The 144,179-nt window shown below is 42.2% G+C and overlaps 1 long non-coding RNA gene and 2 pseudogenes across 4 annotated transcripts; all 3 read right to left on the reverse strand.

Annotated features, from left to right (window-relative positions):
- Positions 1-6,821: 6,821 nt before the first annotated feature.
- On the reverse strand, positions 6,822-67,272 carry LOC127489436 (elongation factor 1-alpha 1-like; annotated as a pseudogene).
- Positions 67,273-83,330: 16,058 nt separating this feature from the next.
- On the reverse strand, positions 83,331-88,884 carry LOC149123248 (uncharacterized). 4 transcript variants are annotated; one of them, XR_016217705.1, is made up of 4 exons: positions 88,642-88,884; positions 86,735-86,900; positions 84,800-85,093; positions 83,331-84,088 (listed from the first exon to the last, which is right to left on the reverse strand). It is a non-coding gene; the product is annotated as an uncharacterized LOC149123248 (long non-coding RNA). The 4 variants fall into 4 exon arrangements; XR_016217703.1 differs by lacking the exon at positions 88,642-88,884 and adding an exon at positions 87,135-87,285 and having other exon boundaries at positions 84,800-84,987; XR_016217702.1 differs by lacking the exon at positions 88,642-88,884 and adding an exon at positions 87,135-87,285.
- Positions 88,885-142,689: 53,805 nt separating this feature from the next.
- The window catches only part of LOC149123249 (E3 ubiquitin-protein ligase TRIM13-like), a 17,609-nt pseudogene continuing 16,119 nt past the window's right edge, over positions 142,690-144,179 (reverse strand).

The raw sequence follows: 144,179 nt of genomic DNA on the forward strand, positions 1-144,179 counted from the left end.
CTACAAAGAAAATCACAAAAAATTAAAAAACAAAATAGAAGAAGACATAAAATGGGGAAAAGTCTTCCATGTTCATGGATTGGAAAAATCTGCATCATCAAAATGTCTATCAAACCAAAAGCAATTATAGATTCAATGCCATCCCAATAAATATAACATTCTTCTCAGATCTAAAAAGCATGATGCTAAAATTCATATGGAAACACAGAGATCCTGAAGAGCTAAAGCAATCTTAAACAACAAAAATAAAGTTGGAGGCTTCACAATACCAGATCTGAAAGCATACTACCAGGCAGTTATACTCAAAACAGCCTGGTAGTGGAAAAAAAAAAAAAAAAAAAAAACAGACATTTAGACCACTGGAACAGAAAAGAAACTCCAGAAATTAATCTTTGTATCTACAACCAATTGAAATTTTACAAAGGAGCAAAAATCAATCCCTGGAGCCAAGACAGTCTCTTCAACAGTTTGATGCTGGGAAAACTGGACCTCTGCAGAAGTATGCAACAAAATCCCTACTTTATACCTTACAAAAAACTCCACTCAAAGGCCGGTGCCGCGGCTCAATAGGCTAATCCTCTGCCTTGAGGCACCGGCACACCAGGTTCTAGTCCCGGGCAGGGTGCCGGATTCTGTCCTGGTTGCTCCTCTTCCAGGCCAGCTCTCTGCTATGGCCTGGGAGTGCAGTGGAGGATGGCCCAAGTGCTTGGGCCCTGCACACCATGGGAGACCAGGAGAAGCACCTGGCTCCTGGCTTTGGATCAGCGCAATGCACTGGCCGCGGTGGCCATTGGAGGGTGAACCAACAGCAAAGGAAGACCTTTGTCTCTCTCTCTGTCCACTCTGCCTGTCAAAAATAAAAAAATTAAAAAAACTTCACTCAAAATGGATCAAGAACATAAATCTACAAAATTATACCATCAAATTACTAGAGAACATTTGGGAAACCCTACAAGATATTGGAATAGAGAAAACTTGGAAAAATGCCAGAAGCAAAGGCAATCAAAGCCAAATTAACAAACAGGATTACATCAAGCTGAGAAGCTTCTGCAGTGCAAAAGAAACAGGAAGATGAAGAGGCAACCAACAATGGGAGAAAATATTTACAAAGTATACAACTAATAAAGAATTAATTTCTAGAATCTATAGAGCTCTAGAAACTCAACAATGACAAAACAAACAATGCAGTTAAGAAATAGCCAAAGAAGCTGAAAAAAACATTTTTTAAAAAGATTTATTATTTATTTATTTGAAGTAAGAGTTACAGAGAAGCAGAGGCAGAGAGAGGGAGAGAGAGAGAGAGAAGCCTTCCATCCACTGGTTCATTCCCCCAAATGACCACAATGGCCAGAGCTGGGCTGATCTGAAGCCAGGAGCCAGGAGCTTCTTCTGGGTCTCCCACATGGGTGCAGGGGCCCAAGGACTTGGGCCAATTTCTACTGCTTTCCCAGGCCATAGCAGAGAGCTGGATTGGAAGTGGAGCAGCCGGGACTTAAACCAGCATCCATATGGGATGCTGGCACTGCAGGCAACAGCTTTACTCGTTATGCCACAATACCAGCCTCTGAACACACATTTATTTATTTGAAAGTCAGAGTTACACACACAGAGGAGAGGCAGAGAAAGAGAGGGATCTTCCATCCTCTGGTTTAGTCCCCAATTGGCTGCAACAGCTGGAGCTGTGCCAATCCAAAATGAGGAGCCAGGAGCTTCCTTCCAGGTCTTCTATGCTTTCCCAGGCCATGGCAGGAGCTGGCTATGAAGTGGAGCAGCTGGGACTCAAATCAGCACCTATATAGGAAGCCAGCACTGCAGGCAGTGGCTTTATCTGGTATGCCACAGCACCAGCCCCAAACACATTTTTCAAGAGAGGAAATTGAAATGGCCAACAGACATATGAAGAAAAGACTTTCTATATTAAAATTGAATTTAAGGATCATTTAGAATAACTCCATTTATTTCTATTTGATTTTGTTTCTTTCTGCCCAGTTTCATAACTATCAATATGCATTTTGGTAGATTAATGCTTTTTTTAAAAGATTCATTTATTTATTTCAAATTCAGAGCCTCAGAGAGAGAGAAGGAGAGGCAGAGAGAAGTCTTCCATCTGCTGATTCACTCCTCAATTGGCTGCAATGGATGGAGCTGCACTGATCCGAAGCCAGGAGCCAGGAGCTTCTTCCAGGTCTTCCCATGCAGGTGCAGTGGCCCAAGGACTTGGGCCATCTTCTGCTGCTTTCCCAGGCCATACTAGAGAGCTGTATCAGAAGTAGAGCAGCCAGGACTCAAACTGGAACCTGTATGAGATGCCAGCACCACAGGTGACAGCTTTACCGGCCACACCACAATGCTGGCCCCAGATTAATACTTATTTTTAGGGATATTTCAAATGGCATATTTTTAACATTTGAATTCCAACTGTTCATTTTGATGTAAAGAAATTTCTTACAATAGTTCACATACTAATTTTGTATGTTTCTCCCTGTCTCCATCTACAATCACCAACAGTTAAGATATTGCACTTTTGTACATTTATTTATTTATTTATTTGAAAGGCAGAGTTAGAGAGAATGAGAGACAGAGAGAGAGAGAATCTTCCATCTGCTGGTTCAGTTCCCAAATGGTTGCAATAACTGGGGGCTGAGTAAAGCTGAAACAGAGTCAGGAGCTTCTTCTGGGTCCCCCACATCAGTGCAGTGGCCAAAACATTTGGGCCATCCTCCATTGCCTTTCTTGGTGCATTAGCAGGGTGCTGTATTGGAAGTGGGGCAGCCACGACTTGAACTTGAACTTGAACTTGAACTGAGATGCCAATACTGCAGGCCATGGCTTTAACCCACTGTGCCACAGTGCTGGCCCCAATACTGCACTTTCAAAATGCTAACATTAAAATTTTGAACACCACATTTGAGTGATTCAGTCTGAGATCCAATAGAAGCAGTGGGGAACCACCAAGTTGCTCTGAACATTTTGTGCTCAAATGCCTGTTCCTGTAATTGATATTATACAATTCTCCTTATAGAGAGCTAGTCTGAAGTTCATGGCCTTAGAGCACATTGGTAACTTAAACTTATTTAAAGATAATGATCAATGCTCTTGCAGAAAATTATCTGAAATGCTGACCAGAAGAGGCCCACAACCACACAGTGGGGGAGTGTGTGCACAGTCATGGTGGTTTTTGGTAGAAGTTTAGAACTTTGACAGGACAGGAGCTGGCATGTAGCATAGTGGGATAAGCCACAACCTGTGATGCTGGGATAAGCTACAACCTGTGATGCTGGTTCAAGTCCTGGCTGCTCCACTTCCAATCCAGCACCCTAGAAATGTACCTGGGAAAGCAGTGGCAGATAACAAAGTGCCTGGGACCTTGCAATCCATGGGGGAGACCTGGATAAATCTCTTGGTTCCTGGATTGAGTATAACCTAGCCCTGGCCATTGCAGACATTTGGGGAGTGACCTGGAAAATGAAAGTGCTCTCTCTTTCTCTCTGTCTCCCCCTATCTCTTTTTTAAAAAGATGTATGTATGTATGTATGTATGTATGTATGTATGTAATTATTTGAAAGGCAGAGTTAGAGAGAGAGATGGACAGAGAGAAGTCCTCCATCTGTGGGTTCACTCCCCAGATGAACACAGCAGTTAGAGATGAGTCTGTCCAAAGCCAGAAGCCAGGAACTTCCTCTAGGTGCAGGGGTCCAAGCACCTGGGCCATCCTCTGCTGCCTTCTCAGACACACAGTCAGGGAGCTGGATCAGAAGTGGAGCAGTTGGGATTCAAACCAGTGCCCATATGAGATGCTGGCACTGCAGTCAGAAGCTTAACATGCTAGGCCACAATAAGTAAAGCTTAAAACATTTTTTGTGGGGCCAACCCTGTGGCATAGAAAGTAAAGCCACCACCTACAGGGTTGGCATTCCATATCAGTGCTGATTCAAGTCCCAGCTGCTCCACTTCTGATCCTGCTATCTGCTAAGGCTGGTGTGGTGCAGCAAGTTAAGCCACCACCTGCAATGCTGGCATCACATATGGGATAATAATCCTTGCTTCTGTTTGTATGGTTCTGAGGTCATGTCACACAGCTGAGAGCTTGCTAGTTGGAGCCATTGTCTAAATTTGAAGACTAGAATAGCAATTTTTTTTGAGAGAGAATTTAAAACCTCATGTTGGAGATACACAGGGTACTTCGCAGTGTTTACAAAAATGGAATTAACAGAAAAGTTCAGTTTGATGCAAATATTTTTGAAATCCAGCACTCAGGTGAGAGGGGCAATGTGGCTCCTGAACGAGTCCAGAGCCCTCAGCTCAGCAGCTCGGCTCTCCTTCCTGGTGTGGCCATGGCTTGGCAGCCCATGAAGTAATCTCTGCCTTTATTCCGTGAACATCCTCCCTCTTGTTGCCACTGCCTCTCAGGCCACCACGCTCTGGTCTGCTTGCGTTGGGTCCCCACCCATGCAGCTGCCAGACCTGGGTTTGGGCTGTGAGCAGGAGGAGGTGGAGGAGGGGCGGCCTCTGGGTGGCATGTGAGGGAAACTGCAGTTGGACGCAGTGTTTCAGGCTGCTCTGCAAAAAACAATGCCTTTGCAGAGTGGAGGAGGAGGCAGAGGATCCAAGTATTTTAGAACATGCTCAAGAGGAGAGCACTTAACTATAGAGTTCTAGAATCTAGTAGAATGCAATGAAGGATGGCCAGTGCCACAGCTCACTAGGCTAATCCTCCGCCTTGCAGCGCCGGCACACAGGGTTCTAGTCCCGGTCGGGGCACCAGATTCTGTCCCGGTTGCCCCTCTTCCAGGCCAGCTCTCTGCTGTGGCCCGGGAGTGCAGTGCAGGATGGCCCAAGTGCTTGGGCCCTGCACCCCATGGGAGACCAGGAGAAGCACCTGGGTCCTGTCTTTGGATCAGCACGGTGCGCTGGCTGCAGTGCGCTGGCCGCGGTGGCCATTGGAGGGTGAACCAATGACAAAGGAAGACCTTTCTCTCTGTCTCTCTCTCTCATTGTCCACTCTGCCTGTCCAAAAAAAAAAAAAAAAAAAAAAAAAAAAAAGAGAGAGAAAGTTAAAAATAGAAGTAGCTTTACATGCTGCATAGAGAACATGTTATAATCAACAATACAATAGTATTTAAGAAAAAGTATAGGTTTTCCACTTCATTTTATGTGCCATTATATTGACTTTGAATGGATATGCTGTTTTTAGGTGTTGCTTTTTTTTAATTCTACATTTTCAATGAATGATCTTAGAAAGATTTTACATGATATTAGAAAGAAATACCTAAAAGAGAAATGCAGGTATTTTAGAATAAGTAAAATCCTTTTTTGGTATGGAAGACTTCATTGATTTCATTAGAGTTTCCCTGTCTTGTAGTAAAATGTGCATTACTGGGATAGAATTAAGTTTCACAATACATATACCTGCAGTTAAGTCTTCTTTTCCCTAAAGCACATGCATCAATATAAAAGACCAGAATTTAAATCACACTCTAATTGCTTTCCTTGATTTTTCTGAGGACTGAGTGTGGTTTTAATAATAAGCAAACCATTGTTTGGCTTTTATTTAGTGTGTTTCTCTTTTCTTTTTTGTGCATCAAGGGAATGCATGCTCTAAAAAAGTATAGGAAGATCCAGATACAATTGGTACCTTCAAGCTATTGGTGTATTTAAAAACTAATCATGCTACACTTTCAATATATGAACTGTTAGACAATGACATCTGTAGTTTTATGTCCTTTTCTATCTCATAGAAATATGACACTTCAATATGTAAATGTACATAAACTAATGCTATTATTTATATCTCTATCATAATTTAAGTTGTAGCTATGTCATTGGAATATTTTAGAGGTTATCTATATTTACATTGCTAATGTTAGTGTTTTTTAGAATTTGTTTACACCAGATGTGTATTTTTGGTTTGGCATAAGCTGCTATTATAACTTTATTTGTTTTTTTGTTATAAAGAATTTTTGAAGGAACAGTAATTTCTCAAGGATTGTGAATAAACACATTTTTACATAAAGGAAAAAAAGAAATCCATACACACAGGGAGTCTTCAAAAATTCATGAAGTTTTCATGTTATGAAAAAAACTATGCATGTATTTTAAATATTTCTTTTATTCATGGAAAGTGTATATTATGGCAAAACTGTATGGATTTCAAAATTCTACACAAACACAAACTTTTTTAAAGATTTTTTAATTTATTTGAAAGACAGTGCTACAAGAAGGCAGAGGCAGAGACAGAGAGAGGTCTTCCATCTGCTGGTTCACTTCCCAATTGGCCACAATGGCTGGAGCTGCACTGATCTGAAACCAACAGCTTCTTCCAGGTCTCCCATGTGGGTGCAGGGGCCCAAGGACTTGGGCCATCTTCCACTGCTTTCCCAGGCCATAGCAGAGAGCTGGATCAGAAGTGGAGCAGCTGGGACTTAAATTGGTGCCCATATGGGATGACGGCACTGCAGGTGTCAGCTTTACCTGCTACGCTACAGTGCTCCCCGCCCCAATCATAAACTTTTAATTCCATTTTACAATGGACTTTTTTTCTGTTCCAATTTCATTTTAAAGGACCTCGAAATTCTGTCAATTTGTTTCCATTAAAAAGCACTGATTTTTTAAAAAATTATTAACTTAAAAGTGCCATGCACCAAAAAAAAAAAAAAATGGTCCACAAAACATTCTCCTTTCCTTCTGAAGGTTTTATGATGCATTGTTATCATTAACCAGTCTTTTACTATTAAGCTTAAATGGTCAATTGAGACAAAGAGTTCTGAGACCATTCTTCCACCACTGACTAATCCTGGGGTGGCAGGTATTAGGGTTAATTGTCATTTAGCCTTCAGAGCTTTCTGGGCAGACTCCATGACCTTGCCAGCTGTGGCAGCCTTCTTGCCCATTGCTTTGATCTCACCTACAGCAACTGTCAGTCTCTTATCATGGACAGCAAAACAACCCAGACGAGGATAGTCAGAGAAGTTTTCAACACATGAGCTTGCCAGGAGCAAATCAACAATGGCAGCATCACCAGATTTCAGGAATTTAGGTCCTTCTTCCAGTTTCTTTCCAGAATGGTGCTCCATCTTTCCTTCACTTCAACTCAGCAAACTTGGAAGCAATGTGGACTGCGTGACAATCCAGGACAGGGGTGTAGCCAGCACAGATTGGACTTGGATGGTTCAGGAGGATCACCTGAACAGTAAAGCCAGCTTGTTCCATTTATGGGTGATTTTTGCTGTCAGCAGCAATGTTACCATGATGAATATCTTTGACAGATACGTTCCTGACATTGAAGTCCATGCTGTCCCCAAGGAGAGTTTCACCCAAAGCTTCATGGTGTAGAGGAAAAAGGCCACAACCAGAGGCAAAGAAAGGAAAGTGGATTCCCAACCCTAACCTTGAAAAGTGGCTGCTCCCAATCATCTGGTGAAGCAGCTGTGCATGGTTGTCTTGTCTAGGGAGGGAAGGTATCCTAAGTTCTGCTTCTGTAACTCCAGTCATAAATCTGTCCTATAAATCTGCCCCTGGTGTCTCTTTTGTAAACATACCAGACCCACTGATCATTGGAAGTGTCCTAAAAAACATAGGCTATAATTTAAACCCACTTAAGGCATGATGCTGATAAACATATAAATATTGTAAGAAGCTGGGGTTTGTTTGATGCTCAGTTCTCAGGAAATGATTCCAGCTGAATCCGCTGGCATTAATAAACTGACCTGTATCCTCCGCTGACTCTGGTGTCTGTCTGAATGAAGGGAATTTTCCACCCCAGGTTTCTGTAACAGTTTGGTGCATTGGCAGGGAACCCCTGCTGTGCCCATTAACCGTGCTGGGAGATGCCCTGCTGTGTTTGAGTTTCTATCTGCAGGACTCATCTGGGGCCTGAGAACAGCCCATGGACTGATTGGAAGGCACACGTTCTGACTCATTCTCCAGGATCCTAACTTATCAAGCCAGAGCCCGCTCCCCCAAGACTGACTCCCATGGCCGACCAGACGAGACAAGTGGACAGATCCTCCTGGACTTCAGGACACAGTAAGATGTCCCAGAGCTCCTAGCATTCAGGTCTGCCTTTGTGCGGAAGCAGGAGACTGATCACCTCCTGGCAATCATTGCAGTTTCTCCTGTTGGGTCCTCATAGTGAGGAACCTGGCTGGTCCTGTAACGGCAATCATTGTGACTGCTCCTGTTAGGTCCTCACAGGGAGGTACCTGTCTGGTGTCTGTAACAAAAGAATATGTGTGTGGTAGGAATGTGTTTGTGGCTCCACAGCCCTGTGGCTAAGTAGTCTGATTGAGCCCTTACCTGTGGCTCCGTGTTCTCCACCAGGAGAGTGGCCACGAGGGCAGAGAGGTTATAGCCCAGATCAGTGCCTGCTCCAGAGGTGTTTGTCTCTTGTGACATCAACCAAGGGAGACACATTATGGGAAAATCCCACTCAAAAACAACAGTTCTAGACCGTATGATCAAAACTTTAGGAAGGGTCACTAATAAAAATGTGTTCTAAATTTATAAAAAGAAAGAGAGAAAGAAAGAGAAAAAGAAAGAGAGAAAGAGAGAGAGAGAGAGAAAGAGAGAGAGAGAGAGAAAGAGAGAGAGAGAGGAAGAGAGAGAGAGGAAGAGAGAGAGAGGAAGAGAGAGAGAGAGGAGGAGAGAGAGGAAGAGAGAGAGAGGAAGAGAGAGAGGAAGAGAGAGGAAGACAGAAAGGAAGAGAGAAGGGCATTTTGGGCTTTTTTCTCTCTGGTTTGTGGTACGTTAACTCCACCTTTGCTGGGAGTGGGAAGGAGAAAGCTCAGCTGCCTGTCAGAATGGGGCAGTAATACTTAAAAGTCTCCTGAATCAAATTAACTAATGATCTCCAGTGAGCTTTTCACCTGTGACACCCTAGCCCCTAGCCCCTAGTCCCACAGTCAGCCTTGGGACCAGTCTTGTAGCTGCCTGACAAGTTTGTTTCACAGATGATTCAGGTATCTGACTGTTGTCTAGGTGTGGCCTGGGATGCTTGTTTTTCAAGACTAGGCTCAAATTCAATTTAAAATCTAGAGATATACTTGATGAATAACAATCTCATGCATAAAATTGTCAGAATCATGGCTTTTGTGATAATTTGGGAAAATGTAACTGGACATTAAGTTTAAAGAAATTTCTCTTTTAAATCTAAGAAGATCATAGCTTTAAAAGAAAAATTGTGCTTCATAATCTGCCAGACTTGTTTTATTACTCAGTTTAATAGATCTGGCAAGGTAACAATGAGTAATCAGAGTTTTATTTTATTTTATTTTTATTTTTTTGACAGACAGAGTGGACAGTGAGAGAGAGAGACAGAGAGAAAGGTCTTCCTTTGCCATTGGTTCACCCTCCAATGGCCACTGAGGCTCGTGCCCTGCGGCCGGTGCACCGCGCTGATCTGAAGCCAGGAGCCAGGTGCTTATCCTGGTCTCCCTTGGGGTGCAGGGCCCAAGCACTTGGGCCATCCTCCACTGCACTCCTGGGCCACAGCAGAGAGCTGGCCTGGAAGAGGGGCAACCGGGACAGAATCTGGCGCCCCGACCGGGACTAGAACCTGGTGTGCTGGCGCCACAGGCAGAGGATTAGCCTAAAGAGCTGCGGCGCTGGCCTCAGAGTTTTATTTTTATGGCTTCTAAGGTGGATCTTACAAAGTTAAAAAATTGGTTTAACTTTAAAAAATACTGTGAAGTGCAAGAGCCAACTATTAATGTAGAATAGCTGCCAGAGGCCACTTCCCATCTAAGGTAAGGGTGGCACCGTCACCACCACTGCTGCAGCTATGGCTCTTCAGGGAAACCTGTGTGGGGAGCACAGGAGGGAATGGCTGTGGACTTCAGGCCAGGACAACTGGATGGTGGGCTGGGGCTGGAATCTGCAAGCCAGGCATTGTGGAGGGAGGGGGGTTGCCTGTGATGTGTGCTGCCCCTCCCACTCATCCAGGACTCTGAGCTGCCTGCTGGCTCAGCAGTGCAGAAATGAGCAGGTCCGTGTTGTTACTGCTCTGTCTGCTGGACTGTCACACTAAGGAGCCCAGCACAGGAGCTCCAGAGGTCACACTGGAGGTGACCTGGTGACAACCAGGTAGGCAGACCACCCACACAAATTCCTATATAAATTCCTGGTTACAAATTGCCTTAGTCCATTCCCCTTTGAGAGAGTTCTGCACTGATAAGCAGGGACAGAACCAAATTCTTGTAGCCAGGATTCAGCTCCAGTCATGAGACTGAGGGCCTTCCAGACTCCCAGAGCCTCTCCACAGACTCTCCAAGGGGGACCAAAAGAGCTCCCACTGCTACTGCCACCTTACCTCCCTCCCTCTGCTGAGACCAGAGGCCCCTCCTCTACCAAAGTCCAGCATCATGCTTCACCTCTGCCTGCCACAAACTGAGAAACCTGAACAGAGAGAGAGGCATCTCCATTCAGCCCATAGTCAGTGAGCGCAGGGAGCTCCCGTTGCTGACTCCCAAGACAGAGCTGTAGGCAGCGGCAGCAGCAGTGGTGGCAGCAGGAGTGGGGAAGCAGCTACATTTCCAGAGAACAGGCACTCCGCGTGCTCCGTGAGAGATCAGAGGGCCCCTGCAGACTGACCAAAACAACACTATACCAGGGGACAACTGATTTATCATTACCAACCATTTAAACCACTGATTTCTTCAATGTGAACGAATCTGGGCCCTCCCAACTCCAAAAACCCAGAGACAGTTCTGAGAGTTTCTGGGGGAAGCTGGCTTCTGTCACATTTGGATCCCCAGTTGCTGATAGTCAGGCCTCTCTGTGAATTTACAAAGTGGGGAGGAAAAAAGCTATTTGAATGGAGTCAACAGCAACAAGAGGACTTTTTTACTCTTAAAAAGGCTCTACTAGTGAGATGGAGAAAAATGACAGATTAGGGAGTGGCACACTACACAGGGCTAGGGAGAAACAGTGAGGAAAAGAATAGGAGGTATGCACTCACAGAGATTAGAAGAAAAAAACACTCAGGAAGCCCCATGAGAGGAGGGGAACCAGCTTGAACCAGTGTGGTGAGTGTTGGCATGCACCCAGAGTGCTCCAAAAGCTGAAGCCAGGGACAGCCAGAGCCGGCAGCATTTTTAAGACAGGGTAGGGGGCAGGACAGATGGCAGCAATCCATAGACATAGCATAGCATGGGTCCAGTTGAGAACCCAGAGAACCGGTGGTTGCTGGTGGTCACCTGAGGCCCAAGTGGATGTGGAGAGAGGTGACTGATTCAAACCAACCTCTCCAAAACAAAACCCACTACCTGGATGAGAAATATTCGATGCCATTTTAAATCAGGTCTACAACCAGGGAAGCCCACAGCTGTGCACATAATGGCCCACTGAGAAGAGGTGCCTGAACACAGTGCTGGCAGCAGCAGTGAGCAGACGTTAAGCCAGTGACTCTAGCATGTGATCCAGAGCTAGGAGTGGAGGGAACATCCCCCACTTTCTCAAAGATTGACCGGGAAATGGATGGGCAGCTACTGGAAACAAAGGGGTTCCTGTACTGGCAGTGTCTGGGGGAACCTCAGGTGCTGAGGTCTTGGAGCCTAAGTGTCTACATGAAAAGCTGCAGGGCTAGAGCATTGACCAGAGCCCCCAGACCACACCCACCACATACCTCCTGGTATTCACTGAAAAGGCAGACATTCCATGAGGCCACAGAAACATAGTCCCAAGATAAAAGTCAACAGAAAAAAAAATTAAAAACAACTCCAAAAATGCCAAAATAACTGAAATTCAAATAACAATAATAAGGAAGTCACCATCAAGCCCCCAGAGGACCACAACAACATTTCAGTATTAGAATGGAAAGGGGCCAGCACTGTGGCATATTGGGTAAAGCCACCACCTGCAGTGCCAACATCCCATATGGATACTGGTTCAAGTCCCAGCTGCTCCACTTCTGATCCAGCTCTCTGCTATGGCCTGGGAAAGCAGTGGAAGATGGCCCAAGTCTTGGGCCCCTGCACACTCATGGGAGACCTGGAGTAAGCTCCTGGCTCCTGGCTTTGGATCAGTGCAGCTCTGACTGTTGCAGCCAGTTGAGGAGTGAACCAGTGGATGGAAGACCTCTCTCTCACTCTGCCACTCCTCTCTCTCTGTGTAACTCTGACTTTCAAATAAATAAATCTTTGAAAAAAAAAAAGACTATGAAGAGATTGAGATTGTGGAAATGCCAAAAATGGAATTTATAAAATTAATCATAAGATTATTAAAAAAAATCAGAAGCAAATCCACAAACTAAAGAAAACTATACAAGACATGAATAAAAATTTTTCCAAGGAAATTGAGAATATAAAGAGAAACCAAAATGAAATTTTAGAAATGAAGAATTCAATGGATGAAATAAAAAATATAGTGGAAATTCTTAACAGCAGCTTGAGGCAGAAGAAACAATATCTGAACTAGAAGACAAATATTTGGAAATCTTATAGTCTGACAAAAAAATGAAGACAATAGAAAACTTAAAAACAGTTTTGGAGATCTATAGGATACTGTAAAATGACCAAACATGTGGCTCTTAGGAATGCCTAAAAAAGTGGAATAAGAGAAGGGAATAGAAAGCCTATTTAGTGAAATAATTACAGAAAACTTTCCCAATTTGGGGAAAGGGATGTTCAAGTAGAGAAAGCACATAGAACTAACAGACATGAACAGACAGCTCTTCTCCATGACATATTGTAGTCAAACTCTCCACCATAAAAAAATAAAGATTCTAAAATGAACACAAGAAAAATGCCACATTACTTTCAGAGGACTGACAATTAAACTCATGCTGACTTCTCATCAGAAACCCTCTATAGATTAGAAGAGAATGGTGAACAGAAATAAAAAGAATCATCAGAAATTACTACAAGGACCTGTATGCCAGCAAACAGGAAAACCTATCAGAAATGGATAGATTCCTGGACACATGCAATCTACCAAAATTGAACCATGAAGACATCGAAAACCTAAATAGACCCATAACTGAAACAGAAATTGAAACAGTAATAAAGGCCCTCCCAACAAAGAAAAGCCCAGGACCAGATGGATTCACTGCTGAATTCTACCAGACATTTAAAGAAGAACTAATCCCATTTCTTCTCAAACTATTCAGAACAATCGAAAAAGAGGGAATCCTCCCAAATTCTTTCTATGAAGCCAGCATCACCTTAATCCCTAAGCCAGAGAAAGATGCAGCACTGAAAGAAAATTACAGACCAATATCCCTGATGAACATAGATGCAAAAATCCTCAATAAAATTCTGGCCAATAGAATACAACAACACATCAGAAAGATCATCCACCCAGACCAAGTGGGATTCATCCCTGGTATGCAGGGATGGTTCAACATTCGCAAATCAATCAATGTGATTCACCACATTAACAGACTGCAGAAGAAAAGCCATATGATTATCTCAATTGATGCAGAGAAAGCATTTGATAAAATTCAACACCCTTTCATGATGAAAACTCTAAGCAAATTGGGTATAGAAGGAACATTCCTCAATATAATCAAAGCAATTTATAAAAAACCCACAGCCAGCATCCTATTGAATGGGGATAAGTTGGAAGCATTTCCACTGAAATCTGGCACCAGGCAGGGATGCCCACTCTCACCACTGCTATTTAACATAGTTCTGGAAGTTTTAGCCAGAGCCATCAGACAAGAAAAAGAAATCAAAGGAATACAAATCAAGAAGGAAGAAGTCAAACTATCCCTCTTTGCAGATGATATGATTCTTTATTAGGGGACCCAAAGAACTCTACTAAGAGACTATTGGAACTCATAGAGGAGTTTGGCAAAGTGGCAGGATATAAAATCAATGCACAAAAATCAACAGCCTTTGTATACACAAGCAATGCCATGACTGAGAAAGAGCTGCTAAGATCAATCCCATTCACAATAGCTACAAAAACAATCAAATACCTTGGAATAAACTTAACCAAGGACGTTAAAGATCTCTACGATGAAAATTACAAAACCTTAAAGAAAGAAATAGAAGAGGATACCAAAAAATGGAAAAATCTTCCATGCTCATGGATTGGAAGAATCAACATCATCAAAATGTCCATTCTCCCAAAAGCAATTTATAGATTCAATGCAATCCCAATCAAGATACCAAAGACATTCTTCTCAGATCTAGAAAAAATGATGCTGAAATTCATATGGAGGCACAAGAGACCTCGAATAGCTAAAGCAATCTTGTACAACAAAAACAAAGCCGGAGGCATCACAATACCAGACTTCAGGACATACTACAGGGCAGTTGTAATCAAAACAGCATGGTACTGGTACAGAAACAGATGGATAGACCAATGGAACAGAATTGAAACACCAGAAATCAACCCAAACATCTACAGCCAACTTATATTTGATCAAGGATCTAAAACTAATTCCTGGAGCAAGGACAGTCTATTCAATAAATGGTGCTGGGAAAACTGGATTTCCACGTGCAGAATCATGAAGCAAGACCCCTACCTTACACCTTACACAAAAATCCACTCAACGTGGATTAAAGACCTAAATCTACGACCTGACACCATCAAGTTACTAGAGAACATTGGAGAAACCCTTCAAGATATTGGCACAGGCAAAGAATTTCTGGAAAAGACCCGGGAGGCACAGGCAGTCAAAGCCAAAATCAACTATTGGGATTGCATCAAATTGAGAAGTTTCTGTACTGCAAAAGAAACAGTCAGGAGAGTGAAGAGACAACCGACAGAATGGGAAAAAATATTTGCAAACTATGCAACAGATAAAGGGTTAATAACCAGAATCTACAAAGAGATCAAGAAACTCCACAAAAACAAAACCAACAACCCACTTAAGAGATGGGCCAAGGACTTCAATAGACATTTTTCAAAAGAGGAAATCCAAATGGCCAACAGGCACATGAAAAAATGTTCAAGGTCACTAGCAATCAGGGAAATGCAAATCAAAACCACAATGAGGTTTCACCTCACCCCGGTTAGAATGGCTCACATACAGAAATCTACCAACAACAGATGCTGGCGAGGATGTGGGGAAAAAGGGACACTAACCCACTGTTGGTGGGAATGCAAACTGGTCAAGCCACTATGGAAATCAGTCTGGAGATTCCTCAGAAACCTGAATATAACCCTACCATTCGACCCAGCCATCCCACTCCTTGGAATTTACCCAAAGGAGTTTAAATTGATAAACAAAAAAGCGGTCTGCACCCTAATGTTTATTGCAGCACAATTCACAATAGCCAAGACCTGGAACCAACCTAAATGCCCATCAACGGTAGACTGGATAAAGAAATTATGGGATATGTATTCTTTAGAGTACTATACCGCAGTAAGAAACAACGAAATCCAGTCATTTGCAACAAAATGGAGGAATCTGGAACACATCATGCTGAGTGAAGTAAGCCAGTCCCAAAGGGACAAATACCATATGTTCTCCCTGATCGGTGACAACTGACTGAACACCAAAAAGGAAACCTGTTGAAGTGAAATGGACACTATGAGAAATGGTGACTTGATCAGCATAGCCCTGACGGCTAATGGACAACTTAATACATTATCCCTCATAGTATTTTTTTTTGTCTGTTCTACTTAATATGACTGGTTTAATTCTGTAATTATCACACAGTTATTCTTAAGTGTTGAAAATTAACTGAAATGTGATCCCTGTTAAACATAAGAGTGGGAATAAGAGAGGGAAGAGATGTATAATTTGGGGCATGCTCGGGCTAACTTGCCCCAATTGGTAGAGTTGGAAACATACCAGGGGATTCCAATTCAATCCCATCAAGGTGGCATGTGCCAATGCCATCTCACTACTCCAAGTGATCAATTTCAGTTCACAATTGATCATAATGAAAGGACTAAGAGTCAAAGGGAGCACATAAACAAGTCTAGTATCTGCTAACACCAACCGATAGAATAAATAAAGGGGAGAGTGATCCAACATGGGAAGTGAGATACTCAGCAGACTCATAGAATGGCGGATGTCCTAAATAGCACTCTGGCCTCAGAATCAGCCCTAAAGGCACTCGGATCTGGCTGAAAAGCCCATGAGAGTATTTCAGGCATGGAAAGCCAAGACACTCTGGCAAAAAGATCTCTGTGAGTGAGATCCCAGTGGAAAGAACAGGTCTTCAAAGAGGGAGGTGCCTTTCTCTGAAGGGAGGAGAGAACCTCCACTTTGACTATGACCTTGTCTAAACAAGATAAGAGTTGGAGAACTCAAGGGGCTTCCATAGCCTTGGAAACTCATAACTGGTGCATAGGGAGATTACTGATGCCATAAACAGGAGTGTCAATTGGTAAAGTCAACAACAGGAGTCACTGTGCACTTACTCCTCATGTAGGATCTCTGTCCTTAACGTGCTGTACACTGAGGCTTAATGCTATAACGAGTACTCAAACAGTATATTTCACTTTGTGTTTCTATGGGGGTGCAAACGACTGAAATCTTTACTTAATGTACACTAAACTGATCTTCTGTAAAAAAAAAAAAAAAAAAAGAAAGAAATTATCAATTCCCAACTTGACTCTCACTGGGATTAAACATGACAATAGGTCTGATCTGATTTCATCATCATTTAAAAAAAAATCATCTTGGGCCGGCGCCGCGGCTCACTAGGCTAATCCTCCGCCTAGCGGCGCCGGCACACCAGGTTCTAGTCCCGGTCGGGGCGCCGGATTCTGTCCCAGTTGCCCCTCTTCCAGGCCAGCCCTCTGCTGTGGCCAGGGAGTGCAGTGGAGGATGGCCCAGGTGCTTGGGCCCTGCACCCCATGGGAGACCAGGAAAAGCACCTGGCTCCTGGCTCCTGCCACCGGATCAGCGCGGTGCGCCGGCCGCAGCGCGCTGGCCGCGGCGGCCATTGGAGGGTGAACCAACGGCAAAGGAAGACCTTTCTCTCTGTCTCTCTCTCTCACTGTCCACTCTGCCTGTCCAAAAAAAATAAAAAAAAAAAAAGAAAAATAAAAAAAATCATCTATTATTTTTCACTTTATGTTTCTGTGTGGGAGCAAACTGTTGAAATACTTACTTAAGGTATACTAAGCTGATCTTCTGTATATTAAGATAATCGAAAATGAATCTTGATGTGAATGGAAGGGGAGAGGGAGTGGGAAAGGGGAGGGTTGTGGGTGGGAGGGATGGTATGGGGGGGGAAGCCATTGTAACACATGAGTCGTACTTTGGAAATTTATATTCATTAAATAAAAGATAAAAAAAAAGATTATAGGAAACCTTAGAAGATCTGTAATGTGAAATCTAGAGACCCAAATAAACAGGAAACAACAATGAAAAAAAAAAAAAAAAGAAGAGAATGGTGAGATATAGTTGAAGTCTTAAAAGAAAAAAAAAAACTGTCAACCCAGAATACTGTACCCCACAAAGCTCACATTTTTGAATGAAGGTGAAATGAAGATCTTCCATAACAAAGAGAAACTGAGTTTGTGAACACTTGTCCAGCCCTACAGAAGATGATTAAGGATGTGCTACACACAGAAACACAGAAAGATACCCACCAATATGAGAGTGAGAAGGTAGAAAAACCACCAGTAGAAGCACAAAAGGAATCCAAACTAAACAATAGGAATAATTATAGAAAAATGGCAGGCCCAAATCATTGCTTATCATTTACACCTTGAGTGTAAATGGCCTCAATTCTCCAGTTAAAAGATACAGATTGGCTGAATAGATTGAAAAACAAGACCCATTTATTTGCTGCTTACAAGAAACACATCTCAGGCTGGTGCTATGTGGCAGTGGGTTAACACCCTGGCCTGAAGCACTAGCATCCCAAATGGGTGCCGGTTCAAGACCCAGCTGCTCCACTTCCAATCCAGCTCTCCGCTATGGCCTGGGAATGCAGTAGAAGATGGCCCAAGTCCTTGGGCCCCTGCACCCATGTGGGAGACCCATAAGAAGCTCCTAGCTCCCGGCTTTGGATTGGTGCAGCTCCAGCCATTGCAGCCAATTGGGGAGTGAACCATCAGATAGAAGACCTCTCTCTCTCTCTCTCTGCCTCTCCTCTCTCTGTGTAACTCTTTCAAATAAACATGGGAGACCAGGAGAAGCACCTGGCTCCTGTCTTCGGATCAGCATGATGTGCTGGCCGCAGTGCACCGGCTGCGGCGGCCATTGGAGGGTGAACCAACGGCAAAAAGGAAGACCTTTCTCTCTGTTTTCTCTCTCTCACTGTCCACTCTGCCTGTCAAAAAAAAAAAAAGAAAAGAAAAGAAAAGAAAAGAAAAGAAAAGAAAAGAAAAGAAAAGAAAAGAAACACATCTCACCAACAAAGACAGTCGCAGACTGAAAGTGAAAGATGGGAAAAAGATAGTCCATGCTAACAGAAACCAAAAAAGAGCTGGTGTAGACATCCTAATACCAGCCAAAATATACTTTAACATAATGACTGTTAAAAGAGACAAAGAAGGACACTATGTAATGATTAAGGGATCAATCCAACAAGATCTGACTATAATAAATGTATATACGCTCAATTACAGGGTGCCTGGCTGCTTTTTTTAAAAAAAAGTTAATAGACTTCAAGAGAGATACAGACTCCAATACAACAGTAATGAGGGACTTCAGTACCCTACTTTCAGCAATGGACAGATGAACCAGACAGAAAATCAGCAAGTAAACAACAGTTAATCGACACTATAGATCAAATGGACCTAACAGATATCTACAAAACCTTTCACCCAATAGTGGCAGAATACACATTCTTATTGTCAGTGTATGGAATTTTTTTTTTTTTTTTAGAATAGTTCATATGCTAGGCCACTGTGGGGAGCAACTGGGAGCAACTCGGACTAGACTAAGTTACTGGAATTAGGACTTATTCTATGCATCTGCCCTCCCACAATATGGCGCTGGAGAGGAGGAAACAGCTTCTACACAGCTGCCTCCAGTTCAACCAATAAACAGCAGGACCTGCTCCTGATTGGAAGAGAGCAGCGTACTTGGCGTGTGGGTAGCAGAGTTGGGATTGGCGGAAGAGGACTATAAAGGAGGAGAGAGACAACATGCACCAAGGAACATCTAAGGGGAACATCTATCTAAGAGGAACACCTGTGCAGCCCCCGAGAGAGCCGGCCGGCGGTGTGCCGCTCCCCCGCGGAAGTGGGGAAAGTGGCAGGGGGAACCGCCCTTCCACGGAGGTGGAAGGGTCGGTAGCCAACCCGGGAAGAACCAGCAGCAAACCCGGGGAGGGCCGAGCAGACAAAAGAACAGCGCAGGCTCCAGTGTCGTTCCTCCGCGAAGAGGGGGAGCAACATAATGGTGCCGTGACTCGGATAGGAAGCCTAGGCAGGATTTAGTGTCATTCCTCTGCGAAGAGGGGAGCGACATAATGGTGCCGTGACTCGGATATGAAACCTAGGCAGGGTTCAGTGTTGCTCCTCCACAAAGACGGGGAGCGACAGGCCACAAAGCAAGTCTCAATAAATTAAAAAATCAAAATCATTTAATTTCCTGATGCAAACCCATTGTCAATAACCATAAAATCCTTTCATACAACTTGGGGGCTTAAATTTTAGCTTTCTCAAAGACATACACTGTCCTTAAAAAACATGTCAGGAACAGCTGGGAAGAATTCAAATATCAGGAAACACTTGTAAACTGGCCCCTTTTCTTCTCACATTTTCTCCCCAATTCCACTAACCCTAGCATTTCGTATTGGCTTTTGCTTTCCTGAAGCTACCAGGATTAGGAACAAAAAAGACATTAACATCTGCATTTTAGCTTTAGAAATAACTGTTTCCAAGGCAGGAACCTCCAGCACTCCATCACTTTGGAAACTGAAACTGAAATCAAAACTGCAACCACTTGAGCTCTATTGCCTCTGAAAACCAAAAACTGCTTCAGGATTGTCTCCTGAGAAAAACAAAACTGTACATTTGCTGAGGTAAAAATTTCACGTTTGCTCAGCAAATCACTCTGTTATGTTTCCAAATGAATTTGTCTCTTGGCTGGCTCGCCAAATGTCTTGGGCTGAGTTTGGGGCCTAAATTAATTTTCTATTTTCTTGCCTTTTATTTAGAGAAGAATTTTAAATACAGGTTCAATCATGGCATGCAGTGAGATAAACTTTATTTAAAAAATTAGGAAAATACACAGGCCTAATAGAGTTTTATTTAGGGTGCATGAGGCCAAAGAAAGGGAATTATCATACCTTGTTCTGCTCATCCTGAGTCCTCATGGAGGAGAGAGTGCACTTCCATTCTTCCTCATTTTTTATGTGCTTGGAAAAATGGAAGTGTGTATGTGGTACCACCCAAACGTCCCAGGTAAGAGGAAGCACTTCCTGGAGAGGGGTCCCCTGATTGGCAGGTAGATGAACATGACTACCCAAGTGAAAGAGGTGCAGCTTCTAGCTCATAAACTTAAAAGTATCTATCTAATCTTTACCACACCACTTTGACCACACCAGAAGCTGGTCAATCTGTGCATGACTTAAGCTTGAGGAACCTACAGCTCTGCTCCAGTCGCAAACCTGGTGGAAGCCTGGAAAATTCAACTAGGGACACCTGGGAATTAGCATCATGGTGTCACTGTATTCTGTTTAAACTAATGATAATATTGACCTTGCTGCTGTCCATAGATATAGTTGAGATGGCTCCAAAGAATGAGCTGGTCATAAAGTGTTGCTCTAGCCATGTTTACATAAGAGTAATGGGTCTGTCTGGAGGAAATTTTCTGTTTCTTATAACAGCCTATGTGTTACCCCAAAAGGCTTCTAAATGCATTACAAAGCAGGGACAAAGCCAACAGGTGAATTAGCAAATAGCCACTGCAAACTTTGGCTTTCCTCACTCCCCAAATGTAGCTTATCCCCAAATAACCAGACTCTTCCTACACTGATAGTTGAGCAGGCCTGAATAAAAAGAGCTTCTCAGCTTATACCCCACTGGTCAGCCTAGGAATTACAGCTGGAGTGGGTCCCAGGATAGGAGGAATTCCCTCACCAGTGACCTTTCACATAAATCATCCAGAGGCCTGTCAGATGATGTAAAATGAGTTGCTAAGTCATTATGGCGTCCCCAGATCAAGCAGACTCCTTAGTAGCTGTGATCCTACAGAACAGGAGGGAACTTGACCTAATAACTACCGAAAAGGGGGAATTTGCTTTTTCTTAAATAAAGAGTGCTGTTCCTATGTCAACAGGTCAGGAGTAGTCAGAAATGTGGTCCAGCAACTTAACAAGAGGGTCAGAAAAAGTAGGGGAAAAATAGCTAACTGTTGGACCTTTTAGAGTAATATTTGGAGCCGAGCATCCTGGCTCCTCCCACTATCCAGATCTCTCCCTCCTTGTAATCTTTCTGGCACTCCTGTTTGGTTCCTGAATCATTAACATGATAACCCAGTTTGTCTCTGTCTACAGGCCATAAAGTTCCAAATGCTCCTTCAGGGCTACTAGCCAGTTAATTTAGAAAATCGAACAGAAGATGGTGCCTCTTAGAATGGTTAAGAGGGCACCAGAGGGGTGGGGGAACATGAGTAAATAAGGCCACAAGTAGAGACAAAGGAACAAAAGTGGGTCCCCAGTGCTAATCTTGAAAAGTGACTGCTCCCAATTATCTGGTGAAGTAGCTGTGCACAGTTATCTTGTCTAAGGAGAGAAGATGTCCTAAATTTTTCTGTAACTCCAGTCATAAATCTGTCCTATAAATCTTCCCCTGCTATCATTTTTATAAATATACTGGGCCCACCAACCATTGCAAGTGTGACACTAAGTCATGTAGGCTGCAATTTAAACCCACCAATGCTGTAACACTTAAGGCATGATATTGATGAACTTATAAATATTGTAAGAAGCTGGGATTTCATGCTCCACTCTCATGAAATGACTCCAGCTGAGTCCACTGGCATTAATAACCTGCTCTGGATCCTCCACTCTCTCCGGTGCCTGTTTGAATGGAGTTTTCTGTCGCTCCCCCTCTCGTGGAGGAACGACACTAGACCCTGTGCTGTTCTCTTTGCCTGGCTCTTCCCGGGTTAGCTGCCATTCCCTCACTCGCAGAGGAACGACGCTGTCCCGGGTTAGCTGCCGGCCCCCCCACCTCCGCAGAGGGGTGGCACCCCTGCCGCTTTCCCCGCTTCTGTGGAGGAGCAGCACACCACCAGCCGGCTCTCAGGGATTCCTCAGATGTTTCCCTCAGATGTTCCTGTTGCATATTTTCTCTCTCTTCCTTTATAGTCCTCTTCCACCAATCCATGCTCTGCTGCCCACACGCCGAGCACGCTGCTCTCCTCCAATCAGGAGCAGGATCAGCTCCTGCAGTTTATCAGTCGAACCGGTGAGGCAGCTGCGTGGAAGTTGTTTACTCCTCCCCAGCACCATATTATGGGAGATCAGATGCATAGAATTAGTCCTAGTTCCAGTAATTTAGTCTAGTCTCAGTTGCTCCCCACAGTTTTCCACCCCAGGTTTCTCTAACAATGGTGCATTTCAATGGGCATGACTTCAGTTGTGATGTTGACTGGAGCAAAGATTAACACCATGCCAGGTTCAAGAATACCAATCCCCACCCAGATCTTCAAGCAGTGTGGCTTCATTGGCATTGCCATCTTCACAAATGACTTTCCATCCCTTGAACCATGGCATATTAGCACTTGGCTCCAGCATATTGTCACTGTTCTAATGAAAAATTGGCACAAATTCTCCTCTGACAGGGTTGTAGCCAATTTTCTTCATGTAGATGCTAACTCCCTTAATGATTCCCTCATATATCTTCTGTCTGTAGGGTGTTTCAGTGGGATCTATCTTGTTAATACCACTATTATTGGTTTCACACCCAGTGTATAAGCCAGAAGGGCATGATCACAGGTTTGCCCATTCTTGGAGATACCAGCTTCAAATTCCCTGACACCAGGAACAACAATCAGGACAGCACAGTCAGCCTAAGATGTGCCTATAATCATGTTTTTGATAAAGTCTCTGTGTCCAAGGGCATCAGTAATAGTCACATAATACTTGCTAGGCTCAAATTTCCACAAGGAGATGTCAATGGGGATGCCACGCTCATGCTCAGCTTTCAGTTTATCCAAGATACAGGCACACTGGAAGGAGCCTTTTCCAATCTCAGCAGCCTCCATCTGAAATTTTTCAGTGGTTCTTTTGTCAATGCCACATTTGTAGATCAAATGGCCAGTGGTGGTGGTTTTGCCCAAATCTGTGTCCAGTGATGACACTGTTAATATGGGTTTTTTCCTTTATAATTTTGGCTTTGATTTAGTGGTGATTTTCATGAAACTTATGTTTGGGTGGCAAACCCTTTGCAAAAAAGCTACAATAAGATTTATTAAGTTCCTCAGACCTTAATTTAGGTCTGTGACACAATTAAATTAGAGCTTGCAAGGTTTCTCACTTGAATTATTAGATATTACAATCACAGAGATAACAATGAAAAATTGAGGCTATTGAGCAAATGCATCAGAATTCCAAAATAATATAGAGAAGACAATGGGGGCCAAGAATGACTTTTGAGCTTTTACAATTTGAATGAAGAAGTCCTTGCCAAAAGTGCTGGGAAGAAGCGACAATACTAGTTTAATGACAATCAGGAATCTTGAGGTATCAAAGACATTTTGGAAAAGTAATAAAACCAAAAGGTGGCCATACTTAGATATTTTGTCAAAAATAAGATAAGGATAGAAACAGTAGATTTATAGGAAGTTATTGGATTACATTAATATTTGTTCATTAAAGAGCAGCTATTTAAGTGGGGAAAATCCCTGGTTACCCTTGTAATTCAGAGTGGAGGAAGATGCGAGAAAATGTAACAGTCCTTGCTGCTTTTTCTTGAAAGACAGAGATTATGCTGTGGTTTTAGAAATTAAGTGAAGAGGAGTTTTCCTCTCAAGGTGAAATATGCTTTGTAAATATAAGTTATAAGGGCCGGCGCCACAGCTCACTAGGCTAATCCTCCGCCTTGTGGTGCCGGCACACCGGGTTCTAGTCCCGGTCGGGGTGCCGGATTCTGTCCCAGTTACCCCTCTTCCAGGCCAGCTCTCTGCTGTGTCCCGGGATTGCAGTGCAGGATGGCCCAAGTGCTTGGGCCCTGCACCCCAAGGGAGACCAGGATAAGTACCTGGCTCCTGCCATCAGATCAGCATGGTGCGCTGGTCACAGCGTGCTGGCCGCAGTGGCCATTGGAGGGTGAACCAACGGCAAAGGAAGACCTTTCTCTCTGTCTCTCTCTCTCTCACTGTCCACTCTGCCTGTCAAAAAGTAAAAAATAAAAAAAAATATAAGTTATAAGAAGAAGGATGGATAAGTGTTGGAGAGGATAATGATAATGGATATTTAATTTGTAATTAGTATTGTGAAGTTTTGAAAAATATAAACTGAAATGAAGATATCGTGTAAAATTTTTTTAAAGTATCTAAGATATTATCTTTCAGACATACAGAAAGGAATAAAAATGAGAACCAGTCCAAGAATATTTATAAATTTTATGGCATACAGAGAGGAATTTTGACAAATTATTCATCCCATCTGTGTAAGCAAAGTTGAGTGGCAACATGAAAATATGTGAAATTATCAACATGCAAGATGATATGAAGTATCATGGAAGACAAAAAGGTTTAATTTTCTAGATATAGAAACATATGCATTATTAACATATATTATATTAATATATCTTAAAATCAGTGAATGATGAATTTAATTAGACTAGGATTAATATCCTGGTCATGTACTCTGTCAGAGGCACTCATGAGAAAGGCAATCATCTGGAGTAATGAGGCTCAGGTCTTTAATCAGCAGATGTGGTGAGAATATGAGGTTCTTAAACACAAGGTAAAATGAGTAACTGGAAGAGCAAGCTTTTTGGCATAGTGGGTACATCTGCCACCTATGACAGTAACATCTCATATGTGTGCTGGCTCAAGTCCTGACTGCTCCACGTCCAATCCAGCTCCCTGCTGATAGCCTGGGAAAGCAGCCAAACATGTTTCAAGTCTTTGTGCCCCTGCCATACATGTGTGAGGCATGGAAAAGGTTCCTGGCCCTTGGCTTCAGACTGGCCCACCTCCAGCTACTGAGGCCATCTGGGGAGTGAACCAGCAGGTGGAAGATCTCTGTCTCAGCCTATCTGTTACTCTAGATTTCAAATCACTAAATAACTTTTTTGAAAAAATAAGTAACTGGAGTGAACCTTGCAGTCAAAATGAGGAGAGATTAGGGCTGGTGGAAGTGAGTCCTATAGAAGGGAATTCCCTTGCAAGTACCACAAATGAGTCACAAGGAATAATATGAATTAGCTAGAAGGCAACATTTCAGATAAAATTAGATTTGAGATGTACCTCTGAAGATGAATATGTTTAGGAGTCTGAGCTTTGGAAAGAGCTAGAACTAAATGCAAATACTTACCAGTGATTTTTTTTTTCCTTTTTGGTACCCCAGGATCAAAGGAATGAGTTAATCTTATTCCTTATTATGATAAATAATCACCATTAATCCTGTGGTATATTTAATTAATGTATTGGGCAAACTTGCAGTTTACCATTGTCTGACACAAAAACATGAAATGCAGGATATTGCTGCTCATAATGATCTTTAATATAGGATAGGGTTTCAGCTACTACATCACTAGAATAACAAGAGGAGCACAATAAATTTTCCTTCAGACTCCTTCATTCTGTATTCTGTGTTCCTTGCTGCCATTCAGGGGTCTTGGAATACAATACTAACATTGTGGCCTGGATATAGCTTCATTTATCCTGTTTAAGGAACTTAGGAGTTAGAATTGCCTAATGGGAATATCAAAATACTCCATCATGTCCCATCTAGCCATGAAATTAAGTTCCATAATTGCTCAGGTAGAAATTCACATACATGGAGATGGGGGAAGAGACAGTGTTCAGAACTAAGAAACCAACATGATCTGAATCCCTAATGTGCTGCAACCAAGATGACCACGGTCAGTTGCCCTCAGAGTTTTGAAGTAACTCAGGGTGGGAAGCAAATGCAGTTGTAGAGCTCTGGAAATCCTGAGAGAGGGGCAAAATTGAGAGCATCTAACCAAAAATAAATCTGAAAGGAACTGAGAGTGACTTTCTGGACTTTAAGAGAAGTGTAACTGTGACATATGTCAGGCTATCTTAGGATATGTAGTCAGAGGGAGATAGTGAACAATACTTTTATACAAGGAAAATTCCCATATAAAATGATAATTTTTTGCTTTGTTATATGTAAGCTGGGGAGAAGAATGTACTCCCTATGAGCAGCGATACTCATAGTCTTCTGAATTTTTACCACAGGAGGAAAGGGGGCTTCCCTTGTGTTTCTTACAGCACTCCGCATCTCACGTGGATTGAGGGTCACTCCCAGGTGAAGGATTTGGGATTCACATCTGCTATCACTGAGAATCGTGAGTAAGACTGGATCTCAGGACTTCTTTCTCTTCTTATTCAGTTCTGCTTGCTTACTACTCAGGCTATCCATTGTGGAAGGCAGAAATCTGAATATAGACCTACAATATGACCCAGCCATCCCACTCCTGGGAATTTAACCAAAGGAAATGAAATCAAAATATGTAAGTATTATCTGTACTCCCATGTTTACTGCAGCTCAATTAACAATAACTGAGATATGGAGTCAACCCATATATCCATCATCTGCAGACTGAATTAGGAGATTAAGGTATATATACACTATGGATGTTACACAGTGGTAAAAATAAAATGGAATCCTTTCATTTACAAGAAAATGGAAGAAACTGGAAACCATTATACTTAGTGAAATAAGGCAGTCACAAAAAGACAAATATCATATGGTCTCCTGATCTGTGGTAACTAATAGAGTACCTAAAATGTAATCCTATAGGAGTGGAATTAACACTTTGAGATGTGATGATTTTGAACAGCCCTTGCCTTGACTGTTGAAGGACAATATTTTGGTTGGTTGGTTTTGTTTTCTTCATACTAATCAGTGAACTCTACTTAGTGTAGGGATAATTTTATGAGTATAAAAGTTAACTGAAAAATTGATCTCTGTAAAAAGTTAGAATGGAAAAGGAAGAGGGAGGAGGAAGGTGGGCAGGAGTATGAGTGGGAGGGAGGTAGAAGGGGAAAATCATCATGTACCCAAATCTGTATATATTAAATACATGAAGTTGTATTCCTTAAATAAAATTTTTAAAATGTGATTTACAGGGGCTGGTGCTGTGGTGCTGTGGTTCAGTGGGTTAAGGCCCTGGCCTAAAGTGCTGGTATTCCATATGGGTGCCAGTTCAAGACCCAGCTGCTCTATTTCCTATCCAGCTCTCTGCTATGGCCTGGGAAGGCAGTCGCTGATGGCCCAAGTCCTTGGGCCCCTACACCCATGTGGGAGACCCGGAAGAAGCTCCTGGATCCTGGCTTCAGATCAGTGCAGCTCCAGCTGTTGTGGCCAACTGGGGAGTGAACCATCAGATGGAAGACCTCCCTCTCTGCCTCTTCTCTCTCTGTGTAACTCTGACTTTCAAATAAATAAATAAATCTTTTTTTAAAATGTGATATGCTTCACAATTTAAGACAATAGTTTTGTTTTAAAAATATTTATTTATTTATTTAAAAGTCAGAGCTGCACAGATAGAGGAGAGGCAGAGAGAGAGAGAGGTCTTCCATCCACTGGTTCACTCACCAAATGGCCGCCATAGCTGGAGTTGTGCCAATCTGAAGCCAGGAGCTGGGAGCTTCTTCCAGGTCTCCTTCATAGGTGCAGGGGCCCAAGGATTCGGGCCAACTTCCACTGCTTTCCCAGGCCATAATAGAGAGCTGAATCAGAAGAGGAGCAGCCGGGACTTGAACCAGCACCCATATAGGATGCTGGCACTACAGGAGGAGGCTTCAGCTGCTATGCCACAGCAGCAGCCTCATTAGTTTTTTCTTTAAAAAAATTATTTATTTATTTATTTATTTGAAAGGCAGAAATACAGAGAGAGAAAGAGAGGGCAAGAGAGTGAGAGAGATAGAGAGAGGGAGAGACAAAGAGAATCTTCCATCCACTGGTTTACTCCCCAAATGGCCTCAATGGCCAGAGCTGGGCCAATTCAAAACCAGGAGCCAGGGGTTTCTTCCAGGTCTCCCACATGGTTGTGAGAAGTTTCTTTTCTAGCAAAAATGAATTTGACTTGCTAGAGAAAGATCTTTTTTTTTGTTTTATTTTTTTATTTTTTGACAGGCAGAGTGGACAGTGAGAGAGAGAGACAGAGAGAAAGGTCTTCCTTTGCCGTTGGTTCACCCTCCAATGGCCGCCGCGGCCGGCGCGCTGCGGCCGGTGCACCGCGCTGATCCGATGGCAGGAGCCAGGAGCTTTTCCTGGTCTCCCATGGGGTGCAGGGCCCAAGCACCTGGGCCATCCTCCACTGCACTCCCTGGCCACAGCAGAGGGCTGGCCTGGAAGAGGGGCAACCAGGACAGAATCTGGCGCCCCGACCAGGACTAGAACCTGGTTTGCCGGCGCCGCTAGGCGGAGGATTAGCCTAGTGAGCCGTGGCGCCGGCCGAGAAAGATCTTTGAAGGCTTTTTGCTGAACTCATTGCTTTTTGGAAAACTAAACTTCAATCCATGACAACACAAATGGTAAGTTTTTATTTACAGAACATTTGTAAGTTTATTGTGCCTACTCTCTGATTTCCAATTTACTATGCAGGTTGTGTTCACTTTGGCAGCACATATGCTAAAATTGGAATGAAACTATGCAGGTAAGTTTCACTTTGCCTAAATTTATTGATACATCTATGATTTGCAAAAGAATGAGCACAATTTTATTTTCTTAATGATTCTGTCTTGAAACTTGTACACTGAATCCAAGGGAAAGAACTAGGGATAGAGACTTATGAGTTCTGAGTCGAAGTGTTTCAGAAGGCAGTTCTCTTCTAGATTCAGTCCAACAACTCTCTCAATACAGGTAAGAGAAAGTGCAGCGCAGAAAGCATCTTTTTACTCAGTCAATTCTAGACAGTCTGAGTGTTCATGGGATCTTCATTGGGCTATGTCATGGGTAATGAATTCTTAAAATGTGAATAGTCACTATTAGAGGTCACTGTACAGTCTATCAAATTTTCCTGACTGTCATCTCACTTCTCACCATAGTCTCCAGCTACTCTTTTGGAAGGAAGAAGGTCTGCTCCACTTCCAGGATACTTAAGTGTGGTATTGGAAGAAACATAATTGAAGGACCCCACAGCTTGAGGCTAAAGCATAATGGCACATGATTATAAGTGAGAATGACTCAAATTGCTGTTTTGATTGTTTGGTGAAAATCAGAATGAGGAGGATGATAGGCCTCTACATCTCCATGTATATTTTACTCTCTGCTGCAAACCCAGAATAGGTCATCCAAGGAATGAACACTAGCTCCAGGCATTTAGATGATGCCCTCTGCTTAACATTACCTACTCTAATCTTCTTGCTCCTTTTCATCTGAATTTTTACTTTTACCTGACAAGATTCAACAACTTGCTCACTCTCTCCTACATCTGGACACACAGCTTGTACTTCCTCATAAAATGCATCATAAACCTATCAATTGCTCTATATTTTTCTTTTTAATGTGTTTTTTAAACATTTATTTATCTATTTGAAAGGCAGAGTTACAGAGAGGCAGACGCAGAGAGTGAAAGAGAGAGAGAGAGAGAGAGGTCTTCTACCACTGGTTCACTCTCCAGATGGCTGCAGCAGACAGTGCTGTGCCAATCTGAAGCCAGGAGGAGCCACGAGCTTCTTCCAGGTCTTCCATGTGGGTGCAGGGGCCCAAGCACTTGAGCCATGTTCTAGTGCTTTCCCAGGCCATAGCAGAGAGCTGGATAGGAAGAGGGGCAGCCAGGACTAGAACCAGCACCCATATGGGATGCCAGCACTGCAAGTGGAGGATTAACCTGCACCATGGTGCTGGCCCCCTGATTTCTAGCTTCAATTGGCCCAGCCCTGGACATTGCAGCCCTTTGGGGAATGAACCAGGGACCTCCCTCTCTGTCTCTGCCTCCTTCTCTCTAACCCTGCATTTCAAATAAATAAATTAAATATTTTTTAAAAAGAAAATATAAGTCTTTCTTGTCTTGGATCTTTAACTTTGAATCTGAATCATAGATTATCATATGTATTTAACGCAAATAATAAACTACAATGCACCTACTTTTACATTGCAACTCTTCATCGTTTTAGACTTCTAAATTTGAGAGTTTTCTGGGCAAGATTAATGCATGATTAATCAAATTTCTTGTTTACTTATACAAAGTCAATTATAGTATTGTATTCTGCTATTATAACTCTGTTCATTGCTTTCAGGATGACAACTTACTTTGTTATCTTCTTGTTGGTCTTATTATATATTTTTCTTTTGAGCTTTGTGTCTCTTGCTTGGCAGAATTCTTCAGAAATAGAGTTCCCTGCAAAACAATACTGGCCTGGCACTTCGCGATGGTGACTTTTTTTTTTTTTTTTTGACAGGCAGAGTGGGCAGTGAGAGAGACAGAGAGAAAGGTCTTCCTTTTCCATTGGCTCACCCCCCAGTGGCCACCACCACACTGATCCAAAGCCAGGAGCCAGGTGCTTCTCCTGGTCTCCCATGTGGGTACAGGGCCCAAGGACTTGGACCATCCTCCACTGCATTCCCGGGCCACAGCAGAGAGCTGGACTGGAAGAGGAGCAACTGGGACAGAATCCAGCACCCCGACCAGGACTAGAACCCGGTGTGCCGGCACTGCAGGCAGAAGCTTAGCCTATTGAGCCACAGCGCTGGCCCTTTTCTTTTTTTTTTTTTTTTTCTGGTAAGAAAAACTACCTACCTGATGACTTGTGCCTCACCTGTGTTGCTCATTATCTTCTATTTCCCTCTAATTCTTCTCCACCTTTTCTTTTGCCTTATCCCATTATCTATCTTTCTCTTTTTTAAAATTATTTTGTTTGGCAGAGTTACAGTGAGAGAGAGAGACAGAGAGAAAGATCTTTCTTCGGTTGGTTCACCCCCCAAATGGCCACTATGGCCAGCGCTGTGCTGATCCAAAGCTAAGAGCCAGGTGTTTCCTCCTGGTCTTCCACACAGGTGCAGGGCCCAAGCACTTGGGCCATCCTCCACTGCCCCCCCGGGCCACAGCAGAGAGCTAGACTGGAAGAGGAGCAACCAGGACTGGAACCCGGTGCCCATATGGGATGCTGGCACTGCAGGTGGAGGATTAACCAAGTGAGCCACGGCACTGGCCCCCTACCTTTCTTTCTCTAAGTATTCCACATTTTATTCATCTTTACTTTTAATTATATAATAGTGAATTCTTATGTCCTTTTTTCTTTTTTTGAAAATTCATTCACTTATTTGAAAGGGATAGTTACAGAGAGGCAGAGGCAGAGAGATAGAGAGGTCTTCCATCTGCTGGCTCACCCCACAAATGGCTGCAATGACTGGAGTTGCACCAATCTGAAGCCAGGAGCCAGGAGCTTCCTCTGGGTCTCCCACACAGTTGCAGGAGCCCTAGCCACTGGGCAGTCCTCCACGGCATTCCCAGGCCACAGCAGAGAGCTGAATCAGAAGCGGAACAGCCAGGACTTAAATTGGCACCCATATGGGATGCTGGCACTGCAGGTAGCAGCTTTACCTGCTATGCCACAGTGCTGACCCAGGGATGATGAGTTCTAGCTGCATAACAGATACAGCTAAGTTGAACAATGGACTACAGGTAAAGTTAGCCTGAGGTCCACTTCTAAACCTTCATTGATGCTCCAATATGACTAAAACATATTGACACTGATCCTTTCTCAGCAAATGTTTCTCTCTTGACATGGGTCTGGATCAAAAACTAGGTCAAATACAACCTGGAAACATTGGACAAATGGAACATGATTGATCAGTTGCATTTTCAGAAATGGATCTTGATCACAAGGAGGAAACAAAAACCAAGATGCAATGAGTCATTGGTGTCAATCCTAAACCAAATTAGATGAAGCACAGAAGTTATTTAGAAAGAATTTTGAGTCCTTTATTGCTTGATAGCAGCTGTCACAAAGGATCCCGCTAGAAGTACATCATCTAGAAAGAGCCCCCATTTTGAGAGAGATGCTAACTAGATATTATATTTCATATTCTCATACCTAATGCTAAAGCCTATATAAAGCACCAACAGTGAAGTGTTGAGGAAATTCTTTAACTTCTTTGATTCTGAGGAGCCAAGATTATGATGGGAGTATGGATTCAAACTTTGGAAAAATAAAATGACTGATGCTGTAAGATTAGACATTGCCACCTGAAGCTGGTTGATATGTCTCAGAATAATAGTCACTTGTGATGTACTGCAGGACACAGAGTATTTCGATTTTGGGCAGTTCACCACAGTGTATACAGCTCACTGTATGTGCTTCCATTTCTGGATCAAAGGAGGTTACTGGCTCACATCTGGCTATTTGGGAGATACTAAATCACACTATTTGATAGCTTAAATGTTACTCTAAAGCTGTGTCATTTTTAATAGTCATCTTGCCATGAGATCCCACTGGGACACATGTCTGTGAATAATTACATGATACTGAATAAGTATGCCTTAGCAGGCTAGATCTGACCAATAGGCCTCTTAAAGCCCATTTGGTCTGACCCTTCCAACACAACTAAAAATGGAATTTGATATTCAATAAATCAACAGCAGACTAAATCTTAAGTTGATAATCTTGTATGGCCTCTGAATGATGTTATAGATACACAAATTGCTCTGGGATGAAAAGCCTTTTGCTTTAAAGACTACAGACCTGAGCAGTCATGGATGGAAACAGCTTCACAGACAAGATTCAAGGATTAAACATACAGCAGTGACTCCACAGGAAACTTTGGAAGGAGTAGCATTGCTATAAAGTAGCTTATCACAGAAGCCTAAACTCAAAGCCTTCACTCAGGCCCTGTGTCTCAGAGGAGGTAGGAGTCAATATTCACACTGACCTGAGTTAGGAAAGGATGTTGATGACCTGGGTTTCCATTGGGATAGAGATGAAAGATGTCTTTTAGGCTTCCTTGAGTTCAAGAAAGATGGAAAATATATACAGAAATCTGTGAGTTTCCCAAGCTTTCTTTCTTTTTAAATTTATTTATTTATTTGAAAGTCAGAGATACACAGAGAGAGAAAGAGAGGCAGAGAGAGAGAGGTCTTCCATCTGCTGGTTCAGTCCCCAATCAGCTGCAATGGCCAAAGCTGCACCCATCAGAAGCCAGGATCCAGGAGCCTCTTCCGGGTCTCCCATGTGGGTGCAGGGGCCCAAGGACATAGGCCATCTTCTACTGTTTTCCAAGTCCATAGCAGAGAGCTGGATCAGAAGTGGAGCAGCCAGGACTTGAGCCGGTGCCCATATAGGATGCCACATTGCAGGCAGCAGCTTCACCCACTATGCCACAGTGCCAGCCCCCAAACTTTCTTTGAAGCTAGTCCATATCTCTGTCCCATTTGTATGACAACTGGTTATTCATCTTTGTTCTATTGTCAGGACTGGAGAGTGTGATTTTGCACATTAAGGTGCTGGCAAAGTAGACTCAACAGAATAGGAGCAATTGAGACAAAACTCCTATAATACAAAAGCAGGACCCAGCATTTTGTCTGTCTCCCTTAGCCCAAGTTGCTCTTGCCTGTACTGTATCAGAAAGAATTCACTGAATTGAGGGAGTTATACAGCAGGTCTGACAAACCTCCAGTCACTGAACACACTCATTTGCTTCTGCAATAGATAAAACCATGCTGGCCAATATTGTCTGGACAGGTTTATCTGGGGGAGTTTCAGATCCAGGTAAGAAAAACCCAAGTCTGGGGCAGTAAGAACTACCAGTTACATGTAAACCTCCAGACCAACTGAAGCCTATCTGGACATCATAAAAATTCCCTGAAGAACATGACATTCCCAACTAGTAAGAGGAAGGTCACAAACACCACTGACCAATCAGGAACTCGTACACAAGCAGAGCATGTAGCACTCAGACCCAGTTTCTATCTGTAAGAAATGTTACCTCTAATTTCCTGAAGAGCCCTGTAGTAATTAAGCAATAGTTGTGCTACTTCTTGCTCTGGGCTTGAAATAAATACTTCTTTCTTTCACCACCCCAATGTAAGTGACGGGATGACTGTGTGTGGAGTAAGCATAATCAGATTTGAGGGTTCTATAACAATTCCACCATCCAGATTGGGGAAATGTTCTGTAATAGGAGTAAAGATGAGAATTGAACCCAGGCATGCTGACATGGAATGTAGGCATCTCAAGCAGTTCTCCAATCACTATGACAAATCCCATCCTCTTAGTTTTTTGTTTTAAAGATTTATTTATTGATTTAAAAGCCAGAGTTACTCAGAGACAGAGAGAGAGAGAGAGAGAGAGAGATCATGCATCCACTGGTTCACTACCCAAATGACTGTGATGCCCTGAGCTGGACCTATCCAAAGCCAGGAGCCAGGAGCTTCTTCTCAGTCTCCCACATGGATGCAGGGGGACTAAGCACTTCAGTCATCTTCTTCTGCTTTTCCAGGTACATTAGCACAGAGCAGGATTGGAAGAGGAGCAGCCAGGACTTGAAGTGGCACCCATATGAGATGCCATGCTGTAGGTGGAGGCTTAGCCCACTACGCCAGAGAGCCGGACTCCAGCCCTTAGCTTTTTAAACTAATTTTTTCTTTGAATGTCAGACAGATGAGAGACAGTAGAGATCATCCATCTGTTGGTTCACTCCCAAAATGCCAGCAACAATGGGGACTGAGTTAGCACAAAGTCAGGAGCCAAGAAGTCATTCCAGGTTTCCCTCATGGCTGGTATGGATCCATGTACTTTAACCTCCAAAGGTGCACATTAATAGAATGACGGAATTGGAAGAAGAGTCAAGGCTCTATCCTAGGCACTTCTTCAGTTGATGTATCACAAATGGCAGCTTAATTGCTGTACCAAATTCCACCCGAGCTAACTTTTTTGAGATATTTTCCCTCATGAAATTCTTTCTCTATTGAGGAGAGATAAAACTGACTTTTCTTGGACAAAAATGGCAAGTTGAGCATAGAAATTTTCACAAATGAAAATAAGATATACCCAATAGTTATCTTAAATACCTTACTTGAGAGTTTACTTTTAATAAATACAGGAGGGCCTGGCATTGTGACACAGCAGGTAAAGCTGCCACCTACAGTGCCGGCATTCCATGTGGGAATGGAGTCCTGGCTGCTCCATTTCCAATCCAGCTCTCTGCTATGGCCTGGGAAAGCAGTAGAAGACGTCCCAAGTCCTTGGGCCTCTGCAACCATGTGGGAGACCCAGAAGAAGCTCCTGGCTCCTGGCTTTGGGTTGGCACAGCTCCAGCCGCTGCTGCCAATTGGGTAGTGAACCATCGGATGGAAGACCTCTCTCTCTCTCTCTCTCTTTCTCTCTCTCTATCTCTGCCTATCCTCTCTCTGTGTAACTCTGACTTTCAAATAAAAATAAATAAATCTAAAAAAAAAAAAAGAAATTATCAATTCCCAACTTGACTCTCACTGGGATTAAACATGACAATAGGTCTGATCTGATTTCATCATCATTTAAAAAAAATCATCTATTATTTTTCACTTTATGTTTCTGTGTGGGAGCAAACTGTTGAAATCCTTACTTAAGGTATACTAAGCTGATCTTCTGTATATTAAGATAATCGAAAATGAATCTTGATGTGAATGGAAGGGGAGAGGGAGTGGGAAAGGGGAGGGTTGTGGGTGGGAGGGACGGTATGGGGGGGGAAGCCATTGTAACCCATGAGTCGTACTTTGGAAATTTATATTCATTAAATAAAAGATAAAAAAAAAGAAAATGATATGAATAAAAACATTACTGCTTTTAAAAAATAAATAAATAAATAAATAAATCTTTAAAAAGAAAACATGAATGTAACAGGTCACATTTTTCCTTTTGTTTCAGGTTCCAATGAAGGTCAACCAGCAGTGACTGGTTCCCAAGTCTGTACTGCAAAGTTCTGATACATTGTGTATATTTTCAAAATGTTTTTTTCTGTCACTCTCTAAATCTACATTGAAATTTCTCCCCCAGGGGCTGGTTCTCTGGTGTAGCAGGTTAAGCTATCATCTGCAGCACTGGCATCCCCTATGGGCTCCAGTTCAAGTCCTAGCTGCCCCACTTCTGATAAAGCTCCCTGCTAATGGCCTAAGAAAAGCAGCAGAAGATGGCCCAAGTCCTTGGGTCCCTGCACCCATGTGGGAGACCCAGTGGAAGCTCCTGGCTCCTGGCTTCAGATCGGCCCAGCTCCTGCCATTGCAGCCATTTGGGTAGTGAGCCAGTTGATGGAAGTTCTCTCTCTCTCTCTCTTTCTCTCTCTCAAAAATTATTTCTTCCCTAAGCACTTCTGGATGTATAAAAAATCACAGCATAATATAGATCAATCCCATTAAAACACTCAATGATAGATCCATGACTTTTTCTTGCACTTTATATGAGGAAGTAAAGAATAACTCACCTGGGAATATTTCAGAAAATGAGAGCATCTCTGCTGCTGGTTCAGAGAAACATCCAGCCTTTAGGCTGAGTGCTGGTGCAAGCTCACTGTTTCGTAGTTGCTTGCTGCCCTCTGCTGGCCCTCTGATGGAACTAATAAACTTTTTGTTAGATACTGACAAATGGTTTACAAATCTAAAGACCCTACACAATGGTGAATAGCAAAGTTGAAGTGGTCACAGTTTCTCATTTTAGTACTTATTATTATTTAGTACTTCTTATTTGGCATAGTACTTAAAAGAACTACATTCTATATCACAGTGCCTGGGTTCAAGTCCCAGTACTGTTTCTGATCCAACTTCCTGCTCAGGCACAGCCAAGGAAGCAGCAAGCTGAAGGGTTGTCTCTCTGCCACCAAGCTGAGAGTTTCAGAATGAGTTTCCAGCTTCTGCTTTAGCCTGGCCAGTCCCAGTGGATGCAAAATCTGTATGTGTGTGTGTGTGTGTGTGTGTGTCTGCATGTCTCTCTGCCTTTCAAATAAAAGTTTTTTTTTTTTTTTTTTTCAAGTGAGAAACAGAGAACCATCCTGGACAAGCAAAGAAAGAAAGAAAGAAAGAAAGAGAAAAATGAAAAAAAATTCCTCCTAAGCCATGAGGGTCACGTTGAGGATCTTTTCCTCCATTTGGATGCAGTCCCAGGTATTCCAGAAGCTGCAGTGGTACCTGCTTAGCCCAGTCTGTAACAATCCTGTGCACCATGTGGGGACTCTAGGGGGAATTTTGGTGCAAAGCTCACTGTTCAGTGGTTATTTGCTGTCCCCTGCTGGCCCTCTGATGAAACCAATAAACTTTTTGTTAGATACTGAACAATTGTTCACAAACCTAGAAGACTCCACACAATGAAGAGCAAAGTTGAAGTGGTCACAATTTCCCATTTTAGTACTTATTGTAAAGCTATAAGAATTCTTCTCAGATGTCTTTGTTATTGATATTCATGTCACAGAACATTCTTTGTTGCATTTGTATACTTTTATTTTATTTAGGATCTTTTGTGACCAAGCAAAAGGTCATCTGCAGACAGTGTTCCATGTGAACTTGAACAGAATGTGTATTCTCTTGTTTAAGTACATGATCAAGTTGCTTTATGCTGTTGTTCATATCGTCTATATCCTTTCCAATATTTTGCAAACTTGTTCTGTCCATTACTGAAAGTGACATATTTGTGTCCCCTAATATTGTAGTCTTTTTAAAAAAGATTTATTTGTTATATATAAGGCAGAGTTACAGCGAGAGAAAGATAGAGATCTTCCATCTGCTGATTCTCTCCCAAAATGGCTGCAAGGGCTGGATCTGGGCCAATCTGAAGCCAGGATCCAAGACATTCTCCCAGGTCTCTCACAGGGATGCAAGGGCCCAAGCACTTGAGCTGTCCTCAGCTGCTTTCCCAGGCACATTATCTGGGAGCTGCACTGGAAATGGAATAGCCAGGACTAGAACCAGCACCCATATGGGATGCCAGTGCCACACATATCAGTTTTACATTCTATGCCATAGTGCCAGCCCTTCCTAATACTAGTCTTGACCAGTCTTTTCTCTGGTTTTTGTCATTTTCTTTCATTTAATGTTGGGCTTTTTTGTTAGGTACATGTATATGCACAATTAAAATGTTATCCAGGTTGATTGACCCTCTTTGTACTATTAAATGTCATTTATCTGTAGTAATTTCTTTTATTTTAGACTTTATTCTGTTCCTTATTAGAATGCTCAGCAAGTGTATACAGCTCTTTAGTACTTGTCTTACATTGTATATCATTTTTTCAAGCTTTACAGTCTAATATTTTTATATTAGAAGCACCACTGTTCTGGTGCTTAAGGCTCATTTGCTTCATAGTTCTGGCTTTTTCAATTTTTTCCATTTCTTTCAACTGGGCATTCATATCAACCTTCTGCAGCTGCTCAAACTCTGTTGGGGTTTTCTTGGCTTTCCCTTTCTGCAAAACTTTGTGGTACATTTGTTTTTAAATTTCTTCTCTCTGAGTTCTGGCCTCATAGTAGGACTACAGAGCTCAAACCCTCTGAAGGTCTGGTCAGCACATTTTAGCCTCATCCAAGATTATGACCTTCAGAGAGACTTTTTGCACTGGAGACAGTAAAGAGTCTGTCACTGGCTGCTTGTTCTAATGGAGGAGGTTACAAACTTTCTGCTCCAAGGGGATCCTTGCCTTCCTGCCACTGAGCACGTATTCGATGGAACAAAGGTTGATTGCTCCTTCTCCAGGAGAAAAACCAGCTGTTTTTCCAGATGGTACTTCAGAATGATAGGATCCCATTTGGGGAAGGCTTGTGAGGTTTTATTGAATGTCACTTCTCTGTGGAACCATTCCACTTCTTTGTTAAAGGATAGTTCCAGAGTCTTCTTTGCTTTGACTCTATTCGTTTGCTTTTTCACAGGGGCCAACTAGGATGAAGTTTAAACAGGCTCAAGCAGATCTGAGAAGATCAGCTTTTCTCCCAGTTTACAACTGACATTGAACTCTGATAACTTTGGATGGGCCTCAGATCTCTCAATTTCTACTATTATTGCCATCAAGAGAACTAATTGCTGTGGGGCTGGCGCTGTGGTACAGTGGGTTAATGCCCTGGCCTGAAGCACCAGCATCCCATACAGGTGCCAGTTCTAGTCCCGGCTGCTCCTATTCCAATCCAGCTCTCTGCTATGGCCTGGGAAAGCAGTAGAAGATGACCCAAGTCCTTGGGCCCCTGCACCCATGTGAGAGACCCAGAAGAAGCTCCTGGCTCCTGGCTTTGGATTGGCGCAGCTCCACCCATTATGGCTAACTGGGGAGTGAACCATCAGATGGAAGACCTTTCTCTCTCTGCCTCTCCTCTTTCTGTATAACTCTTTCAAATAAATAAATAAATCTTTAAAAGAGAGAGAGAGAGAGAAATGCTTCCAAAAGATCTTGATACTTTCTCTCCTTATGACTCTCCCCTTCATCTTCACTGGCACTCAAGGGGTAGTCATTCAGCAAATCCACTAATCCTCCCTGTTGCCTTAAAGTCAATTCTCTCTGCATCCTAGATAGTGCTCATCTGAGTAACTTGCCTCTCTCCAGTCCTGTATTTTAGACCCTTTGCTTTGTGGTCCTCCTCCCTTTGGCTGTACTCACCCTCCAAACACCTTAATGCTCTTACGCAGACTGCATGAATACTCAATCATTACAATGTTGTAAATAAGCTTGAGGTACTTTGCAACCAGCCTGGCCTTTTTCTTTTAAAGATTTTGAAAATTATCTCAACTAGTTTTTTAAAAGTTTTATTTATTTACTTATTTATTTTTATTTGAGAAGCAGAAGTACAGACAGAAAGGGAGACAGAGAGAAAGGACTTCCACCCACTGGTTCACTCTCCAAATGGCCTCAATGGCTGGAGCTATGTTTATCGAAAGGTAGATCCAGAAGCTTCTTCCAGGTATCCTACATGGTTGCAAGGAGCCAAGCAATTGGGACATCTTGCACTGCTTTCCCAGGCAATTAGCAGAGGACTGGATCCAAAGTGGAGCAGCCAGGACTTGAACCAGCACCCATATGGGATGCCTGTGGTGCAGGCAGAGACTTAACCTACTGCACCACAGAGCTGGCCCTTGATTTTTTAAAAATATTTTATTTTAATTTATTTGGAGAGAGAAGTATCTCACATCTGCTAGTTTATTCCCCAATTGCTTACAAAAGGTGAGACTAAGCCAGGCCTGAACCAGGAATCTGAAACAGAATCTGGGTCTCCACAAAATGTGGCTTGGCCTCAACTCTCTGAATATCACCACTGTCCCACAAGATGCCCTCAAGAAGAAGCTGGAATCAGGAGTGAGACTGAGCCCCTAAAATATAAAGACAGGATCCAACCTTTTATTTGTGTCCCTTAGACCAAGGCCTCCATTTCTCTCCTTTTTTTTTTTTTTTTTTTTTTTTTTTTTTTTTTTTTTTGACAGGTAGAGTGGACAGTGAGAGAGAGAGAGAGACAGAGAGAAAGGTCTTCCTTTTGCCGTTGGTTCACCCTCCAATGGCTGCCACGGCCAGCGCGCTGTGGCCGGCACACCGCACTGATCTGAAGCCAGGAGCCAGGTGCTTCTCCTGGTCTCCCATGCGGGTGCACATTTCTGTCCTTTATTAAAAAAAAAAAAAAAAAAAAAAAAAAAAAAAAAAAAAAACACTGAATTGAAGAAATGATACAGCTGGCCCGACAATGTTCTAATCACCAGACTCAAAATGTAATTTGCTTCTCCATTAGATAAAACCCTCCTGGCATATATTGTCCAGGGGAATACAAAGTCAAGACAACAGAAATCCAAGTCTGGGCCAGAAGACGTACATGTAACCTCACAGACCAATTGGAGCCTTTCTGCACTCTAAAGAGAGCAGTATCACCAACTGGTCAAAGGAAGGTCAGAAGCACTGTGACCAGCCCAAAACTTGCACAACAGCTGAACATATACCTGTCATCCCAATTTCAATCTATAAGAACCTTCGTGTCTAACCCCTTGGAGAGCTTAGCAATTAAGCAACAGTTGTCTAGCTTCTTGCTCTGCACTTTGCAATAAATACTTTTATCCTCCATCCTAATGTCAGTAATTAGCTTTCTGTGTGTTGGGGAGGTGGACACAGGTTCAGTTTCTTTAGCAAGTTATTTGAAGTTTTATTTTTACAAGTTATTTGAAGGTTTATTCTACAATAAAATGTCAACCACGGAGTGAGTACAATCTGTAGTAGGCAAACCAGCCCCTTGCCCAAAGTCACCCTTGTGAGCTGTCTTACTACTTCCTGAATATTTGTTTGAATCAGAAATAACCTGAGCAACTGTTGATCTGATGTCATTGGCCTAAGGTGTTTTGGGTGGCAGAAACCAGACTTTAAACTGAAATTTAGGGAGATGTATTTAGCAAGTATCAACCTTATACACAGTACTACCAGGGTAATATCTCTTTTAGAATTTGGTTCAGCTGTTACTGGATATTGTTGGTTTTCTTTTCTTTTTTTTTTTTTTATTATTTTTGACAGGCAGAGTGGACAATGAGAGAGAGAGAGACAGAGAGAAAGGTCTTCCTTTTGCCATACGTTCACCCTCCAATGGCTGCCACGGCCGGCATGCTGTGGCCGGCACACCGCACTGATCTGAAGCCAGGAGCCAGGTGCTTCTCCTGGTCTCCCTTGGGGTGCAGGGCCCAAGCACTTGGGCCATCCTCCACTGCACTCCCTGGCCACAGCAGAGAGCTGGCCTGGAAGAGGGGCAACTGGGACAGAATCTGGCGCCCCGACCGGGACTAGAACCCGGTGTGCCGGCGCCGCAAGGTCAAGGATTAGCCTCATGAGCCGTGGCACCGGCTTGTTTTTGTTTTTTAAAACAAAGATTTATTTATTTGAAAGGCAGAGTTACAGAAAAATCAAGAGCGAGAGTGAGAGTGAGAATGAGAAAGATCATCATATGTGGTTTCCTCCCCAAATGGCCACAGTGATCAGAACTGAGTTGATCTGAAGCCAGGAGCCAGGAGCCAGGAGCTTCTTCCAGGTCTCCCACATGGGTTCAGGGGCCCAAGCACTTGGGCCATTTTTCTGCTGCTTTCCCAAGCACACTAGCATGGATCTGAATTGGAAGTGGAGCAACTGGGACTTGAATTGACACCATAGGTGGTGTATTTAACCAATATGCTACAACACTGACCTCTGAACATTGTGCTTAAGGGACTTATCCCTTTTATAGCTAGAGATCTCTGTTCTGAGAAATTTTTTGTAACTTGGTTCTTTTACAGATGTAGCCTAAGCCAGCGCCGTGGCTCACTAGGCTAATCCTCCGCCTTGCGGCACCAGCACACCAGGTTCTAGTCCCGGGCAGGGCTCCGGATTCTGTCCCAGTTGCCCCTCTTCCAGGCCAGCTCTCTGCTGTGGCCCGGGAGTGCAGTGGAGGATGGCCCAAGTGCTTGGGCCCTGCACCCCATAGGAGACCAGGAGAAGCACCTGGCTCCTGCCTTTGGATCAGTGTGGTGTGCCGGCTGTGGCAGCCATTGGAGGGTGAACCAATGGCAAAAAGGAAGACCTTTCTTTCTCTCTCTCTCTCTCTGTCCACTCTGCCTGTAAAAAAAAGAAAAAAAAAGATGTAGCCTAAACAACAATGGTGATCAGAGTTCTATTCATATAGCCCTCTAGCATATATTTTGCAAAGTTAATAAATTTTATTTGAAAACTGTGAAAGAAAAAGAGGTTTCACTATAATACTGTTTGACCTCTTTGAGATTGAATGAGAAATGGCCACTTAAAAGATCTCTGGGTTACATCACTATTTCCCAACTGGAATTGTTTTATGAAAAGAGAAGAAAATGGGAGCAACTTAAATACGTGCAAGCTGCTACGTTCTTATCCCAAAGCAAGCCAATTCAGAATAGTTCAGAAAAATATTGATCAAAATGCCTGTTGGTTCACATAACTTAAGTAGATATTTGATAATTTGCTTTAATTTGTTTTGCTAAGTGATAAAGATTATTTTCAAAACCCTTAGCATATGTTTGTTCTTCTGTTTGCTGAACACAAAATATAATCCTTGGGGCCAGGATTGTGGCACAGTGGGTTAAGCCACCACCAGTGATTCTGGCATCCTATATGAGTGCTGATTGCTCTCTTCTTTTTCTTTTTTTTTTAAGATTTATTTATTTTTTATTTGATAGGCAGAGCTACAGAGAGGAAGAGGCAGAGAGAAGGCTTCCATCCACTGGTTCACTCCCCAAATGGCTGCAATGACCGAAGCTGTGATGATCCAAAGCCAAGAGCCTGGGGCTTCCTCCAGGCCTTTCCATATGAGTACAGAGGTCTAATGACTTGGGCCATCTTCTAATGCTTTCCCAGGCCATAGCAGTGAACTGGAGCAGAAGTAGAGCTGCCGGGACTTGAACTGGCACCCATATGGGATGCCAGCACTGTAGGTGGCAGCTTTATCTGCTATGCCACAGTGCCAGCCTTGATTGCTCCACTTCTGATCCAGCTCCTTGCTAATGCACCTAGAAAAGCATCAGAAGATGGCTCGATTTCTTGTGATGGAAACAGAAAATGGTGAATTTTAATTTTTTTGTGGGGTAACTTACCAGGATGAAATGCCTGATGTGCAGAGGAAAAGTTCTTGTAAAGAAGGCAGGGGATTGAAAATTAGAGGCCTTGGGGCTGGTGCTGTGACATAGCCAGTAAAACCATGACCTGTGCCACATAGCTCTGTAAGAGCTATCTCTGTTCATCTCAATAAACTCTGCTTTACCCTTTGCTTACCCTATGTGTCCACGTCTTCACTGTTCATTGTACATGGACAATGCACTTGAACAGCTAGAGATACAAATGGCTGCATTGTTTGGGCCTCTGCTGCCAAAATGAGAGATCCAGATGACATTGCAAGCTCTTAGGTTTGACCTGACCTAGTCCTACCCCTTACAGCCATTTAGAAATGAACCAGAAAAAGATCTCTCTCTCTTTATCTGTGCACCATAACTCTGCCTTTCAAATGAATAAAATAAACTTTTTGAAAAGGTTATACCTATCCCTATTAATTATTTAAAATAATAAGAATATAATTTTTACCTAAGAACAAATAATCCAGATAAAGACATAGTGTTCATTATGTTACTAGACACAATAACCAGGTCCTTGCTGCTCACTGACAGCCAATTCACCAGAAAAGAGAGATGTAAGAGGAACCTATTTACTTTAACAAGCCTACAGTTGTGGGAAAAGATCCATCTATGGATCCAAAATGTGTTGTTTTCTTCCAACAAGCAAGCAAAAGGAGTTTTGAGGGAATTGAGCAGCTGAAGGTGGAGATTAGAAAAAAACAATTAGTCCAGTCAACTGATGATGAGGCACATTCTCAGGCTTTCTATTGATGATGGTCTGAGTGGAGACTTCTTAGTAATGGAGTTCAGTTGTTTGCAGGTGATGGTTACGTACTTCCTCATCAGCTGGCAGTGAGGGCTACCCTTGAGTCATTTCCTTACAGTAGGCTTCTGAAACTGCCATGCAAACACCATTGTTCACGGGCAATTCACCAGCAGCAAGCTATTGTCAGACAAAATGTGAAAAGGGAATGGAAAATGCCTTCACTAAGGTCAAAATTATGTTCTGTTAAGTGAAATGAATCAGTCTTTTGAATTTTCTTTGATAGGAAAAGATATTCAAAATGACAGCTTTGCTCATATAGTATCTCAGTTTCCAAAGATGTCTAGGTATTGTTGCTAAGTGTAAATTGGGCAAAGCAAATGAGGTAAATGTTTCTAAATATAAACTTAAGTACTCTTAACGTCTTACATTCTATTAAAAAGCAGATGATAGGACCAAGAGCCAAAGGGATCACATAAACAAGACTAGTGTCTGCTAATACTAACTGATAGAATAAAAAAGGGAGAGAACGATGCAACATGGGAAGCAAGATACACAGCAGACTCATAGAATGGCAGATGTCCTAAACAGCACTCTGGCCTCAGAATCAGCCCTTAAGGCATGCAGATCCGGCTGAAAAGCCCATGAGAGTATCAAGACACTCTGGCAAAAAAAAAACAAAAACAAAAACAAAAAACAAAACAAAAAAAAAAAACCCTAAATGAAAGATCTCCGCGAGAGAGTGAGATCCCAGTGGAAAGAACAGGTCATCAGAGAAGGAGGTACCTTTCTCTGAAGGGAGGAGAGAACTTCCACTTTGACTACGACCTTGCCTAAATATGATCAGAGTCAGTGAACTCAAAAGGCTTCCATAGCCTTGGAAACTCATGACAAGAGCCTAGGGTGATTACTGAGGCCATAAACAAGAGTGTCAATTTGTTAAGTCAACAACAGGAGTCACTGTGCACTTACTCCTCATGTAGGATCTCTGTCCTTAATGTGCTGTACATTGTGATTTAATGCTATAACTAGTACTCAAACAGTATTTTTCACTTTGTGTTTCTATGTGAGTGCAAACTGTTGAAATCTTTACTTAATATATGCTAAACTGATCTTCTGTATAAAATGAGAATTGAAAATGAATCTTGATGTGAATGGAAAGGGAGAGGGAGCGGGAAAGGGGAGGGTTGTGGGTGGGAGGGAAGTTATGGCGGGGGGAAGCCATTGTAATCCATAAGCTGTACTTTGGAAATTTATATTCATTAAATAAAAGTTAAAAAAAAAACACACAAATTAAAAAAAAAAAGCAGAGTATTTGGATGGGAGATCCAAGATGGTGGACTGGGCAGGGAACTTACTGCTCTAGGCTAGGAGAAGACAATGTAAAAGAAGTGGAGAACGCAGTCTCAGGAAACGCTAAGGGAGAAAATGGCAGAAGAAACTCCAGACAAATTAGAGGGACACTGTGGATCCATGTGGAGGGTGTGGATGTGCACACATCCAGATCCCAGCAGCCGAGAATCTCAGCTCCAGCTTTGGAGTGAGGTGAGACCAGTCTGACAGCCAAGCCAATGGCAATAAAGCTATCGGAATAACCTGGAGGGAATCCGGCCTGGACCCCTGTGAGGGACAGTGTACCTGCCAAACTAGAGGAGGATAAAAGGCAGCACATCTCTCCCTGACCATCCTGCACCAGCATCTTGTAACAAGCTGAGAGCTTAGACATCCTCCTGGACATACATAATAACTGCACCAGCTCGTGAAGGTGCACACAGAACTCAAACTAGCAGAAATGCCTAAGTCTGGCTGGGAGAACTAACAGGGATTGGGTGCTCATGATTGGGGGGCTTGTGTGCCAGGACTAGGAAAACACTGAGGCTTTATGGGAGGGCTTAGGGTGTGGTTGAGACATTGAGCAGTGACTGGACAGCTCTGCAAGCTTGGGGCTACTAGATTCCCTGGTGAGGGTCATTGCTGTGGAATCCATGCTTACACCAAGGACTACCAGATCCTCTGTGTGATTCTTGTGCCAGTGCGATGAATATTATACCCACTGGGGCTAGCACCCAGGCACTGGTCTCCTTTGAGGAGAGGAGGTGAGTATGAGACTATGCCAACAGAGCAGAAGAAACTTCCCCTAAGATAAAAATGAGAGAGAGAGAGAGAGATGAGAGATTTATCACATGAAATGTGGGTGTCACCCTGCAAACTCCCCCTGGAGCACTGAACAGAGATCCTTTTCCACACCCACCACTGAAGTATTCACTGAAAAAGTGGACACTACTAAGCCAGAGGCATAGTCCAAAGATAAAAACCATCACAGGGGAGAAAGAAAACAAAAGAAGCAAGAATGAGTATCTCTACAAATGCCCACTAATAAGCTCACGAATTCAAGAAACAAGAATAAGAAAGACAACAGGATGCCCCCAAAACTACACAAAACTTCAATAGTAGAATGTGAAGATGAAGAGATGGAAGAAATGCCAGAATGAAATTCAAAAAGAATGAAATTCAAAGAATTGATCATAGGATTAATCAGAAAGTAATCACAAATAGGGGCGAGTGCTGTGGCGCAGTAGGTTAGTCCTCCGCCTGTGGTACCAGCATCCCATATGGGTGCCAGTTCTAGTCCCAGCTGCTCCTCTTCCAGTCTAGCTCTCTGCTATGGCCTGTGAAAGCAATAGAAGATGGCTCAAGTCCTGGGGCCCATGCACCCATGTGGGAGACCAGGAAGAAGCACCTAGCTCCTGGCTTCTGATTGGCACAGCCCCGGTAGTTGTGGACATTTGGAGAGTGAACCAACAGAAGGAAGTCCTTCCTTTCTGTCTCTCCCTCTCACTGTCTATAACTAGCTCTCAAATAAAGTAAATAAAATCTTTTAAAAAAAAGTAATCAGAAACAAATTCAGTACTAATGCAATCTGTACATGACATTAAAGAAAATCCCATAAAATTCAGATCTTAAAGAGAAATCACAATCAATGAAATCTTACGGATCATTGCTGTGGTGTAGTGGGTAAAGCTACCACCTGCAATGTCGGCTTCCCATATGGGTGCCAATTCAAGTCCTTGTTGCTCCACTTCCAAGCTAGCTCTCTGCTATGGCCTGAGAAAACAGATTATGGCTCAAGTCCTTGGGCCCCTGAACCTGTATGGGAGACCTGGAAAGAGCTCCTGGCTCCTGGTTTCAGATAGGCTCAGCTCCAGCCATTGCAGTCATCTTAGAAGTGAACCAGAAGGTGGAAGACATCTCACTCTCCCATCCTCTGCCCCTTTATAACTCTTCCTTTCAAATAAATAAATCATAAAAAAAACAAAAATGAAATCTTGGAAATTAATAATTCAATAGAACAAATTTAAAAATGTGGTGGAAAGCCTTCACAGCAGAATTATTGAAGCAGAATATCCAAGTAGCTGACAAATGGCTGGAAATATTGCAGTCAGACCAAAAAATGGAAGAAATTAGAAAACTATAACACTATGGGATGCTATCAAATGACCAAAATACAGGTCTTAGGAGTTCCTGAAAGTGTGGAAAGAGAGAAGGAAATAAAAGGCCTTTTAAGTGAAATAATTACAGAAGGGCTGGCACTGTGGTGCAGTGGGTTAAAGATGCGGCCAGCAGCGCCGGTACCCCTTATGGGTGCCGGTTTGAGTCCCAGCTGCTCCACTTCTGGTCAAGCTCTCTGCTATGGCCTGAGAAAGCAGTAGAAGATGGCCCAAGTCTTGGGCCCCTGCACCTGCATGGGAGACCCAGAAGAAGCCCCTGGCTCCTGGCTTTGGATCAGCTCAGCTTTGGCCATTGTGGTCATTTGGGGAGTGAACCAGTTCATGGAAGACCTCTCCCTGTCTCTCTCTCTGGCTCTACCTCACTCTGTAACTCTTTCAAATAAATAAAATGAATATTTTTTTAAAAAAGTAAAGAATAACAAAACTTCCCTAATTTGGAGAAAGAAAGGAACAGCCCAGTACAAGCACATAGAACTCTTAGTAGACATGACCAGAAAACATCTTCACCACAATAGATTAGTCAAATTCTCCACAGTAAAACATAAAGAAAAGATTTGAAATTGTGCATGACAAAATTGCCAGTGGACTTCTCATCAGAAACCTTGCAAGTTAGGTGAGAATGGTGAGATATAGTCCAAGACTTAAAAGAAAAAAGCTGTCAATGCAGAATACTGAAAATATTTTTTTCAGTATTTATTATTCAGTATTATAATTATATTATATATTATAATTATGTTATATAATCATAATAATTATATAATTATTATTATAACTTATATATTTATAATTATAATTAGATGATATATAATTATATAATATATAATATAATTATATGTATAATTATATTATTCAGTATTATAATTATTCAGTATTTTTCAGAATACTGGAAATTTTCAGAATACTGCAAAGCTCTCATTTGTGAATGAAGGTGAAATAAAAACCTTCCATAACAAATAGAAATTGGAGAGAAATTGCCACCAAGAATCCAGCCCTACAAAAGATGCTTAAAGATGTGTTAAACACAGAAACACAGAAATATGGCCATCACTACAAAAGAAGGTGAAGGCAGAAAATCTCCCAGTAAAAGTGCAAAGGAAATCCAAAGTAAACAACAGGAATATTTATGGGAAAATGGCAGGGTAAAGAAGTTACATGTCTAACCAGTTTGCAATGTTTTTGGAAGTGTGTTTCAAATGGACTGTTACAGACTGAAAGGTGTGAACAGCTTTGTATGTTTATGAAGGTTAAGGGAATTGAATACTTTTCCACAGATTCTTTTGAAGGGGAAAAGGGAAATGTACACTTTTTACAGCAATATTTTGTATATTATGTTTATTTCATGTGATGAATATGCACGGTGGCACACTGTGCACTGGACAGAATCAGAAATCCTCAGTTAATGTGGACTGGAGCATAATAGATGCTTGGTTGTTTGGGTCTCAAAATGGTGTCCTATAAAGATGCAGGTGAGAGAGGAGGCAAAGCACACCGTATGTCCATGGTTAGATTCTCCTAGAGGAACTCCAAATCCCTTTTATCTCTTAGATAACGAAAGGCACTGTGATACAGTTTTGGGTAAAAAGACATTTTTTAAAAGGCTTTCACTTTTGTGGATTAAAACCTTTTTATAAAGACCATTTATATTACTGTTTTAAAATGTGAGGCAATAAGAATTACTTTATGTTTGATTTGAAGTATCTTTGGTAATAGCTTCATGTAAATGAAGTGATAATCCTCTCAAGATAGCAATAACTGAAAATGAAAGTTAATTTTATCTTTTTTGAGTAATCAGGGAACTTAGTAAATAATGTCAGCACATTGTATAAATGATATCAAAATGATCTACATCAACATATCTTATATTTTTTAACATTCAAAGGATAATTGGTTTAGATGATAAAATATTATTTCAACTTTCTTAACTGGAAATAATACCACTTATAAAGGAACATTTTATATTTTACCCTTTTTTATGTTGGTTAATATAATACAAAAAGATGTTCAGGAAAATGCTTATTGATGAGGTTTATTCTGATTTGTATTAAAAGCATAAAGGTTGCATTATAGATCACCTTGTTTGTAAGTATGGCATAGTTAATCATTACGTGTGTTTTAAGGTGAGAATTGGTTTTCTTTCATCCTGGTCAGTGAATTATGAACATCAAGTTTGAACAGATAAACGGCCTTATTGTGACTGAAATGCTTATAGATTCTGTGCCAATTTTCTAACACTGTGTACTTTCTTGCTATTTAAAACTATTTGGCCAGCGCTGTGGTACAGTGAGTAAAGCCATCTTTTGTGGTGCCACAGCATCCCACAGGGGCACTGGTTCTAGCTGCTGCACTTCCAGTCCAGCTCTCTGCTATGGCCTGGGAGAGCAGTGGAGGATGGCCCAAGTCCTTGGACCTCTGCACCCATGGGAGACTCAGATGAAGTTTCTGACTCCTGGCTTGAGACTGGCCCAGATATGACCATTGCGGCCATCTGGGGAGTAAACCAACAGTTGGAAGACCTCTCCCTCTCTCTCTCCCTCACCTCTCCATGTAACTCTAACTTTCAAATAAATAAATCTTTAAAAAAATAAAAATAAAAAAAAAGCTGTATCAACTCTGACAAAAGAATTACTTGTGATTTAAAAAAAAGTTACATGTCAATAGTTATCTTGAATATAAGTGATCTCAGCTCTTCAATTAAAAGACACAGACTGGCTGAATGGATTAAAAACAAAATCCATCTATTTACTGCCTACAAGAAACACATGTTACTAAAGATGCATGCAAATTGAAAGGATGAAAAAAGATATTCCATGTTAACAGAAACCAAAAAATAACTGGTGTAGCCATCTTAATATCAGACAAAATAGATTTTAACACCAAAACTACTAAAAGAGAAAAAGACAATATATAATGATTAAAGAATCAATTCAACAGGAAGATGTGACTATTCTAAATGTATATGCATGTAGTTACAGGGCACTTGGGTATCTAAAAGAAATGTTAATGGTGATAGATACATGACCTTTTCATAAACTTCATATGAAAAGTAAAGAGTAACTCACTCTGTTGCTGGTTAAGAACATTCTGGTCTCTGAAGGGAGGAGAGTACTTCCACTTTGACTATGGCCTTGTCTAAGTAAGGTCAGAGTGCTTCCATAGCCTTGGCAGCGCATAACAAGAGTCTTGGGTGATCACTAATGTCATAAACATTGTATTGTGACCCAGCATAAGGTTTTTCTACATACAGTAATCCATGTGCATTTCAACAGCAAGTATGTTTTCTTGTTCAACTATACTGTGAGGTTCTCTCAATAGGTTCCTATCTTCTATAGCCTGCCTGATATTTTGCAAGCTTTTTTGGAAATTTCTATCAATTACTAAGATACTTCACCAGTCTACTTCTCCCTTTGATTTTGTCATTTTTTCAATTAATGTTGCTCTTTTGTTACATACTTGCATATCTACAATTATAAAGTTATTCAGGTTGATTACCTTCTTTATTACCTTTAAATGTCCCTACTTACCTGTAGTAACATTTTTTAGTGCTTATTCTGTCCTTACTACAATAGCCAGCTCTTTTGTTATTTTACATATAGCCATTTTCATGATTTAACTTTCAATGTATCTCCAGACCACAATATACTGTTAGAGATTGTTTTTCATAAGTTAATCCTATAATCTGCGAGTTTTTAATTTTTTGTTTAAATTTATAAATAATATGCTATCACAATGTAATGTTTGATAAATAAAGGCTTTGTAGAATTATCAGGCCAAGTACCATAATAATTACTTCATAAAATTGCTATTTCTGTATGGTAACACATTTAAAATCCAATCGTAACAATGTAACTAGGATCTCCATAATCTAAAACACACACCAGAATTTATTGACCAATGTGTTCTAACCCTCAACACTCTGATATACACTATTCTATTCTATGATTTTAACTACCTTGGAGTCAATAGATATGTGAACTCTGTAATATTTGTTTCCTTTACATTCACCATATTGTCACTTTGACAGAAACACCTTGTTTCAATGCTACATGGTTTACTTTTCTGTACGTTTTCTGTCCATTCATCCATGGAGGGGCACATTGGTAGTATTTCTATCTTGGCAATTTTGAAAAATGCATAAAGAACATGGGAGTTGAGACATATTTTCAATTTGGTCAAACATATAACCAGAAGGTGGTTTACTAAATGTTATGGTAGCTTTTGTAAATTTTGCTTTTTCATCTTTTACTTATTAGACAGACACACACACACACATCTATATCCCACATACACTGACATACACCAATTCAATCCCAAAATGCCTTCGATAGCCAGAGGTAGACCCAGTTGAAGGTACAAACCAGGAACTCAATCCAGGTATCTCAACTGTGTGGTGGGAATCCAATCCAAGCCATCAGACATACCTCACAGGAAACTGGGATCAGGAACCATAGATAGGCACAGAATCTAGGCTTTCCTAGAGATCTGCATAACTTATCTTTAAATTCAAAAGGAATCAGTTGACTTTTCCAAACATCTGTTGTTAAAGAGACTACTCATTCTTCATTATCTGTGCTTGACACCTTATCAGTTGCCCATAAGTTAAAGACTTGCTCTCTATTCTGTTATATTGGCTAATGTATCTGCTTCAGTTCCAGTGACATGCCATTTTGACTACCATAAGTTTTGATTACCATAACCTCCTCTCCTACTGTGTGTAACTCTGCCTTACAAGTCAATAAATCTTTTTAAAAAATGCTTAAAAGGGCACAGGGATGGTGGGGAGAACATGGAGTAAATAAGGCTGCTCCAAATTATCTGGAGAAGCAGCTGTGCAGTTAAACTTGTCTAGGGAGGGAAGATGTCCTAAATTCTGCTTCCTATTATCATGCTTTGTACTAAAATTTACATGTATTCAACACTGTAAGGTGGAGAAAGTACTGACTCAAAAATCTGGGGGACAGGCCAGGGATGTGGTTCAGTGGGTTAATGCCTTGGCCTGAAGTGCCAGCATCCCATATGGACACAGGCTCTAGTTCCACCTGCTTCTCTTCCAATCTAATTCTCTGCTATGGCCTGGGATAGCAGTAAAAGATGGCCCAAGTCCTTGGGCCCCTGCAGCCATATGGTATACTCAGAAGAATCTCCCAGCTCTGGATTGGCACAGCTCTGACCATTGCAGCCATTTGGGGAGTGAAACAGTAGATAGAGGACCTCTCTGTCTCTACCTCTCTCTGTAGCTGTCTTTCAAATAAATAAATCTTAAAAGAATACTCTTCTACTCAACAGCGTGCATATTGGTTATCATATACTGCCACTACTGAGACAATAGGAAGGTTACTAGCAAACTTTTGGCTAATCGAGGAAGTACCAAGCCATTTTTCATAACCTAAATTTGCAATAAAACAAAAACACCTTGAGGCCAGCCTTGTGGCATAACATGCTAAGATGACCTTCAATGATGACAACCCAAATGTGTGCTGGTTTGAATCTCAACTGCTACACTTCTGATCCAGCTCCCTCCTAGTGCATCTGGGAAGGCAGAAGATGGCCCAAGTCGTTGGGCTCCTGCATCCACGTGGGAGCCCCAGAAGGTCCAGGCTCCTAGCTTCAGCCAGAATGCTAGAGCCATTAGGGGCATGAACAGCAGATGGATGATCTATCTCCTCCCTCTGTAGCTCTTTCAAATAAAAAATCTTTTTATAAAAGGGTTTGCCATAAGAATCTGTTCAGAGCAGGTTAAGCTATGACCGACAATGCCAACATGCAATGATGATGATTATATTGGCCAGTGCACAGTAGAGTGGAGGGAGGAATAGAAGTGGGCTGGGAAGTGAGTTAGATGGAAAAGCAGAACCCATGAAGTCACAGTTGGGTAGGAATCTACATACATGAGGTAGCACACGGAGTACTTTATCTACTGCTGGTTAAATACATGATTTTCCATTCTTTGTGAGCAAGCCCAGAAGCACTACTTCAAACTGATTTACCTGTGTAGAATGTTGAGGTGGGTGTGGAGTCTTTTGGAGAAATGTGACCATATATGATTAGTACAAGACTCTAAGGCTGAGATGGGGCACAAGACAGGTAACTAGCACAAGGCAGGGGAGATAACATGATGAAGGCAACTTTCCCAGCTTCTCAGGACATCATTCGATGGCCTGCCATGGAAGCCAATTCAGATTTATCTACCTTATCAGTTCCAATCAAAGGGTTCACACCCTGGGACTGCCTCATGCAGGCAAACTATTCATTATGATGAAAAGCGGCAGTTACCCTGCAGATGCTGTGCTAAGCCTCCATGATCACTCTGAGCAATTAAAAATTTTGTGCATTGGAGGGGAATTGAACCCAGACTCCTGAATGGGAGGTGAGAACTTGATTGCTAAATCAGTAGTGCCCTTGTGGCGTGGTATGTCAAATCAGATATACTGTGGAAAGGGCTCTGGAAAGATAATTTTAAAGTAGGATCATACAGGTCTCTTTACTGGACATAGCAAATGAATAGAAATGACATGCAGTGTCACAGCTTGCTTAGGAAACATGTTATGCAATGCTGTTCACTTATGGTACTCAAATAAAGCCATCTGACTTCAAAGAGCAAAATTTTGAAACAGATGTTTTAGAACTAGAAAATGGCCCTCAATTTTAAAATCATAGAACAAGTAAAAAGGGGAACTCAGACACTATTTGTAAGAATATAAACACAGCTACTGTGGATTACCAGAAAGAATAGAAGTTGGGATAAATAAATAGAAGTTGAGAGTGGTTCATTATACTATGAAATGTTGGTTAGTGAAAGGGGGTGAAAGGTACATTGCAAGTCACTGGAGTACTTACCACTTTTATTTTATAAATTTGATATTAAAAATTTACTTCCAGAGGCCAGCATTATAGTGCAGTGGGTTAAAGCCCTGGCCTGAAGTGCTGGCATCCCTTATAGGCACTGGTTCTAGGCCCAGCTGCTCCTCTTCTGATCCAGCTCTCTGTTATGACCTGGGATAGCAGTTGAAAATGGTCCAAGTCCTTGGGACCCTGCACTCATGTGGGAGACCCAGAAGAAACTTCTGGCTACATAACAGCCCAGCTCCAGCTGTTGCAGACATCTGGGGAGTGAACCAGCAGATGGAAGATCTGTCTCTACCTCTTTCTGTAACTGTCTTTCAAATAAATAAAATAAGCCTTTAAAAAGAAATTTATTTCCTTATTAATGGTGATGTATTCTTGCCTTCCCACTTTCTGGTATGTACTAGATTCTTCCTAAGAACAACAACCAGTTATTTCCTTAGCAAGTGTGGGGAGCAAACCGGACTAGACTGAGTTACTGGAATTAAGACTTATTCTATGCATCTGCTCCCCCACAATATGGCGCTGGGAGAGAAGTAAACAGCTTCCGCACAGCTGCCTCCAGTTCAACTAATAAACTGTAGGACTTGCTCCTGATTGGAGGAGAGCAGCGTACTCGGCGTGTGGGCAGCCGAGTTAGGATTGGCGGAGGAGGACTATAAAGGAGGAGAGAGACGGCATGCACCAGGAACATCTAAGGGGAACATCTATCTGAAGGAACACCTGAGCAGCCCCCGAGAGAGCCGGCCGGCCGGCGGTGTGCCGCTCCCCTGCGGAAGTGGGGAATGCGGCCAGGGGGAACTGCCCTTCCACGGAGGTGGAAGGGATAGTAGCCAACCCGGGAAGAACCAGCAGCAAACCCGGGGAGGGCCGAGCAGACGAAAAGAACAGCGCAGGGTCCTGTGTCGTTCCCCCACGAAGACGGGGAGCGACAAAATGGTGCCGTGACTCGGATATGAAGCCTAGGCAGGGCTTGGTGTCATTCCTCCACGAAGAGGGGGAGCGACATAATGGTGCCGTGACTCGGATATGAAGCCTAGGCAGGGTTTAGTGTCGTTCCTCCACGAAGAGGGGGAGCGACATAATGGTGCCGTGACTCGGATATGAAGCCTAGGCAGGGTTTAGTGTCGTTCCTCCACAAAGAGGGGGAGCGACAGCAAGTATCAAAGTATGCAGAGCTTGGGGCTGGCACTGTGGTACAGCAAGTTCAGCAGATGCCTGCAGTGCTACGATCTCCTATGAGGTCCTGTTTGAGTTCCAGCTGCTGAACTTCTGATCCAGCTCTGTTAAGCCTCATGGGATGGCAGCAAATGGCTCAATTACTTGGATCCCTGAATACATGTGCATGACTGGGATGAAAATCCTGGTTTTGCCCTGGTCCAGCCATGGTCTGTGTGACCATTTTGGGAGTAAACCAGCAGATGGTTCATCTCTCTTCTCTGTCTGTCATTCTATCTATCAGTGGGACTTTCAAATAAATCTTTAAAAGAAAAAAAAAAAAAAAGATGTACAACCAGTATGATTCTGGGTGTTCCAAGTTGCTCCAGAAGAGCTGGGTGATGATTGAACTTTTCCTCTTGAGTCACTGAAAAAAGCGAAGGATTTAATAGCCTTGAATTTCAAAGATTTCTTACCTGAATCATACCCTGGATGGTCACTAAAGGAGGCAATGTAAGGTTTATTGGTCAACTGAACCACTTGGGGAAGTACACTATTCTTGGGGTGATGCAGTGCCTGCATATGAACTCTGCACCTGAATAGATGGAGAGTGGTGAAACTGTCAGGGAACTCTCTGGTATGTTGATTTTTAGCATATGTGGTTCTGATACAAAAATGAGGCATCCACTTCTGAATTAGGAGTTAGAAGAGCAAGTTTGAAGTTTGGATAGCAACGAGGGAGCAAATGTAGATGTGCTTGAGGTAGATATAATTGAAAGTGTGCTATTGGGGCTGGTGCTGAGGCGCAGTGGGTTAACGCCCTAGCCTGAAGCACTGGCATCCCATATGGGCACTGGTTCAAGACCCAGCTACTCCACTTCTGCTCCGGTTCTCTTCTATAGCCTGGGAAAGCAGTATAAGATGGCCCAAGTCCTTGGGCACCTGTACCCATGTGGGATACCCAAAAGAAGCTCCGGGCTCCTGGCTTTGGATTGGTGCAGATCTGGCCAATGTAACCAATTGGAGAATGAACCATCAGATGGAGGACCTCTCTCTCTCTGCCTCTCCTCCATGTATAACTCTGATTTTCAAATCAATCAATCAATCTTTGGGGAAAAAAAAGTGTGCTACTGGACACGGTGTCTGTCTTCATGTTGAGTAGAGAGCACAAACAGCCTAAGCTCTAAATGATAGTTATTTCCCTTGGGCTCAAGTTAAACCACTCAGCCTTGACCAAGCTTAATTCTCAGTAAGAGCATAACTCACTGGAATCACTTATCTTTCAAAAGGTCATAATGGGGGCTGGCACTGCGTTGTAGTAGGTGAAGTATCCACCTTCATTACCTGTAACCCATAAGGGTGCCAGTTCAAGTCACAGCAGCTCCACTTCCAATGTAGCTTCCTGCTGATGGCCTGGGAAATCAGAAGATGGGCCAAGTGATTGGTCCCCTGGCATCCATGTTGGAGACATGGATGGAACTCCAGGTCCCAATTTCAGCCTGACTCAGCCCTGGCCCTGGCTGTTATAGTTATTTGGGGAGTGAAATGGAAGGTGAAAAGACCTCCTTCTCTGTGTCTCCTTCTAGTTTTAACTGCCTTTTAAATTAATATTTTTAAAAAGCATAGCAGTTGTATTTAAGCATAAAACATACACATGGTAGTATCTGATAAATAGTAGAGATGTAAAATCAATGTTTTAGTTGAGTGAGCTGCAATTTACACTAGTGTATTCTCTTCACAGCAGGGCTCAGAGATGATTGAATCTGACATGCATACAAGACCCCATCCCTAGAAGGGGCACCTCAGTGTCTTTTCTAAAACTCCCTGCTCACAGGTTGTATGTGGATGACTCCCACTGTGGGAGTCCTAACTTGATGCAGTCTCCACAGCTATCAAATCCTTGCATATTTAGGCATTTATCACTTCTTGGCCTTTTAGCTAAGATCAACTGTAATACTTGGGCATCTTTTTGAGCAAGTATAGCTTTTGAAAACACAGAAGAGACATTAAAATGAAATTATGCCGGCGCCGCGGCTCACTAGGCTAATCCTCCGCCTTGCGGCGCCGGCACACCGAGTTCTAGTCCCGGTCAGGGTGCCGGATTCTGTCCTGGTTGCCAGGCCAGCTCTCTGCTGTGGCCAGGGAGTGCAGTGGAGGATGGCCCAAGGCCTTGGGCCCTGCACCCCATGGGAGACCAGGATAAGTACCTGGCTCCTGCCATCGGATCAGCGCGGTGCGCCGGCCGCAGCGCGCCAGCCGTGGCGGCCATTGGAGGGTGAACTAACGGCAAAGGAAGACCTTTCTCTCTGTCTCTCTCTCTCTCACTGTCCACTCTGCCTGTCAAAAAAAATAAATTTAAAAAAAATGAAGTTATAATATCAACAAAAAAGCACCATTCAATGAAAATAAGTTACACAGGATAAGAGGACTTAATTCTCTGTAAATACTCTCAGAACATCCTCCAGAATCACTCCATGAAGTGAGTGAACCCTTACTGGGTAACACAAAGATTCTTGATAATAAGTCTTGACATATACCTGAGTATGCCCATAGCTTCAGTGAAATACAGAAGCTACTTACAAGAATAGCCATCGCAATGTGCTAAATGTACCATGATCTATTGAAATATAGGTACATAGTAGGCCTTGTCCAGGAAGTCAAACACAAAATGTGTGCCCTGTACTGTATAGTTGAAAGGCAGAATTAAATAGAGAGGGTGAGACAGAGACATCTTCCATATGCAGTTTCACTCCCCAAATGGCTGTAATAATTAGGGCTGGATCAGGACTAAGCCAAGTGTGGATATAGGAAACCGAGGACTTGAAACATAATCTGCTGCTTTTCCAGAGGCATTAGCAAGGAAATGGATTGTAAGTAGATATGCCAGAACATTGGTCCAAGTGGTCTCCAGTTTTAAAGACTTTGCCAGGCGGCACTGTGCCATAGTGGGTAAACTGCTCCACTTCCATTCCAGCTCTCTGCTATGGCCTGGGAAAGCAGTCGAAGCTGTCCCAAGTCCATGGGCCCTTATACCCATGTGGGAGACCTGGAAGAAGATTTTGGCTCCTGGCTTTGAACGAGCACAGCTCCAGTTGTTGCAGCAAATTGGGGAGTGAACCACTTGTTCAATTCACATTTTTAATATAGACAATATTTTTTACAGTGCTGCCAATATATACAAGGAATATTTTGTCTTGAGATGTAAAATCCCAAATGAATTTGACAGTAAATAGCAGAGAACTGGCTCACTACCTAATATTAAAAGGCAAAATTACAGAGAGAAGGAAATACAGAGAGAATCTTCCATACACTGGTTCACCACTCAAATGGCCACAATAGCAGGGGTTGGGATAGATCAAAGCCTCCACATGTGTGAAGGGGAACAAGGACATGGGAGATCCTTTGCTGCTTTTCCAGGTGCACTAGAAGGGAACTGGATTGCAAGTGCATTGGTTAGCAATTAATCCTCTTCACCAATGTGGAACTGGACTGGCCCAGTAACAAGGGAAGGTCCATCATGGCAGTGAGGAAAAACAACAAAATCAAGCTACAAGCTGATCTATCAGTGGTGCTTTCAAAAAGCTGAGAAGGGCGCTGTGAACAGAGCTACTGATGTTGATCTAAACTAACACTAATAAAGCCACAAGAGTAAGGATGGGTTCTTACTGCATGTTTAGCTGATATCAGCTAACATGTTAGATGGGGCCAATTTGTCTCTAAAGAAAGCTACCACTTCAAATGAGAAATATTAACTAGATATGATGCTTGGTATTATGCTTTGTACTAGAACCTATCTACTTCTGAACTTCATCACACAAGATCACCCACTGGGTTTGTGAAAAAGGAGGCACCTATAACACGTGGCAGGAGGAAGAAATATGCTCTTGTGAATATGCCTCCTCCTATGCTGCCAGTTCTGGTCAGTATGGAGGGTCACTTCTGCCAACATGGGGAGATGCCAAGCCATACTCTTCCATAACCTACATGTACTCTAAAGACAAACTCTTGAGGTCATCCTTGTGGCATACCAGGCTGAGATGCCACATTCAGTGCTGTTGTTTGGGGAGTGAATCAGCAGATGGATGATCACTGTCTTGCCTCCCTCTCCATAGCCTTTCAAATAAATAATTTTTTTACTAAAAAGTTTTGGCTTAGGGGGCTGGCACTGGAGCACAACAGGTTAACCTACGACCTACATTGCCAACATGATATCTGTGCTGGATAATGTCCCAGCTGCTCCATTTCCCATCCAGCTCTTTGCTATGGAATGGGAAAGCAGTGCAGTATGCCTCATGTCCTTGAGTCCCTGCAGCTCTGTGCAAAGACCTGGAAGAAGTTCCAGGCTCCTGGCTTCAGATAGGCCCAGCTCTGGTGGTTGTGGCCATTTGGAAAGAGAACCACCAGAGGGAAGACCCCCCCCAACTTTCTCTGTAACTCTGCCTTTCAAAAAAATAAATCAATTTTTAAAAAAAAAATTTCCAAAAGAACATGAATAGCCAACCAGTAAGAGGAAGGTCACAAGCACCACTGACCACTCAGGAACTTGAACACAGCTGAATACGTACCTGTCAGTCCCAATTTCAAACTGTAATAACACTTACCTTTAACTTCTTGGGGAGCCCTGGAGTTAAGAAATAGATGTCCTGCTCCTTTCTCTGGGATATGAAATAAATACTTCTTTCCTACACCACCCCATTGATTGGGTTACTGTGTGCCAGGCAAGCATGTACAGGTTAGGGGATTCCATAGCAACCCAAGTCCTTAGGCCTCTGCAGCGAAGTGGGAGACCCAAAAGAAGCTGCTGGCTCCTGGACAGATCAACTCTGGCAATTGCAGCCACTTGGGAAATCAAATACCATTTCAGAAATCGAATACCATGTTTCACTGTGTTCCCAGGCCATAGCAGAGAGCTGGATCAGAGGTGAAGCAGCCCAGACTCAAACCGGAGCCCATATTGGATACCGGCACTACATGCAGTAGCCCAACTAAGCCACAGTGCCAGCCCTAGCAATTTTTCAACTATTTTTGGTTAAGGTCTGGGGTGCTCCTTTTCTGATCCAGTCTGCTGCTACTGCACCAGAGAAATCAGTGGAAGATGGCCCAAGTACTTGGATCCCTGATGCTCATGTAAGAGACCTGGATGGAGTTCCATTCTCCTGGCTTTGGCCTAGTCCAGGCCAGCTGTTTGACATTTGGGGAGCTCTCTAACCCTACTTGTTCTAAAGTAAAATACTGTTGCATGAGGAAAAAGTAAAGATATGGAACAAATAACTGAAAAGAATTGCATCTGTTTCTCCTACATGGAGGCAGGGGATCAAGCACATTTGTCAACTTCCATGGCCTTCACAGTTGCAATAGCAAAAAGCTAGATCCGAAGCTGCTTAACTGGAATGCAAACCAGTACTCTGGTATTGAATGCCATCTTTTATTCCTACTGAATTTCTCCAAAATTCCAAGTTCAATTGAGCTGTCCTACTTCAATAAGTTTATTTACATAAATTTATTAAGAATCCACTCTCAAAAATTCTTGAGAGCATTGGCATATCTTCTGAAGTCAGGAGTTTGCAATCTTGCAGTGAATAACATTGCCATTAATTAGTAGACATTAAACCTTCAAGGACTTGGGTACTGCATGTAAAAAAATTCTAAGCCTACAGATGCTGAATGGTAGAATGTCCTGAAATTTTCCCAGGAAAACAAAATAAGAAAATCTTGTGATATATGGTGACCAGATGCTCTGCCTGTCTTGTGGAGAGGCATCCCACTATGAAATTTTCCCATGTACCTATCTCCTACCATTTACACAGCTAATGTTTCCTCAGCCATTGCCATGTCCAGTAAACTCTCTAAAAAACACTCCATTTTTTTCAATTCACCCAAAACTCAACTCTTCATATTTCTAGTTTCCTTCCCCCATACTACACACTTTTGTCAGGCCCTCACGAAACACCTTCACAGATGGAAAACTCACTACCCTCCATTTGCACATGATGTATTACAGAGTGGCTGCTAATTTAGGATATTCCCCTAAAATCCTTTCTAAAATGCCAGTTGGGATTAAAAATGCCTTTAACATTCAGAAATAATTTGTTTTACCCATGTGAAATTGTCCTGAACATTGGACTGTTGCAGAAAAAAACCTTAAGTTGATTGTTGCCAGTGGAGAACATTTTACCAATTTATTACATGTTGTACTAATGCCATCTGACCCATCTTATTCTGGTAAACAGAAAGTGATTGGCCAACCAAAAAGACAGGACCACAATAGCTAACAAATATCTTCCTATGTGGGGCTATTGGGGGGGCAGGACTAATTGGGTGCGCAATCCCGTAAGATCAAGCTATCTAGGCAGAATTAAGGAACTTGTGTGCATGGGCAGTTCCAAAGGAAGCCAACTATGACCCTCAGGATGCTCAGTGAGTAATATGAACATTGCAAGAAGAATCTGTGAGTTACACAAAGAAAATCTACCTACTTCTACCCAGCAGAAGGAGCTTTGCACGTAGCACAACATGACTTATATTAATGCTGTACTGAATGTAAACAATATCCAACATACATTTCCCCTTAAATATGACATTACACAATGACATGTGCTGTGCTTTTACAACATGAATGCATTTTTTACTTGTAAATGTAATATCCATTCACAAAATGATTTAATATTAAAAATAACAAAGATGGAACTCATAACACAAATATGAAAAGGAACATGCTATTTATACTGCTCCCTAAACTGGAAGAAATTGAAATGTCCAAAGGTGAAAAGATATATTCATCCAATACAAAATTACTTCAGATTATATTAGAACAGATTACAAACAACAGAGATAAAAAAAAACTCACTATATAAGATTTCCAATAACACTAAACTTTTATAAAGATTTATTTATTTACTTACTTACTTACTTGAGAAATAGTTACCAACAGAGGGGGAGAGAGAGAGCTCTTCCATCTGCTGGCTCACTCCCCAATGGCTACAAGGCCAGAGCTGAGACCTTCCGAAACCAGAAGCCAGGAGCTTCTTCTGGGTTTCCTTCATGGGTACAGGGGCCCAAGGACTTGATCCACCTTCTACTACTTTTCCAGGACAACAACAGGAAGCTGGATTGTTAGTGGAGCAACAGGGACTCAAACCAGCACCCATATGGGATGCAGGCATTGCAGGAGGATGCTTAAAATACTATGCCACAGTGCCGGCCCCAACACTAATTATAATGTGTCCAAGTGAATCCCTATCATAGCCTGATATTCACAGAAGTGTTAAATATAAAGAGTACGGGCTGATGGATGGGAGACATCTCTCTCTCTCACTCTCTGCCTCTGCTCTTGGTAACTTTCAAGTTACAGACAAGTAAATAGATAAATCTATTAATAATTTCAAGAGAAGGCTTTAATCTATACAGAGAGTAAAAATATGACTGCAAAGTGCCTGTATTTTTGAGAGCAGAATAACTAAAGGAACATTATTATGACAATACTCTTACCACTGCTGGTCACAAGCTCTCCCAACCCTCTGGTGACATCATTGGGTGAGCTACCAGGGAGGTCAATTCAGACATTATCCACCTCAACTTAGCATCAGTTCAAGTCATAGGAGTTGCATTTTGAGACAGCCTCATGCAGGACAGCCACATAAATCATGACATTACTGCTGAGTTGGAACAGCAACCATGAAATTGCTGTGCTAAGCCTTCATGATTGGCTCAGGGCAATTAAAAATATTGGAGGGGAATTGAAGCCAAGCCTCCTGAAAGGGAGGTTAGAATTCTATTGTTAAACCAGTAGTGGGGCTGCTGTTGAGGCATCTGCAGTGCCTGCATCCCGGCTGCTCCACTTCCAGTCCAGCTCTGCTATGGCCTGGGGAGCAGTAGAGGATGTCCCTAATGCTTGGGCCCCTGCACTCATGTGGGAGATCGAGAGGAATCTCCTGGCTCCTGGCAAGGATTGGCTTAGCTCCAGCCATTGAGGCACAGCTCTGGCTTTGCAGGCATCTGGTGAGTGAATCAGCAGATGAAGAGCCTCTCTCCCTCTCTTTCTCTCTGCCTCTCTATAACTCTACCTTTAAAATAAACAAACAAACACTTCTGCCCTTGAGGTTTGGTATGTCAATTAAGTATAATGTGGAAAAGGCTCAGGAAGCCCTTTGGATCTCTTTACTGGACATAGCAAATGAATAGAAAAGACATGCAGTGTAATGACTTGCTTAGGGAACATATTATCCAACACTATTCACTTACAGCATTCAAACAAAATTAACTGATTCCAGTGAGTAAAATTCTAAAACAACTGTTGTAAAACCAGAAAATGTTCCTCTATATAAACATATCAGAGAACATGAATGAGGGGAACTCATCCACTACTTGTGGAAATACAAACTAATGCAGCCACTGTGGAAAACATTATGGATATTTCCTAGAAAAATATACAGCAATATATCCAAAAAATGTGAAGGTATTGTATCATAGATACCTAATTAAACAGGTTTATAGTAACATTGTTCCAAATAGCCAAAATATGGAATCAACAAAGGATGAGTTGGTAAAGACAATGTGGCACTTATACACAAAGGAATACTTTTCAGCTATAAGAATAAGAACCTATGGACCCAAGGCTGTAGGGTGGTGGGGTAAAGCCACTGCTCGCAATGCTGGCATTCCATATGACCCCCTGTTAAGTTATTACCTGAACCACACTATGGAGGTCACTAAAGGAGGAAAGGTCAAAGTACTTCAATTAGAATGTGGGAAGATGTTAGAATGTTGCTCCTCTGTCAAAATTACAGCTCATTGCCTCTTTAGTCCTTTGTCAAACACTTTGACATTCACACTTTACTTTTTTAATGCTTTGGTCACAATTAGCCTGAACAATAAAGCATAATATAAAGCTAATCTCCTTTGGTGCCAAGGAAAGTCAGAGACAATAAAAAACTAACTTTCAAACTTTCCTGTTTTTTCTCACTCTATATCTTCCCTTCCTTTCACCCACACCACACCCTTCCACCTTCTTGCAACATCAGCATTTACTCTCCTCCCTGAAGATCAATCAAAGATCTTCTTGATGTCTTCAAATCAATTAGAGATACACTAGGCTGATGCTATGGTACAGTGGGTTAATGCTTTGCCTGAAATGCCAGCATCCCAGTTCTAGTCCAGCTGCTCTGCTCCCAATCCAGCTCTCTGCTGTGGCCTGGGAAGGCAGCAGAAGATGGCCCAAGCACTTGGGAACCTGCACCTAGATGGGAGACCCACAAGAAGCTCCTGGCTTCAGATTTGCCCAGCTCAAGCTATTGTGACCATTTGGGGAGTGAACCAGTGGATGGAAGACCTTTCTCTCTGTCTCCCTGTCTCTGTCTGTAACTCAGTCTCTCAAATAAATAAAATCTTCAACAACAACAACAAAAAAAAACTACAGATACAACAATACCTGTATGGGAAGAGTCACTAAGCATGCAGTGTAGAAAGTTATTAGTTTAGCTTTTTACCGGCTTCTGTTAAGAGTTGATGGATGGAAAACTGTCATTGTAAACTAGTAGTGAATAGGTGGTGCACCCAATGAGTTAAGCACTGTACATCAGTTGTGCTTGAAAGAAGTTGCTGATAAGGAAGTTTGAGAGACAGCATTTGTGGCTCTAATATAAAAATGAAGCACCCACTTCTGAATTAGGAATTTATTTAGAAGTGCAAATTTGAACTTGGGAAAGCTATCCAGGAGCAAATGCAGATGAGGTTGAGTTAGTGTGTGCTACAGGATATGGCATAATTGAAAACATGCTTCAGGATATGGGGTAGATCTTATGTTGATGTAGATGGCCCAAGTGAATGAGTCCTTTCACCCATGTAGGAGACCTGAAATTAGCTCCTGGCTCCTGGCTTCAAATCAGCTCAGCTCCGGCCATGGTGACCATTTGGAGAGTGAACCAGTAGATGGAAGACCTTTCTCTCTGCTTCCACATCTCTCTGTACTCTGTCTTTCAAATAAATAAATCTTAAAAACTGTCTCTTTATGGATCAGCTCTGTGGTGCAGCAGGTTACAAGGCTGGTTGCAATGCAGCCATCCCATATGGGTCACAGTTTGAGTCCTTGCTGATGGCCTGGGAAAACAGTAGAAGATGGCCCAAGTGCTTGGCCCCCTGCACCCAAGTGGGAAACTCAGAAGAAGCTCCTATCCCCGGTCTTCAAATTGGCTCAGCTCTGGTCATTGTGGCCATTTGGAGAGTGAACCAGCAGGTCAATCTCTCTCTCTCTTTCTCTCTCTATGTCTGTTTCTATCTCTCCTTGTAAATTTGTCTTTCAAATAAGTAAAATATTAAGAAAATCCTTCAAATAAATATTTTAAATATTTTAAAAACCATAGCAGTTGTGTTTAAGTCTCTGGTTGATACATAGTGGGGATACAAAATTAATGTTCTAGTTGAATGAGTTGCACCTTACTCTAATGTATTTTCTTATCAACCAGGGTGACACTTGATTGAATCTGACATACATCCAAGGTCCTTTCCTCAGACTGACCATCTCCATGTCTTTCCCAAGACTCCCTGCTCACAGGCTGAATGTAGATGTTTCCCACTGCGGGGGGATTACAGTACTATCTTGTTGCAGTCTCCACATATAACAAATTCCTTTCAGTACTTAAGCATCTTCTTGAAGAAGTACACCCCCTTGAAAGGCACAGTAGGGAGGGGGCATTAAAATGAAAAGCTACAGCTACAGTTACAATCATGGACAGAGATCAGCCTGAAATTATTTTTCCCTAGCAGACTCTTGAGTCTTGGGAAAAGAAAGATTTTGGGGCCTCTACTGTGGAACAGCGGGGTTAACACCCTGGCCTGAAGTGCCAGCATCCCATATGGGCACTGTTTCGAGGTCGAGCTACTCTGCTTTCAATCCAGCTCTCTGCTATGGCCTGGGAAGGCAGTAGTAGATGGCCCAAGTTCTTGGGCCCCTGCACCTGCATGGGAGACCTGAAAGAAGTTCCTAGCTTCTGGCTTCAGATCTGCACAGGTGCAGCCATTGTGGCCAGTTGGGGAGTGAACCACAGGATGGAAGACCTCTCTCTCTCTTCTCTGCCCCACTTCTCTTTGTGTAACTTTGACTTCCAAATAAATAAATACATAAATCTTAATGAAAAAGAAATATTTTGTCTTGAGATATAAAATTATAATGTATTTCCCTGCAAACAATGGAGAACTGGCTCACAACCTGATACTTTCTTGAGCTAAAGGCTTTCTGCTCTCTCCCCCCCTCTCCTTTCAAATATAAATAAATAAGTAAAGCTAGCACCAATGATATCTATTCATTTTTTTGTTCTGGAGGCTGAAAGTCTGAGGTCAGAGTGTCAGCAAGGCCACGTTTTCTCTAATGATGGGGAAGAATACCTCCTTGCATCTTCCTTGCTTTTGGTAGCTGCCCGCAGTCCTTGGCATTCATTGGCTAGAAGCTGTATGTCCCAAATCTCTACCTCTGTTGTCATGATGTTTTCCTTTCTGTGTGTCTTCAGGTGACCTTCTTATGAAAATACCACACCTTGAATTTAGGGCCCATCTTGATCTGGGATGATCTTAGTTTAGCTAGTTAGACCTGCAAAGATTCTATTTCCAAATAAAATCACATTCTGAGATTTGAAGTTGACATGAATTTGAGTGAAATAATATTCAACCCAATACAGTTTAATATGCTTCTTTTTCACTTCCTTTAAGGAAACTTTTAAAACTACTTTTGCTGTTTACAAAGAAAATAGAGTATCTCATTAAATTTTGAGCTTCCAGTTATTGGATATAGTTAAACAAAAGCTCAAAACCTTTTAAGAGTAGACTTGAGTAGATACACATGAATTGCTGAACTTGACATTAACTGAGAATTAGAAATTAGGTCATAGGTCCCTCTTCAGCTTTCCATTAGCCTACTAAATCATGTTTCACCACCTAGATATTCACCTGTGACCTTATAAAATATAATGAATCCCCTGGGTATTGGCAGTATATTTGGCCTGGGTCAGAGGACTATGCAACTTATTGCTGAAAACAGTTGCTCCACCAGCCCAGTGATTTCTTTCTCTTGTCTGGAAATGTAGGGGCTACATAAGGGGTCTGGGTAACGTTAAACCACGTAAGGACTCTTTGCCAAATGGGAAGTGGCTTGGGAGTTTCCCTCACCCAAGGACAACAGGCTACTATAGTTCTCTGGTATCACATTCCCATACAAGATCTTCTGAGCATTGTCCAGGTCCTGTTGCTCCTCCTGGCTGAAGCCCAGTCAAAAACCTGTAACAGCACATGTCTCCAAAATACATCAGCTCTGAGTCAAAAAAAAGAGAGCCACTTTCATTTCTGCGTCTACTATGCTTCCCACATGAGAAGCTAGTTTTTGTGTGCTATATGTCAACAGAAAAGTGAGAATAAAAACACATTCCCTGTATATTAACTTTGTAATTACAAAATTTACTATACTATAGTTACTCATATTATAAGGGCCTGAAAGCCCAGCAAGAACAAGATGAGTAAAATTCTGATTCTGTAAGGAAATCACAATGTAATCTGTAGGCATGTATATACATATCTAATTGAAAAGTGTTAGCTCAAGTGAGACAGATGTTCAAAGTAGATCAGGGTAACAAGGTTTTTAAAAATAAATTTGGGAGCCGGCGCCGCGGTTCACTAGGCTAACCTTGACCTTGTGGCGCCGGCACACCGGGTTCTAGTCCCGGTCGGGGTGCAGGATTCTGTCCCGGTTGCCCCTCTTCCAGGCCAGCTCTCTGCTGTGGCCAGGGAGTGCAGTGGAGGATGGCCCAAGTGCTTGGGCCCTGCACCCCAGGGAGGCCAGGAGAAGCACCTGGCTCCTGTGTATGGAACAGCGCGGTGCGCCGGCCGCAGCACGGTGGCCGTGGCGGCCATTGGAGGGTGAACCAACGCAAAAGGAAGACCTTTCTCTCTGTCTCTCTCTCACACTGTCCACTCTGCCTGTCAAAAAATAAATAAGTAAATAAATAAATAAATAAATAAATAAATAAATAAAAAATAGATTTGGGGAGGATGACATTGTGGCATTTTAAGTAAGGTCACTACCTATGATGCCAGCATATAATATGGACACCTATAACCTAATCCCAATTTAATTCCTCCTGAATATTCTCTTTTTAATGGTAGATTTAAAGGATTTTTTTTTTTATCATTCCTTTGGATAATGCTGACTGTGAAAAATTTACCTAAATAATACCTGGGGTTTTGGTGGCAGGACCTCAGATTTGCCTTTTCATCTTCAATGTCAAAATAGATCACTTACTCTTTTGGGTCGTTTTATTTATTTATTTTGACAGGCAGAGTGGATAGTGAAGAGAGAGACAAAGAGAAAGTTCTTCCTTTGCCATTGGTTCACCCATGGGGTGCAGGGCCCAAGCACCTGGGCCATCCTCCACTCCACTCCCAGGCCACAGCAGAGAGCTGGCCTGGAAGAGGGGCAACCGGGACAGAATCCGGAGCCCCAACCAGGACTAGAACCCGGTGTGCCGGTGCCGCAAGGCGGAGGATTAGCCTATTGAGCCACGGCACTGGCCTCTTTTGGGTCTTAACCTAATTGATATCTATCTTTCCTTTTCAAAACAGGAAGAGAAAAATTAGATAGGAAGATGAGCAGTCGGAACAAAAACAGGCACCCATATCAGAGGTAGGCACCACATCAGCAGCCCCCAGATTTGCATTTAAGACAAACTCTGAAAGGAGAATGGAGAGAAAGAAAGGAAGAATTGGATAAGAAATCAGAAAGAAATATCATCACTAACCATTAAACATAGAGTATTAAGAATAGAGAACACAAGAGATAGGAAGCACAAACACAATTCAGCACCAATGGGTTGTGTGGAGGGTTAAAATGAGTTCAAGTCCATGATGTGTGCATGAAAGACTGCATGGACATGGCACAAGAAATTGAAATTGGGGAAAACAATCAACAAGAATATGATGGAAAGAAGTGAGACTGAACTTGGACACATTGTGTTTGAATTTTCTGTTGTTAATTGTGTTGGGATCAGCAACTGGCAACTAGAAATACAATGTAGAGCTCAGTAGAGACCAAAGCAGCAGAATTTCAGTGAATAGAGTGAATGAAATATCCTAAAGAAAAAGATCAAAGAATGCAGAAAAGGAGAGAGAAGGGGATCTGAAGAAACCTTGTACCTACTGGAATAGGAAGGGAAGAACATAATAAGAAAAGGACAGGAGAGAAGGAATATTGATGTTTATACCAGGGATAATAAAAATCTCAATGTTAAAAAAAATCTCTGCCTCTTGGGTCCAGTAGTGTGGTGCATCAGGTGAATGCTCAGACCTGAAGCACCAGCATCATATATGGGTGCCAGTTCTAGACCCAGCTGCTCCACTTCTGATCCAGCTCTCTGCTATGGCCTGGAAAAGTAGTAGAAGATGGCCCAAGTCCTTGGGCCCCTGCACCTGCATGGGAGATCTGGAAGAAGCTCCTGGCTCTTCCTTAGGATGGGCCCAGCTCGGGCAGTTGTGCCCAATTGGGGAGTGAACCAATGGATGGAAGACCTCTTTCTCTCTGCCTCTCCTCTCTCTGTGTTACTCTTTCAAATAAATAAATAAATCTTAAAAAAAAATCTGCCTCTCCAGTGTAACACTGACTTTCAAATAAATAATAAATAAATCTTTTTTAAAAAAGGAAATTATGGCATATGTACTCCACATAATATTAACAGAGATTAAAAAATAAAATCCTGTTATTTGCAACAAAATGCATGAAACTGGAAAACATCACACTTAACCATATGTTCTCCCTGATCTGTGATAACTAATAGAGCACCTAAAGGTAATTATAGAATTGAAATTGACAATTTGAGAAGAAATAACTTTGAACAGCCTTTCTCAACTATTGAACAGTTTTTTCATATTATTTGTTGAACTCTTTAATTAATATAATCATGTGTATAAAGTTAATTGCAAATAGATCTTAGTAAAAAATAAGAATGGGAATAGGAGAGGGAGGAAGAAGAGGTGTGAGAATGTGGTGGGAGGGTGAGCATGGTGGGAAGAATCACTATGTTCTTAACATCATAATTATGAAATGCATGAAGTTTGTATTCCTTAAATATAAAGTTGCTGAGAAAAAAGATATAAGCTTAAGGAGCATTCCAGAAAAATTTTAATTTTGATTATTTCGGTAAAGGATATTAGGCAGTAATATTTAAAATGAAAGAATGAATTATGTGTTTTTAATATCATTTATTTTTAATGATTAACTAACTTCTTTTGAAAGACATAGTTTTGAGAGACTGAAGACAGAAATAGATCTGCCATCAGCTGCCCCGCTCCCTAAATGGGTGTAACAGCTAGAGCTGAACCAGACTGAAATCAGGAGCCAGAAGCTTCATCTGGTCTCACACATAGGTGAAACCCAGGGCAGGTGCCCAAGCACTTGGACTAACTTCTTTTTTTTTTTTTTTTTTTTTTGACAGGCAGAGTGGACAGTGAGAGAGAGAGACAGAGAGAAAGGTCTTCCTTTTGCCGTTGGTTCACCCTCCAATGGCCGCCACCGGTGCGCTGCAGCTGGCGCACTGCGCTGATCTGATGGCAGGAGCCAGGTGCTTCTCCTGGTCTCCCATGGGGTGCAGGGCCCAAGCACTTGGGCCATCCTCCACTGCACTCCCTGGCCACAGCAGAGAGCTGGCCTGGAAGAGGGGCAACCGGGACAGAATCCGGAGCCCCAACCGGGACTAGAACCCGGTGTGCCGGTGCCACAAGGTGGAGGATTAACCTAGTGATCCATGGCGCCGGTGGACTATCTTCTGCTGCTTGCACAGGTATGCTAAGCAGGGAGCTGGATTGGAAATGGAGCAACCAGGAAACAAACCAAAATCCTTAAGGGATGCTGGCATCCTAGGCAGCTGTTTAACCCACTATACCACAATGTCACAATGTCAGCCCCAGGTTTTCATTTTAGATTTGAGCAGCTTGAGGTGCCATTTGGATGGCTATAAGGAAACACTCAACAGGGAGTAAATATAGTGGTCTACATGCTGTGCAAGAAGCCCAAGCTGGAGATACAGATGTGTCAGATGATATAGGGTCAACCTGTCAAGGTGAATTGCAGAATGCAATCAATAGGACACCAGTAAAAAGAGAAGAAACTTTCAGTGATGTCATGATACAAACAGGTTAACTTCCAGGAGAAGGCGTGTAGCAGTTTCTACCATGGCAAGGGAAAAGAGTCATTTAGCCTAATGCCCTGGTCCCACAGCAGCATTTCCAGCTGTGCTTTCAGGGCTGGCTCCTAATTTTAGATTTTGCAAATCTAGACACTAGAAGTCAGTGTTGACAACTCTAGAATGTAGGCTTCTCAACTCAAGTGAGAGGCCAGGACTACATTCCTGGTTCTCACCTATGACCCTGTCTCAGCCCTGCCTGCTGTGGGTGTTTGGAGTGTAAATCAGTTGACTGAAAGTCACGGTCTCTCTCTCAGTGCCAGTGTTGTGGCATAGTATGCTATATGTCCACTTATGGTGCCACCATCACATACGGGCACCAGTTTGTGTTCTGCATGTTTTTCTTCTTCTTCTCCTTCTTAGTAGAGTTACAGAGAGGGAGAAACAGAGAAGTCTTCCACCCACTGGTTCACTCTCAAAATGGTCACAAAGAACTGGAGCTGGGGCACCAGCTGTAGCGGCCATTTCAGGGGTGAAGCAACGGAAGGAAAACTTTTCTCTCTGTCTCTCACTGTCTAACTCTCCCTGTCAAAAAAATAAAATAAAATAAAATAAAATAAAATAAAATAAACTACAATGTGAAAGAAGCTGAGGAATAAATAACTTACTGGCAATAAATTCATTTTTGTTTGTCTCAGGTACATGTAGATGTCTCCAGGATCTTATCTGAAAGAGAAGAGAAATTATTCAGAGAGAGTGGTGAGACAAATAGTCTAGATTCTTCCTAAAGTCTACTGTGCTAGCAATATCATGAAGGAAATGCATATAGACAAATGGGCATATAAGCTGGGCAACAAAAATAAACTACCCTCCCTATGGGGGAATATAGGCTTTACACATGGGAAGAGCAGAAAAGACCCTGAAAGAGCACACACAACTCTACCAATCAGTCAGGTTAATATTTTTGTTGGGCTAATTAAAATATTAATTTGTTACCAATTCTGTAAAAAACATCAATGCCAGGGCCATCACTGTGGAGTAGTGGGTAAAGCTTCCTGCTGCAGTGTGGGCATCTCATATGGGCACCAATTCCAGTACACCTGCTCCATTTCTGATCTAGCTCTCTTCTATGGACTGGGAAAGCAGTGGATGAAAACCCAAGTCCTGGGGCCAACACCGTGGCACACTGGGTTAATCCTCTGCCTGCGGGACCAGCATCCCGCATGGGCACTGGTTCTAGTCCTGGTTGCTTCTCTTCCAGTACAGCTCTCTGCTATGGCCTGGGAGGGCAGTGGATGGCCCAGGTACTTGGGTCCCTGCACCCATGTGGGAGACCAGAAAGGGTCACCTGGCTCCTGTCTTCGGATTGGCAGAGTTCCAGCTATGGTGGCCATTTGCGGGGTGAATCAATGGAAGGAAGACCTTTCTCTTTGTCTCTCTCTCACACAGTCTATAACTCTACCTGTCAAATAAAAAAAATAAAATAAAAAATAAAAAAAAAAAAAGAAGAGAAGACCCAAGTCCTTGGGTCCCTTGCACCAACATGGGAGACTTGGAAAACTCTCCAGGCTCCTGGCTTCAGATTGGCCCAGCCTCAGCCAATGAGGCCATTTGGGGAGTGATCAGCAGATGGAAGACCATCTCTCATTCTGTCTCTGTCTCTCTGTAACAGCCTCTCAAATACATAAATAAATCATAAAAAAATCAATGTCACTGCCTAAATAATTTATAGTATTCGTCACGATTGTCCAATTAATTAGCAGTACACCAAAAAGAAACCTGCTTTCATTAGTATCTATATTACACAGAAAATTACTCAGGCCATACTAACTGTTTCCCTTACAACATCTCTTGCTTTTATGTATCTAAAATTTCATTAAAGTATGCAGCTTAAAAATTAGTTTTTGGCCACAATCTTATATATAGGAAAAATTGACATAATATATCTATTACAGCTTTCTTTAACTCTTCTATGACAAGCCTCTCTGTATACAAACCTTGATATAATTCTTCTCCACAGGGACCCCTGACATTTTCCAGTTCACTTTTGTTCTAGCCCATGAGACAACAGTATATATGATACCAACATAATTTGAAAAGTATTTTACCTTTGGGAGTTTCCTTTCTTGTACAGTAATCATATGGAAAATCCTGAGACTTTCCTGTTGGACACATAGGGCCTAGGTCACAGGCTGCACAAACCAGACATTGGAAGAGTAGGCATCATGATACACTAGGTTAAGCTACTTCTCTGGACATACCACATATATATCAGAGTGCTTGGTGTGTGTCCTGGCTATTCCACACCTCCAAACCAACTTACTGTAAGTATTTTTTTAAAGTTATTTTTTGAAAGTTTTAGTTATTGATTTGAAATGCATAGTTACAGAGACGCAGAGACAGAGAGAGGTCTTCCATCTGCTGGTTCACTCCCCAGGTGGCTGCAATGGCTAGAGCTACACTGATCCAAAACCAGGAGCCAGGAGCTTCTTCCAGGTCTCCCACACAGGTGCAAGGGCCAAAGGACTTGGACCATCTTCTACTTTCTCAGGCCATAACAGAGAGCTGGATTGCAATTGGGCAGCCAGAACTCAAAATGATGCCCATATGGATTGCTGGCACTGCAGGTGGTGACTTTACCCACACCACAGCACTGGCCCCAAGTGTTCTTTTGAGTCAACAGATCATGGCTCAAAAACTTGGATTTCTGCCATCTGCATGGAAACCAACATGGAGTCCCTACCTCCTGGCTTTCATAGATAGAACCCTGGCTGTTGTGGGCTTTTTGCAGAGTGATCAGGCAGCCTTGGTTGGCAAGGTTCAGATTTTTAAATATTTCACTTTTCTAGATTTTTGAGTCAGTATTCTGAGTCCTATTGCTTCTTTATTACCAAGAATTCCAAGACCTAACTCAGCATGGGTGCTATGTATAGCATAATGTGAGAGTTAAGATGAGATGAGAGAACTCCCAACATTGTATCTAGGTAGCATACCTTAGAAATAGTGGCAGTCTGTAAAAGTTGCAAATCTACCTACCAGAGTGGTGGGACAGTTAAGGGATTTTAATAATTTCCCAAAATTTATTAAAAGGAAAAATGGTAACATGGTAAGGGCTGGCTTCCCATGATTCCTAACCATCTTCATCTTTCTGCACTACACACCCTCAGCCATCACCCTATCCATCCATGATCCATGCCCACCCTGCAATGGCTTGCCTGGGCCGCAGCTCGGTGCCCAGCCATGCCTGTGGGAGGGAGCTCCAATAGGAGAATAGCAGCTGTAGGCACCTGATCGCAGCTGGGGGAGGGGACATGGATAGCAGAGCACCACCACTCCAGTGGGCCCTGTGGGTGCTTGCCTGGGCCAAGGGTAGAGACTAAGCCCCGACCTCCCTGTCCCCAGTTTTGGGCCAACCAGAGTACACCTGTGAAATGCATGTCAGTCGAGAAGAATTGTGGTTACCAGCGAGTGAGGGGGAGAAATGGTGGATTAAGGACAAAGGGGATACATTGGTCATGGGGTACAAAGTTTCCAGTGGACAAGAGAAATGAGTCTACAGCTATACTGCAAAGCATGGAACTACAATGCTGTATTTCAAGTTAAGAGAGGCTTTTGAAAGTACTCACCATATAGTGTAGGAAGTGATGAATTATTCTGATTAGACAATTCCAGAATTAACACTCATCGGATGATCACATTGTACCCCACAGATATCTACAGCTATTTCTCAGTTGAATAGTTTAAAAAGGCAAAGATTACCAGGCTACACTAAAAAAGCTAGGAACAATACAATGTGTATTAATATAAAGAGAAATGTTTAATGATTTCACAGTAAGACAAAAATGAATCTTAAAGATTTGTTAAATTGAAAGGCAGAGTTAGAGAGAAGAGACATAGATCTTCCATCTACTGGTTCACTCTCCAGATGGCTGCAACACAGAGCTGTGCCAATTCAAAGCCAGGAGGCAGGGGCTTATTCTGGGTGTCACATGTGGGTGCAGGTGTCCAAGTACTTGGGTCATCTTCTGTTGCATTTCCAGGTACATTAGCCAGGAGCTGGATGGGAAATGGTGCAGCTGGGACTTGAACCTGGGCCTGTATGGGATGCCAGTGCTGTAAGCTGCAGTTTATCTTTGTTTAACACAGCAGTGGCCCAAAAAAAAAAAAAAAAAAAAAAAAAAAAGGGATACAAAGAGTTCAAAAGCTGAATGATGAAAACAATACATATAGAAGGGGCTGGGGCCATGGCTTAGAGGGTAAAGCCATCCACCTGCAGTGTTGGAATTCCACAAGGGCACCACTTCAAGTCCCACCTCCAGTGCCGGCATCCCATATGGGCACCGGTTTGAATCCCGATCGCTCCACTTCCAATCTAGCTCTGTTGTGCCCTGGAAAAGCAATAGAAGATGGCCCAAGTCTTTGGGCCCCTGCACCTCTGTGGGGGACCTGGAAGAAGCTCCTGGCTCTGGATCGGCAGAGCTCTAGCTGTTGCAGTCAACTGGGGAGTGAACCATTGGATAGAAGACCTCTCTCTCTCTCTCTCTGCCTCTCTTTCTCTCTGTGTGTAACTGACTTTTAAATAGAAAAATAAATTCTTAAAAAAACAAATGTGTAACTGTTCATATAGATAGGCTCAAAGGGATCACATAAATAAGATCAAGTGTATACTAATAACAATAGAATTAAAAAGGAGAGAATGATCCAACATGGGAAGCAGGCCACACAGCAGACTTATAGAATGACAAATGCCCTAAACAGCACATTGACATCAGAATCAGCCTTAAGTCCTTTGGATCTAGCTAAAAATCCCATGAGAGCATTTTAGGCATGGAAAGCCAAGAACTGTAGCAAAAAAAAAAAAAAAAAAAAAAAATCTACATAAATGATCTCTGTGAGTGAGACCCCAGTGGAAAGAAGAGGACATCAAAGGAGGTACCTTTTTCAGAAGGCTAGAGAGAACTTTCCACTTTTTTTTTATGGCCCTGTCTACATACTAACAGAGTTTGTGGACTCAAAAGGCTTCCATAGCCTTGGCAGCTCATGACAAGAGCCTCAGGTGATCATTGACACCATAAATAAGTGTCAATTGTTAAATCAACAATAGGAGTCACTGTGTACTTACTCCCTATGTAGGACCTCTGTCCTTAAAGAGTTGTGCTATGAGAATTAACAGTAAAACTCATCTTCAAAAGTACTTTAGACATTGTGTGTCTCTGCAAACTGTTGAAATCTTTACTTAGTATAGAGTTGGCCTTCTGTATATAAATATAATTAAAAATGAATCTTTATGAAGAATGGGATAGCAGAGGGAGTAGAAGGTGGGACAGGAGTGAGGATGGGAGGGTGGGAAGGGGGGAAGAACTGCTATATTCCTAAAGCTGTACCTATGAAATGTGTATTCATTAAATGAAAGCTTTCTAAAAGAAAAAGAGCCAAGAATGAGCCAAGTATCTGGAGCCCTGCTATCCATGGTACAAACCTGGCTTGAGTTCTAAGTGCTAGGCCTTAGGCTAGTGGCGTCCAGGTATTGTGGTAGCTGGAGAAAGCCAGTTGATAGGAGATCCCTGTGCTTCTCTCTCCCTTTTGCTCCGTTTCTTAGTTCCTCAAATAAAAAAAAATAAAATATTTACAACTCTGGAAACCAAAACCAGAAGGATATTAGAGAATTCTTCAAACTTGTAATAAATAAGAATCATATTCCCACATGGACAGTGAGTTATTGAAGAAACCACATGGGAAATTCAGAAATAAGATGATTAGAATCAAAGTACACCACAAATTAATGGAAAAATGCAAAGCAAGGCTTGGGAGGAAATAGCTGTAAAGATCTATATTTCATAATAAGATATGAAATCAATTATCTACAATTCTACCTGAAGAAACTAAAAAAAAAAACAAAAAGGCAGAGAAAACTGGAGCCAAAAAAGGCAGAAGAAACAAAGAGTGGAGTAGGGTGGAGAAAGGAATGTGTGGTGCTCCCCACTTTGTGTAGGAAAGACACAGTGCTGTGATTCTGGCACATAGCAAAGGATGCATGCTTCTCCCACCAAGAGCCTACAGCCTCTGCACCGTGATATGAAGCTACCCAGATGTAAATAATCAAGCCCTCTTATTATCCTAGGCTTCCAAGGTAAACTTTTAAACATTTTTTATTAACATTTTTAACATTTATTTATTTATTTTAAAGGCAGAGTTACAGAAAGAGAAAACAAAGAGACCTTCCATCTGTTGGTTCACTTCCCCAGTGGCCACCACTACAGGGATGGGCCAGGCTGAAGCCACAGACAGAAGCTTCATCCTTGTCTCCTACAGGGCTACAGAGACCCAAGGACTTGGGCCATCCTCTCCTGCTTTCCCAGGTGCATTAGCTAGGAGATGGATCAGAACTGGGCCACGAGGAATCAGACCAGTGCCCATTTCAGTTGCTGCTGTCACTGGCAGCAGCTTAACCTGCTATGCCACAATGTCATAAAGATAAGCATTTCTAACTCAGGCCACAATAAAGGAGGAGAAAATAGCTTACAGGAGATGACTAGAAATTTGAAAGGAGTCAATCAAATGGAAATTTTAAAAAGCTGCAGTTCAGAAGATGATTGAAAATGTTATTAGAGGTTGCCCTCATTGTGGCATAAAATGTTAAATAAACCTCCCCCTTCAGTGCTGGCATCACATATGGCCACTGATTCAAATCAAGTCCTGGCTGCTCCACTTCTGATCCAACTCTCTGGGGTGGTCTGGAAAAGCAGTAGAAGATGGCTGAAGCCCTTGGGCCTCTGCACCCATGTGGGAGACCCTGAAGAAGCTGCTGGCTACTGGCTTCGGATTGGCCCAGCTCAGGCCATTATGGCCATTTGGGGAGTGAACCAGTGGATGGAAAACCTCTCTACCCATGCCTCTCTGTAATACTGCTTTTCAAATAAATAAATAAATCATTTTAAAGAATAGAACAATGTTTTAACTAAGACATAAAAAACCCACAAATTTCACCAGTTCATTGACTCTCCTATGATTACTTTTTCTCTTTTGATCTCCATTAGCAGTTTCACAATTCTGTTTTATTTTTCAGAATTCTAGAAATTCATGGTTACCCCATTGATCTTCCATAAGAACCCCATATTTATAATTAATTTTAATGGTCTTATAAATATAAATCTTCCTGGAGAAGAACTAGAACAGTGAATGACAAAGACAAAATCATCACAATTGAAATTTTTAAAGTAATTTAGCAAAGGAGATGCCCACAGGATTTGAAAAAGCACAGCAGTATCTTACAAACCAGTTCATCATTTCAGTCATTGATAGCACTGGAGCAATTTCAAAATTCTTCTAAAGTAACCAAGGAACCCTCCTCCCCTTTTTTAATAACAGCAGCTTGTAATATTTCACCATTGGACTTCTCAATGTTACATAACCCCTGGAAAACTTACATCAATAACATTTCTATATCAATGTAACAACCTAAAATTTATGATATTGCAACTAGATAATACTTTTCATGTAAAGTGAGCCTAATTAGCCATCATCTCTGCAAGTTGAAAACTACATCTTTTGTTGATTTCCAGGGATCCACAAAGAAATCAAGGTCAAAGCAGTTAATTTAAAACTTTGATTTTGAAAAAAAATGTCAAAGATATCAAAAATTTTAAAATACTTGGTTAACATAGGATCTCTGATCATTATGAGACAATAATCATTCACTTATATAGAGTCAAATTATGTTTAAATATATTTTACATATTAAGTATATTTAATATTTGATTACTAGAAATATACACTTAAAACATATTAAAAATCAACTCTTAACATTCAGTTTTCTAAACCCAAAGATAGAAAATACATGAGATTATCTTGACAAAACACAAAATTTCTTTCCCTCATGTAATTAGTTACCAAAAGATAAAGAAAATCCTTTTGTACTGTGCTTCTTCTAGTGGGAAGTTCCCCCAGATAACTTAGAAGTTAAACCTAATGGAAGGGTACCCAAACTTAGACACTGAAATAGTATGTGTGGAGGCTGTAAGCATTCAACCTTATAAAAGAATGAGAACACTTAGAAACAAGTACACCTGAGGCCGGTGCTTTGGCACTGCAGGTAAAGCCACTGCCTGCAGTACTGGCATCCCATAGGGGGTCAGTTTAAGTCCTGACTGCTCTACTTCTGATCCAGCTCTCTGCTATGGCCTGGAAAAGCAGTAGATGGCCCAAGTAGTTGGCCTCTCTGCACTAGTATTGGAAACCCAAAGGAAGATGTTCCTGGCTCCTGGCTTCAGATTGGCATAACTCCAGCCATTGCAGCCTTTTGGGGAGTGAACCAGTAGATGGAAGACCTCTCTCTAACTCTCTCTCTGCCTCTCTGTAACTCTGCCTTTCAAATAAATACATAAATCTTTAACAAAAAAAGACAATAACATATCTTAGAAACAAAAGCATAAAAATCCATAGAACAGTTTAAATACATCTAGAAAAGTCAAGTATAGTGGCCAGTGTTGTGGCATGTTGTGTAAAGCCTGTGTCCCCTGTGACACAGGCATCCCATCCTACATGGGCACTTGTCCAGTCCTGATTATTCCATTTCAGATCCAGATCCCTGCTAATGTGCCAAGGGAAATAATGAAAAATGGCCAAGTCCTTGGGCCCCTGCCACCCATGTGTGAAACCCAGAAGAAGCTCCTGGCTCCTGGCCATTGTGGCTCAGGTCCAGCCATTGTGGTCATCTGGGGAATGAACCAGTAGACCAAAGATCTCTGTCTCTTCTCTCTCTTTGTGAACTCTGGCTTACAAATGAAAAAATCTTTAAAAAAAAATTAGGTACTCTTAGTATCCTAGTCTTCTAAGATAAACATTTCTCTTTAAGACTAATTAATTTCAAAGGTAGAGTTACAGAGAGAGAACAGAGAGAAAGATCTTCCATCTGCTAGTTCATTAGCCAAATGGCCACTACAACCAGAACTGGGCCAGGCAGAAGCCACTTCCAGGAGACTCATCCAGGTCTCCCACATGGGTGCAGGGTCCCAAGGACTTGGGCCATCCTCTCCTGTTTTCCCAGGTGCATTAGCTAGGAGATGAATCAGAAGTGGGCCACGAGGAATCAAACCAGTGCCCATATGGGTTGCTGCCATCACAGGCAGCATCTTAACCTGCTGTACCACAATGTCAGCTGTAAAGACAAGCATTTCTCATGACAGGCCATAACTAAACAATAAAGGAGGAGAAAATAGCTTATAAGAGATGGCTAGTTGTTGGAAAGGAGTCAATCAAATGGAAATTTTTAAAAATTGCAGTTGAGGAGAGGGTTGAAATGTTATTAGAGGGGCCAGGCACTATAGCATAGTAGGATAATCCTAGAAAAGCTGTTGGTGGCTCACTTGGTTAACCCTCCACTTTGAGTGCTGGCAACCCATATGGGTGCTGGGTATAGTCCCAGTTGCTCCTCTTCCAGTCCAGCTCTCTTCTGTGGCCCAGGAAGGCAGTGGAGGATGGCCCAAGTGTGTGGACCCCTGCACCCACATGGGAGACCTGGGATACAGGGAGGAAACACCTGGCTCCTGGCTTCGGATCCACACAGCACTGGCTGTAGCAGCCATTTGGGGGTGAAGCAATGGAAGGAAGACCTTTCTGTCTGTCACTGTCTAACTCTGTCAAATAAATAAGAAAAATAAAAAACAAGAAGTTGCAGTTGATTAGATGGTTGAAAATGTTATTTAGAGGGCATTGTAGGCTAATCCTAAGCAGTGCAAGGTGTGCTTGAGCATGGGGGATCTGCAAGAAGCTCCTGCCTCCTGTTCGGGATTGGCTCAGCTCCAGCCATTGTGGGTATTTGAAGAGTGAACTAGTAGATGGAAGACATTTCACTCTCTCTCCCTCTCTCTACCTCTCTCAAAATTTTTAAAAGTTATTAGACTGGGGCAGGCACTGTGGCATAGAAGGTCAAGCCTCCACCTCAGTGCCAGCATCTTATATGGGTACCAGCTCAGTTGAATCCCAGCTGCTCCACTTCCAATCCAGCTCTTTACTAATGCACCTGGGCAAAGCAGAGAAATGTGGTACTTGAGCCCCTGAACCTGTATGGGAGACCCAGAAGAAGCTCCTGGCTCCTGCCTACTGGCTCCTGCCTGACCCAACCCCCAGTCATTTGGGTAGTGTCATTGGATGGAAGATCTCTTTCTTTCCCTCTTTCTCTCTTTGTATCTCTTCCTTTCAAATACATAAATGTGTTGTAGAAAGTTATTAGACTTTAAAATCAAATATGAAAAACCTCTTGCAAAAATCATTAATATTTATATTTTTGTAAAAAAATTTACTAACTTAATGTAGGGTATAAATCCTAGTTTTATTTATTTGAAAGAATTCCAAAAAAATAAAGACAATGAGAAAGTGATCATCTGGATCACTTCCCAACTGACTGCAACAGCCAGAGCTGGGACAGATTGAAGAAGCCAGAAGCCAGGGAAGTCCATGTGGTTCTCCCACATGTGTGGCAGGGGTCCCAGCACTTGAGCCATCTTCTGCTATCCCAGGCACATTCGCAGGGTGCTGGATTAGAAGTGCAGCAGTCTGGACTCAAAGAAGCACTCTTATGGGATGCAGGTATGATAGACTGCACTTCACCTATGATGCTGGCTGTACCTTGAACATTTTTAATGTCAGGGCTGGAATAGTGATGTTGTGGGTAAGGCCACCACCTGTGATGCTGGCATCCTTATGGTCACATGTCACAGCTGCTCTACTTCAGATCAAGCTCCCTGCTAATGGCCAGGGAAGAGCAGAGGAAAATGCACAAGTGTTTAGATCCCTGCCACAGATGTAGGAGACCTGAATGGTGCTCCAGGATCCTGCCTTCAGTCTGACCCAGTGCGTGCTTGCTTGCTGCAGACATCTGGGATTGAACCAGTAGATGGAAGATGTCTGTCTCTTTCTACCTCTCTAACTCAGCCTTTCAAATACATAAATAAAACTTTAAAGAATTCTAAATTTTGGTATGTTGATTTAGAATTATTTTTATTGGGGCCAGCACTGTGGCATAGTAGGTTAAACCTCCACCTGCAGTGCTGGCATTTCGTAAGAGCACTGGTTCAAAATGCCCTAGAAAAGCAGTGGAGGATGGCACAAATCCTTTGGCCTCTGCACCCATGTGGGAGACTTGGATGAGGGTCCTGGCTCTTGGCTTCAGATTAGCTAAATCCAGCCATTGCAGCCCTCTGGGGAGTGAATCTGTGGATGGAGGACCTACCTCTCTCTCTCTCTCTCTCTCTCTCTCTCTCTCTGTTATTCTGCTTTGCAAATACTTAAATAAATAAATCTTAAAAAAATATTTCTTATCCTTGATAACTTGATTTTTTTTACTTTGAACTTTTATTTGGCAAAGCAGCACTGCATAAACTGTGCAGTAACAAAGACAGTTTACACAGAATGTTAAATTCATATACATTATTAGCAAATTAAACAAACCAAAAAACCCTAAGCTACAAATCCCCTATCACTTTTAGAAAGAAAGAATGAACTCTGTCAGTTATGTCCAATCTGAACAGCAGTGTCTACAGGACATCACCTGCCATCTTAAGTTTCAGTACTTACAGATGCCTACTTGGAAGGTAACAGAGCAGTTGACTGTATCTACAACATGCTATTCTGTGACACCACCTCAAAAGCTTTAAAAAGAAAGCTCATCTCTACTTTCTTAGTAGCATCTAACAGATATCCTAATACCAAGAATCTTAACTTGTGAATGGTGGTGTTATCTGATACACAGAAGAAATTTGATATATTAACATCAGAACAAAATTAAGTGTCCATGAAAAGGAAAGCCACTCCTCAAAATCAGTCATAAACTAAAATTTTCCATTTTGAAGAAGCCCTATTTTCCTATTTTAAAGTAAACTGTGGGCATGTGAAAGAAGTAACACACACATTCCTATTCTGCAGCCTTCCTCTGCCAGTCAGGCTCTCTGCCTCTTTGAGGAATAAGAAACCCCTACCAAACCACACATTTTCATGCTGAAAATAACAGTGTGATGAAGTCCAAGTGAGCTGTGATGCTGTTGGTTTCCAAACAGCATCAAAAAGCTTTAAGGCCTGAGATGAACAATCCACTGAAATATCATGGGCTGGTCAAGCTGATGGTCTTAGAGTTCATTCCCTGCACATGTGGAAGAAAAGAGCAGAAAATAAAATCACTCCCACCTAGACCATTGTTTTTATCTGTTAAAGGCACATATACCACCCCTACCAAAGGCTTCATTTTGACGCTGCCATCTTGCAGGTAACTTATTGTTTAGTGATATCTTAGCAAGTAATTTTGAACAGCTGTGTATTAACAACTTATGAAAACATTTACCAAAAGACCCAATCCCTTCTATATATTTTAAGCCAAGAGTACATGTATTTAGAAAAATCTATCTTTTACACTTAGCAATTCATTTTTTATTTTTTATGAGCATTTATCATTTATTGGAGAAAAAAAAAGTCATCCTACTGCAGAGTAGTTCTTGGTCTCTCTAGCTGCTACACTGCTTTATCTCTCTGTAGCCACTGTAAGTCAGAGATGCTCTTATCCCTGGCAGGAAAACCTGAGGTTCATTACCTCATGTCAAAATGGATAGGGTCCCCAAATCAGTAATCCATCCCATGATCACCTTGAGGAGATGATCTGGGTTGTGCATGGCACAAGCATCATGAGCCATCAGGGGTGGGATTCCCTTTGTACCCAGTCATCCTCCTCACCTTGCACAGCTTGTAGTTCAGTTTGTATACCACCTCCTGCTCATGTCTGCCACCACATGCCTTCTGCTGTGATGTAGTGATCAGCAAAATGGCCCCTTGGTGTCAAGGATGAGGCAGAAATGCTCACCTGTCTTCTTGATGCTAGCCAACGTTTGCTCCATCTCACATGTATCCACGAATGCAGCAAGGTATGCAACATCAGTTTTTGAACCTGGTTGCTGATTCTGATCAAGCACTGCATACATTTCTTTACCTCCTCTCCAGTCACTGCATACTTGAGTCCATTTCTCAGGCAGATGATGAGAGGGAGACACCCTTAGGTTGCAAGGACATGATGATGCACAAGGTGCCACAGCAAAGTGCAGAGAAAGCAAAGATCACCAATTCATTTTGAGCATTTATACTTAGATTGCCTGAAAAACTAAAATATTAGATAAGTATGGTTTTTTAGGTTATGATCTTGCCAAAGAACAACTTTAAAATTGAACTTCATAGAAAGCAAAGAACATTGCATCACTTTCATATATTGTTTGTGTTTAGCTGAAAAATTATATTTTGATTTTAACACAAATAAGCACAACAAACTTTTAAACATACTACAGGTACATGTATATAAGGCATAGCATATGTTATGAGACAGAAAAATATAGAAATCGCTGCAACAGTTTTTAAATCTTTTAACTCCATTACCTGACAAATAATCAGGCCCTTATGGCTCACCACGTGGGATGCCAATTCAACAGAAATGAATGTTGGCAAGAGGAAAAAGCTTATTTCTAGAAGCTGGCATCTTGGGGAAAGATATTTATCTTTTTTTTTAAAGATTTTATTCATTTGGGGCCCGGCGCTGGCACCCCATATGGGCACCGGGTTCTAGTCCCAGTTGCTCCTCTTCCAGTCCAACTCTCTGCTGTGGCCCAGGAGGGCAGTGGAGGATGGCCTAAGTGCTTGGGCCCTGCACCAGCATGGGAGACCAGGAGGAGGCACCTGGCTCCTGGCTTCAGATCAGCACAGTGCCAGCTGCAGCAGCCATTTGAGGGGTGAACCAATGGAAGAAAGACCTTTCTCTCTGTCTCTGTCTATAACTCTACTTGTCAAATAAATAACTAAGTAATATTTTATTCATTCATTTGAGAAACAGAGCCATGGAGAGAGGGAGAGCCAGAGAAAGGTCTTCTACCTGCTGGCCCACCCCCAAAATAGCCAAAATGGCCAGAGCTGGGCTGATTCAAAGCCAGGAGCCAGGAACCTCCCCAGCTGGGTGTTGGGCCCAAGCACCTGGAGCATCCTGCACTGCAGAAAGCTGAATCAGGAGAGAAGCCAACATGCACATGAAATGGTGCCCACAAGGGAAGACAGCACTACAGGTGAAGGCCTAGCTCTCTATGCCACAGCATGGCTCCAAGAGAAAGCTCTTGATGTAAAATGTTCTCTTTCTCCCAAAGAGTTTTTAAAGGACAAGGGTAGCTTCAGGGGGAAGTTAGAAATAAAATGATGAGTCACTTTAACTGCTGATATGTAGATGTTCAAGCTTTTTTCTGATGGAGACCTCTTAACCAGGGGAGTCAGCATCAGTTGGTTGGAGGATCCTTGTCAGTGGGGTCAAAAGTCCACCATTATGAGGCCAGCACCATGGCACTGTAGGTTAATCCTCTGCCTGTGGTGCTGGCATACCATATGGGTGCTGGTTCTAGGCCTGGCTGCTCCTCTTCCAATCCAACCCTCTGCTGTGGCCTGGGAGAGCAGTAGAGGATGGCTCAAGTCCTTAGGCCCCTGCACCTGCACGGGAGACCAGACTCCAGATCAGCACAGCTCTGGTAGTTGAATTACTCTGGTAGCTCCAGAGTAATTCAGGTAATTCAGAATATCAGTAAATGGTTTTTGCTATACAAAATGTGAAAAGGAAAAGGGAAGGAAGATGGTTTTATTATGGTTACAACTCCTTTTTAAAACTCCCAAAGAAAAATAAATAAAAGTTCTAATCAATTAAATATAATTACTTCTTGCTTTTAGTAACCTCAGTTAACCCTATTGTTCCACAGCTGAAGCCTGAAAAACTTACTTGAGCATTTAACTTGGAAAGCAACTCTAGTCCCAGTGATGGTACTGGACACTAACATACACAAAGATAATTATATCTTCATATCAGGTTCAGTTGGCACTCTGCTCAAAAAACACCTTTTATTGCATTAATTCTTGTTCCTCACAGTCAATTTCATCAGAGGCATCTGTGGAAATTTACAACAGGTTGTTAAGAGATCAGGGAGCCAGGAAAGTGAGGGTTTAGTTCAGGTAGGAGAGAGGGGAAAGTCTGGAAACTAGGGTAGTGTCCACACCACTCAGAGAGCAGGCCAAAGCCACATGCAGCAAGCACCTTGAGCTGCAATTCACCGCTTATCACCTGCAGCAATGCAGAGGCAGAGAGCGTTATTTAAGAGAGAGAGGTAAATATGGGTTCATACCAAGCACCAGGAACCAGCTGCATGGAGGAGCATCTAGGCCTGGAAGCCTAGGGCGCGGTGCTACAGAAAGCCTCCTACTGGCAAGAGGTCAGGGGAAAGAGAAGGGCCAGACACATGTCCTAGGAGTTTAATCCACTTCCAAAGGGGAGTGGTTAATTAACCTGATTGGCTGGTTAGCACCCAGGTGTGGCCAGGTAGGGGCATGACATCACACAGGGGCCAGGCGAAGGCGTGGCCTTCCAGCTCACAAACCTAATCAATTTTAACCTGCATGCCTGCCGACTTCAACTCTGACTTTCAAATGAAATAAATATTTTAAAAATCCACTTAACAGCCATCTTTTCTTAAATTTAACACATACACAGGCCATGCAGTATTACAATAGAACACCACTTTCTTCTTAGTAATAGGATTGTAACTGTAGCTGCTTAATCAGCCACAACACAACTCAAGGTGCTTTTGGATGGAAATTAAATTGAACCACTCGTATTTCACCAAATGAGCACTCTTCCAAACCATATCCAAATCTTCCTCACAGAGGGGCTGAGGCAAAAATTAGAATCTTGTCTCCCACATGAAGCAGGCAGGCATACAGGTTAAAATAGATTAGGTTTGTGAGCTAGAAGACCACGCCTTTGCCACGCCCTTGGTGGCCGCATGCCCCTACCTGATGCCTTTGCCATGCCCCTGTGTGGCCTCATTCCCCTACCTGCCCACACCTGGGTGCCCACCAGCCAATCGGGTTAATTAACCACTCCCCTTTGGAAGTGGGTTAAAAGCCCAGCCGCGCCTGCTCTTCTTCTCGGGCCTCTTGCCAGGACAGGGCTTGCTGTAGCCCTGCACCTCCAGGGCACAAGGCCTTCAGGCCATGTGTTCTAGGCTTCCAGGCCTAATGCTCATTCATGTGGCTGGTTCCTGGTGCTTGGTATGAACCCCTATTCACCTCTCTCCCCTAAATAAAGCTCTCACTCTCCTATGCATCTTTCTCACTAAATAAAAGCTTAAAACGTACCATGCTGCCTCGTTTATCTGTACCCGTATTTAGAATTCTTCTCTAAATATTAGGCAAGAACCCTCTTGGGCTTATTAATATCGAGGATTTAGTAATAAGCCCATGGTGAAATCATATGGCACCCCAAATTCCGGTAGCACATGTGGCACCCCGGATAGCATTTCTAGGGAACTTTAAGGGGCCACAATTTAGTGTGGATTTTATGGGGTATTCTCCAATTTCACACAAACCAGTACCACAAAAAAATGACCTAAGCCAGGTCCAAATTCCATGAACCCAAAGAGCAGAGACAGAAATTTCAGTCTCAGAGCTGCTGACTCTGTACACAAATGGAAGCCATTATGCTAATAGGTAGCTAATGCGCAGCAGGAAGAGAAAAGAAAGTCCCAGAGAGAAAGTGCTCTCAGCAGCTGCTGGATGTCCCAAGTCCCAGCCACCAGGTTAGCTCACAAGCAGCTCTGGGGAGGGAGTACAAGTGGCCATTGCCCTCCTTACCAGTGTGAGAGGGTCAGGCCACTGGAAGAATACACCCAACTTCTGGATCGCTCACCAATGTGGTTATTGAGTGAACAATCCAGCTCTTGATGCTCGCCGCTTCAATTCACCAAAGATGAGGCCTGGCCAGAGGAAAAGGTTTATTGCAAGAAGGCAGCAACAGCCTTGGGGAAAGAAAAATAAGTTTCTCTCAATCCAAACAGGTGCTTTTCTACCAAACCACGCAGTACAGAGGATTTTTAAAGAGACAGGGTAATTGGAGGGTGAGGATTCAAATAAAACAATGAGTCTATTCAATTGACAATTATGCAGATTTTCAGGCTTTGTTCTGAGGCACAGCCCACTACCCAGTCAGAGGAGGCCAGGGTGTCACCCCAGGGGCTTTCTGCCTCAGTTGTTGGGGGGGGAGGTTGTTCTTTGTCAGTTGGGGCAAAAGCTTGACATTCCTAATCATCTCCTTTTTTAGATGGCTTCTGAAATTCTTATGCAAATATTATTCACTAGATTATAGCAACAGAGGGTGCCTTCATTAAGGTAAACATTTGAAAAGGAAAAATGCATTTATTGTGGTTACAGGAGTACCATTCAGTTGGAGGAGGGCATTTGAGGGCTTATAAAGAGGTTTTAAGGAAGGGTGTGCTGGTGTAAGGACTAGATGACCTAATGGGGAGTCCTTTTAACAGTGGGCAAAGACACTTGCTTCTCCCCAGAACCTGTGTATTAGCAAGACAGAAGTGGACTGCCCACTCCTCTGAGTTTCTAGTTTTCTCATGAGAACAGAAGGGAAGTTAACAATCCCACCCTTCTAACCTAGTTTTACCACGAGAATTTGCCTATTGGATAGTTCCCAAGGTTTTTTGTTTTAACAAGAGCAGGCTAGACAAGATTATGATTCTGTCCCTCTGATAGATTGTTAGCTGTTATTATTCTGCTCATCCAAATTGCAGTTAAAAAACTCCACTCCATTTTTCAGATTTCCCTCTCTTGGAGACCCCCTAGTGGCTGCTGTGGCAAGAGGTTTCTCATGTAAATAAATCTGGCTTTGCTCACTGCCTGTCCATATGGAAATTCCTTGTGAAACATGACTCCAGGAACCTTCTTCCTTCATCCATTTTCCCCCATTACTTTGGTGTGGTGAAGTCATGGAAGAGTTGACGGTCTCTGGTTTCAGATGTCATGGCTGTTGCTAGATCGATGACAAGGCTTAAGTTCTCTGATTCCTCCTGGTGGTCCTCAAACCTTCCAGCACCTGTGTCCTTCAGCTCTGCCTCAGCCTAATGGTAGAACAGAGACCTGGGGCTCCCCTGCTCTCTTAAAAACCTGTAAATTTCCACAGATGCCCCTATGAAGTTGACTGTGAGGAGAAGACTTAATAATCACTGGGATTTCTAAGGGTTGGGTGTCTGGGTGTCTACTTCTCACTGTTTCTACACACACGCACACACACACACACCAGTCATGGACAAAATATTTCCCAGGTGCAAAATTAGGTAATGTTATCAGACTCAGTAACCTCCTTTGCACCAAGCAAACAGGTTTCTCCTGGTGTGCCTTTATTGGAGGGGCAGGGTTTTGTAGCGTAAAGTACTGGGCTGCTTTCCTAGGCCTGCTTCTAAGGCTGCTGCATTCCTTCTGCAGAGCACATGTTTTGTTTCCCATGACTGCTTTCACACACATAGGCTAATTTCTATCTTCCTGTCTAAAAATATTATTAAGAGCATGAAAATATTTTTTTTAATTTATTTGACAGATAGAGTTAGTGAGAAAGACAGAGAAAAAGGTCTTCCTTCTGTTGGTTCACCCCCCAAATGGCCGCTATGGCTGGAGCTGTGCCGATCCAAAGCCAGGAGACAGGTGCTTCCTCCTGGTCTCCCATGTGGGTGCAGGGGCCCAAGCACCTGGACCATCCTCCATTGCCTTCCTGGTCCACAGCAGAGATCTGGACTGGAAGAGGAGCAACCTGGACTAGAACCCAGCACCCATATGGGATGCCAGCAGGTGGAGGATTAGCCAAGTGAGCCATGGCACCGGCCCCATGTAAACCTTTAATAGAAGAATATCCTTAGAAACAAAAGCTGAAGGAATTGTCTGATTACAAGAAAAATATTAAACACATTAAGAAAAGACAGAAGAATCAAGTGTCCTATGACCTTAGGCTTCTAAGATAAACAGTTTTAATGTTAGGTCACAAGAGTCAGAACCAAGGAGGAAGAAATAACTTGCAGGAGATGCCTAGAAATTTGACAAAGAAAATCACCAATTAAGTAGAAACTGCTAAAAGGAGAAACAGCATTAAAAATAATTTCAAAATGAAACAGCAAGATTATTACAAATATTTATGTTACCAGAGGGAAGGCCGTGGAAGTGTTACGGGAGAAATGCAGGGTTCTTGTCTTCGCACAAGAAAGAATTCAGGTGTGAGACAGAGTAGTGGGAGGTAAAATAGCAAGGTTTATTAGGGCAGGGACATCCGTAAGGACGGATGGGCACTGGTAGCTTTGGGATCCGCTAGGAGGGAAGGCCTACACTTCCGGGAATGGAGAGGCCTACTTCCCGGGAAGAAAGTCCTTGTCAAGGTCCCTGCGGTTGCCTAAAGGTCAACCAATGAGGATCAGACCCACCTCAACCTTTGACTCCCACACCCTGAATCTATAAAAGGAGCTCTCCCAATCTCTGACGCGCGACTGCCCTGGCCCTCGCTCTGTTGGGACCAGGGAACCTCACCCAGGAGTGGAACCCCAATTAAAGCCTGTGAATTAATTGATTCATCTGCCTGGGAAGATCTGTTACACGCCGGACACCTTACAGGCACCTCTCCAGACAGGACCAGAGAGAATGCCCAGTTGCTCAGACTTGGGGGGGGGAGTGAGGTTACATGGTTGAGTAGAGAGATTACACCTGGCCAGACCAGGCGGGTGGCTCAGCAGAGAGGCTGAGTGCACAGTCCGGTTGAGGCCCAGGGTTTTTAAGGAGATGGGTCTTTGTCTTCACACATCTCCTCCTGAAACAAAGGATTTTATGGCTGTAAATACTAGGAAGCTCCTATCTGAGTTTTCCCTTGAAGGTATCAGACAAGAGGAAGTCTAGCTGGTGCCATCCTGAGTTTAGAGGAAGGGTGAGCAGGACCCCCTAGAGAATGGGGATCCAGAGCAGGGTGTTTGAAATGCAGATACTGGGCTGCACCTGGGAGATTGTGGAAGATTTGTCAGGCAGAAGGGGCAGGGATCTCTGCCTGGCAGGTTATCAGGTAGAAGGGGGCAGGGCAGGATGCGAACACTGGGCTGCCCCTGAAGCATTATCGGGATAACTTTGAGATGTAGATGCATATGCTGGACATAGAAGTCTTCTCCGGAGGCCTTTGTCACACACACATAAGCTCATACCTAACTTTCTGCCTAACAGAACTTGATCAGGTCCGGACAGGTGTGTTGCTCATCCGGGCTGCCATTGACTACTTACTACTGAAAGATCATATAAGCTGTGACTTGATTCCTGGAGGTTGCTGCTTTAATATCTCAAATAATGTTCCTTACATAAAATATCTGGTACAGCAGCTAAAAGTTGAACTTCAGCATATGTTTCTAACTAATCCCTTTTCTTTTGGTGGATCTCAATGGACCCACTGGTTTTGACGTTGCTGGGTCCTTTATTGCTGCTCCTGCTTTTTCTTCTGTGCCTCCCCTGTATATTCCGATGCCTCTCTGTGTCATTTGGTGCCATTTGGTCTGAGATTTTAAAGTTGCATTCACAGCTTCACCCCCAAGCCAAAAAGGATGGCATTGAATTCCAATGATGGGTAAGACTTGGTCTCCTTGTACCAACTTAAGACAGAAGCCTCAGAGGATGTCTGGGGTGTCCAATGACGGGTAAGGACAAGAATAGACATGGGCAACCTAAGACAGGAACAATGCCTCAAAAAATAAAAAAGGGGGAAATGTGGGCAGCCACAGGCAGTTGCCCCTTTTGTTTACACTTAAACATATGGATGGAGACATCCTGGCACAGACAAAAGGCTAAGGAGATTCCAGGAAGAGGCAGGAAGAACCACATCTCACTGCTAAACTTTTTTTTTTTTTTTTTTTTTTTTGACAGGCAGAGTGGACAGTGAGAGAGAGAGACAGAGAGAAAGGTCTTCCTTTGCCGTTGGTTCACCCTCCAATGGCCGCCGCGGCCGGCGCGCTGCGGCCGGCGCACCGCGCTGATCCGATGGCAGGAGCCAGGAGCCAGGTGCTTTTCCTGGTCTCCCATGGGGTGCAGGGCCCAAGCACCTGGGCCATCCTCCACTGCACTCCCTGGCCACAGCAGAGGGCTGGCCTGGAAGAGGGGCAACCGGGACAGAATCCGGCGCCCCGACCGGGACTAGAACCCGGTGTGCCGGCGCCGCTAGGCGGAGGATTAGCCTATTGAGCCGCGGCGCCGGCCTACTGCTAAACTTCTCACAAGAGATGGTGTAGATAATCAGTCACACCTGAAACCTGCATTTATCAGTTAGCACCTTAATAAAGAAATATTTTGTAGTGCATTATTTTTCTGATTCTTGTTCCCTGCTGTCAATTGCACCAGGGGCTTCTGTGGGAGTTACAACTGGCTTTAAAGGACCAACGGGACCTCAAGGGCCTCCTCATTCTTTAGAATGCAATGCAAACAAATCCATGCATTATCACAATGTTTCTTAGTTATGAGGCCAGAAATATTGCCTGCCCTTATCAGCTCAGAGGGATTTGGATGGAATTAACATCTAATTACCTGTATTTTAACCAAGATAAACAAATTTTTCACACAGTGACTCTTCCAAACAAAATTTCCCTTGTGGAGGGACTGACTGATCAAAGAGTCTTAGAATATCATCTCCCCAGGGCCGGTGCTGTGGCGTACTAGGCTAAAGCCTCTGCCTGAGGTGCCGACCTCCCATCTTAGAGCTGGTGTCACATACGGGTGCCAGTTCTGTTCCCAGCTGCTCCTCTTCTGATGCAGCTCTCTGCTATGGCCTGAGAAAGCAGTAGAAGATGAACCAAGTACTTGGCCTCTGTGCCCATGTGGGAGACCTGGAAGAAGCTCCTAGCTTCAGATCAGCCCATCTTTGGCTGTTGCAACCACTTGAGAAGTGAACCAGTGGATGTAAGACCTTTTTCTTTGTCTCTCCCTCTCTCTGTCTATAACTCTACCTCTCAAATAAATAAATAAAAATCTTTTAAAAAAAATCTACCACCATTGGTACTGGAACAAATGACCTAAGCCAGGTCCAAATGGCATGAAGCCCAAATGTCAGAGGAAGAGGATTCCCAGTGGGTATCATGTTTGATCTAAGCAGTCTTGGAGCCTCAACTCCCCAGCAAACACCATTTCTTTGTGTCAACAGATATTCAGAGGGAACTGATGCCAAGGCAGGGAGAAAAGGGAGAGTCCCCCAGAAAGGATGCTTGGCCTCTGCTTGGGCTGCCTCTGAAATCCCTGCCCAGGGTCTGCTCATAACCAGCAGCCACAGCTGAGAGCTGACACAGGGAGACAGCCTCACACCCTAGGAAGAGCTGTGCTAAGAGGACTGGGTTGTGGACTTGGTGACCTGCTTTCTAGCTGAGGGGAATTCTGTGATCCAGGAGGAGAAAGAAGGGACAGGGGTCCCAAAACTCACAGCTTCTCCCCCCAATGCTGTGTATGAAGTCTGGATTCTCCCTGAGGACCCATAAATCCTAACCACACAATTTGGAAAAATACAGAGCTCTAGGGCTGAGCCAAAGTCACCACATTCAGGAATGAAACAAGATATCCAGGGTCCCATGCCAGCTGCCAGCCCAGCTGCCATCCTGCAAGAGGGAGACACCTGGCCCCCACACACTCACCTCATTCCAGATTCTGAGCTGCCCAGGCATCCTTCTGAGGGCTCTTGTACTGAGAGAAGTGCACAGAGAGGCAAGGACTGAGCATCGTGGCACCTGCATGAGCAGCAGACTGGAGAAGCTGTTTAGCAGCATACAGAAGAAGACCTCACCTCGCTCTTCATTATTGCTCCTGTGTGTCTGATTGGACAGCTTGCTGAGCCAGTGAGCAGGCAGCACATCAGATGATGCAGCCAATCAGAGTCACAGCTACCAGATTTCCCTGAGGGGTTGGGGGGAGGGGTGCAGTTCATCCACGCTGTGGCTGGTGGGGGAAGTGAGGGTTGAGTGTTGGGCTCAGGTCTGGTGGTGCTCACGGGGGGCCTAGCTATCCTAAGAGCCAGGGCTGCTGTCACCTTCCTGCTGACCCGACCCCACAAGATTGGAGACACTCACTCTACTGTCTGTGATCCCGCTGGGATCTTAGGACCTGGAGCTTCCAATAACCTCCTTCACAAGGGATGCAATTCACTCACAATCTACTGAATGCTGAGCTTTTCATCCTCTTCATGTTGTTGGCTTAATTGTCTTTCAGGTTTTTTCTTTTTTTTTTTTTTTTTTAAATGATTAGAAAATATTTGCTGGCTCGGTGGCTCACTAGGCCTGCGGCACTGGTACTCCGGGTTCTAGTCCTGGTTGGGGCACCGGTTCTGTCCCGGTTGCTCCTCTTCCTGTCCAGCTCTCTGCTGTGGCCCGGGAAGGCAGTGGAGGATGGCCCAAGTGGTTGGGCCCTGCACCCGCTTGGGAGACCAGGAGGAAGCACCTGGCTCCTGGCTTCGGATCAGTGCAGCACACCGGCCGTGGCGGCCATTTGGGGGGTGAACCAACAGAAGAAAGACATTCTCTCTGTCTCTCTCTCTCACTAAATCTGCCTGTAAAAAAAGAAAGAAAGAAAGAAAGAAAGAAAGAAAGAAAGAAAGAAAGAAAGAAAGAAAGAAAGAAAGAAAGAAAGAAAGAAAGAAAGAAAGAAAGAAAGGAAGGTTGCTGGAGCCCCACCAGACCGGACGCTTGTTGTTCCCTTTTTTTACAAGTCTTTTCTATAGTAAAGTAAGAATGAGCAAACAGCGAACTCCCAAAGCAAGAATGAGTAGAGAGAAATGCGAAAGAACGAAGCAATGAACTTCTTCGTGAACTCTCCAACGCACTCTCCAACCAACCCACACCACCATGCCGTCTCTCTTCTCCTTTATGGTCCTCTCCACCAATCTATGCTCCGCCTGTCCATGTGTCGAGCATGCCGTTTTCTTCTAATCAGAGGATGAATCAGCTCCTGCAGCTTCTAGTAGTCAAGATGAATCAGCTGTGGAAAAGCTGGTTACTCCTTATCAGCACCATATTATGGGAGGTGGGCTTCGCCTCCCGCAGGAGACAGATTCTGCCTCCCACAAAAGGTATTCTTTTTTTTTTTTTTAATTTTTTTTGACAGGCAGAGTGGACAGTGAGAGAGAGAAAAAGGTCTTCCTTTGCTGTTCTTTCTTCACCTTCCACTGCAGTTTAGTTCACAGTGAAAATATGGAATAGGAAATAATCATCAAGAACATGAACATAAAACTCACTTGCTGGGACTGGCACATTGTGGTACAGCACATTAAACTATCACTTATGATGCCTGCATCCCCTATCAGAGTGCCAACTTGAATCCTAGCTGTGTTCTTTCTGATCCAATCTCCTAACCTGTGCCTAGGAATTAGCAGATAATGGCCTGTTTACTTGACTCCTTGCCACCCACATGAAATACTCAGATGGGGTTCCTGACTCCTGGCTTCAGTCTGGCCCAGGCCCAACTGTTGAAGCCATTTAGGGGAGAGAACTGGTGAATGGAAATATCTCTCTCTCTCTTTATTCCTCCCCTATGTATGTGTATCTCCTTTCTCACTCTGCCTTTCAGCAAAATAAATAAAATATCTCCCTTCAGATCAAGCATCTGGGGGATACTACACTTTAGAAAGAAATGGATTGACTTGTTCAGAGTACTCAAAGCAGTTTCTTTATATCCCAGTTCTTTCTTTGTACATACTTATGTTTTTATAGTACTTATTATGGCACCAGTGTGAGTTTTCATTCATTTTCTCATACCTAGTGTGTATCCTATTAAAAAGCAGCCTTCCTGATTGTGTGTCTTTTGCTTCTCCATCCCAAATACTTAGAATAGTGTCTAGTGCCTAACATGTGAAGATCATTTGTTGAATGAACAAACTGAACTATTTACTAAATGTTAATGGAGGAGCTTATGTTCAATCAGTCCATTTATAAAATAAAGCTCAGCCGACTAGGAAATGTTTATATTGTACATAAAATATATATGAATTTGCAATCTGCCTTTGAACTCAGACATAAGCATCAGTATCCTGGTCTCCTTAATTGTTGTGGGCAGTAAGAAGACTTCTGTTTGCTCTGTTTAAAGATCCCCATGGTTCTCAGTGTTCAGAGAGCTTTTCTGCTGGTGACCTTCCATGTCCACCTGGTTTCTCTTTGTACCAAGCCTGGACTTGAGGATTGTGATTGTGGCTATGGATCCCAGCTCAAAACTCAATACCCACTGAAATATTCTCTGATTTCCTTTTTGATTTTCTCTTCAAGCCAATGGCTGTTTGACACTGTGTGGATTGACATCCACATATGTGTGACTTTTCCAATTTTTCTGGAGTTGATTTCTATTTTAATTCCATTGGAGTTATGAAAGACAATGATATGACTCCAATTTTCTAAATGTTGTTGATGCATATTTTCTGAATTAACAGATGATCCCACCTGGAGGATTTAGACAGCTGTTGAGAAGAACACATGTTCTGCTGTTGTCAGGTAGAATGCTCTCTGTGTAACTGTTAGGAAAAGTTGATTTACAATATTGTTCAAATCTACCACTCTTTATTGATTTCCCACCTAGATATTCTACTCTGTGTTGAAAGTGGAATATTGATATGTTCTGTTTGTTCCATTGCTGTTTATCCCTTCAGAGCTGTCAACATTGGCTTATATATTCTGGTGTTCTGAGGTTGGGTACGCATGTTATTCAACCTCAAAAAGTACACAGAGGAACAACTCAAGAAAATCAAGAATAACATGGAAACAAAATGAGGAATTCAAAAAACACATAGAACAATGAAGAAGAAATCAAATTTCAAGATGTAGAAAATGGTGAATAAAAAGAAAAAAATCAAATAGAAAAGTTCTACTCCAAGGAAACACAACAGAAGAAATCTTTTGTTATGCAGAAATGGGGTTGGACTTGCATGATCCTCAAACTCTGATGCTTTTCCCTGGCACAAGTCCATGTCTTCTACTGAGAGCATCATCCAATGACTTCTTCAGAGTGATCCATCCCACCTGTCAGTGCAAGTGGTAAGTGAGGATAGAACTAGCTCTGCTGCAGGGGCAAGGGTCATGCTTGTTCTTCCTGCTGTGGCAGTGTTGGTGCATGAGGAGTTGGGGCTCAGGTGTGCACATTTTATGAGGGAATGCACAGGCCCCAGGATTTAGCCCTGGCTATGGACACAACATCTCTCTGTTCAGCACAAGGTACACCTGCTTCCACCTAAGTGTAAGATGCCCAGGGATAACCAAATTATGTCTCCCTCAAACACAGCCAGGAGGGAGGGAACCCAGGCCACACCCACACTGAACACGGCTTCTGCACTCTGTCATCAGTGTCTTTAATGAGAGAGGGTGGCATCTGATTCCTATTTAAAAAAAATGACATAGCAACTTAGCAAAATGGAATCAGGGATGTTACTGTTGTGAAAATGGGCAAATATGAGATTATACAAAATTAATAAATTTTTTTTTGACAGGCAGAGTGGACAGTGAGAGAGAGAGACAGAGAGAAAGGTCTTCCTTTGCCGTTGGTTCACCCTCCAGTGGCCGCCGCGGCCAGTTCGCTGCCACCAGCACACCACGCTGATCCGATGGCAGGAGCCAGGAGCCAGGTGCTTTTCCTGGTCTCTCATGGGGTGCAGGGCCCAAGCACTTGGGCCATCCTCCACTGCACTCCCTGGCCACAGCAGAGAGCTGTCCTGGAAGAGGGGCAACCGGGACAGAATCCGGTGCCCCGACCTGGACTAGAACCCGGTGTGCTGGTGCCGCTAGGTGGAGGATTAGCCTAGTGAGCCGTGGCACCGGCTAAAATTAATAAGTATTAACTGCACTTCTGAGAAAGCATAACATTAACTTTTATGAGATGTGTATTTGGCCACTTTTTTCACATTAACTTTTTTTTTTAAAAGATCTATGTTGTTTATTTGAAAGGCAGAGTTAGAGAAAGAGAGGTATACAGAAAGAGATCTTCATCAGCTGGTTCACTCCCCAAATGTCCACAATGGGCCAAACTGGGCCAATCTGGATCCAGGAGCCAGGAGTTTCTTCCAGGTCCCCCATGTGGGTGAAGGGGCCCAAGTATTTGGGCCATCTTCCTCTGCTTTCCCAGGCACATTAGCAGAGAGTTGGATGGGAAGTGGAGCACCCAGGACTTGAACCGGCACCCTTGTGGGATGCTGACATTGCAGGCCAGGGCTTTAACCTATCGTGCCACAGCTCTATCCCCCATTTGACCACTTTTAAAATGTACTGTTAGTGTGGTCCTGACAAAACAAAATATAGCTGATGAATTTTATCATCTTAAGCATTTCTAAGTGTATGATTGAGTAGTGTTGAGGATATGCACATTGCTGTGGGACCAATATTCAGAACTGTTTCTCCTTATGAGACTGAAACTCTCTACCCATTGAAGGAAAGTTTGTTTTGTTTTGTTTTGTTTTGTTTTTATAATTTCACCACCTCCAGATCCCAGCAATTGCCATTCTACTTGCCATTGCCCAGATTGTGGAGTCTTTAGGAGGTATGGTGATATTTTAGGGTCACATAACTAAGAGGGTAGAGGGAACCCTCCTGGATCTCAGTTTGTCTCTGCAAAGCTGGGTCCTGATTGTACCCAGGCATTCCCAGGGTTTTGGATTGGGCTATGTGGCATACATATGTGAGATTATGGACACGGCATGAGGCAGATGGAGGATGAGTCTTTGGAGAGGTCTTTTCTGCTGAGGAATCCCATGAAAGAGGATCCCAAGAAATGAAATCAATTTCTTGATGAAAGTCTACAATAGAACCTGGAACTCAGGGTGTCTAAGCTTTCTTTGCTGAAGCCCCACTGGAGAAAGCCATCTGTTCTGCTCTGTCCTGACTTTCCAGGGGCCCAGACTCAAGAAATCCTGGATGTGAATACTTTATAACTGAGATATTGGCTCAGCTCTTGCTATTGATACCTCAGGCATTTGGGCAGGAAGGACCCCATGGTGACATGGGTTGTCCCAAAGAAGGAAACTCTAGGCAAGGTCACCACGCTGATCCCACTTGGGCATTGCAACACTACTTCCCCTTTTGTGGGTATTTTTGGGAGCCTCATGTAGGATGTCCTGTCCCATCTAGGAACAATTTATTGGAAGAGTTAAAATCTGGGTCAGTCTGTTAGGTCTACACTCTAGGTCATGACAGGCAGAATGGGTAGAGGAATTTGTGGTAGCACTCATCTTTTATGTGAATCCTAAGCTAGAGAAATGTTCAGACAGAAATCTGTGCTTGACCTTGCTAACAGAAAGTTACCTGGAACAGAAACAGTATTGATAGCCAGATGGGGTTATGATACCTCCAGACCTGGCTTTAGAACCACTGCAGGAAGTTGAAGATGTACTTAACAGTCATACACTTCTCCCTGGCTGATGGGCAATTTCACCACACTGACAATGAAGTGCAATGCTGATTCACCTTGAGTGCAAGTGCAGAGGGATCTTCATAACCATGGCCAGTAATGGGCAATGTGACCTCCTGCTCCTGTTCTTTAAAAACAAACAAAAACCCCAGGTGCATAATTTGATGAAGATATATATTTTCAGCTACATATACAGTGTCAGTGGTAATGTAAAATGATGCAACCACCACAGAAAACAATTTGAATGTTTTTCATTATATTGAAAATAAAAATTTTATATGATCTGATAATCTCAGTTCTGATTATATATCTAAAGGTATTGAAAGTTCATATAGGCCAGCTTCGTGGCTCAATAGGCTAATCCTCCACCTTGTGGTGCTGGCACGACCGGGGTCGGGGCCCCAGATTCTGTCCCGGTTGCCCCTCTTCCAGGCTAGCTCTCTGCTGTGACCAGGGAGTGCAGTGGAGGATGGCCCAAGTGCTTGGGCCCTGTACCCCATGGGAGACCAGGAGAAGCACCTGGCTCCTGCCTTTGGATCAGTGCGGTGTGCCGGCTGCAGCATCCATTGGGGGGTGAACCAATGGCAAAGAAAGACCTTTCTCTCTGTCTCTCTCTCTCTCACTGTCCACTCTGCCTGTAAAAAAAAAAGAAAGTTCATATAAATAAAGTATTAGCACTGTTTGCCACAGCATAATTCACTGTAGCCGAGACTTCTAGTGTGGCCTGCACTCACAGTGGAAAATTATGCAGGCACAGAGAAAAGAAAATCCTGTAATTGATCATAATGAAAGGACTAAGTGTCAAAGGGATCACATAAACAAGACTAGTGTCTGCTAATACTAACCGATAAAATAAATAAAGGGGAGAGCAATCCAACTTGGGAAGCGAGATACACAGCAGACTCATAGAATGGCGGATGTCCTAAACAGCACTCTGGCCTCAGAATCAGCCCTAAAGGCATTTGGATCTGGCTGAAAAGCCCATGAGAGTATTTCAGGCATGGAAAGCCAAGACAGTCTGGCAAAAAAAAGGGGGGGGACCTAAATGAGAGATCTCTGTGAGTGAGATCCCAGTGGAAAGAACAGGTCTTCAAAGAAGGAGGTACCTTTCTCTGAAGGGAGGAGAGAACCTCCACTTTGACTATGACCTTGTCTAAATATGATAACAGTTGGAGAACTCAAAAGGCTTCCATAGCCTTGGAAACTCATGGCTGGAGCATAGGGAGATTACTGATGCCATAAACAGGAGTGTCAATTTGTAAAGTCAACAACAGGAGTCACTGTGCACTTACTCCTCATGTAGGATCTCTGTCCTTAATGTGCTGTACATTGAGATTTAATACTATAACTAGTACTCAAACAGTATTTTTCACTTTGTGTTTCTATGTGGGTGCAAACTGTTGAAATCTTCACTTAATGTATACTAAACTGATCTTCTGTATATAAAGAGAATTGAAAATGAATCTTGATAAGAATGGAAGGGGAGAGAGAGCGGGAAAGGGGAGGGTTGCGGGTGGGAGGGAAGTCATTGGGGAGGGGAGGAAGCCAATGTAATCCATAAGCTGTATTTTGGAAATCTATATTCATTAAATAAAAGTTAAAAAAAAGAAAAAAAAGAAAATCCTGTGACATGGATGAACAGTGGGCTTATTTTCCTAAGTGAAATTAGCCACAATTATCAGTCCCCCAAGGACAAATACTGTAAGATTCCAACATATGAAGTATTTAAAGTAGTCAGAGGGGTCAGTGCTGTAGTGCAGTGGTTTAAAGCCCCACCTGCAGTGTCGGCAATGCCATATGGGTGCCTCTTTGATTCCTGGCTACTCCACTTCTGACCCAGCTCTCTGTTATGGCTGGGAAAGCAGTAGAAGATGGCCCAAGTCCTTGGGCCCCTGCACCTGTGTGGGAGATCTGGAAGAAGCTCATGGCTCCTGGCTTCAGATCAGCTCAGCTCTGTCTGTTTTGGTCATTTGGGGAGTGAACCAATGGATGGGAGATCACTCTCTGGCTTCACCTCTCTCTGTAACTCTTTCAATTAAATAAAATAAATCTTTTTTTTTAAATAGAATATGAGAAGCATAAAGTAGAAGGGTAGTTATGGATGGTAGGGAGGGTATGCTATTCAGTAGAAATGGAATTTTTAGATGAAAAAGTCCTAGAGATCTGGTGTGTGTGTGTAGACACATGTACATGTCACTTACTTTAGAGTGACATCTGTGCTTGTGAGATACAGTACTCAAGCCCTCTTCTGCCTGACCTTGTATAAGAAAAGGGCTCCCCCTCTTGGTCTTTGGTCACTCTTCAGGTGCTTGTGAGTAGGATTGGTGGCAGGCTATTCCCAAATGTGTGGAGATTCATGATTAGAGTCATCTAGGAATATTGGGAAAGACTGCAATGTAATATCTCCTCTCTCCCCAGCTTGGTCTCCTTAGTTACCACACCGTATTTCGGTGAGAATACAAGAAGATACACCAGTCTCTGCTGAGTTTATGACAATGCAATTGCAATTGAATCCTATGAATGGATCCTCCTTTATAAGAAAATGGGCAGCCTCTCATCTTGGCCTGAGACTTCTAAGTGCATCCAACAAATATTAGTTCCAGTTTTATTTATTTTCTTTTATTTGTTTGAAGATTTATTGATTTATTGGAAAGTCAGAGTTACACAGAAAGAAGAGAGGCAGAGAGAGAGACAGAGAGAGAGAGGTCTTCCATCTGATGGTTCACTCCCCAATTGGCTGTGACAGCCAGAACTGGACAATCTGAAGCCAGGAGCCAGGAGCTTCTTTCAGGTCTCCCATGCAGGTGCAGGGGCCCAAGGACTTGGGCCATCTTCTACTGCTTTCCCAGGCCATGGCAGAGAGCTGGACTGGAAGAGGAGCAACTGGGACAGAATCCAGCACCCCAACCAGGACTAGAACCTGGGGTGCCGATGCCACAGGAGGAAGATTAACCAAGTGAGCTGTGGCACTGGCCTCCCAGGCAGCTTTGTAAAGATGGTCAAATGTGACTGTGGAGAATAAGATTTCTGCCAAAGCAAAGCAAAGACATTTTCTTCCTAGTACACAGCGTGTGGCTACAGGGACTAAGTATACTTTATGGTCCACTAACAAGAAGAGCGCTGAGCCTTGTGGGAAGGTTGGCTTCCCAAAGACATGCTTATCTAATATGCCTATCTAAACATGTTCCAGAGAAACCTTAGAATTAGATGAGCACATGCATGAGCTGTACAATATGCGGTTGTCATCCTTTTTTGTTTGTTTGTTTTTTGACAGGCAGAGTTAGTGAGAGAGAGAGAGACAGAGAGAAAGGTCTTCCTTCCATTGATTCACCCCCCAAATGGCCGCTGCGGCCAGTGCTGCACGGATCCGAAGCCAGGAGCCAGGTGCTTCCTCCTGGTCTCCCATGGGTGCAGGGCCCAAGCACTTGAGCCATCCTCCACTGCCTTCCGGGGCCACAGCAGAGAGCTGGACTGGAAGAGAAGCAACCAGGACAGAATCTGGTGCCACAACCTGCACTAGAACCCATGGTGCCAGTGCTGCAGGCAGAGGATTAGGCTAGTGAGCCATGATGCCAGCCATGGTTGTAATCCTTATCAATAAAGAAAATGCACTGGGTTAGTCTGGCAGCACTTTGCAGAGGAACAGTTCCCATGTCCTGTCTCTCCTTTCACTTGCACACCCCAACATCTGGTGCCCGAACAAGGACCATGGCACAACATGCAAGGGGTGGCTCACCACACCTGGCAAGGGTACAGAAACATTGCTCATCTCTTCAGGATCCTGGTGAGTCATTAAGATGGGGAATTCCCTGTACCTGGTGCAATGGAAACATAAAGCTGGGCTGCATTATCTCCTTTAGAAAGAGGGACACTCTTTACCAGAAAAGGCAATTGGGTGCTTGCTGTAAAAAATTAGTAGTTGCTACCCTTGGTACCCTGATGAAGGCACTTTAGAAGTAACTGATTGTTGGGGCCAGCACTGTGGTGTAGCGGGTAAAGCCACCACCTGCAGTGCTGGCATCCTGTATGGGCACTAGTTGAAGCCCTGGCTGCTCCACTTCCAATCCAGCTCTCTGCTGTGACCTCTATGGTAGTAAGAAGATGGCCCAAGTCCTTGGGCCCCTGCCCCCATGTGGGAGACCTGGAAGAAGTTCCTGACTCCTGGCTTCAGATCAGCACAGCTCTGGCCAATGTGGCCAACTGGGGAGTGAATCAGGATGGAAGACCTTTTTTCTCTTTCACCTCTCCTTCTCTCTCTGTGTAACTCTGATTTGAAATAAATAAATAAATAAATCTAAACAAAAAAGTAACTGAGAGAAAGTTGGTCAAAAATAACATCAGGAGCCTTGAGCTCCTGTTCTGTTTTTGCACGTGTGATATCTCTGCTGGGATGCCATTAGTAAGGTTACAATTCCCTTGGCCACTGTCCCCGACCAGGAAGGTCGGTCAATGGGCTTGTCCCCACTGCCTCACAGAGACCTCTGCACTCTCAGCACCTGCTGTTGTGGTGGTGATATCTGAGTCCCCTTCAGGTGTGTCAGCAATACTAGGTACGCTTCCGCAAGCCAAGGAGCAAGGGGAATCACCAGCGTTATTTGTCCTGTAGCTTGACCCAAATATGCAGCTCCCTGGCATGAACATCTTCCTTATAATGTTTACAGAGGGCTAAAAAAGGGCTTAGCGGAGTACAAGATACAGAGTTCTTGTACAGTGGGCATACTGGAGGGAATTGGAGAAGGATGTGAGATGGTGCCATGGAACTGGAAAACTTTAGTTAAAATCTTGGTTACTCCAGCCCAGTACACTGTTTGGGCTCAGGAATAGAGACTGGGCTTCTGTACAAGCCACAGATTAGCTAAATAACAATGTCCCTACCAATTTTGAGCAGTTGCTAAGAGAGGGAGTGTATTCAGATCTTGGTCGACAAGTTGCTTATCCTTGAAGGAAGGCTAATGTAAAAATTTCTAACATTAATTAAAAGCATGGAAAAAGATTCTTGATGTTAAAGACCTGTCCACTTCCTTTTCTACAGTCCATCAGGGGCTGACTGAGGGCTATATGTCCTTGTGGATAGGCTAGAAAAAGCTATTGGACATCAGGTAGATAATCAGGAAGTGGCAAAATATTACTAAAACAAATGGCTTATGAAAATGCAAATCAGGATTTAAAAATCTTTTAAAAGCTGTTGTCTCCAAAACCTGAAACTATGATGGCAGAAATGATTAAATTCCTTCAAACAGTACAGACTGAGACTTACAAAACTAATTTACTGGCTGCTGCCCTTAAACATCCTGATAAAACAAAATACTTTGGCTGTGGGAAGCAAGATATTTTATTATTTATTTTTCTTTTATTTTTAAAAAAGATTTAGTTATTTACTTGAAAGGCAGAGTTAGAGAGGCAGCAGCAGAGAGAGAGGGGGAGAGGGCTTCCATTGGCTGGTTCACTCCCTAGATGGCTGCAATGGCTGCAGCTGTGCTGATCCAAATCCAGGAGCCAGGAGCTTCTTCTGAGTCTCCCAAGTGGGTGCAGGGGCCCAAGGACTTGGGCCATCCTCTACTGCTTTCCCAGGCCAGAGCAGAGAGCTGGATTGGAAGTGGGGCAGCTGACACTTGAACCAGCACCCTTATGGGATGCTGGCACTCCAGGAAGCAGCTTTAAGTGTTATGCTACAGCACCAGCCCCATCAAAGTCATTTTAAAAGAAACTTTCTGTCACTTCCAAAATCAGTTACTCAACCTTCAAAGAAGTGTCCAGGGTCTGGAGCTGTGGCATAGAGATCAGCTCTCTGCTGATCATTTTAAGAGTAGTTAATTTTGAAATTATTTCAAACTTACAGAAATACCATGAGTGAATGGCATTCATTGAGAATGCCTAGTTATTATCCTTTTAGCACTGTTGCCCCGATCCAAGATGTTTCTGCTAAGTATAGGGTGGTCCCCTGATAAAAAGCATATGAACCCCAATTTAGGGAACCAAAATAAATTCTTCCCTATAACCCAATCCACAGAACTATTACATTTTTTTCCAACCATGTTCAAATATCTTTTCTGCCATTGTGATTCAATGTTCTTTTTCTGGAATTCTCCTTGACACTTTTCTAATATGAAAACCCTCAATAGGTACCAAGAGCAGAGATGACTCAAGCTGGGCGCATCCAGTGTTCCCTTCTGAGAAAATGTGGGCCCTGTATTCTCATTAGAAGCTCCCTGGTCCGATGCTGGGCTCTCCCCAGTCTTCCATCCACTCCATGATGCATGCTATCAACGTGGTATTTAGTGAATTTCTGCCAGATTGATTCACACGCAACCTTTTAAGGATTTATTTATTTTGAAGGCAGAATGACAATGAGAGGGAACTATATCTATATCTACATCTACATCTATATCTTTTAAAATGATTTATTTATTTATTTGAAAGTCAGAGTTACACAAAGAGAGAAAGAGAGGCAGAGAGAGAGAGGGAGAGACAGGTCTTCCATCTGCTGATTCACTCCTGAATTGGCTACAACAGCCAGAGCTGTATCAATCCAAAGCCAGAAGCAAGGAGCTTCTTCCAGGTCTCCCATGCAGGTGCAGACGTCCAAGCACTTGGGCCATCTTCTACTGCTTTCCCAAGCCATAGCAGAGAGCTGGATCTCTCTCTCTCTCTCTCTCTCTCTCTCTCTCTCTCTCTCTGCTGGTTCATTTCCAAAAGAGTTGCAAGAGTAAGTTCTTCGTCAAGCTGAAGCTAGGATGAACGACTGTTTCCTGGTCTTACACATGGTGGCGGGGCCCAAGGACTTGAACCATGTTCTGAAGCTTTCCCAGGTGCATTCACAATATGCTTGATCAAAAGCAGAGAAGCTGGGACTTGAAGCAGCACCACAGCACTCTGATGTGGAATGCTGGTGTGGCAGGCAGTGGCAAAACTTGCTGCACCACAGCATTTGTATATGCTGTGCTATATACACATTTTTATTCCTTTTTGGAATGTGTGAACTTTTATTAAAAATATTCTAATATTATGCCAGTATCCTATTTCCTATCAAATTTTCATCCAGTATCTTTGATAGTTTTTTAATCATCAATACTATATGAAATGCTGGTGTTTTAATTCCCAATATTATTTCTCCATTTATATTTTGATCTAGCATCAAAGCTAAGGGCTCACTCTTCTGTCCTAGTTAGTGTGTCATTATGTACTATATCACCAGGGGTTCATAGATTCTTATCTTGTTAAATGTATTACAGTCTGAAATTATGTGTTCTGATGCTCAAGTTATTCCAGATCCTAGTGGAATCCTCTTCAACACACCAAATTAGGGCCCCAATATCTACAGTTGGTGTAAGTACCATCCTAGGAGAAAAGATTCACTAATTCTTATCTCTCTTCCCTGAATTACATTTCCCTTAAAGGCACCATTTCTTTCATCAAATCTTGTTATTGTTAATGGAGATTTACCATTCAGCTGTACTCCTCTATGTTTTCTCTGGAGATGTTCTTTAGTACTTAATTAAAAGGCCATTTTACAAAACAAAATCTCATCAAGTCACCCTCCTCTTTCAACCATGTGAATGGTTTCCCATGACCTTTGAACAGGGACTGTAGGACTTACTGTGGTCTTCAGGAAGACAATGCTATGGGTTGTACCCTCTTAAGTCTTGTCTACCAGCTGTCTGCTTGCTATTCTCTTCTTACGTGCTAGGACTCAGAAGGCTCTCAGTTGTACCACAAACTTTACAAATTTCCTCTCAACCCATCAGAATTACTAGAAGTTCCAAATGTGAGGCTAAACTCTGTGTTTTTTTTCAATAAAAAAGATTTTATTATTTCATTTGAGAGGTAGAGTTACAGACACAGGGAGAAACAGAGAGAAAGATCTATCCACTAGTTTACTTCCAAGTAGCCACAACAGATTGAGCTGGGTCAATCTGAAGCCAGGAGCTAGAAGCCTGGAGCTTCACTCTTCTCCCCCACATGGGTGCAGGAGCCCAGGCTTTTGGTCATCTTTGACTGCTTTCCCAGGCCAAAGCAGAGAGCTGGATTGGAAGAACAGCTGGACCTTGAACTGGCACTACAGGCAGAGGCTTAGCCCACTATGCCACAGTGCTGGACCCTAAGTTCTTTTAAAATAAGATGTACAGTATTTGAAAGTCAGAGATACAGGCCGGCGCCGCGGCTCACTAGGCTAATCCTCCGCCTAGCGGCGCCGGCACACCGGGTTCTAGTCCCGGTCGGGGCGCTGGATTCTGTCCCGGTTGCCCCTCTTCCAGGCCAGCCCTCTGCTGTGGCCAGGGAGTGCAGTGGAGGACGGCCCAGGTGCTTGGGCCCTGCACCCCATGGGAGACCAGGAAAAGCACCTGGCTCCTGGCTCCTGCCATCGGATCAGCGCGGTGCGCCGGCCACAGCGCGCCGGCCGCGGCGGCCATTGGAGGGTGAACCAACGGCAAAAAGGAAGACCTTTCTCTCTCTCTCTCTCTCTCTCACTGTCCACTCTGCCTGTCAAAAAAAAAAATAAAAAAAATAAAAAAATAAATAAATAAATATAAAGAATTTAAAAAAAAAAAAAAAGAAAGTCAGAGATACAGAGAGAAGGTTGCAGGGAGAGATAGAGATCTTCCATCTGCTGGTTCATTCCCCAAATAGATGCAGTAACAGGGAGATGGGTCATAATGGAGCAGCTGGGACTCAAACCAGTGCTCACATGAGATGCTGCATTACAGGTAGTCACTTCATTTCTTCTTTCAAAGGAGTTCTCATCTCTAAGTGATTCAGAAAGATGTACCAAGGGACCTTTGAGGTGGTTATGATAAATTATCTCTTTTAAACTTTAAATTCCACAGAGAACAAACAGTATAACTAAATTATAAACCTACACAACCTCATTCCTTGGAGTGGCCTAACTCAGAGGAAATGTGTAATGAATACTGATCCTCTGGGTAAAAAGTGATGATCATGTCCATAAAGAAGATTGTCGTATAGCTCAGCTAAACAGACAAAGGATAACATGATACTGTGAGTTAGTCAATAGCAACACAAAAATGTAGTAAGTGATTATTTAAGATGCTTGATATTAAAATAATGCACTCAGAGAATTTCATCATGACAGCCTCCATTTTGGACTACACCTTCAACACTCTAAGTTTCTATATCACTAGCAGCAATGTGGGCCATGAAATATTGTTGCTGAGAGAGAGAAGACAAGAAGCAACTTTTAGCATCAGTGACTGGAACATTAGCAAGATAGAACTTCTGCAAGTAATTGAAATCCATAACTAACAGGTTTATTCAAAACTTCATTTTCTGTAACTGTGAAAGTGAAATTAGGGAAGAGATTTGGGACAGAATTCTTAAAGATACATGAAGAAGGTTACTGAGTGGTACATAACTTGGCAAACCCGCAGCAGCAGGTTTTGTATTAAGAACAGTTCACCCATAAACAGCTCACTCACACCACCAGAGTGCCCAATCTTGGCTTCCTTCTCTTCAGCTTCATCTTCATTATCAGTAATTTCATTCATGTTTTAGAATTTAGTTCAAATTGAAGGTATAACCAGAGGATAACACTACTCCTAATCTAGGTAATACTAGTGAGCACAAATACAGTGTCTTCAATGGCAAAGGCTCCCTCCTTTCAGTATTATGCCAAACTTATTAAAGAACATGATACTGGCATTTTTACAATGATGGAGTAATAAAAATCATTAGGGCAATTTATTAGGTGTATAGTGCACATCAAGAAAAATTGCTGGCAGGGTGTGCAGGTAAAGAGCACAGTGCGCAAATTGTTGAATATTGTCAGGCAGAAGTGAGAAAATTAAGACAAACCGTGCTGGGTAAAAATACATAGGAACAAAATGATTTCAGCAGGCAATGTTAAGCAGGGCAGCACCACATGGAAGTATGGAATCATTGTTTATTCAATGGATGCCCTAGTCTGGGTTCACAGCTGGGAGGTAGAAATATACTTGGAGATGCAGAGGTCCCTGATCCTCTTCATGATGACTTTTACCCAACCAAGACAGTATTCTCAGTCATTCTCACATGGAAGCAAGTGTCTTTTTGCCTTGAACTCAACTGTGGGCTCTTTCAATTATTCTTCCTCCACTGCTGGACTTAAGTATCCTGCAAGTGGAGCAGATTTTCTTCCCCAGAAGAGCAGCTAGGGACAACAGTGGGGAATCAGATGTCAATGACTGTGAAAATGTATTTGATGCTACAGAGCCCTCTAGTGGTGGATAGTCACATTCAAATGATTTTACCCATAATATATCCCAATGAGGACCCCAGCAACACTCAGACCTCCCAGTGTTAATTCAACCAAAGATGCTCTCCAGTTAGCACACCTTCTCTCGCTTGTTATTGAGAGAGGCACTTGAGGACTTAATCTAGGAGAGCTTCCTTGTCAGATGCTTTGACCCTCAAGAGGAGAGTTCTTGCACACAGTAATCATAAGCCTCTCTCCCTGGTCCATGTCCTTGGATGCAATGTGCAAGCTTCATGACACAGAAAAATAAGAAAGGAAGGAAGGAAGGAAGGAAGGAGGGAAGGAGGGAAGGAGAGAAAGAAGGAAGGAAGGAAGGAAAAGAAAATTGCATTGTGGTGCAACTCATAGGTTTACTGTAAATTTAGATAAAGTGGTGGCTGGTGCTGTGCCATAGTCATTAAGCCTCTGCCTGTGGCACTGGTATCTCATACAGATGCTGGTTCATACCTTGGCTGCTCCACTTCCAATCCAGCTCTGTGCTAATGACCTGGGAAAGCAGTGGAAGATGGTGCAAGTGCTTGTACCCCGGCACCCATGTGTGAAGAAGCTCCTGGCTTTGAGTTGGTCCAGCTCTGGCCATTGTGTCCATTTGGGGAGTGAACTAGCAAATGGAAGACCTCTCTCTCAGTCTTTCCCCTTGTCTATCTGTGCCTGCTTGTCAAATAAATGAGTATTTTAAAAAATTAGACAAAGTGAAATTTATCTGTGTAATTTCTGTTCTGTAAGTAAATCAGAAATTAGAGACTAAGCATAATTGGTTTTCAAATTTCCTACACATCAAAAATTTACCTCTTGCAGTATCGTGCAGTAAAATTTACATTTTCAAAGAGGAACAAGTTTTTTTTTAATGGTTTTTTTTTATTTAGTAAATATAAATTTTCAAAGTACAGTTTATGGATTACAATGCCCTCCCCCCATAATTTCCCTCCCATTCGCACCCCTCCCATCTCCCGCTCACTCTCCCATTCCATTCACATCAAGATTCATTTTCAATTATCTTTCTATACAGAAGATCGATTTAGTATATATTAAGTAAAGATTTCATCAGTTTGCACCCACACAGAAACACCAAGTGTAAAATACTGTTTCAGTACAGTTATAGCATTACTTCACATTGGACAACACATTAAGGACAGATCCCACATGAGAAGTAAGTACACAGTGACTCCTGTTGTTGACTTAACAATTTGACACTCTTGTTTATGGCATCAGTAATCTCCCTAGGCTCTAGTCATGAGTTGCCAAGGCTATGGAAGCCTTTTGAGTTCGCCGACTTTGATCTTATTCCGACAGGGTCATAGTCAAAGTGGAAGTTCTCTCCTCCCTTCAGAGAAGGATATCAAAGAGGAACAAGTTTAACAAGAGCCTTCAAAGAACTTTCTATGATGAGCCAAATTCACTGTTGCCAGAAAAAAATTTGTAAATTTTAGGAAGGCTGATTAGAAAAAATCAGATATGCCTTCTCCTAGCCACATGACTTTGTGAGATTAAGAGAGTGCTTTGTTTCAACTTTTTTCTACTGATGAATGCAAGGTGTCTGGTGCATAAGAAATCTTCCCAGGCAGATGAATCAATTAATTCACAGGCTTTTATTGGGGTTCTGCTCATATGCCATACAAAATTATAATTTTAAATATTAACCTGTGATCTACTTACTGTATTTTGAGTCCCACCTGCAGTTACCTTGGCAGAGCCAGACCAGTGATTTTGCAAGTTTTCTATGGCCTGCATTCCATACATTCCCCACCCCTATAGACCTAAGAGCACTGAGAGAAGGAATTCAAAGTAGCTTTACTTCCAAGTTCCCTGGGTAAAGCAGTGGCTGGAAATCAACACTAAGCAGGATTAGCTAAGGATCCAAGTTACAGTACAAATGGAAGCTAGAGGAGCACCCAAATTCCCTGAGTCAACAGTCCTCCCGTATCAGCCTCCTGGTTAGGAAATTTTGCAAAACATTTCCATAAATGGTAACAACATTTATTCTTTTTTAATTGACAAAATTACCAGGTGTATTCTGCTTGTTGGCTTCTCAGTCTGTTAGGCTAACTGTTTTATACTTTTATCGTTTATGATTATTCAGAATTTCTCTACAGACAAACCCCTCTACCTGCAAAAGTTGAGTGGCCTTTCTCCTGGTCTCGGCTGGGGTCAGATTTAAACCACGTCCATCAAACAATCCTCACAAGGGTCCAGAGACCCCCCTCATTTCCTCTCCTCTATGAAATCTTTTCATTACCTGCTTAATGCCACTCTTAGGATTATTGGTTGCTATTCTCACCCTGACTTGAATACTACAGTGTCTGTTTAAGTGTTTACAGCAGGTGATAATGGAATGAACCAGGGCCTTCAGCAACCAGGCAGTCAACCAGAGGCTTCTCCATCCATACATGCCTGTCCCTGCGGAGCCCCAAGATACCCGCAGCGGGCCCCTGTAGATGATGTCCCCAGTCAGCAGGAAGTAGCCAGAGAGACTCGTCACCCCCTTTCCTATCATCAAAAGGTCAGGATGGTAGCTTTGGGATCCGCATGAAAGGAAGGCCTATACTTGTGGGAATGAAGAAGTCCCTACCTGTACTTCTTGGGAAGAAAATTTCTTGTCAAGGTCCCCGCGGGTGCCTAAAGTTCAACAAATGAGGATCAGACCCGCCTCAACCTTTAACCCCCATGCCCTGAATCTATAAAAGGAGCCCTCCCAATCTCTGATGTGGACTTCCCCGGCCCCCACTCTGTTGCTCTGTTGGGACCAGGGAACCTCGCCCGGGAGCGGAATCCCAATAAAAGCCTGTGAATTAATTGATTCATCTGCCTGGGAAGATTTGTTATGCTCCGGACACCTTGCAATGAATATTGTCACTTGAAATTTTTTTCTTTAAAATTAAATATTAATTACCAGTAATCAATCATCCAAATAAGTACAGGATAATATACGTTAATTATTTTTTATTCAGCACATCATAGTGACAAATGTAGAGTAGTAGCACATTAATAGTCTGTTCTGGACTCTTTATTAAAAATTGTTTCATTTTTTCTTGAATCTATTCTGCTTTCTTGGTTTCTTTTTTTTAAAAGAGATTTATTTATTTACTTATCTGAAAGTCAGACGTACAGAGGAGGGAAAGGGGGAGATAGGGAAAGAGAGAGAGAGAGAGATCTTCCACCTGCTGGTTCACTCCCCAAATGACTACCATTGCTGGGATTGGGCCAGGCAAAAACCAGGAGCATGGAACTCCAACTGGTTCTTCCAGGTAGGTGGGAGGTGCCCAAGTACTTCAGCAACATTCTGCTGCTTTCCTAGGCACATTAGTAGTGAACTGGATCAGAACTGGCACTTGAACCTGAGTTCATCTGGGATGCCAGCATTGTGAGCAGCTGCTTAATCCACACCAAAATGCTGGCCCCTGTTCTTGATTCTTAAAGGAAGGACACAGTAATGTCTAGCTGAAGAGAGATATGTACCAGACTTGAGTTTTACTATGGACAGATTACAGACACTGTAGATTTAGCTGAGTTTATGCCCAAGGGGTATGACTCATTAAATTTCTTTTTTTAAAGATGTATTTTATTTACTTGAAAGACAGAGTTACAGAGAGAGGTGGAGCCAGAGCGAGAGTGAAAGCAAGCGAGAGCAAGAGAGAGAGAGAAAAAAAAAGAGTGAAGATGTCTTCCTTTCCACTGGTTCTCTCCCCAGTGACTGCAATGGCCAGAGCTCAGCTGATCTGAACCAGGAGTCAGGAGCTTCTTCCAGGTGTCCCATATGAGTGCGGGAGCCCAAGGACTTGGGCCATCTTCCACTGCTTTCCCAGGCCATAGCAGAGAGCTGGATGAGAAGAGGAGCAGCCAAGACTTGAACTGGTGCCCATAAAGGATGCCAGTGTGGCAGGCTAGGGCGTAACCTGTTGCATCATAGCACTGCTCCCCATTTAGGTCTTCTAACAAATCCTGGTGTTAGCTTGACTTGTAAATAGAGACAATTAGTAAATTGCACAATAATCTTGGTAAATAATAGAGATATCTTTTGTTTATTTAGAAGGAGACTTTTAAAAGTAATTACATAAAGAATATAAGGAGGGACTAGCATTTTTTTTTTTTTTTGGACAGGCAGAGTGGACAGTGAGAGAGACAGAGAGAAAGGTCTTCCTTTGCTGTTGGTTCACCCACCAATGGCTGCTGTGGCTGGTGCACTGTGCTGATCCAAAGCCAGGAGCCAGGTGCTTCTCCTGGTCTCCCATGCGGGTGCAGGGCCCAACCACTTGGGCCATCCTCCACTGCACTCCTGGGCCACAGCAGAGAGCTGGACAGGAAGAGGGGCAACTGGGACAGAATCTGGCTCCCCGACCAGGACTGGAACCTGCAGACGGAGGACTAGTGCCACAGGCGAAGGACTAGCTTATTGAGCCATGGTGCTGGCCAAGGAGGGGCTAGCATTTAAGCCACCATTTGTGAGAATGAAATCCTATATGGGTGCCAGTTCAAGTTCTGGCTGCTACACTTCTGATCCAGCTTCCTGATAATGGCCTGGGGAAACATCAGAGAATTGGCCAAGTGCTTGGGCTCCTTCATCTACATGGGAGGCCTGGAAGAAGCTCCCAGCTTTGACCTAACCCAAGCCCTGCCTTTGTAGCCATTTAGGGAGTGAACCAGATGATGGAAGATCTCTCTGTCTTTCCCTCTTCTCTGTAACTTTGACTTTCAAATAAACAAATAAGTCTTTTATATAAAAAGAATATAAATGAAAATCAACTCTTTAGAAATAGGTGATTTTAGGAGCTCATCAATGTGGCTGAGGAGGTTATGTCCTATCTGCAATGCTGGCATCTCATATGGGTACCTGTTCAGGTCCTGATGCTCCACTTCCTATCCAGCTCCCAGCCAATGGCCTGGGAAAGCAGCTGAAATGACCCACATGATTGGGTCCCCACCATCCACATGGAAGACCAGGATGAAGCTTCTTTCTCCTGGCTTTGGTTTTACCCAGCTCTGGCCATTGCAGCCATCTGGGGAGTGAAGCAGCAGATGGAAAGTCTCTGACTCTGTTTCTCCATCCTTATAAATCTGCCTTTCAAATGAGTGCAATATATCTTTAAAAAGAGAAAAAATAGGCCGGCGCCGTGGCTCACTAGGCTAATCCTCCGCCTAGCGGTGCCGGCACACCGGGTTCTAGTCCAGGTCGGGGCACCGGATTCTGTCCCGGTTGCCCCTCTTCCAGGCCAGCCCTCTGCTGTGGCCAGGGAGTGCAGTGGAGGATGGCCCAGGTGCTTGGGCCCTGCACCCCATGGGAGACCAGGAAAAGCACCTGGCTCCTGGCTCCTGCCATCGGATCAGCACGGTGCACCGGCTGCAGTGCGCCAGCCACGGCGGCCATTGGAGGGTGAACCAACGGCAAAAGGAAGACCTTTCTCTCTGTCTCTCTCTCTCACTGTCCACTCTGCCTGTCAAAAAAGAAAAAAAAAGAGAGAGAGAAATTTTATCCAAAGTTAAAATGAATTCTTTAATGTTTCTTCAAAGTTATTTTATTCTTCTGTATTGTAGGAAATAGTTGAAAATATTTATACCCATTTTTATAGAGATTTTTAAAAATTATTTGGAAGAATTATAGACAGCTTTAGAGATAGAGATATAGAGAAATATAGAGAGGGAGAGAGAGATAGAGAGAGATGAAAGACCTTCCATTTGTTGGTTCACATCCCAAATGGCCACAATGGCCAGGGCTGGGCTGATCCAAATCCAGAAGCCAGGAGCTCCTTCTGGGTTGCCCACATAGGTGCAGGACCCCAAATACTTGGACCATCTGGGACTTGAACTGGTGGCCACATGGGATGCCAGCACCATAGTTGCTGGCTTTACCCACTATTTCCACAGTGCTGGCCCTCAATTATTTTAAAAATAATACAAAATAAATTGCATATTCTACTTACAATCAAATAGATTAATAATAGGTACATTTGTTTTGGGAACCTCTAATGTTTTCAATCATTATACCAATTTAAAAATTTAGTACATCAGCTTGAACAGACATGGAGATCCAGGTTGGGTAGATTTTTCTCTTCTGTGGAATTAACATACATATATTCTATAATCCTAATGATTTTTAGTTCTTTAAGCTTTATATAAAAGTACTCAAAATTTCATGGTTATAAAATTAAATGATAATGTGTATTGCCCATGGACCTTTTGAAATAACTTCTTATAAAATATAGGGGCTGGCACTGTGGCACAGCGAGTAAAGCCACCACCTGCAGTGCCAGCACCCCATATGGGCACTGATTTGAGACCCAGCTGCTCCACTTCTGATCCAGCTCTCTGCTGTGGCCTGGGAAAGCAGTGGAAGATGGTCCAAGTCCTTGGGCCACTGCACCCACATGGGAGACCTGGAAGAAGCTCCTGGCTCCTGGGTTCAGATTGGTGCAGCTCTGGTTCATTGTGGCCAATTGGGGAGTGAACCAGTGGATGGAAGACCTCTCTCTCTCTTTCTCTTTCTCTCCTCTTTCAGTGTAAATGTGACTTTCAAATAAATGTTTTTTTTTAAAAGAAATATATACAATTATTATGCATCTGTTATATATAGTGCCACACTGAAGCACACAGCCTGAGTGACTGTTGCTTGCTTAAATCCATTTAGAGATAAAGAGTAATGTTCTCATGATACAGGGCTGACTCCTATACCCTTGCACAGAAAAATAGCAGGAATATACAGGCCAAAATCTAATACCCCTGAATAGCAGCAAGTGACAGCAAAATACAGAGTGAAGGAGTCTGGAGAAACTAACTTAGCTTCATTTGATATTCAGGTGAAACTCAGTCCTGTATTAATAATCATTATGAGCTACAACTTCTTGCATGTCATGTTAGTGTGTGAGACTTTTGTAAACTAGTTATGCCCAATGAAAACTGTTAGTAATTAAATATACGGTCTAGATAAATGGTGAGCATGCATCACAATAAGGAGTAAAATTAACTCAATCATAAAACCATGAAGTTCCCAAAAGAAAAACAATAAAATAAATCAAGGGGCCGGCACTGTGGTATAGTAGGTAAAGCTGCTGCCTGCAGTGCCAGCATCCCATATGGGCACTGGTTCAAGTCCCTACTGCTCCACTTCCAATCCAGTTCTCTGCTATGGCCTGAGAAAGCAGTAGAAGATGGCCCAAGTCCTTGGGCCCCTGCACTCATGAGGAAGACCTGAAGAAGCTCCTGGACCCTGGGTTTGGATTGGCACAGCTCCAGCCATTGTGGCCAACTGGGGAGTGAACCAGCAGATGGAAGACCTCTCTCTCTCTCTCTGCCTCTCCTTCTCTCTCTGTGTAACTCTGACTTTCAAGTGGAGGGATAAATCTAAAAAAAAAAAAAAGATACAGACTAGCTGAATGTATTAAAACACAAGATCCATTTTTTACTGCCTGTAATAAACACATCTCTGCTACAAAGATACATACAGACTTTGAAAGTTAAAGGATGGAAAATGATATTCCATGATAACAAAAAGTAAAAAAGAGAAATATTAGCCGTGATAATATCATGCAAAACAGACTTTAAAGCAAAAACTATTAAACAAGACAAAAAGGCATTTTGTATTAATGAAGGAATCAATCCAAAAGAAAGATGAAACTATGGTAAATGTATATGTACCCAATGCCAGGTGCATGATTGCTTTTCATTTTTTTATGATTCATTTATTTATTTGAAAAGCAGAGCTACAGAGAGAGAGAGAGAGTTCTTTCATTTGCTGGTTCACTCTTCAAATGGCCAGTGGCCAGAGCTGAGCCAATCAGAAGCCAGGAGGCAGGAGCTTCTTCTGGGTCTCCCACATGGATGCAGGGGCCCAAGGACTTTGGCCACTTTCTACTGCTTTCCCAGGCCATAGCAGAGAGCTGGATCAGAAGTGGAACAGTGAGGTCTCAAACCAGTGCCCATATGGAATGCTTAACCTGCTTTGCCACAGTTCCAGCCCCAGTGCCTGATTATTTAAAAACAAAGGTTAATGGATCTTAACAGAAACATTGACTTCAATCCAATAGTAATGGGCGACAGCAATATCACAGTTACATCAATACACAGGACAACTAGACAAAGAAAAATCAAAGAAGACAACTAATTTACTCTATGGACCAAAATGACAGAATTGACATATACAGAACATTTCATCCCATAGTTGCAGAATACACATTCTTATCACCAGTGCGTGGAACTCCTTCTCAGACAGATCATATGTTAGGCCATAAAGCAAATCTCAGCAAATTAAAAGAAAATGAAATCATACCATGTATCTTTTCTGACCACAGTGGAATGAATCTGAAAATTAAGAACATAAGAAACTCTAGAAAGCATGCAAGCACATGGAGTCTGAACAGCCTGCTCCTGAATGAACTGTGGGTCATAGAAGAAATCAAAAAGTAAATAAAAAATTACAGGAAAGAAGTGAAAATGACAACATACATGTCAAAACTTATGATATACAGCAAAAGCAATTCTGAGAGTTAAGTTTATAGCAATTAGTGCTTACCTCAAAATTGGAAAAGGATCAAACAAATGATCTAACAATCCATTCAAAACCTAGAAAAACCACAAGTTAGTATGAGGAAAGAAATTCTTAAAATCAAAGAAGAAATAAAATTGAAACAAAAAAGAAACAAAAGATCAGTGAAATGAAGTGCAATTATTTTTGAAAAAATTAAAATTGATACACCACAGGCCTAAATAATTAAAAAAAGTGGAGAAGACACATATTAATAAATTCAGAACTAAAAAAGGAAATGTTAGATACCACAGAAATAAAATTCATCAGAAATTATGAAAAAAGCTATATGCCAACAAATAGGGAAATTTAGAGGAAATGGATTGATTCCTAGATAAGCACAATCTACCAAAAATTGATGCATGAAGGCACTGAAAACCTAAACAAAGCAATAACCAAGATGGAGACTGAATAAGAAATAAAGACCCTCCCCACATAGAAAAAGCCCAGGATTGGATGGTTACATGCTGAGCTCTACCAAACTTTTACAGAAAAATGAATTCCAATTCCTCTCAATCTATTTCAAACAACTGAGATGGAGGAAATTCTCCCACACTGCTTCTATGAGACCAGCATAACCTTAATTCCAAAACCAGAAAAACATACAACAAAGAGAATTATAAACCAGTATCACAGATGAACAAAATATGATTGTTCACTTGGGCCAAGTGGTATCCCTGGTATGCAGGAATGGTTCAACACATGCAAATTAACAAATGTGACACATCACAATAACAAATAGAAGAATGAAAACTGTTTATTTATTCATCATGAGAGAATGTTGTATTTTATCAAATGGTTTCTGCATCTATTGAGATAACCATACAGTTTTTTTTAGTTATTCTTTTTTTTTTAAGCTTTATTTTATTTATTTGAAAGACAAAGTTAGAGAGAGGCAGAAACAGAGAGATCTTCCATCTGATGGATCACTCCCCAGATGGCTGCAATGGCCGAAGCTGCACCGATCTGTGGCACAGCAGGTTAAAGCTCTGACTTGAAGTGCTGGCATCCCATATGAGTGCCAGTTCAAGTCCTGGCTGCTCCACTTCTGATCCAGCTCACTGCTATGGCCTGGGATAACAGTAGAAATGGCACAAGTCCTTGGGCCCCTGCACCCTTGTGGGAGACCCAGAAGAAACTCCTGGCTGTTGGCCAGGAAATGCAAATAAAAACCACAGTGAGGTTACACCTTACCAGAGTTAGAATGGCTGTCATACAAAAAATATGAAGCAATGACTGCTGGTGAGGATGTAGGGGGGAAAAGTTCCCTAGTACACTTTTGGTGGGAATGTAAACTAGTGCAACCTTTACTAGAGGCAGTATAGCGATTCCTCTGAAATCTGACAGTATATCTACAATATGACGTAGCCATCCCACACTGTGAATGTACCCAAAAGAAGTTAAATTGGCATATTAAAGCTATCTGTATGCCCATGTTTATTACAGCTCAATTCATAATAACTAAGATATGGAATCAACCCAGATGCCAATCAAGTAATGACTGGATAAAAATATATGGTATTTATGCACTGTGGAATACTACTCAGCCACAAAAAAGAATGAAATTCTGTCTTTTGCAATAAAATGGATGCAACTGGAATCTATCATGCTTGGTGAAATAAGTGAGTCTCAAAAAATACAAATATTGTATGTTTTCCTTGATATATGTTACTAATATACAGAGTATAAAAGATGTAATGTTTAGGAGCAAAATTTGCATTTTGAGATGATTATAACATTTTCTTTACTCTCAAGGAACAGTGGTTTTCTTCTACATTCTATTTCTTGAATCCTTCACTTTGTGGAGGGTCAAACATGATTATAACATAAACTGAAAGTATGTCTTGTAAAAATTAAAAGTAAAATCATAATGGAGGGAAGAAGGTTGGGAGCCTGAGCAGGAGAGGGTAGGGTAGGAAGTATCACTTTGTTCCTAAATCTGAATATATGAAACACATGAAATTTGTTCACCTTATATAAATAAAAAAATTAAAAATAAATAAATTAAAGCAATCAAGAGAACAATTCAATTTCAAAAGCACCAAAGGTAATAAAATACTTAGGAATAAACTTAACCAAGGAAATAAAATACCTAAACATTGAAAACTATAAAAGATTACTAAAATGAATTAAAGATCACACAAATAAATGTATATATATATACACTCTGTTCATGGATTATAAAATATATGTAATAAATCAATGTTCCTAGTGATCTATAGATTCAAATCATTCTTCATAATATCCCAATAGTTATTTTTAGTCAAAAATTTAAAAAAACTATACAGAAAATTAATATGGAATGTCAAAGTATTTAAATACCCAAATATTCTTGAACATAAGATCAAAGTTAAAGGCCTCACATTCTCTTAATTCAAAAGCAAATGTAGTCTAAACAGTGTGATATTTGAACAAAACCAGACATACAGGCACAGATTTGGTCTCAGTTGAGAGTCTGGGTAAGATATCTGCATTGCATACTACAGTGTTTATGTTCAACTCTCACCTCTGGCTTCTGAAACCAGCTGCCTGCCAATGGAAAATATGGGAGGCTGTGGGGATGGGACATGTAACTGGGACCCTGTCACCCACATTGGAGGCCAGGATTTTGTTTCCAGTCCAGACCTGTCATTGCAGACATATGCAGAGTGAACCAGAAGATAGGGGTTCTAGCTCTCTCTGCCTCTCAAATTAAAAAATAAAAATATTAAGTGTAAATATTTAATGTAATAATCAGAAAATCAAGATTTCATAACCTCTTCAATAAAGAAAAAAATTGACTAAATTCAATTTATGATTAAAACCCTAAATAAACTGTTAACTGAGGCAAACTTCCACCACAGGAAGGGCACCTATGGGAAATTTACAATAAACTCTTGTAAAATGGGAATAAGACTGCTACTTTTAACACTTCTATTCAACAGTGTAGTGGATGATTCTACTAAAAAAAGAACAAAGCAAAAGAATAAAGCTCCAGATTGCAAACAAAAGAGCAAAGTTGACTTGTAATATTGAACACATAGTCTTGCATGTAACATATATTCTGAGGAAGTCACTAAAATCCCACTCCAAAAATACAGTAAAACTCAGTATTTTTGCAGAATATAAAGATATAAGTATCAATTATATTTCTGTTTAACAGTGATGAACATTCTAAAAGTATAATTAACAATAACATTCAAGGTAGCATCAAAGAGTGAAAATACCACAAGAAATTTAAGAAAAAAACTTGATTAAACTAAATCATGCTGATCCGAAGCCAAGAGCCAGGTGCTTTCCTTGGTCTCCCATAGGGGTGCATGGCCCAAGCACTTGGGCCATCCTCCACTGCACTCCCAGGCCACAGCAGAGAGCTGCCCTGGAAGAGGGGCTACTGGTACAGAATCCGGCGCCCCAACCAGGACTAGAACACAGTGTACGGTGCCACAAGGTGGAGGATTAGCCTATTGAGCCACAGTGCCGGCTGAAAAAGGTCTTCTTTATGTTGACTCTGCCCCCAGATGGCTACTATGGCCAGAGCTATGCCGATACGAATCCAGGAGCCAGGTGCTTCCTCCTGGCCTCCCATGCAGGTGCAGGGCCCAAGCTCTTGGGCCATCCTCCACTGCCTTCCCAGGCCACAGCAGAGAGCTGGACTGGAAGAGGAGCAACTGGGATTAAAACCTGGCACTCATATGGGATGCCAGTGCCGCAGGTGGAGGATTAACCAAGTGAGCCATGGCGCCAGCCCCACAAAACTTGAATTTTATACTAAAAAATTACAAAAAAAAAAACCATACAATTTTTAAATGAAGCATTGATTTCAGTAAGAGATTTTAATACTGCAAAAGTATATTCTTCTGGGCCCAGTGCTGTGGTGCAGTGGGTTAAAGCCCTGGCCTGAAGTGCCAGAATCCCATATGGGTGCCGGTTCTAGTCCTGGCTGCTCTACTACCTATCCAGCTCTCTGTTATGGCCTGGGATAGCAGTGCAAGATGGCTCAAGTCCTTGGGCTCCTGCATCCATGTGGGAGACCCAGAAGAAGCTCCTGGCTCCTGGCTTTGGGTCAACACAGCTCTGGCTGTTGCAGCCATCTGGGGAGTGAACCAGTGGATGGAGGACCTCTCTCTCTGTCTCTACCTCTCTCTGCAACTGTCTTTTAAATAAATAAAATAAATCTTTAAAAAAATTATACTTAATATAAATCATTGTGGAAATGTAAATCAAAACCTTAGGGAAATAACACTTCTTCTTAAGTCAAATGACTCTGATTCACTATAGATAAATGTTGACATGGATGTGGAGAACAGGGAACCCTTGTCGCTCCCCCTCTTCGTGGGGGAATGACACTAAACCCTGCGCTGTTCTTTTGTCTGCTCGGCCCTCCCCGGGTTTGCTGCTGGTTCTTCCCGGGTTGGCTTCCGTCCCTTCCACCTCCATGGAAGGGACTCCACGCCGGCCGGCTCTCTCAGGGGCTGCTCAGGTGTTCCTTCAGATAGATGTTCCTGGTGCATGTTGTCTCTCTCCTCCTTTATAGTCCTCTTCCTCCAATCCCAACTCTGCTACCCACACGCCGAGTACGCTGCTCTCCTCCAATCAGGAGCAGGTCCTGCTGTTTATTGGTTGAACTGGAGGCAGCTGTGTAGAAGCTGTTACTCCCTTCTCAGCGCCATATTGTGGGAAAGCAGATGCATAGAATAAGTCTTAATTCCAGTAACTTAGTCTAGTCCGAGTTGCTCCCAGTCGCTCGCCACAAACCCTCATACGTTTCCAGTAAAATATTGCAGCCACTCTAAAAATAATTTGGCAGTTTCCCAGCAATTTCTACATGGGATTATTTATTGCTTCCGTAGTTTCTTGCCAGGCATGCCACTAAGAGAGACACAATCCACAGGCACATGAATACTGAAGCAATATTTATGAAACCAAATGTGAAAGCAACCCAAATACTGATATGTAAAGAAAGCAATGTTTAGTATATCTTTATGCTGCTATACAATCTGACAATCAAATTATAGATCACAAAATAATGCAATTCAAAAGACAAAGAAAGAGAAGAAATGCAAAGCCATCCCCATATACTCTAACATCCCATTTCCCATTATGACATGTCCAGGAAAGGTCAATCTCTGGAGATAGGTTTAGATTAATGCCTGTGCTGGGGCTGATGGTTAATGAGGAGTGCTATAGATAATATGAAGCATTTGGGATTAATGGAAATGTGTTTATATTAGAATGTGCTTATCATTACATAACTTGTAACACAGCACAAAGCATAGAATATTCACTGAAAATATGGGACAGGACTGGGCAGACTGAATTTGGGCCTCATGGAAGAAAATAAAATGAAAATACAAGGGGGTTTCACATATTTTCTGGAATATGAAATTGAAATATGTTCATTTGGGTTGAAATATATTTAAACCCATAAATGCAAAGGCCTTACAATTCATGGACATTGTTTAGTATGAAATAACCATGCATGTTTTTCAATAAAATTTTACACAAAAATTTACCTGCAATTTAATTCCATACTTCTTGTGATATTGTCCTAATTAAAATTAATTCCATATACTCTTTTTTTAAAACTTTTATTTAATGAATATAAATTTCCAAAGTACAGCTTATGGATTAAATTGGCTTCCCCCCGCCCCATGATTTTCCTCCCATCCGCAACCCTCGCCTTTTCCGCTCTCTGTCCCCTTCCATTCATATCAAGATTCATTTACAATTTTCTTTATATACAGAAGATCAGTTTAGTATATATTAAGTAAAGATTTCAACAGTTTGCACCCACATAGAAACACAAAATGAAAAATATTGTTTGAGCACTCTGGCCTCAGAATCAGCCCTAAAGGCATTCCGATCTGGCTGAAAAGCCCATGAGAGTATTTCAGGCATGGAAAGCCAAGACACTCTGGCAAAAAAAAAAAAAAAAAAAAAAATGACCCAAATGAAAGATCTCTGTGAGTGAGATCCCAGTGGAAAGAACAGGTCTTCAAAGAAGGAGGTACCTTTCTCTGAAGGGAGGAGAGAACCTCCACTTTGACTATGACCTTGTCTAAATATGATAAGAGTCGGAGAACTCAAAAGGCTTCCATAGCCTTGGAAACTCATGACTGGAGCATAGGGAGATTACTGATGCCATAAACAGGAGTGTCAATTTGTAAAGTCAACAACAGGAGTCACTGTGCACTTACTCCTCATGTAGGATCTCTGTCCTTAATGTGCTGTACATTGAGATTTAATGCTGTAACGAGTACTCAAACAGTATATTTCACTTTGTGTTTTTATGGGGGTGCAAACTGTTGAAATCTTCACTTAATGTATACTAAATTGATCTACTGTAAAAAAAAAAAAGAAATTATCAATTCCCAACTTGACACCCACTGGGATTAAACATGACAATAGGTCTGATCTGATTTCATCATCATTTAAAAAATCATCTATTATTTTTCACTTTATGTTTCTGTGTGGGAGCAAACTGTTGAAATCTTTACTTAATGTATGCTAAACTGATCTTCTGTATATGAAGAGAATCGAAAATGACTCTTGATGTGAATGGAAGGGGAGAGGGAGTGGGAAAGGGGAGGGTTGCGGGTGGGAGGGACGTTATGGGGGGGGGGAAGCCATTGTAATCCATAAGCCGTACTTTGGAAATTTATATGCATTAAATAAAAGTTAAAAAAAAAGAAAAATACTGCTTGAGTACTCGTTATAGCATTACATAACAATATACAGCACATTAAGGACAGAGATCCTACATGAGGAGTAAGTGCACAGTGACTCCTGTTGTTGACTTTACAAATTGACACTCCTGTTTATGGCATCAGTAATCTCCCTATGCTCCAGTCATGAGTTTCCAAGGCTATGGAAGCCTTTTGAGTTCTCCGACTCTTATCATATTTAGACAAGGTCATAGTCAAAGTGGAGGTTCTCTCCTCCCTTCAGAGAAAGGTACCTCCTTCTTTGAAGACCTGTTCTTTCCACTGGGATCTCACTCACAGAGATCTTTCATTTGGGTCATTTTTTTTTTTTTTTTTGCCAGAGTGTCTTGGCTTTCCATGCTTGAAATACTCTCATGGGCTTTTCAGCTGGATCCGAATAACTTTAGGGCTGATTCTGAGGCCAGAGTACTGTGTAGGACATCTGCCATTCTATGAGTCTGCTGTGTATCTCACTTCCCATGTTGGATCATTCTCCCCTATTTTATTCTATCGGTAGTATTAGCAGACACTAGTCTTGTTTATGTGATCCCTTTGACACTTAGTCCTTTCATTATGATCAATTGTGAACAGAAATTGATCACTGGGACTAGTGAGATGGCATTGGTACATTCCACCTTGATGGAATTGAATTGGAATCCCCTGGTATCTTTCTAACTCTACTTTTTGGGGCAAGTCACCTTGAGCATGTCTCACATTGTACATCTCTTCCCTCTCTTATTCCCACTCTTATATTTAACAGTGATCACATTTCAGTTAAATTTCAACACTTAAGACTGTGTATTAATTACAGAATTAAACCAATAGTATTAAGTACAATAGACAAAAAATACTAAGAGGGATAACATATTAAGTTGTTCATTAACAGTCAGGGCTATGGCTGATCAAGTCATTTCTCATAGTGTCCATTTCACTTCAAGAGGTTTCCTTTTTGGTGTTCAGTCAGTTGTCACTGATCAGGGAGAACATATGATATTTGTCCCTTTGAGACTGGCATATTTCACTCAGCATGATGTTTTCCAGATTCCTCCATTTTGTTGTAAATGACCGGATTTCATTGTTTTTTTACTGTGGTATAATATTCTAAAGAGTACATGTCCCATAATTTCTTTATCCAGTCTACCATTGATGGGCATTTAGGTTGGTTCCAGGTCTTAGCTATTGTGAATTGAGCTGCAATAAACATTATGGTGTAGACATATTTATTATCTGCCAATGTAATTTCCTTTGGGTAAATTCCAAGGAGTGGGATGGCTGGGTTGAACGGTAGGGTTATATTCAGGTTTCTGAGGAATCTCCAGACTGACTTCCATAGTGGCTTGACCAGTTTGCATTCCCACCAACAGTGGGTTAGTGTCCCTTTTTCCCCACATCCTCGCCAGCATCTGTTGTTGGTAGATTTGTGTATGTGAATCATTCTAACCGGGGTGAGGTGAAACCTCATTGTGGTCTTGATTTGCATTTCCCTGATTGCCAGTGATCTTGAACATTTTTTTATGTGCCTGTTGGCCATTTGGATTTCCTCTTTTGAAAATGTCTATTGAGGTCCTTGGCCCATCTCTTAAGTGGGTTGTTTGTTTTGTTGTTGTGGAGTTTCTTGATCTCTTTGTAGATTCTGGTTATTAACCCCTTATCAGTTGCATAGTTTGCAAATATTTTTTCCCATTCTGTCAGTTGTCTCTTCACTCTCCTGACTGTTTCTTTTGCAATACAGAAACTTCTCAATTTGATGCAATCCCAATAGTTGATTTTGGCTTTGACTGCCTGTGCCTCCCGGGTCTTTTCCAGAAATTCTTTGCCTGTGCCAATATCTTGAAGGGTTTCTCCAATGTTCTCTAGTAACTTGATGGTGTCAGGTCGTAGATTTAGGTCTTTAATCCACGTTGAGTGGATTTTTGTGTAAGGTGTAAGGTAGGGGTCTTGCTTCATGATTCTGCACGTGGAAATCCAGTTTTCCCAGCACCATTTATTGAATAGACTGTCCTTGCTCCAGGAATTAGTTTTAGATCCTTGATCAAATATAAGTTGGCTGTAGATGTTTGGGTTGATTTCTGGTGTTTCAATTCTGTTCCATTGGTCTATCCATCTGTTTCTGTACCAGTACCATGCTGTTTTGATTACAACTGCCCTGTAGTATGTCCTGAAGTCTGGTATTGTGATGCCTCCGGCTTTGTTTTTGTTGTACAAGATTGCTTTAGCTATTCGAGGTCTCTTGTGCCTCCATATGAATTTCAGCATCATTTTTTCTAGATCTGAGAAGAATGTCTTTGGTATCTTGATTGGGATTGCATTGAATCTATAAATTGCTTTTGGGAGAATGGACATTTTGATGATGTTGATTCTTCCAATCCATGAGCATGGAAGATTTTTCCATTTTTTGGTATCCTCTTCTATTTCTTTCTTTAAGGTTTTGTAATTTTCATCGTAGAGATCTTTAACGTCCTTGGTTAAGTTTATTCCAAGGTATTTGATTGTTTTTGTAGCTATTGTGAATGGGATTGATCTTAGCAGCTCTTTCTCAGTCATGGCATTGCTTGTGTATACAAAGGCTGTTGATTTTTGTGCATTGATTTTATATCCTGCCACTTTGCCAAACTCCTCTATGAGTTCCAATAGGCACTTAGTAGAGTTTGGGATCCCCTAAGTAAAGAATCATATCGTCTGCAAAGAGGGATAGTTTGACTTCTTCCTTCTTAATTTGTATCCCTTTATTTTTTTTCTTGCCTGATGCCTCTGGCTAAAACTTCCCGGACTATGTTAAATAGCAGTGCTGAGAGTGGGCATCCCTGTCTGGTGCCAGATCTCAGTGGAAATGCTTCCAACTTTTCCCCATTCAATAGGATGCTGGCTGTGGGTTTTTCATAAATTGCTTTGATTATATTGAGGAATGTTCCTTCTATACCCAATTTCCTTAGAGCTTTCATCATAAAAGGGTGTTGAATTTTATCAAATTCTTTCTCTGCATCTATTGAGATAATCATATGGTTTTTCTTCTGCAGTTTGTTAATGTGGTGTATCACATTGATTGTTTTGTGCACATTAAACCATCCCTACATACCAGGGATAAATCCCACTTGGTCTGGGTGGATGATCTTTCTGATGTGTTGTTGTATTCTATTGGTGAGAATTTTATGAGGATTTTTGCATCTATGTTCATCAGGGATATTGGTCTGTAATTTTCTTTCAGTGCTGCATCTTCCTCTGGCTTAGGGATTAAGGTGATGCTGGCTTCATAGAAAGAATTTGGGAGGATTCCATCTTTTTCAATTGTTCTGAATAGTTTGAGAAGAATGGATTTAGTTCTTTAAATGTCTGGTAGATCAGCAGTGAATCCATCTGGTCCTGGGCTTTTCTTTGTTGGGAGGGACTTTATTACTGTTTGAATTTCTGTTTCAGTTTTGGGTCTATTTAGGTTTTCTATGTCTTCATGGTCCAATTTAGGCAGATTGCATGTGTCCAGGAATTTATCCATTTCTGATAGATTTTCCTGTTTGCTGGCATACAACTCTTTGTAGTAGTTTCTGATGATTCTTTTTATTTCTGTGGTGTCTGTTGTTAAGTTTCCTTTTTCATCTCTGATTTTATTGATTTGGGTCTTTTCTCTTCTTTTTTTAGTTAGTTGAGCCAATGGGATGTCAATTTTTTTTATTTTTTCAAAAATCCAGCTCTTCGCTTGGCTGATTTTTTGTAATATTTTTTATTCAATCCTGTTAATTTCTTCTCTGATTTGAATTATTTCTCTTCTCCTACTAAATTTGGGTCTGGTTTGCTGCAGTTTTTCTAGGTCCTAGAGATGCACTGAAAGCTCATTTATTTGGTACCTTTCCAATTTCTTGATATAGGCACCTATTTGCTATAAACTTGCCTCTCAATACTGCTTTTGCCGTATCCCATAAGTTTTGATATGTTGTGTTGTTATTCTCATTTACTTCCAGAAAGTTTTGGATTTCTATTTTGATTTCTTGAATGACCCAGTGTTCATTCAGGAGCATGTTGTTCAGTCTCCATGTGTTTGCATACTTTCTGGGGTTTCCTGAGTTGCTAATTTCCAGCTTCATTCTGCTGTGGTCTGAGAAGCTGCATGGTATGATTCTAACCCTTTTGAATTTGCTGAGACTTGCTTTATGGCCTCGTATGTGATCAATCCTCGAGAAGGTTCCATGCACTGCTGAGAAGAATGTAAAGTCTTTAGATGTAGGATTGAAAGTTCTGTAGATATCTGTTAGATCCTTTTGGGCAATAGTGTTGATTAAATCTGCTGTTTCCTTGTTGATCTTCTGTCTGGATGATCTGTCTATTTCTGAGAGTGGAGTATTGAAGTCCTCCAGTACTATTGTATTGGAATCTAAGTCTCCCTTTAAGTCCCTTAACATATCTTTTAAATAGACTGGTGCCCCATAATTAGGTGCATATACATTTATAATAGTTACATCTTCCTGTTGAACACTTAATCATTATATAGTGCCCCTCTTTGTCTCTCTTAACAGTTTTTCTATTAAAGTTTATTTTGTCTGATATCAATATGGCTACACCTGCTATTTTTTTGGTTTCTGTTGGCACGGAATATCTTCTTCCAACCTTTCACTTTCAGTCTGCATGCATCTTTGTCAGAAAGATGTGTTTCATGTATGCAGCAAATAGTTGGGTTTTGTTCCTTAATCCATTCAGCCAGTCTGTACCTTTTGACTGGAGAGTTAAGTCCATTAACATTTAATGTGACTATTGATACATAGTGACTTTGCCCTGCCATTTTCCCAAAGATATTTTCTAGTATATGCTTTGAGCTTCCTATGCTCTTTTACTGGTAGGTTTTCTTCCTTTACCTTCTTTCATATTGATGGCCATGTTTCTGTGTTTGAGTGTAGCACATCTTTAAGCATCTTTTGCAGGGCTGGACGAGTGGCGACAAACTCTTTCAATTTCTGTTTGCTATGAAAAGTCTTTATTTCACCTTCATTCACAAATGAAAGCTTAGCAGGATATAATATTCTGGACTGGCAATTTTTCTCTCTTAGCACCTGGGCTATGTCTCGCCATTCCCTCCTAGCCTGTAGTGTTTCTGATGAGAAGTCTGCTGTGAGTCTAATTGGAGATCCTCTGAGAGTAATCTGATGTTTCTCTCTTGCACATTTTAGGATCTTTATGCTTCACTGTGGTCAGTTTAATTACAACGTGTCGTGGTCATGTTTACTAGGGGTTACTAGGGGTTCTGTGAGCTTCCTGTACTAGGATGTCTCTGTCCTTCTCCAAACCTGGAAAGTTCTCTGCTAGTATCTCACTGAAAAGGCCTTCTAATCCTTTCTCTCTCTCCATGCCTTCAGGAACTCCTAGAACTCGAATGTTGGTTTTTTAATAGTATCCTGAAGATTCCCCACAATATTTTTTAGATTTCTAATTTCCTCTTTTTTTCTTTGGTTTGACTGTATGTTTTCCTGTGTTCTGTCTTCTAAGTCCGATATTCTCATTCTGTTTCACTGACTCTGTTTTTTAGACTCTCTAATGTGTTTGTTATTTAATCTATTGAATTCTTCATTTCATTTTGATTTCTCTTCACTATCACACTTTTCTGTTCTACTAGTTTCTGCATTTCATTTTGATTCTTCCTTAAAATTTCATTTTCATGAGAGAGATTTTCTATCCTGTCCAATAAGGATTTCTGTAGTTCAAGGATTTGCTTTTGAAAACTTCTAAATGTTCTTATCATAAATTTTTTGAAATCCGTATCTTGCATTTCTTCTATCTCATCATCTTCATAATCTTGGCTTGGGGTGTTTTGTTTATTTGTAGGCATCATAGTGTCTTTGTTGATCTTGTTCCCTTGATTTTTGTGTTTGTTGCTTGGCATTGTTAATTCTTCTTCCCTCAAAGTGAGGTTTTTTTTTTAATACTATGTCTGTGTTAAGTGGACTGCCTGCTGTTGGAGGAGCCTTGGAGGCTTGAGATGGGTGTGGCCAGAGAGCTCTGCTTGGTTCTTCTGAGTTAAGGGTGTGCAAAGGTGACACCCTCATGTTATGTGTGGTAAATCTCTCTCTTTTTATTTATTTATTTATTTAATTAACTTTTTTTAAACTTTTATTTAATGAATATAAATTTCCAAAGTACAGCTTATGGACTACAATGGCTTCCCCCCCATAACATCTCTCCCACCCACAACCCTCCCCTTTCCCACTCCCTCTCCCCTTCCATTCACATCAAGATTCATTTTCGTTTCTCTTTATATACAGAATATCAGTTTAGCATACATTAAGTAAAGATTTCAACAGTTTGCTCCCACACAGAAACATAAAGTGAAAAATACTGTTTGAGTACTAGCTATAGCATTAAATCTCAATGTACAGCACACTAAGGACAAAGATCCTACATGAGGAGTAGGTGCACAGTGACTCCTGTTGTTGACTTAACAAATTGACACTCCTGTTTATGGCCTCAGTAATCAACCTAGGCTCTTGTCATGAGCTGCCAAGGCTATGGAAGCCCCCTGAGTTCACTGACTCTGATAATTTTTAGCCAAGGCCATGGTCAAAGTGGAAGTTCTTTCCTCCCTTCAGAGAAAGGTACCTCCTTCTTTGATGACCCGTTCTTTCCACTGGGATCTCACTCGTGGAGATCTTTCATTTAGGTCATTTTTTTCCCCAGAGTGTCTTGGCTTTCCATGCCTGAAATACTCTCAAGGGCTTTTCAGCCAGATCCACAAGCCTTAAGAGTTGATTCTGAGGCCAGAGTGCTGTTTAGGACATCTGCCATTCTATGGGTCTGCTGTGTATCTCACTTCCCATGTTGGATCATTCTCTCCCTTTTCTATTCTATCAGCTAGTATTTGCAGACACTATTCTTGTTTATGTGATCCCTTTGGTTCTTAGTCCTTTCATTATGATCAATTGTGAACAGAAATTGATCACTGGGACTAGTGAGATGGCATTGGTACATTGCACCTTGATGGGATTGAATTGGAATCCCCTGGTATGTTTCTAACTCTACCGTTTGAGGTAAGTCAGCTTGAGCATGTCCCGAATTGCACATCTCTTCCCTCTCTTATTCCCACTTTTATATTTAACAGTGATCACTTTTCAGTTAAGTTTCAGCACTTAAGAAGAATTGTGTATTGATTACAGTATTCAACCAAAAGCATTAAGTAGAACAAACAAAAAAAATACTAAGAGGGATAACATATCAAGTTGCTCATCAACAGTCAGGGTGAGGGCTGATCAAGTCACCATAATTTTTTTCTTATTCAGGAGGTAAGTAATACCACATGGCTGAGCAGAATTGATGGTATTTAGCTTCCGATCTCTGGCTTCTGCCCAAAGAATCTGTGTGGGCTCAGTTTCTCCTGCAGACTCCCACTGGGTTGCCTAGGCCACTGAATTGTAGCACCTCAGTTCATTAGCTCTACCCTTTTGTTATGTATATCCAGAATGGCACCTGCTCTTTGTCTCTTGCTCACCTTTGCAAGGTCGGTGGAGAGAGAAACTTGCCCATACCAGTACCCCCCCACACTTTTTTTTCTTCCTTCTCTCCTGTAGTCAGTCTGATGAACTTTCCCTCCAAAAGCCTGCTTCCCTCTAGACTCTGTCCACCGTTTCCCCACCAATGTCTACGGTTACTGAGCTCACCTCCCCTTCCAGCGCCGATGTGTGGACTCAGAGCTGTGGGCGTCCCTGCTCTCCCCGCTGGTCTTCTGTGTCACATCCACTAGATCCAGAAGGGTTTCCTCTACATTATTTCCCCCAAGCCTTTCCATGTGATTACTGTAATTCCTCTTTTATCAACCTATCTTTTCCTGGATTATCAGTGAGCGTCCTCACTATTGCGCCATCTTGGCTCTGCCCCTAATTCCATATACTCTTAAAGAAATACTTCATTTTTCTTATATGAAACAATTAAAAAGTTGTACTAATTACCATTGTAAGGTAAAATACTGCCTCCTAATCACTCCACTTAGAATGACAATATGCCAATTCATGGGGCTGGTGCTGTGGCACAGTGGGTCAAAGCCCTGGCCTGAATGCCGGCATCCCATATGGGCACCAGTTCTAGTCCCGCGGCTCCTCTCCTGATCCAGCTCTCTGCTATGGCCTGGGAAAGCAGTAGAAGATGGCCCAAGTCCTTGGGCCCCTGCACTCATGTGGGAGACCCAGAAGAAGATCCTGGCTTTGGATAGGCTCAGCTCAGTCCATTGTGACCATTTGAGGAGTGAACCAGTGGATAGAAGACCTCTCTCTCTCTGTCTCTACCTCTCTCTGTAACTCTATCAAATAAATAAATCTTTAAAAAATGCCAATTCACATATTTTTAGATTATGTTTGTATGAATAAACTGCTTCCAAAGATCAGAATTTTTTTTTTTTTTGACAGGCAGAGTGGACAGTGAGAGAGAGAGACAGAGAGAAAGGTCTTCCTTTGCCGTTGGTTCACCCTCCAATGACCGCGCGCTGCAGCCGGTGCACTGCGCTGATCCAAAGCCAGGAGCCAGGTGCTTTTCCTGGTCTCCCATGGGGTGCAGGACCCAAGGACTTGGGCCATCCTCCACTGCACTCCCGGGCCACAGCAGAGGGCTGGCCTGGAAGAGGGGCAACCGGGACAGATTCCGGCGCCCTTACCGGGACTAGAAGCCAGGGTGCCGGCGCTGCATGGCGGAGGATTAGCCTCGTGAGCCGCAGCACCAGCCCCAAAGATCAGAATTTTAGTTGTGATACTAATTTAAGTATTTTAACACCCCTTAATGTTATACACCAAGAACGATGTTTTAAGTTTATTTTGTTGACAATAATTATACATACCTCTGGACTGCAGTGAGAGATTTTAATTCATGCACACAGTGTGTACTGAATTTATTCAAATTGGAGTAAACAACATTTTCCCTTCTCTGACATTATACTTCAAAATCAGGTCCTTGGAGCACCTTTCCTCTATTTGTTCCTAAAATATGGGATAGCTTACAGTGGACTGTTGTCACCTACAATGCTATGTAACACAAGGAACTCACTATCATCTAGATCTGATTTGGTACCAATTACTCCATGAAGTTTTTAAAGAATTTCTCAATTAATTAGTTTCAAGGAAAAAGAGACACACAGAGAAACAGAGAGAGAGAGGGGGAGAGGGAGAAGGAGAGAGAAAGAGAGGACATTCTCATCCACTGATTCAAATCACCAACATCTAAAACTGTGGCTTTGCCAGACTTTTATAATGATTTAGGTATGACTCCAAATGTACAGGTGACAAAAGTAAAAATAAGGAAGTAGGACTGCAAAAAAAAAAAAAAAGTTCTGCATACTAAAGGAAAAGCTGAAAAGTGAAAGCAAGGAATGAGAGAAAATACTGGCAAATCATAGCTGATTAAAGGATTAATATAAAGAATAGACACAATTCAAAAGGAAATATTGTAATAAAAAATGGACAAAGGATCGGATCAGTTTTTCCATAAGCAGCCAACAGGCATTTAAAAGGGTCTCAGCACTGCTATCAAGACCACAATGGTTATGATCACACGTATGTAAAAATAGCTAATATAAAAAAGTAAAAAAACATAAATATTGAACCAGCATTGGAGAAAGGGGAACATATAAATTGTTTATAGAAATGTAAATTGGTACATCCACTATGGAGAACACTATGGAGGTGTCTCAAATAAAATTAAAAATGGAGCTAACAAATGATAAAGCATTCCCACTATTGGATGTGCATCTAAAGAAATAAAATTACTATCTCAAAGATACAACTGCACAACCATGTTCATGTGAGCATTATTCACACGAATAAGATATATAAATAAACATTGTCTATCAACAGATGAGTGGAGAAAATGCCAGACACACACAATGGAGTCACATTCAACCTTAACAAGGAAATTCTGACATTTTGTCACAATCTGGATTGAAAAGTATGAATATACCATTAGGCTGATTGAAATGTCACAGAAAGATAAATACCACACAATCTCCCTTATTTATGGAATCTCAGAAAGTCAAACTTAAGAAGAGAACAGTGGTTGCTAGGTGCTGAGAGTGAAGGAAATGGAAGATGTTAGTTGAATGACACACATTTACAGTTAGGAGATAATGTACAGCCCAGAAATGTTATGAATATATGATTAGATATTCACAACTTGTTAAGGCACTAGGTTTTCTTTTAAAAACTATGTAAGGTGATGGATGTATTAGTTTGTCCTAATCATTTCAGAATGTATATGTACAAGGGAACTGCAAAAGGTTTGGAAAAACAGGATTAAACAGTGAAATTTCCATAAATTTTTAAAAAGTCTCTTCACATATCAAAACATCAAGGTGCAGGCCTTGAATATATACAAATTTTGTTTGTCAATTATACTCCAATAACTTTGAAAACAATCACCCTACATCAAAATAAAAATTAAAACTCAAAAAACAAGAATTATATTTTTGGGGTTGGGAAGGTTTTCATGGAACAGAAACAGTTTTAAAAACATTGATAAATGTGACTAGCTAAAATTTCTTATTTGAAAATTCAGGGAACATGTAAAGGCTCAGATGACATCCAAGACCAAAATACAGTGTCATCTTGTCCCCCTAAAACCTCAACCAAAGCCCTGATCAAAATAAAACTGTTTCATTAACTTACCTGGTCTGTGACGCTGTTGTTACCAACAGAAAACGTGGTCAGACTCCCAGAAAGAGCTACGCTAAGAAGTCAGGGGCCATGAACTGAGACTCAGCTTCTGAACTATTCAGAAAACTTGGGGAATGCTGTCACCCTGGGGAGAAGAGGAACTGAGGATCCCATAAGTGACAGCTCTTTGCTGCAGGAACCCAGCACACAACCCATATGCTCCATAATGACCATCCTGTCCCCACTGCACAATCGGGGAAGACAAGGGGATGCCACCAACAGCTGCCCAGGGATGGCCCCTGGACTGTGAGCAGGAAAGGAACAGGACGCTGGGGTCCCGGGTGCCAGTCCAGCCCCCATACTGCAGACCAGAAGGGGCTGAGTGGAGGGTCGTATCAGCAACGAGAGGGGGCCTACAGGCTCCAGCAGCAGCCTCTGGGAAGCCCACATCCTGCCAGCCTTTTCTGACAACTTCCCCACCCTGCCTTCCCCTCTCCTCAAGCTCGGCCCCACACACCATGTCCCGAGGTCCTAGATGAGCAGCTTCCTGCTATGGAAGAAGGTACGAGAACAATGGACGTGGGCTACATTCAGAGTTCTGAGTGTTGGAGCCCCTCCTAGGGCCTCTCTACCACGGAACTGGTTGACTACTATGATGTCAAGATTCCATGGGATTACGTAGCACTTATGCTACCACACCTGATTGGACAGCTTGCCTAGCTGTGAGGATGCACCACGTCATAAAAGATGCAACCAATCCGCGTCCTCCATAACGCTGCTGCATAACTCCAGGTCTTGCTGGAGGCAGAAGCAAGAAGGAGTCTTGAGTTCATTTCTGAAACTTCGTCCTCTTGCGCACCACCCTCCCTGCAGCAAGAGGTGGGATCTCCTCTCTGGTCCTGCTCACTGCTGGGCTCCCACCTGCATCTTCCTGAGAGGATCCTACTTGGAGCTTGCAGTAAACTAACTCAGGTCGGTTACCATTTAATGGCTGTTTATTGGCTTCAGAGCCTTTCTTTTTCATCATCTATGTGATACTTTTTCTGTTGAATCATCTGTGGTTTTTTAAGTATTGATTTAAAGAATATTTAAGGATATCACAAAATTGAATCCTCCAATTTCACTTGTTTTTTTTTTTTTAGTCTGCCTGTCCTTTATTATTATTTTCTGTTTCCTGCTAGTACTTAGTAATTAGAACACACACACACACACGTATGTATAAATCTTCCAGTAATCTCATTTATCAGTTTTTAGATTTTTATGGATTATCTCCGTATATAAGCATCACCCAGGATATTCACATTTTATGACTTAGAAATTGATCTTTATACCATGTAATTACTTTGTGCTGTTTTATTTCCTTTATTACACCTGTAGTAGAAAGTCTGAGAGAGAGTGCAGGAATCATGGCCTAGGTTTACTGTAAGGAAAAAAGCTTTCAATGAGCCCTTATTATTTGCGTCATTTGCTGTAGGTTCATTTCACTCTCAGGCACAGTAAAGAAGTCGCTGGCTTTTTTGTTGTTGCTCTGCTAGCAGTTTTCTCTTTCCTAGCTGCTGAACTTCACTAAATGCTTTCCAACACGGAATCTAAATGACCATGGGATTTTCTTCTTGTGATTTTTACCTGCCTGGATGGCTTGTCTGGGAATGTTAACCACCCTTGCATTTTTTATTATGTCCCTGCTTCCTATTGATATATTTTCTTAGATGATTTCATTTATTACATTAATACTTTTCTGAGGATATTAGTAGCTCTGTTTATAAAAGAGATGCTTTTAAAAACTTAATTTTTATTTCAAGTCTTGATCCAAAAATTTATTTTTTAAATTTCTTTTTTTAAAGATTTATTTTATGTATTTGAAAGACAGAGATACAGAGAGAGGTAGAGACAGAGAGAGAGAGGTCTTCCACCCACTGGTTCACTCCCCAGATGGCTGCAACAGCCACAGCTGCACTGATCCAAAGCCAGGAGCCAGGATCTTCTTCTGGAGCTCCCACATGGGCACAAAGACCCAAGGACTTGGGCCATCTTCTACTGCTTTTCCCAAGCCATAGCAGAGAGCAAGATTGGAAGAGGAGCAGCCAAGGCTAGAACTGGCATCCATATGGGACTCTGGCACTTCAGGCCAGGGTTTTAACCTGCTGTGCCACAGCGCCAGCCCCATTTTTTAATTTCAAGTCTTGGCCTGCTTGCACCATCCTCACTGTAATGGTGGTTTTCCAAAAGAAACTAAAAAATAGACTTTGCTTATTTTCACTTTGGGTAGGTCTTTGAAATGTAAATTTGTTTTTTCTTCGGTAAAATTTTGAAGTATTCTCTAATTCTGGACCTGAAATTGTCATTGTGGGACTTTCTGGGTTGACCGTTTGGAGTTTTCAAAATGTGATTCAATTTACTTGCGTCATATAGGAGTTTTTCTATTTTATGTTATATTTGTGTTTTGGAAACCTGATTTTCAAAATAGGGTGGATATTGATCTCTGTAGTCAAATTTTACTCCTAAGAATTTCATATCTTTCTCTAGTATCTTGGTCAAAGCTATAATCTCTACAAAAGAATGATACTGTTTTGATTCCTAAACTGGTTATTTGTGTTACTTTCCCCATTTGTTCCTTAATTGTTTTTTCCTAATGGTTAACTTTGTTAACATTTTTCTTAAAAAAAGGCATTGTGTCCTTGTTTATTTGTGGTACATTGTATAGCATTTCATACATGTCTGCCGTTCTCTTTTTTCTTCCTTTTCTTCAATACTCTGATATTTTTTGTTTATGATTAACAAGGGGGCTGTAATGAATGATTTTCAGTGTTTTGTTCTAACATAAGCATTTAAGGTTATAAACAATCTCTAAGCACTGGTTTACTGCATCCTCTTTATTCCTTCATGTGTTCCCAACCTGTTTCCATCACAGGCTGCGTGTGTCTCCAGTTCTGAAACCCACATGTACTGACTGGTAAATTAGTGCTTCAGCCATTAGAGACCCACTTTTTACACTTGTGTGCCCAGGTAATCACAGCCCATCAGCTACCCTTTCCATGTCTGCAAAAGGGCTATGGTCCCTTAAAATATATCACATCTTGATTTCTTTTAGAGAAGCAATAAAATTTCCCAGACAGTCCAAGTTAGACATTTCTATATATACTACTGGCTACATCTGAGTTGTTGCTTCTAAATCAATCTTTCGTAGCAAACAGAACTGCTTTGATTGTCAGTTTTTTTTCTTTATGGTGTTACCGGCTAATTACCAACTTGCGTTGATGCTAGTGAGATTCACATACCTGATTTTTCTATTAATTAATTTGACATTCTGGAGTGGCCTGAATGTCAAAATTCTGCCCTCATAGAACATATTTGAAGAAAGTGGTATAAATTATAGCTTTGTGTAAAATAGTTTAAATATTTGAAGTGCTCTGGATAAAAAATAAAATAATGTGATAGGTCCCAGTGGAGAGGACAAGGGTTGCTTTAGCCAGAAGAGTTTGAAAGTCCTCACTAATGGATAATACGTGATCTTAAAACATAACAATGGGGAGTAACTTTCAGTGCAGAAGCTAGGAAAAGAGCATCTAAGCTGCAGAAGTGAAAAGCAAATTTAAAGATTTTAATGAGGGGAAAATATAGATGTATGATTAATGGATAAAAGAGGAAAGATTTGGAAGATGAAGAAAAAAGTGAAACATGGTGACTACACTTCAAAATGTTTTCTCCAAAATTTTTGAGAAAAATTTAAAGAATTTTAACTTTTAAAAATATGCATTATGATTATACGGTAATTCACTTTATTAAACCATTTTACAATGTGTATAAATTTCAAAACAATATGTACAATGGCCATTCAAGAAATTCATGTAAAATGCAATTGAGAGATTATTTTGATTCAAAAACACTTATATCCATATAGATTTTTATAATGGACATTTTCAATGAGTTTTTAAAAATCACCCAGATTCATGAATTTCAAATTTTAATGCACCAAAATAAACTTACCTTTGAAACCCATTTCCATCTTATTTTTTAAAATACACATTGTTGGTGCCAGCGCTGTGGCTCACTTGGCTAATCCTCTGCCTGCGGTGCCGGCATCCCATATGGACACCGGGTTCTAGTCTTGGTTGCTCCTCTTCCAGTCCAGCTCTCTGCTGTGGCCTGGGAGGACAGTGGAGGATGGCCCAAGTGCTTGGGCTCCTGCACCTGCATGGGAGACTGGGAAGAGCACCTGGCTCCTGGCTTTGGGCTGATGCAGCACCGGCCATAGCGGCCATTTGGGGAGTGAACCAACAGAAGGAAGACCTTTCTCTCTGTCTCTCTCTCTCTCACTGTCTATAACTCTACCTGTCAAATAAAAAAAAAAAAAACACACACACACATTGTTCATAGTAAATGAATGTATGATGTATATATTTTATTTTTAATTGAAATCTATTTTTTTCCAATAAATAAATAAGAAACATAAATGAAACTCTATTAGTGAATTTTAAGGATGGAGATCTTTCTTTGTCTCTGGTGATTTTAAGAGATCACTTCTCTTGTTGACACTGGACTGTAGGATCTAATGTGTAGACTAATCTTGTTGGGTGCTCCAACAATGACTTATATATTCTTTTCTGATAGAGATTTGAATTTTCCCCCTATTGTTTTCCTGCTTATTTGTTGGTGGGTTACTATTTTAAGAAACACTGAGAGGAACATTATGTGCCCATTATGTCTTTGTGGTCTATTCCTTTCATTTCCTTAGAATAAATTCCTAAAAATGAAATTATTGGGTAAAAGAATGTAATCATTCTATTCTTTCATCAGACAAGGTACTCTATTCTTGGGAGTCATGGTGCTTGGGCTGTGACCATTTGAGAAAAGTGAAACAGAAGTTCTTGTTATGGAAGTATTGCTCCTGCCTTCTTGTTTTTTGATTAGGAACCATAGTTTGGGAATTATTAATATATCCAGCTGATGAGGAAAACTTTTCCCTTCAGTAGAATGTTACTACAACAATGTGAAAGTCAAGGTAGAGCCGGTGCCGTGGCACACTAGGCTAATCCTCCGCCTTGCGGCACCAGCACACCTGGTTCTAGTCCCGGTCGGGGCGCTGGATTCTGTCCCGGTTGCCCCTCTTCCAGGCCAGCTCTCTGCTGTGGCCCGGGAGTGCAGTGGAGGATGGCCCAAGTGCTTGGGCCCTGCACCCCATGGGAGACCAGGATAAGTACCTGGCTCCTGCCATCGGATCAGCGCGGTGCACCGGCCGCAGCGCACCGGCAACGGCTGCCATTGGAGGGTGAACCAACGGCAAAGGAAGACCTTTCTCTCTGTCTCTCTCTCTCACTATCCACTCTGCCTGTCAAAGAAAAAAAAAAAAAAAGAAAGTCAAGGTAGGATTATAAAAGAAGGAAAATTAAATGAAATATTAACAAAGATAAAGAAGACATTTTACAAAAGCATAACAACTATGGACTAAAAGAGTGTCCTAAAATACCTTCATGCCGGTCAGCAACTAAGTCATTTCTGGAATGAACAATGTGGATAATTAGGTTAGGATAGTGCTTCTGTTAGGACTCAGGTCAAAGTCACAAGGTATGTAGTAACAATTTACACATTTTATGAGGAAAGATCGACTCTGAAACAGGGACTGTTTAAAAATCACATACTGAGATATAGCCAACATATTCAGATGGGCAGATTTGGATGAAATGAAAACTTCAGTGGAAACAAAACTGAAAGTCATAATCCTGGGGATGAACTTAGTTTTACCAATGTAAAGAGAAGAATCAATATTTCAAGGTACAACACACATTGATAGGCTAAAATGAGAAACTATAAGCAATTCAAATATCCAAATGTTCCATGCTGAATCACAAAAATGGGATTTTCAGATTAATCCAACTTGTATTGTCTCATAGAATTTAGGAAGTTGTTCTGGTTCTGTGGATCTTCAATTGCTCTTCACATAGAATATTTTCTTCTTCTTAGAAACAATGTCTTCTGAATGGCTCTGCAGTCAGCATGAAAGGGTAGGAAATGGCTTTTCAGAGTGGCTGGGCAAACATGCTTCCAAAGTGATTCATTGTATCATTTTATAATATCTCTAGATTTACACATGGAACTTCAGGATTTCATTTTTTTGTTCATTCTCAAGTCTATGGACTTCAGTTCCTAAGGCATCAATGATATTTTTTCTAAGTTTAAGTGCATAGGCCTCTAGTTCTAGTGTTTCACATCTTCAATTTCATATATCACTTAGTCAAAAATCTTATCCTTCCAAATAAAGTCTTGTAACAACTCATCCATCAAAATGTACCTCTGCATTAAATCTTATTTATCTAACCTGACATCTGTGGCTTTGATGTCATAAACTGCCCTTACAGATCGATCTTTCTCCAGGAGTTCAGTAAGCCGTTGTACTTATTCTGGCTGTCAGGATTGCTATAGAGGCCTTCTGTGTTAGTGTGGATAAGGATTGGTGAGACCACAGCTAATAAGGTGCACACACCCAAAGAACATAGGCTGACAGAGTGAATTGCCTGCATATTCATCAAATAAAGATCACTTTAGGGATGCAGTGGGACTGAAGAAAATGAGAAAGTCAAGCAGAAGGACTACTGCAAATAACTGATAAAAGTGCCAGGGAATCTTGTTAATGAATGTGACAGTGCCCTGAGGCAAAGAAAGTATCCACATCTACTAATTTGATGTTCTCACACTAACTGGTCAATGTTCTTCATCAAAGGGCTTCTGGGAAAATGAAGAGGCAGGTAAAGGGATTTCCTTGATGACTTTGATTTTCTCCCAGAATGCCTACATATGTTGCAGAAACATCATGGGTTCTGCCAAGTCTTTGAAAGCCTCAGCCATGTTAAAGGCCAATCATTGTTCCTGTAAGGTGGTGTTGAGTTGGTTAACCTCTGGGTCATAAGCTTGCAGAACTGCAAATTTCATGATCTCCAAGTCAGACAGGATTTCATTATCCTTTTGATCCAATGTGTGTTTCAACTTCTCAAAAAATTTCTTAATTTCATCTTAATCTTTAGTCAGTAACTGTGAGTATTTTCTCTTACTAGTTTCCAGGTATCCAAGTGAGAAAGAGCATCTCCCCTACACGTTCTCTCAAAGCTCTGGAAGAGGAAATCAAAGGCATTCCTTTCCTGAGCAGAGGCATCTTCAATAGATCAGAAGACATACTTGGTGTGGTCAGCAGGAATAGCACAGATCCCACAAATCAGCTGCATATCAGTCAGGCAGAAAACAATGAGGGACTGCCCCAAGAGTCCTTTGTACGCTGGCATCTTGGGAGAAATCTTGATCTTGTTCTATTTTCCACAATATCCATCAGGGAATAATTAACCTGCAGCCTGCTAACTCCAGTAGCTGACATTTTCTTATGGCAGGAGGGACACTTGAATGATGATAGTCTCCACAATAAATTCTGCACAGTTCCCTCTATGAGACCTTTCAGGCGCTTTTGGCAGAAGTTATGTGAGCAAGGCAAAACTTGAGGATCATCAAACAGATTGCAACAAATTGGGCACATGAGATCTTCAAGCACTACATCACATTCAGGGAGTCTTCTGGAAGTCAGAGGGCACCAAAGACAATGGTATTTCTAGGGAAGAAATGCTATCTTCTGGTTGAGTAAGAAGTACGAGCAGCTAGTCAGCAGCTCCATCCAGCTCTACCAGAAGGAGTGCCTCTGGCATCATGAGGGATATGCCACACCCCCTCCAGCCATGGGGGCCACGTGATATGTGCCAGGAATGGCTGCAAGATGGATTCATGGCCCCACATTACTTCTTTATCATTTTTCAAAAGGGAACATTCCTCAGTCATTAGATGAGTCAGTGCTGTAAGAAAAGAACATGTTTTAAATTGGTTGGCTAAATGAAGATGTTTTCCCTGTTTCTTCCAGTATGACATACCCTACA

Source organism: Oryctolagus cuniculus, chromosome 12 (assembly GCF_051225735.1).
Source record: "Oryctolagus cuniculus isolate XC-2025 breed Fujian yellow rabbit chromosome 12, ASM5122573v1, whole genome shotgun sequence".
Taxonomy (NCBI): domain Eukaryota; kingdom Metazoa; phylum Chordata; class Mammalia; order Lagomorpha; family Leporidae; genus Oryctolagus; species Oryctolagus cuniculus.